The sequence below is a fragment of the Mchenga conophoros genome, linkage group LG6, assembly GCF_057382185.1.
Source record: "Mchenga conophoros isolate Kocher_MC1m ecotype Shallow Benthic linkage group LG6, M_conophoros_male_GT1.1, whole genome shotgun sequence".
Classification (NCBI taxonomy): Eukaryota; Metazoa; Chordata; class Actinopteri; order Cichliformes; family Cichlidae; genus Mchenga; species Mchenga conophoros.
This window is the reverse complement of record NC_140531.1, coordinates 38,439,253-38,583,431: the sequence shown is the minus strand read 5'-3', so window position 1 is coordinate 38,583,431 and position 144,179 is coordinate 38,439,253. Positions and strand designations below refer to the sequence as shown.

Genomic DNA, 144,179 nt, shown 5'->3' with positions numbered 1-144,179 from the left:
CTCGTCTCTGCTGGACACTCATCTTCAGCTCGGCCTCCTGTCTTTTTAACAGTGCCAACATATCTTGTAAAACCATCTCTTTCACTGTCGCTGCTATCCATCTGTCACAAAGAAATCTTATTAACAATCTGCATGTTTGATTTTGGGAGAGATTTTATACCAGAGGCCGTTCTTGATGCAACCTTGGGACTGGTGCTGTACACCGTGGCTGGGTTAAGGTCATGTTTGGCTCCATAGCTGCTATATTGAACAGCCAGTCTGAAATTCATAGCTGACCAGAAATATGATTTGATGCATGGATGTTATTTCCACAGTCCATCACCATTTTTTCCCTTTATTTATTTATGTTTTCTTTCTATAGTTTTGTTTTGTTTTAGAACTTGAGTATCCAGTGGTACCGACCCCCACTGTAGTATGGTTGATAATAAGCACTGCATTTTTATAGCCTGACAAAAGTATCAGCTTAAGAAAATATACCAGAGCCGTTACTGATTTTTCAGTGGCACCTTAAGTTGCATGCAGCAAGTTATGTATAGCGATAATTTCAGAGCATATGTTACTGTAGCCAATATTCTTAATCTGATGATTTTTTTCCCTGGAAAACCTGAACATACAGTCCCGATCAAACGTCTAAGAAAAAATGGCAAAAAAAATCATATTTTGTATTGTTGGATCTTAACAAGGTTACGGGTAGAGCTTAAACATGCAAAAAGAAGAAATGGGGGTAAGACAAAACATTTTTTGAGGATGCAATTTATTGAAAACAACACTTAACTCATTCACTGCCATTGACGTCTATAGCCGTCAATGGCAGTGAATGAGTCAATGGGCTGTAAAACAGCCTGTTTGAGATTAACTCATTCACTGCCAGCCATTGGCAGTGAATGAGTTAATCTCAAACAGGCTGTTTTACAGCTGATCAAAAGTTTAGGACTACGCCTCAAAAAAACCTGTAAACTTCCCCAAAACAGAAATCAGAGTTCCAAACATGAACTCAGTAATGAGTAGCTCCACTGTTATTGTTGATCACTTCAAAAATTTGTTGGCATTCTTGATACAAGTGTTTCCATGAGGTGAGTGGGAATATTTCTCCAAGTGGTGAAGACGGCCGCACGAAGGGGCCAGACAAGTTGTTGTCTGGAACTGTTGTCCATTTTTGTAAACTTCCTTTGCCATCAATCCCCAAAGGTTCTCAACTGAATTTAGATCAGGGGAACATGCAGGAGGGTCCAAAAGAGTGATGTTATTCTCCTGGAAGAAGACCCTTGTCCTCTGGGCATTGTGTACTGTAGCATTTTCCTGTTGAAAAACCCAGTCGTAACCACACAAACGAGGGCCCTCAGTCATGAGAGACGCTCTCTGTAACATCTACACATAGCCAGCGGCCGTTTGACGCCCCTGCATCTCTTGAAGCTCCATTGTTCCACTGAAGGAAAAAGCACCCCAGACCATTATGGCGCCCCCTCCACTGTGGCGCGTAGAAAATATCTCAGGTGGGATCTGCTTGTCATGCTGGTAACACTGGAAACCATCAGGACCATCCAGGGTAAATTTTTTCTCATCAGAGAATAAAACCTTCTGCCACCTTTCAATGTCCCATGTTTGGTGCTCTCTTGCAAAGTCCAAACGGTCAGTTCTGTTAAAGGAGACGAGGCCTTTGAAGACATTTTTTGTTTTTGAACGCCTTCAGTCTCAGATGCCATCTGATGCAGTCGGCACCAATCACGGCCTTAATTTGGATTGAGGATCGTCCAGTGTCTTGACGGACGGCCAATTGGATCCTCTGGCTCAGTGCTGGTGAAATGTTTTTGGGTCTTCCACTTGACGTTTTTGTTGTAAGAAATTCCAAATCACTGTCTTACTGGGTCTCAGCAACGATGACGCGCTACAAGAGACCCTGCTTATGCAGTTCACCCGACTACGTTCAAAAGGGGAAAGTTATTTTGACTTTTTTTATTTTGCCTTTTAAAAGCATGTGGTCCTAAACTTTTGATCCGCTGTAAAACAGCCTGTTTCAGTTTAAGCATTGTTTTCAATAAATTGCATGCTCAAAAAAATGTTTTGTCTCACTCCAGTTTCTTCTTGTTGCATGTTGAAGCTCTACTAACATTGTTTTTTTTGGGTTTTTTTTTTGCCTGTCCCGTTTGGTTCTTTTGCCATCGGAATTATTGTCTAAAGGCGAGGAAAGATGCCCAACGGATTTACTTTACCAAATTGACCATCCCAGCCTTGCCATAATGGTCTATTTGATTCATCTTTTATTGTTTATTTTATTTATTTATTTATTTATTTTATTTTCACTTGCTGGATACGGGACAGACCTGAATGAGGAAAAGAAAAGGGAGAAAGGAAGAGGGGGGAAAAACAGTGGAGAAGAGGGACGGGGATAAAGGGCAAAAAAACCCCACTAACATTGTCTACTAACATTGTTAAGATCCAACAATGCAAAATATGATTTTCTGCCATTTTTCAATTGGTCTTAAACTATTGCTCAGGACTTAAAACTCACAGGAAATCTATTATGAAAACTTTACACTGAGAGCAGCTTCCCACTGCGTCTGAACGCAGAACTGATGAAACCAATATGAACAAAAACAGCAGATCTGTGGGTCAAAACATGAGCTGTAGATTCGCGAGATAAGCGACAGATTGCAAAGAGCCCTTGAGTCATAGTTAATATAGAAATAATAATGAGAGCAGCTTTTGAGGGCACAAATCCACTTCCAACATTGCTAACAACAGCTAATCGCTTATCTAAAAGTCAAAGAAGAAAGGATGGAAAAGTCTTCTTAGCAGCCTGGTGTTTTGGAAACAAACCAACTGATCTGTCCATCTGTTGACATGTCTCATTACCCCCAACTCCCACACACACATACACACACTCACAAGATTTAGATAGCATCTTCCTTAGTGTATCAGAGTGCCATCTGCAGGGCTCAGCCTGAGCCTGTGACATCAGTTCCTCTCACAGATGCAGGCACTGGTGGGAAATTGTACCAGCATGACATAATGTAATGGTTCCAACATGTGGTGAGACGAGTCGTATCCAACTGACAGTGGATATTTTCAAGTATGCTAAACTTTATAAGAAAGTCATCTCCTCTGTCCACCTTAACCGCTGTGGCCTCAGCCAGATTTAAATATCATGTTATGAGCAGATCAGGTCTTTTTTACCTTTTCCAGCCTGCTTAAGGGACCACTTGTTGCAAACAGCTTAGACTCAATTTCCACCTTAACTTTTAAGGTGTGACTGCACATTAATCTCCATTTTTAGTGATGTCACTGTGACCTCTCCTCTCACTTTGCTATTATTATCAAATTTCTCAAAGTGTTATTCCAATAACTCAATATGACTCCTCTAACTCTTTCATCCTGCCCAAGGATCTTCACACATCTTGTATCCATCATCTGTCCCTCCCACACATAATACACTCCTCCACTGTTCTCACGTTAATCTACCCGTTCCTCCCTCACTCATTTCCACTCTCCTCCAGCCGTTTGCTCATGTGAGAGCTCTCGCTCTACTTTCTCCGACATGGTACATCAGGAACCATTGAGAAGAGTCAGTTGTGTGCACTAGCTACGTTTGTTTTGGCACCGGCTCAGGGTTCTAATATTGCCACTTCAGATTAAGTGTACTAGATTACTTCTCGTGAGGCTGCAGTAAAAGATCAGAGGATGTGGGAGGAGATGCCCACTAATCCAACTACTTATGATTCTTGCACTTTGGTTCCACTAACTTAAACCAACAGTGATGGAAAAGAACTTGTGAAAGCATTTTACTGTAGCCTGCAGGACAATTGTTTTCCTTTTTTTTGTTGAATTTGTGGGTAAAATATTCTCATGCAGTCAACTCGCTCTATCAATCTGGAAATAAGACAAAAAATAATGATAACGCAGAAACTGTTCCAAAAGTTTATAGTTGAACTCTCCCCTCTTGTAGTTCAAACACACACACACACACGCACGCACTGTCAGCGAGGGTAATAGTTCTGCCACTCGTAATGAACTTCAGAGAAAGCAACCCCAAATATGTAAGCCGATGTTTGTGTATGTGTGGGTGTGTGTAAGCTGCTGTGCAAATGGGGTGGCCTTTGATGTAGCGCTGCTCGGATCCTCTAGTAGTTAGCCGTTCCCAGGCTATCTGAGCCTGTCCTTTTCTCTTTCAAGGGCAGGACACAGAGAGATAGAAAACCTGCCTTTCGTTCTCATTCCCCTGCCTCTTGGTTTTTAACGTCTTTAGCTGATTCTGTGAAAACAAACTAAAAAGCCATTTTTCCCCTGAAATACTTTTATAATTGTTTTAATGTGTGAGCAAGCATGTTTGTGTTGTGAAAAAAATAAATGTGTGATAAAATGTGATGGTGCATTTTTAGGCACATGTGTAAATTATTTACATATAAAAAGATGGGCGTCACCCACTAATCTGAGAAGTCCGGTTTTTGAGCCTTGATTTTAAACATTTTGGCCGCGTTGTTCTAATGCAGCCACAAGTGGCCATATTTGGATGAAGGAGAGGAATGCTAAGTGATCCTGGAGTGATCAGCTAAAGCTAGCAAGCTTGTTCAGCAAGCATAGAGAATACAGGTACAGTGCACAAACACAGATACCAGCTATTTATTAGTACTATGTGTTTATTCATTTTCAATCACTAATAAGAAGAAAAAGCAGATTTTTGGGGCGGGTTGCACCTTACTGGATTAAAAAACACCAGTTCAGAAAATCTACTGAACTACCTGAAATGAAACTTAACATAGCGTTAACAATTACAGTTAACGCTAACATCGGATGAGTCATACTCCAACCTTAAATCATTTTGAATCCGAATGGTTGACCTTTAAAGAGTTTCACCCCATGTACAGTTGAAGTGGAAAATCATAGAGGCTGTTATCATGTTTATTTCTGCTTTAAATTTTGGGATTGTAATAAGAGCATCTATGAAATTTGGAGCCAGAGGTCGCAGCTTGTTAAATCCCACTTAATGGGAATGCAAGCAGTCAAATATTTGTGAAAGCAGCATGCACTCGCAGTTAAGATTACAAGATGTTTCCAGTGTTCCAGCAGCATTTTCATTTAGTACCTTTCATTTTAAATGCTGTGGAAGTTTCAGAAACTATTATTCAATATAAAATCTAATATAGTTGTAGTCATGTTAATGTTTATAATATTGAATTGAGTGACAAAACAAAACAATGGCAGAAATAGTAAAATGAAGAAAGCTAGGCAGATCAGACCACTCCACCATCCTGACACCATCCTAAACATGTTCCTCACTGTAAACCTCTACAGTGAAATGAAGTGCCTTCTTGGAGGTAGCATCTAGTGATCAATAGAGGAACTGCAGCTTCAGAAATTTTCTTTAATCACAAAATAATGACTTTTGTTCCCTCTGAGGAAATGCTGATTCTTCTGATTCAAACATGTTTTATTCTGGTACATTGTTGATTTTAATAGGATGAAACTCAAGACCATCCTTTAGGTTTCTGTTAGAAATGTTTAAATATGGATTTAATCAGCTCTTTATCACCATTACCACAACATTTAATTTTTAAAAACAGTAATCATCTTTGACCACAGACTGCATGTGAAAATAGACATACCCATCATGACATCACTGTTTTGTAATGGGTACCGCACTTTACAAAATGACCATTACTTGAAACTAGTGACTGAGACTCGGTGTTAACAGAGTTATGGTCATTTCTCCTATATAACCAGAGGAACTAACTCCTATGTTTTTTGTGTGGTTTACATGTATAGTTGGGATATTTTCCAGAGTTTTCTTTTTTCACGTGTAGCCCACTTCAGGAAATAGTCCACTTCAGATGCGTTTGTACTTCTGGGAACACTCAGAAGTTTTGGCAAAGGTGCTGTCAGGGTAGAGTGCACAGGAAGCAGCACACATAACATCTAGTGGTAAATGAACCAGACTGTTAACTTTGCTAGTCACACATCTGTGTAATCTGACATCACCCCGTCTTTGTAGCTGGCAGGTTAAAGACGGGTTAACGTCTGACTGCATCAGACATTTTTGTTCTCACATGTCCCTGTGTGGCAGAAAGAAAAATGACAGGGTGCAGTGCATGCAAAGGCTTATGATTGATGAGCTGAGAGCAGTGGAATCACAGTGATCCCCATTCACTGCAATAAAATATGTTTGCTGGATGAATTCACTGAAGAATGTTTACTCTTCCAGGTTTTTACAATGTCAAAGATGTAAATAAAAATAATGAAATGGTAATTTTTTGAAAGCAAGTTTTTAATACCAACAGTCAGTAATTTACGCATGAAAAAATATTTTTGGGTCTGTGGAAGCCTCTCAGTCTGCTTTTTCTTTATTTTATTATTTTCTTTTTTTTTAAAACTGCGGCCACAACTCCAAAATCACAGCCTAGCACTGATCCTGGGGGCTTGCTTTATAGTCCTGTATAAATCACTTCCTTTGAGGTCAAAGGCCACATATTTTTTCCTCCTCACACCTTTCCTGTAGTCTCTCTAAAATAGTGCCTTTGGAAACATCCAAACTGCTCCTCCTGTGTCTGGGATGTGCTTTTAACACACCAGATAGAGTCTGTGAGTGTGTGTGTGTGTGTGTGTCTGTGTGTTTGTGGATGTGTGTGATTGAAGCAACCTGCAGGTGGAGGAACATCCAGTAACCTACAGTGTCTCCAGCCTTCAAAAAGCTCCTTTATGTTCAACCGCCAGATGTGGAGAGAAGCAGCAAGAAACTGTGGCACGGCGCCAGAAGGAATTGTGTCAGAAAGCTGTTTTAGCAGGTCACCATTCTTTCTTTTTGTCTGTTTCACATTATTGTTTTAGTGTTGCTGAAATGTTCAGAATCATCAGTACACTCTTTTTTTTTTTATGCAAGGAGACTGACTGATCGCACAATAGCCACTTCAACCAAACCACTTAGTTGCCAAACATCTCTCCTCTTTGTTCAGGAGCAAATAAGCACATGTCAGCATTTGTTGCTTCCCCCCCCCCACAGTTAACACTTAACACAGCTCATTCCCAACCGGCAATCTCACATTCTGTGACCCAGTACACATCCTCAAACAGACAGGCTCTCTCACTGAATTCGCCCTCTAGGGGTGGAGAGGTGAAATGCAGCCACAGAATAAGAATGCAGGCATCTCCACAACATTGGAGATCACAGAGGTTTTCTTTTTTTTCATTTTTGGTTTGGGATTTGGTCAAAGTCATCTCAGATCTCATCTTATCTCCGAGGCAACACATATCTCAGATAAAAAGGAACATTTATACAGCGGATGGGCAGAGATGCGTGCTCACACTCCGGCATCTAGTCAACGACATGACAGATAAATGCAGACTTGCGAGGGCAGCACATTATGGCCAAACGAAAGTGTTAGTTCAGCGTGAAAGTTGCTATCTGTGAGTCGTTCACTTTTCAAAGATGTAAATTTAGATGTATATGAAAGGTTTTCTCTAAAGCTTTTCAGCCTGAAAGATGAAGCTATCAAGAAGAAGGTTCCCCTCAGGGAGACTCTGTATCTGTTATCTCACATATACCACAGAGCACATGGTCAAACATTACTTATGTTGATGCACACACCTACAGCTCACTTCTCACATCTTTGTATAGAACATCTGCTAAACCGCAATCTTTACCCCTCCACCTGAAAATGAGATATTTTCCGTCTATTGATTCCCTATTAGGGCTGCACAACTTTCCCCGGGAACAGATGTTAGGCAAGCATCAGAGAAATTGATGTTTTTAATAAAAATGCAATAATGAGAAAAAAAAGTGGAGGTGGAAGAACACTCTTCTCGTGGAGGAGAAACCTGGAGGTAGGTGTCTTAGTGCGTGTGTGTGTGTGTGTGTGTGTGTCTTACTTGGCAGCTCTTTGCACAAGTTTCGCCTCTACTGATGTGGTTGGCGAGAAACTTTTTTTAAAAGCGCATTTGAAGAATCTCAGATGTTACAAGACGAAACGCCCACATGTGTTTGTGTGTGCGTGCGTGCCAGTGAGCGAGCTCAGATTGACTTGACTCTTTCACTTCAATCGCATCTTTGTAGGTCTGCTTGTGGATCCTATAAGCAAAGCGCAGGGGGAGAGGTTGCATAGCACAGCTTCAATGGTTTCTTTGGCTGAGCCATAAGGGATCTATAGCACCAGCAACCTGACTGGCAGGCAGATGGGTGAGGATGAAATGAGAAAATATCAGATAAGAAGCTGTCAAAATTCAAAAATGCACCAGTCAATAATCAATGTTTTTACCCAAATACCTGAAGAAGAACCCCAATGTTTGAGAGAGAGAGACACAACTCACGCAGACACAAAACAAAAAGAGACATCAGCAGAAAGTGAGGAGATGCACTGACTCAGTAGAACAGCAGACAGACATGTACTTAAAGGGACATAAAAATGGAAACTCTTCTCTTTCTAAAAGCTTATAAATCCAATATCGCGAGAGGGGCACACGATGGTGAAAACCCCAGTTCTACAAAATGATCACAAACATTGTCTTCACAAACCCAACTCTCATCTCCTCCTCCTTTGCCGATGTATTTACTCGGCTGACAAATACATGTGTCGGCCATCGATGAAGTGGGAAAGATGAGCACATGAATAATAAATCTATAGCAGCTGTACATTTTTAATTGATTCTTCCCAAGTACAAACAGCATGGAGATAGGGATGCTTCACGCGCTCCCTCTGGGAACTGGTTTGATTGTCTTTCATCCACTAATGTATTTGTTACTATTGAAGACCGAATGAAACGGGAATAAAAAGGGATGTGATGAATATTTGACGAGAGTTTGTGACGTGACGTTTTTTCACTGAGGTTTTCTGACAGTCAGTTTTATCCTGCTGTTTCACTGATCCTTTGAGGAGTCTTTGTGTGACCTCTGCCTTGTTAAAAAATTGGATTTGCATTTATGTTTTATGATGGCTGGTCACTTGAGAGGGTCCATCAAGCAGACAGATAATCTTTGATAGCTACAGAATCACAATATCACAATCACCATCAGTCATTGTTCTTCTGTCTTTTAGATCAACCTAAAATCACTCACACAGCACTACCCTCTCATACAAAGCAACCCCACAGGTTGTATATAGCTGTAGCAAGAAGTCTGCAGCAAGCAACAGAAATCTTGACCCAGTTATTCAATGAAAAAAAAATCTCATCATTCTGGTTTCCAGATGCTAGAGCCACTTTTTTCCTTCCTTCAAGGAAGTCGGTGTACACTGTGAGGCCAGGATGAAGCAGAAGACAAAGTTAGCACCTAGCTGCTAATCACAGTAGAGCATGAGTTAGTCAGGACTGGAAATTAACTGAAAATTTGGACTTATTTAGATATAAAAATGGCCCCATCTGAAGGATAGTGGTGGAGTTGACGGGAAGAATGCCATAAACTTAAAAACATCACCCTGAGTTTGAGGAGCATCGCTGTAAATAACGCAATGAAGAGCAGTAAGGCTGCGATGTCCTGCTCTTTTTTCCCAAAATGAAATTCGAGTTGAGTGGATACAGTAGTGGAAATCCAGGGAGATCTCCAAAACTAATCAAAACAAGCTCTTCCCATTAATGAAGCAGGAGTGTTTGAAGCAGTGTAGTGCTGCACAAAGGCTGATTTCATTTTGAAGTCACATTCAAGTCACTTAAAGTTTTGATGGCTTAAGATTTGAGTAAAAGTAAAATAATCTCCCCATAACCAAAGTAAATAATCTGATAAAATACAAAGAAAGATAAACATGGTGCAATAAACATATTACGTTACAGCCTCAGTGCAAGTTTGCAGTAAGTTGGTTATGATTGTGAGCCCAAGCAGTTCAACCAGGACATTTGATAGATTGATATATTGTGTTTATACCTCTGTCACTGAGACTTGAGACATATGCATCAAAAGTTTTTGTTGGATGAGAGAAGTTCAAACAGGCTGTGGCATGCTGGTGCATTTCCTGAGGCAGTTTGCGCTGTAAATGACCTGCAGGCTGGTTGCTACACCCTGACAATCGTCTGCACTGAGTCAACTCGGTGTAGAACTCCAGAGATAATACAAACATTATCACGTGTCTCAGTGATAACCTTTTTTCAGCATTCTTAGGAAAAAACAACCACTGCTGTGGTGTTAACTGAAGGTTGGTACATGCTCCACCTGATTCCTGCTGATGAAGGCTGGAGTATAATCCTTGTTCAGTGTAGCTTCTGATGCCGATGATGAGTTTTACCCAGAATTGAGGGACAGGTTGTCCACTGAGCTCACAGGATTTTACACCTCCACTCTGTAGGCAGATTAATCATTGCTGGAAATCAGCCCAATTACTGTTGTGTCATCTGCACATTATATAATGTTATTACACACAGTTGTGAGTAACAGTATCACAGTATCTCCTGTATTATCCCAGAAGGCCTATGGCATATATATGTGATGGGTTTCTGCAGCGATTCAAAGTCATTACGAGCAATGAAAGATTTCTCCAGTAGAAGTTGGAGTATTTAACACTTCTAAAAGCTCATGAATGATTGAAAACAACATAACTATTTCTTCAGGGGGAATGATTTTTCATTCAAAAGCAGTCTGCACAACACACAGAGGCCTGACCATGATGCAACAAAAACAGCAGGGAGAATTTTCATATTTGCATATTCATACAAATAAGAGGGGTCATGAGGTTAGATCATTTTCAAACATATATTAATGCGCTTCAGTTTTTCCAGTCAGACTAGTAATCACTCTATCTAATATTAATGCCTATAGATTTTCCCACTGTGTGTTTATCAGTTTCAATTATGTGCAGTTAATTATCTCCATATTGTGGAACAGATGGTGCCCTCACTTTAGTAATTTTCTTTTGGGAGTCCATGGTATTTTCAGCCATCTCGATCTGTTTGTCTTCACACGGTGACGCGTCGGACCGATAACACTGACGAGGTCAGACTTCACCTGCCTCCAGTGAGTTCAAGCGTCTCCCCCCTGACCTCAGCACTCTGCAGATGTGGCTGTTTGCTTTCTTCTACAGCAGGATGACAAAAGCTGTAACAGTTCTGTGCTTTTTAAAATCACTTTCATTTGTGGCACTAATGATGTGTTTTGTCGGCTGCTTGTGGCATTAAACAGATGTAGCTGGCGCAAAGCAGAAAAGTGGATTTTGTGCTCTCAGAGAAAGGTTACTCTCAATAAATAAATACATAAATTAAAAACACCCGAACGGAGGAAAAGGGTGGCAAAAGGGGTATTTTTGAGATACTGCATCCTCATATCCTAAACGTGAACTCCATGAAAAATCTCCACACTTGAATAATTCAGTTTGCAAAAGGGAATATTTGATTAGGAGTTGAAAAATCTACTGTGAAAATTGTAACATATGTTTGCCGTTTGGCCATTTAATTAAATAACTGAAGTGGAAACAACGTATACAGTATCTTATTAGTTTACTGCATTAAAGAGTAAAATAAAACATAGAGGCAACATACTTCCTGTAATAATGCAAGCTACAATTTCTCCCATAAATGAAAAATTCATGCTAAATTATTCTCCGGTATAATGTATTAGGCAGTGGTCAGCTCACATTATTTAAGAGCTATAAGCATTTATAGAGTGCCTTTTTTCCCTTGCTGCTTAAAATATAAGAGTTATACATTTTAAGCAACTTATACAGTGCATCTGTTCTGTTTCTGTTCAGTCTTACAACTGAAATTTAGTTCTAGTTCTAGTTTAGTTCTCCAACTCTTCTCATGTAATTCTACACAAATTCCATGCGATATGTCAGTGCAGCTTTTGTCTTATCAATGTCTTCATAAGACAAAAGTCTGTAACTGGAACTAATCAAACCATGTCTCTCAGTAAATCAGGAGCCTTCAGTCCCGCATGGAGATCTAAGAACACGACGATAAGAGTTTGGACTAAGAATAGTGTTTCCTAGACAACATGTGTATTTGCTCCTTTATAGCAGGGGTGTCGGAACTCCAGGCCCAAAGGGCCGGTGTCCTGCAGGTTTTAGATGTGTCCTTGATCCATCACAGCTGATTCAAATTGCTAAATGACTTCCTCATGTCCGCTGATATCTAAAACCTGCAGGACACTGACATCCCTCCTTTATAGTATAGTGAGTTTGTGCACAAGTGTGTTCATACTTTGATGATAAAATTCAGACTTGGCTCTAACCCAGTAATCACCATCATATTTCTTCTTTATGTTTCTGGTATGTTTCCCCCTTCTTTGCTTTACTTAACAATTTTTGTTGTCATGTCTGATTTATTAGTGTGTTTTTGTGTGTGTTTTGCTAAATTTTACTTCCTCTCTTTGGCTTGTTCCTATCTCTGTGATTCCCTGATTGTTTCCACTTGTTCCTAATTACCTTGATGTATTAAGCATTGTGTTTTTGTTAGTTAGCTAGCTTGTTCATTGGTGTGCTAATTCCACGTGTCTCCACATAGCAAGTCTTGGTTTTTCCTTCAGATTGATCTGGCTGTAGTTTCTTATCTTTTGGTGGATTAAACTCGCTGTGCCTGTTGTTATTTATTCTCTCGTTACACTTCATAAATTGGTCCTCAATGCTCTTCCTTATTTTCTGTCATATGTACTATTAGACTGCAGCAGTGATGGATGCTCAAATTAAACATGCCCAAAGTTTCAAATAATAAGGTCACCATATGTGCAGTAAGTAAGCCAAAGCATCAGGATTCAGACTGCTCTAAATGCTTGTTTTGAATATGGCTTCTACTCCTGTGTCTAGTTAATGTTAATGAGAGGGGATTGGTCACGCAGAGAACTAAAATTGCTTGTTTCAGATGATGACTGAAGTGAAAGGCTGTAAGCTGCAGAGAATAGAAGAGAATTAAGGGTTATCTATAACTGCAACATGCAAACTCCTCTCATAGAGTTCAGGAATAAAAAAATTTAAAGTCTAAAATAGCAATAATCTGTACCTTTTTTTTTTTTAATGGTTCGCTTAATCACCTGTCTTAGTGTTGATCTACACAGAAAGTTTGGGCAGAAATAGTTTATATTTTTGCAATTTTAACTTCCACAATGTCAACACTGAAGTATTTTCTTTAGAACAATAAAAAAGTAATGATTACTGCGAGCAGTGGGGACAATATCAGCAGGAAGGATGGGCCCTGGACTTCACTGATAAGAACAGGTGATCAATATTATAGAATTTAACAATCCTGTTTTACTTTGTCTGGTAATGTTATCGTCATTCACAGACTATACAGGAAAATGACATCGAAGAATGACATTTGGTTCTGGACACCTTTCCTCCCTCCGAGTTTAGATAGATAGACAAAGTCACTGTGAAAGACGTTTTTAACATTTCCACATCGATGATGAACCGACAGTCACGGCATTAATGGGTTTTCTGCCGCTGCTGGGTAAAAGCCTGAAGTGTGTAACTGCAATACAAACCGCTAAAAGCTAATTTTCTGCTGTTGGGACCATGTATATTGACCTTGCTCTAACAAAACTATACAATCTGTCTCGCCTCACCCATTTTTATACGGATAGCTTTCTCTAGTTTATTTCCAAGCAGAGAAATATAAAGCTTTCCTTCTGGTCAGCCTGTTTCTGGTAGTTTGTTTATGATATAGGCTTCTTATCATGATTTCATTTCTATAGTAAACATCCAAGACCTTGCTCTAAAGCCTCCTCTGCCCCTTGAGCTGATAGCAAATAAAATCCTGCACCCCGCCTCCATTTTTCCCTGGGATCCTAAACTCCAGACATGTACGTGTGCTCCAGCAGGAGCAGCAGTTCTTCAGGTCCTCAACAGTCTATGTATTGTCAGTAAGCCAGTTACGAAACACCTCGGTCTCACAGTCAGATTGTTCCACAGATGTGGAGCTGAGTGGCTTCCAGCTCCTTTGATGTGACGCTGGAGTTTCTAGATTCTACTTCTGTCTATCTTTGTTGCCTGACGACAGCGGCTGCTGAGGGTTAGATCTTATTTGTGGAGCTCAGCGTAAACAAGCCATCACGGCGAGCCAAGTCAACCTGACATCCAAATAACAGACGTGCAAGCAGCGTTGGGAGATGGAGCCCAGGCTTTCTGTTAGTCATTTTAATCAGTGACACTCAGATGGAATCGATGCAGGTGTGAGATGGAGGTCTTACACCAAAGGTTAGGGGAAAGTCGTATCTAATCTCACCACTCTGTTCTTATTTGTAGCATTGGATAAACAGTGGATGTCTCGGGAGGTGGGGTCTTGCCTCAGTATCAGGCGGCACAAGTTCAAAGGCAACACAAGGGCCATGGGATGGAAAAGGCAGGAGGCAGGAGGGGATTTGGTTGGGACAGGGCTCCTGTTGTCCCCAGCTGTCCTGTCCATGTGCCCCCTGACCAAGGGGCAGCCCCAGGTCAGAAGGCCACCAAGAAGAAAGGAAAGAGGGGGTTCAAATGAAGGCTACCGACCCCAGCAGTCGGGAGGAGGAGTGAAATCTGTGTATGCGAGTGTGTATGGGCTTGTTTGGCGACAGCACACAATGTCATCCACTCCCATCCCCTGTTCTCACACACAGGGACAGCAGGACCAGACGTCCCTTTGGCCTCTGATATATTTATATGCTCGGAGCACTCTCTGCTCAGAGAGGGAGACTCGTGAGACGCACCTGAGCAAATATTAACATCCTCCATACGGAGCTTTTGATGTGCGGAGGCCAGATCCCGGGGTCGGCACAACTCAGCAGGCTCAGCTCAGAACGCAAGCGCCGCAGAGTCGGTAGAGGAGTGGGAAGCTATTGAAGAGCAGACAGGTCAGACTGACAGTCGGGCATGAAGCTTTGCGACACATTCTGGGGTCAGGAAATCTGCATTCACATTATGAGGATTATTTATTTAGAGGTCTGAACCAGAAAGAACAAACACATGCGGTGACCTATCAAATAAACCCAAAAGCCAAAGTAGTTTGCATGAAATGCAGTGTTTTTGATTCAGCTGCAGAACTTGTTCTGATGACAGTTGTACAGGAATGCTCAAGAAGTTTTTCTTTTTAATGTTAGGCCACAGTTAACACATCAAATTCTGTCATTCAGCCCTCCCCAAACTATTGTCGAAAGTTCATAAAACTCAACAGCGCACAAAAAAAATCCACAACTTACTTGAAAGAGGAAAAAAGATTAAATTCCACAGACTTAAGTGTCTTTGCTGCTAAATCCCTTTTCAAACGTTGGGAAGAGACTTGAGGGAAATAAATATATAAAGTCATCCAAGAACGAAGCTAAGTGGTTTATCTCCTTTCATCTTGCCACCGCTATATGAGGATTAATCCTGCCTTGTGTCTTCAGTGCGAATGTTGGGCCCTTCTGAACTACATTAAATAGAATAGATTAGCTCCTCCAAAAAGTCACAAGGTGGCATTTTCGAATCTGCCTTGTTTTTAGGTGCCGCAGACAGAGGACGGCACGAGTCGGTATCTGTGCTCGGCTTTGTCTTTGAGCGTGTAGCCGACATCTGAACTCTCACCAGAGTGAAGGGACTGCTGATGATAAGGCGACATTGATTGGCTTTTGGTAACCAGGTTTATCTGAAGTTTTAAAGCATCTGTGCATCGACCACTTTCTGTGTGCTTATTTTGACGGGTGAGAGAGTAAAGGAAAGAACCTGACACTTTGAGTGTGGGGATCCAGTGCCTCTGTTATGGTGTGAGGTGCATTTTACTGGCATGGTGCTCTTAAAGGGTAAGGCTCATTGATGTATACAAAAGTAGACCTAGATGAGTTTTTCCAGAGTGATACTGCCCGTAATCACAGGGCATGAGGGGTCACTGAATGATGAGTTTGACAATGCTGTAAATAAACAGTAAAGCTGGTCTTAGTTTAAATAGCATTAGCTAACTTTTGGCTAACGCTAACTGACTGTTCAGGCAATATTACTGATCAGCTGCAATGTTGATCCTGGACTAACATTATTGTCATGATGCTGTGACATCAGATTGTGCCTGGTAAAATGGTAACCACATGCACATTTCTGCTTTTATGCACAAATACAGTTTCAGCCATGAATCTATAGTTTAATGCATCTGGCTCCAGAATGGTGTTGGACAGCGCTCCACCACCACCACCATCATCAGCAGCATACCAAATGAAAGAACTGTATTTATCCATCCAGTCAAGTTCATCGGCTTGACATCGGAGAATCACTGCCAAGCTGATGAAAGACGCTTTTCTGCCAAGATGTTTTGGCTTGTTTCGCTTTTTCCTGGAATTTGTCATCAGTCTGTATGTATTCAGGTGGATGTTTGTGGCTGTGTGTGAACAGAGAGCTGAGAGCTAAGAGAAAGCCATATGAACTATTCAACAAACTGTCATCTGCAGGAGCATTGTTATGCAGCTATTCATCAAAATGTCCAATCCTACAGACAAACAGGACAGCTTACCAAAGGAAGTGCAGTGTGGGTGTGTAATGCAATTAAATGACTCCTTCGTCTTGTTTGATCTGCTTCATTTCATTTGGTCTTACTAATTTGGAAGAAAGATCAGATAAGGTGATGCCATCATGTGTTTTCACATCAAAAGTGATGGATGACAATGTTTCCACTATGTTTCCTCTTCATCTCCTCTCTCAGACTTCAGAGGGCAGTGGTGATTAGATCATCTCCAGCTCTCCACACAATGAGCTATTGTGGGGAAAAGCAGTCATAAATTGGACTTGTCAAGGCTATCTAGTTAAGGCTGGATCAAAGGCTTTAGTGAATACTACTACCTCTCATCCCAAGAAGACTTATTTATATTCACTAATTTCTATTTTTTTCTTAGTGGAGGAGTAGAAGTGCAAGTTTATAGACAGGAGATGTTCTAAAAAATCTGACAGTTTATCTAAGGACAAATGTGGAAATCAGTGAGCTTGTTCAAACTATGTTGTGTACCTGCTTCTTATTCTATATTTTATGTGCGCCATATTGAGGGGGCTGTCTGATGCAGCTAACTAGGTGTGTAGGACAATCTCCAGATACACTGAGTTAGGAGAAATATTAATAAATCTGCAGCTATGCCAGATATGCCCAAAACAATCAAAGCTAAAAAGATGCAGGCCTCACACTAGTAACCAAAGGGAGAAAGGAAAGGTGGAGGCAAGGTTTCCTGTGATCTGGCGTCAGACTGAGGCCATCAGCTCAGATTTTAGCATTTAAAGAATGCTTTGACCAGGTTTGCAAAATCTTGAGGTTTCAATTTGTCAAGTGATGGGCTGGGTTATTGTTTCCCATGTCTGGATTTGGAAGGAGCATACTACATATGTCATACTATAAACTGTAGGCAGTTTGACATAATTTATGCAACCTCATAAAGTGTGCTCTTGCTTCATCTCTGCATGCCTATGGCGCAGTGCAGCACAAGCTTCCAGTTAACAATATAAACCTTAGGATACAGTCCCACACACCAAAACAAATGAGGACACAATGCTTTTAGGGTGCATGTTTGACCACAAAACTGACAACACAAAGCGAAGTACTAATCGGCCTAAAGAGGCTTCAAAGTAAACACCATGCACAGTGAATCTACTTTAGAGAAATGTAATGTGATTACAGTAAAGTGTAACTTTGCAGCATGTTACATCCAACACACTGAGTACAAGCCTATTGTATCACACTTATGGTCATGGCACGACATTTAAATCACAAAAAGATTAAGTCAATAACCTCCTTTATTAATCATCTTTTAGAAAGTTATGTTCCTGCCCCAAAATGGTTGAGGTCTGACAGCCAAAAGATCCATGGGCTTACAAGGAGGATGGGCAGTTTCCACATCAAACAGAGGCTCAATCAGGGCTTGACTTACAAACCAGGAAACATGGAAAACAACATTTTTGTCATGAAAAAAAAGCAAATGCATGTGTTTTTTGTTTGATACTGAACAGACGGCCAGGTGTTGCAGACAGCAGCTCAACTTTTTTAGTTTTTCAGCCATTTGAAAAGCTTCATTTGACAGCTTCGAAGTTCATTCAACAAAATATTTAAAAATGTTTGGTGGGCTCGCCATAAAGCAATCCTTTGATTACGCTTTGACACGACCAGTGTTGGTCAAGTTACCTGAAAAAAGTAATCAGTAACTAATTACTGATTACTTCACAAAAAAGTAATCCCCTTACTTTACTGATTACTTATTTTCAAAAGTAATTAGTTACTTAGTTACTTTTAAAACATGATTTATCCCCTAAATAGGTTATAAAGCAATAGATCTTTCAGCCCAATTCTACTTTTTCTGCATAATAGACCCTGTGCACGAGAAAATGCTAACTTCCTGGTTTGAGAGAAAATCTAATGATCAATTTTGACCTTTAAAGAGTTTAGATCGATCAGTTGTTTACATCACTCAACACAAGCAGAACTGCATTACAAAAATCAGAAGACACATCGTCCACATTCAGAAGCACATCTCTGTATAGTGACAGTTATTATGAATTAAACAGTCAAATGTTCAGCATTCAAACTACAGGTGAAGTCAAACCAGATGTTTCCCCTGTTATGTCGATATCAGCTAGTCAAGTACCCACCTACACAGCATGTTAACAAACCGTGAAAAAAAGCCACACAAAAAATGAACGATTGCTGGTAACGGTTTCTATACATTAGTATTTACGAAGGGTATGTTGTGACTTACCTTCAAAATTACAGTGGTCCCTCGCTATAACGCGGTTCACCTTTCACCTGTTTCGCGGATTTTTTTAGTGCAAGTTTGCATGCTTTTTTTACATCACATTGTGTCCTGCGTCCTGATCGCTGCAGATGATCTCCTCCGTGACGTCTCTCCTGTACAGTACAGAATCGCTGCATCGATCGCTGGCAGTGTGACTCTGAAGTGCAGTACTGTATGTCCACGATGTCCACGAAATGTTTTGCACCGTCAAAAAATAAAATTGGCTACTTGATTTCACCTATTGCTGGTTATTTTTAGAACATAACGCCCGCGATAAACGAGGGACAGCTGAGAAATATAACATTTGAATCCCTTTCTCTTTTGCTCTTAGGGGCGGGGAAAAAATATCGACAAGTCGATGAACAAGACATCTATAGAAATGTAAATCGCCGCTTGATTCATTCATTTGCCTAACTTGTTTTGGACCAGAAAACAGGACACCGGAAACAAAGCTCCCCACAGGAGTTTCCGCACCGGAAGTAGCATATGCTAACGTGCACATAGTCTATCCATCATATAAAATGTAATCAAATGAAAAAGTCTCTTTTTAAAACTTGTTTTATTAGTTTTAATCTTTTAACTTTATGCATCAAGCAAACATTAAATTATATGCAACATTCTCTGACTGGAAGAAAAATGTTTAACATTTAAACCTATTTTCTGCACATTCCAGCACATAAAATAAAATATTTTTTGTGTTTACACTCACTCTTTCAAATAGATGCAAGAAAAACACAGCAGAAAATAAATAAAATCAAAGACTCAGCAGTCCTGTTGCTCTACTTTAACCTGTATAGCAGGAGTGGGGCAGGCGGAGGTTTGCCTGGTGCAGGTGTGCCGCAGCGGTCAGTGGAAGGATACAGCAGTTTCTCTGTGAATTTCACATTCCAGCGGCAGCGTACTCTGTGCTTGCTCGGACGTTTAGGGGTTTTTTCGCTGTAAAAAGAAGTTTTCTTCCCACGCAGAGAGCAGTGGACGCTAATGTTTTTGTCACTTTTTACAGAATCAAACTCAAAGTAGGGTCAGTACTTCCACGCTTTAAACGCTGCACGCTCATACTCTCTCCCGCACTCGATATATTATCCATTTTTGATCTGCACACAGCTGTTGCCACGAAGAAAAAAAAAATCGCAAAAAAAGCAACGCAGCATGCTTATGGGAAAGTAACAGTAATCTAATTACCTTTTTTGCAATAGTAATCCCTTCCTTTACTCGTTACTCGAAAAAAGTAATCGGATTACAGTAACGCTACTGCCCATCTCTGGACACGACACAACCCATGTGCAAACTTGTAGTCTGAAAAAGAGTCAGTAAGCGTAAAAAGTACGATAGATCGCTGCAGAGTGCAGTCGACATATGAAATAACATTGATTAATATTCAATTAACTACACAAAAAGTGCTCAGTTACTTACCACCACAGAACATCAAGGATGCTAGAATAAAGAGCTATAACTGGCTACAGTAACCACTATGGAAAAGTATATGCTACATGTGGCAATACAGCAAAAGACCACACACTTCTTGTAGTCTTAAATAATCCTTTAATACCTCTCAGATTTCCCCATATGTGCAAAAGCAAACAAATAAATCCACATAGAGAACATATTGTTCCTTAAGTATATCTTTGCATAAGGTTGAAATCGGACTCTGAAAACTTCTCCCAAGCAGCTGTAATACCATCAAAGCTAACGTCATGCTTTATAGCACAGCAATGGGAGTTGCCTGCTGTTCTAGTATTTTAGTATGTGTAAACAGGGACCAGTAGTGGACCTCTATCTGTCAGCAGAAACACATTTGCAAGGACATCAAATGAGGGCCAGAGCTGAAGAGCAGGCCACCTTATTTAATAATTAATCAAGGTGCAGTTCAAGGCACACACTCTGATGAAAGCACCGTCTGTCAGGCAAAATTAAGCTCTTCTATCATTCCATTATTGTTGTTAGTTTAGGCTGATCTCTCTTTCATTCCTTTCTCTCATTCCCTCCCTTCCACCATCTTTCTGCTCCCCACTCCTTTCTTCTCATCATAGGTCTGAAGTTGTCAATGTGTCAATTCAAGCGAGCCGCAGCACGCTGTTTCATCGCATAGGACGTTTGATGTCTTGATAAAAAAAAGTGCTTTGAAATCTGTTTATTTTGCCTTTGCATTACTCTTTCTTTAGCACTCTTCCTCTCGCTGGCTGGTATGCTGTGGGTTCCTCTCATCTTTTGTGACTATGAATTAAGGCCGGCAAAAAAAAAAAAAAAGCAACAAAAGGTATGCAAGCGTGCTGACGACATCAAATGCAGATGATGATGATGATGCCTTGAGTAAGAAAGCTCCTCAAGGGCACGTAGACAAAGAGGCCAACGTATTCTTTGAGCACGCGGACCGCGTGGGTGGTCAGATATGACAGGAAAGAAAAACTGTCAGTGTTTGGTTTTATATCATTTTGAAAGGAAAATCTTGATAATCTGCTCTTGAAAAAACTTTATCCATTATTCAAAAAAGAATAACTAAGAGTTTGTTCAAGATGGCATCAGTTATTTAACTATTCAAAGGCCATTTTTAGTTACCTAAATAAATAACTTGCTGTTTGACAATTTATTTTCAGCAGTGTAACCCTTTGAATCATTTTTCCTTCCAATTAGCCTAATTGCTGAACTAGCACAAATGATAAACATGCAACTGGAAAATGACTAAAAAGGCTACATACTGTATTTATATGTCTAATTTCATTATTAAATGACAAAATCAATTTTCTGTCATCATGCAGTGAGGCATTACACTATATCAAGTCTTTTTGATCAATTTTGTTTCCTTATGGCCGCTGAGAATGACAGAGGTTTTTGTATTGTTGCTGTTATTGATCACAAGTCCAACTTTTAACCTGGTTTCAGGAAAATAGTTTTTTAAACTGCTTTGTCCTATCATGAGGTTTTCTCAGCTGCTACTGCCATGGCTGATGGTTGCACTGAATATACTAAATGAACATAAAATACGATTGATAAACTAATTATAGATATATCGATGGCAGGTTGGTGCAGTGTTTAGCACTGTTGCCTCATAGCAAGAAGGTCCTGATTTTGAATCCACCAAGTGGATGGGTCCTACCTGCGTGCTGTTTGCATGTGTGGATTCTCTCTGGGTACTCAGGTTTCCTCCCACAGTCCAAACACATGCAGTCAGTGGGGTTAGGCTAACTGGGGATTCTGAATGGTTCATAGGTGTGAATTGTTAGCTGGCTGTCTGTGTTAGCCCTGCGATAGACCGGCGACCTGTCCAGGGTGTACCCTGCCTCTCGCACTATGACAGCTGGAATAGGCGCCCACTCCTCTGCAACCCTGATAAGGATTAGTGGAAGAGGATGGATGGATGGAAAACCAGCTGGGGATGTTCTGTGTGGAGTTTGCCTGCATGAGTTCTCCAGCTTCCTCCCCTAGTCCAGTACATAGGTTAGGTTAATAATTCTATTCCATTCTTTTTGACTTTTTACACGAAACCAGGTTGCAGCTGCTGGACATGGTGAAGAATTTTGCATCCAAAGAGACAAACAGTTCTTTCAGGTTTTTGTGTAAACTTAAAGTGTACACAAGGTTAATACTAAAGCTCGTCCGTGTCTGCTAAATACACTCTTTGGACACAAGCTTTTTTTTTGCTTGTTTTGCTGAACACATGAGCAATCTCCAGTTACTGCATTTATTTGCATATATGCGTCACTTAATGCCATTGTGTGATTTCGTGTTGTAAAGTGACACTCGGAAAAGGTTAAACTACGTGTATATGATGTGTGCCTGCAGGAATGTCCCATTTACACCCAACCCAAAATCAGTTGGCAGAAACAAGTATTTCTGCTGACAGGAACTTCCTTGTACATCAGACACTTACATCACCTTTCTGATTCTGTTTTCACTTTAAGGCCTCGTTCTTTCTTTCTTTACTTTGTCAAACAATTTCTATTAACTTTCAAATGTTTTCGTGTTTAAAGTATATGTGATTATGCCTTATGATGTCACAAACGAGAAGAATATGCTTAAAAAAGAAGAGTAATGTACCGTTAGGTTCATATATATTTGGACACTGACACAAGTTTTGTTTTTTACCTGTCTGCTAAAAAATGTTCCAATTATAAGTTTATAATGGACATGGGCATAAGGTGTAGATTCTCAGCTTTCATTTGAGGGTACCCATTAAATTGGATTTGGATTTCAAATTAAAGGGTTTGTGAGTTTCAGCTCCTTAGCATGTGCCACCATCTTTTTAAAGGGACCAAAAATAATTTAACAATTGACTCAAAGGCTATTTCATGGATAAAAGTGAGCAATTCCTTCATTATGCAATTGTCAATTAAGCAGATACAGGGCCTGGAATTGATTTGATTTGCATTTTGGAAGTTTTTGCTATGAACAGACAACATGCAGTCAAAGGCGTGCACCATGCAAGCGAAACAAGCCATCCTTAAGCTGCGGAAAAAGAAAAAAATCATCTGAGAAACTGATACAACATTAGGAGTGTCAAAATCTATAGTTTGGTACATCCTGAGAAAGAAAGAAAGATACAAAACACTGCTGAACTCAGCAATGCAAAAAAAACCCTGGATGTCCACGGAAGACAACAGTGGAGGATGATCGCAGAATCATTTCCATGACGAAGAGAAACCACTTCACAACAGCCAACCAAGTGAACAACGCTCTCTGTGAAGGTATGTCTGTGAAAGTTCTCAGTCATCCAGGTCATTGTAATCTAAGGAGCTTAGAAAGAAAAGCGACTGGACTTTCTTGAAAATGCCTCCAGAAGGCGAATCAATATCCAAGTCTACCATAAAGAGAAGACTGCATGAAAAGAAATACAGTGTTCATTGCAAATTGCAAGCCACTCATAAGCCTCAAGAACAGAAAAGCTAGATTTGATTTTGTTTGTTTGTTTATTAGCAAACAACCAAAAACATCTAAATAAGCCACGATGGTTCTGGAAAAAAACAAAACCCCAAAAAGTATGTAGAAGGTGTGGAACAGCATACCACATCATCTGTAAAACATGGTAAAGGCAGAGTGATGGCTTGGACGTACACGGCTGCCAGTGGCACTGGGACACTGGTGTTTATTGATGATGTGACACAGGATAGAAGCTGAATGAATTCTGAGATGTTCAGAGAAATACTGTCTGCTCAAATCCAGCTAAATGCTGTCTAATTTATTGGGCGGCGTTTCATTATTCGGATGGACAATGACTCAAAACTTAAAGCCAAAGCACCCCAGGACTTTATTAAAGCAAAGAAGTGGAATATTCTTGATTGGCCAAGTCAGTCACCTGATCTTAACCCAACTGAGCATTTCACTTATTGAAGAATTAACTTCAGACAGAAAGGCCCACAAACAAACAGGAATTGAAGGCAGCTGCAGTAAAGGCCTGGCAGAGCATTAAAAAGCATCTGGTGATGTCCACGAGTTCAAGAATTCAGGCTGTCATTGCCAGCAAAGGGTTTTCAACCAAGTATTAGAAATGAACATTTTATTTTCCGTTATTTAATTAGTCTAATTACTTTTGAGCCCCTGAAATGAAGGGATTGTGTTTACAAATGCTTTAGTTTTCATTCAACCCACTGAATTAAAGATGAAAGTCTGCACTTCAACTGTATCTGAGTCGTTTCTGTCCAAATATTTATGGACTGAACTCTACGTATTCAAGTCTCGCCCCTCGTGACATTTTGTTAGCATGTAAAAAAGCCTGAAACACTAATTGTATAAATGTAGGCCAAATCCACTATTGAAAAAAGTTAAAAGTAACAATGAATTTTACTTTAAAGAGACGTGTTCAGCTTCCATCAACACCATCCATTAACATCAAGTCCTGGCTCTGAACCTTAAAGCCTTAATCAAATAAGTCTTTCATCATCAGGTGTATAAACCTGCGCGCTCTGCATTCCAAAATGCTTCTCTGATGTCTGCACTTGTGTGAGGCCAAGCGCGCGCTCATTGTTCACATTATGCGCAAATGGTATATCTACCATATCCATATGTGCATACAGTACATTCCTCAGCAGCCACACAAAGAGCTCTCAGACGCATTGGGCAACACAATAGACAAGCACGACTGACTGCACCGATACTTACAACAAGCTTCATCTGTGAAATACCACGGGTGGATAATTACCTGCTGAAAAACTAAAGAAATCTTATCTCTTCTTACAAAACATTTCCATTTTTAATACATGTTCTGAAATGAAATACAATCGTTAATCTAAATACACACTTCAGAACTCTAAATATGTTTTCAACACAATTAGATTGAACTTTGTTTGACCTCCAGATTGATCTGGACTGTAGAATATAAACAATGAGCTTTAGTTCTCTAAAATAACCTAAAATATATTACCTTATTTGGACGATGGAAAATATTAACTAAAACTAGAACATTGGGTAAAAAGCTGACTGTATGCATCACATGGATACAAAAAAACCCCTTCTAATTACTGCCAAGTAACATACAACTATAAAAAAAATTACACTTATCCAAAGATTTGGGGTTTTATTGTTATTCTAGTATTTCAAATTTTCATAGTGTTTCCTTATGGGGGGTTGATTTGTTGTACATTGGTCATTTTTTCTCTTGTACCAGCATGACAAGATACTCAGCTCTGCACTCATTATTTTGTCTATTTTCTCCTGTTTGTTTCCTGGTCCTTTGGCTACGCCACTTTGTTGCCTACCTGTGTTTTTTGTTTGGTTCTTTTTTCTGTGGTAAAAGGGTTAATGAATTCAATAAAAACAAAATAAAATTACAGCAAAACCAAACAGTGAGTTGAAAAATGCTTAAAGTCTCCACGAGCTGAAGGAAACTGTGTAGGTCGCTGATTCTGATGTAAATGTGAAGAATCATTGGCTTCACTTTTAATGTGAAAAATGATGCTTAAAATATCACTTTCAGGCATAAAATGTTTTATGTAAGCAGTAGAACACAACAGTCTAGTATCAGCTTTTCTACTGAAGCCTTTTGCTATCTCAGTCAGCATGATTTTCTTTTTTTTTGACATATGTATTTTTTTTAAACAATTAGGTGTTGACAATTAACATCAAGTTAAATGAAAACGACGTTACATTTTTTGCAGCTGTTTCCTGGAACGTTTTTTTGTCTTTCATGCCAGCTCAACCGTTTTTCCAAGCGCCTTCAGGTTATGAGAGGAACACGGAAACGTGGCAGATTTTTGTTAAACAGACAATGAGGGTTTGACAGCGTGATTGTGCCGCTTCGTTTTAACTGCCCTCATGTTCTGTGGGAATGTGCTGAAGCAGTTGCACTCAAAGGCCATGTTTAAAAAAGATAATCAGATAAGATGCAGATTTCGAAGCATGCCTGTGATCTGTCCCATGATTCACACATGTAGGTTTCAGCGAAGAGGTCGTGACTGCTTGCTCACCACAAAAACAGGAATCGGTTAGATAAGCAGATGAGTACGTTGTTGAAAAAACAAAGAGACATGTTTTACTAGGAATCTGTTTACTATAAGTAGGTACAAGATGTGTGGCAGTTAAGCTGAATAACACTATCTGTGTGTCTGTAACAGCTTATGGACAAATACAGATATATCGCTCTGGGGGAAATGCTTAGATGTCCAATAAAGAGATTCAACAATGGCTTCACTGTGGATAACCCAGAGGGGATTTCCATCTCAAAGGAGCAGTAGCATTATGGTGGTCCTGAATATTAAGTGGTTAAAAATTATAACTGCCACACATCTGAGCAATTTTTTCCCCCATAAGTGCTAAAATGTTAACTGTAACTAAAAGGCAAATAAAACTATAAAATGCAGACATAATTATAAAATCCAAGCAGGAAAAAAAACCCTTAAACTGTCATACCTCAAGGTTGAGACATACTATAGTGTCAAATGTGACGCTGCTGAATATGAACATGAGCCAAAACACACACAATCAACATCAGGGGTGTATTTTGCAGTTTTAAGCACCTCCGTCAGGTTATAAATGAGACGGGCTGGTTAGGCCTCAGGCCCTGGGCCTTTTGTTAAGTAGAGAGGACGGTAATTAGGACAGACTTCGTCTGGGGCTGATGGTCTAATTCAGTGGTGCTGTTAACAGCCTCACTAAAGATCAAATGCAGTGCAAACAGATCAAAGCAAACAGCGGACAGGTTTGAAAGGGGAAGCTCCAGCCTAAATTAATTAGGGCTTTTATTCACCACAGTCAGGTGGCTGAGAGGGGACAGGTATGTGAACAGCATGAAGGCAACACCTGGTCAATGTCCAGAGGTGCAGTGTCAATTAAGCTGTAACGGAGACGTGTGTATGTGTGTCTGTTCTTGCTTGCACACCTGCCTTTCTTCTTGTACGATGACACCTGCACTATAACCTTTCCCCTCCTCTACATCTCAGCGTGATTGATTTGAAGGACTCGTCTGGTTTATTAAAACTCGGGTCTAAAAGTAATTTTTGAGATCTGGGAAAATTCGGCAGAAGAAAAATGAGAAGTAGGGTTGTTAAAAAAAATTATCTGAAGACGTGTTTTAAGGAATTTATTTCTCAAACATACTTTTTCCTCCCCCCAAAAAAACTAAAATTATACCTCAAAAGTCTAAAATTTTCATTATATTTTATGTTCCCACATCAGACTTGTATTAGTTGCGTAAGCAGCCATGATTAGTCTGGTGGTTTCTGTAGCTGACAACACCTTTGGGTGGGTGGGGATGGTGTAAAAACACCTCACCTCTTTAAATTGTATTAAGGCTTTAAGTTATGCAGGAGCCTGTTGGAGCCTGTTAAAAGCAATCTGACAAATAGTACGTCCTGCTGTGCGGTTAACTGTAGTAATAAACTATGCTCTATTTTTGATGAGTTTGATCCTAGTTTTTTTATTTACTTAGCACTGATACGCAGGTGTCTACCTATTCAGTGCAGCCTGAACCAAGCTTGCTAGTGTTAGCTGATAACTTTACACTCCATACAGATACAGCAGGTAAAGACCAAGTAACGGCATCCATCTTTCATTTACAGTTCTGTTACTCACCCTCCCTTATCTTTTCACTTGCCTTGAGTTATAGAGTTACATTCTTATTTTACCTTCTTTAAAATGAACTGAAATAAAAGCCCAAGATTAGGCACACCAAACAGACAGCTCCTGATGTGAAAAGTAAAAGCTATTGTAACACAGAAAATGCTATGTAGGTATTTTACACTGGCAAAAAGGGGCACTGTGTGATAAAAAAAAATGCATGCTTAGTTGTGAGAATGAGGCCAGTGTAACTTTTTGCATAAAGGAAATTATGAAGGGGAGAGTTAAAAGCTAATACTAAACAAAGCCTCCGCCCGAAACTAGGCACTGCTCTTTAACGTTTCCTGCTGATGTCACTCTTGATCGGCTCCCACGTATGATGTCAGTGTTTACTCTGTGTTTATTCGGCTCCTGCCTGAGAGATATCACACTAGGATATCACGAGGACTCAAGCCTGATGAGAGGATTCAGTAGTCACAGAGCCAGAGCCTCATTTAAAGCTAATGTGTTTGGCCACAGAAAACAATGGCGACGTCATTGGTAATTTGCCCCCTTGTGCGAAGAATGGCAAACAGAGTTGGCTTTCATCTCTAAATTCCATTTGCAGACCCAGTTTAGAGTGACTTTCTGACTCCACTTCTGCAAATTCCCAGAGATTCCCCTTTGGGATTGCGAGTATTCCAGTTATGTGTCCCCTCTCCTTTTTCAAAATGATCTTTAGTTTTCTTGACTGCAACAAGATGACTAACAACCTATGTGGAATGACTAATGGTTGCAATGCATTATGGGCGCCTATAAAGACTAAGCCCAGTGCTAAGTGGGCTGCTGTTGGGAGGTAATTACATGCCAGCCTTACAAACACCACGTTTCCTTGGGATGCAGCCAAATCTGCTTTAGTTTTTCTCTTTAAATGGACTTAACCTCTGGCTGTAACCCGAGGGGGGGATATACAGTATGTGATCCGTGTTAATGTTAGGCCGCTGAACTCTTTCTTTTAAATATTTAAGATTATCCTGTGGATTTTGAATTTGAATGAGTTTTTTTAAGTCTTTATTTTCATCACTTGCCAGCACCAACAAAAAGCAGGACTTCTTGACCAGACAGAGATAACAAGATTCATCTGAGTTCTTCTACAAATATCACCCAGAAACTCCTGATCTTATTTCCTCCTTTCATATGCATCACATCCCTCCCTTCTCTCTTCATGGGTGGGAGCTCCTCAAATGCTGATCTGACATCAGCCTCCTTCTGTCACTAACCTCAACTGCTGCACGATAAATTATAAAGCTGATGCAGGCGCAGTTGAACCGTTTTGTGTCGCTAACAACCCTTGGAGTCAGCTGGGCATAGTAATGGATGCATGGGAGGAGACTGCATACAGAATATGCCACCTCCAATCTGTCTGAATGAATGGTAATTAGACAGAAGGATTTGGTGTTAATAGCAAGTGGAAGAGGATAGATCTGCGCTACCTGCACACATTTTGACTGCGCAATCATTTCAAGCATACCCACACGTGTATTCGTCATGCAGGGGTGCACTCTGAAGACAAACAGATTGGTCTGAATAAATACACCATTCATTAACAGCTGCCCAGTCTGGGAACCTAATAAATGCAGAGATAGCCTGAGTGGCATACGGAGGAGCCAAGCTTTAATTAACAACTAATTAGGCATTCATGAGCTGAATCAGAATGGGGCTCGGACTCGGTTGTAGTAAGGGCTGGGGCTGTTGCTTCGTAGCTCTTGCAGTCGGCAGTACATAGTTCAGAGCGGGAATGGAAGGTTTGTCAGGGATGGGATAATCATAGCCTCATAGCCCCGTGAACAACTTCAAAGTGGAGTGAGCAGCATGTGGGATGCATATCAAGTGAACTGTGCAGAATGGAAGCTATGCTCTCAGATAGCAGAAAGAGTTGGGGCGTTGCTGTGTTTTTGCACTTAAATAAGCAATTGTTGTTGAAGTAGTGTTTGCCATATATACATAAATAGTTACTCTTGTTAAACTAGCTTGTTCAGAAAGAAAGTTGATGCTCTGCAGTGTGGGATGTTTTCCCTCTTTTTTGCCTCTTTTCACTCTTCCCTCCCTTTCTTTTCCTTCTGTTTCTGTTTAAGGTTTCTATTTCTCCATGCAAATGAGAGAAGCCACATTGATTTGGCCTCCAGTTTCATGTTACTATGGCAACAACATAAAAACTACAAAGTGCTTAAAGCACAGCACTTTTATCCCTGTGTCCCTCTGATCATCACAGGAAATTAGCATACCAGGAAACAGGGGAGCTCACAGAGGAAAGCAATTGTGCATTTGGAAGGCCACACTGGCTGCCTGAACAAAAATGGGGATTTTTGAGGGGGCCTTGGCAAAAGAGTGGGTAAAACAACTCACTGAAAGTTAAAGAGAGGAAAAGGATTTATTTATTTAATCGTATTTGATATTCTCACTGTTTGCGTGAGTGCCATCCGATCTAATCCCAGGGCGTCAAATACTGCTCCTCTGTCAGCATTTGATGGCATCACAAAGAGACGTGACAAAATCTGCTTTTGGAGGTTGAAGGAGTAGTGATGTTCCAAGTCACAATTTTGTTATCCAGTCAAATGTAGATGTAAAGGGAATTCATGTCCTGTTGGGATATTATTTTTATTGTTTTCTCTTGCTTTTTCCATCTTGCTTGTTTGGCTAGGCTTAGGCTTGGTTTGGATTGTCACAGATTTCTATATTAACCTCCTAAGACCCAAACTGTTTCATGGCATGCATTTTTACTTTCTCTTTGCTATTTGGGCTGATTGGGAACTGATGAAGGAAAAACAAAGAATTACCTGATTTTTTGTTTGTTTGTTTGTTTGTTTTTTCTTTACCAGATTTTTGTTTCGGTGAAAAACGAGATCCACATATGAGGACATTTGTTTTAAATTTCGATGGAACAGTGGACATCAGGCTCTGGTAGAGCGAAATTTTGTATTTTGGTCTATTCAACCCAAAATGTGATGTCCACATATGTGGATGCCAGGTCCTAGGAGGTTGAACTAAATACTAGTCCTTATTTTCACATGCTGTCAAAGCTAATTGGGTCTCAAAATTACTGAGAAGTATCCTTTGGGGTCACAGTAAGACATGTCTCATACTTCTGACTTGTCAAACACAGACACTGGTAAAGAGCGCTTGGGGTCACATTATAAAGCCAGTGGGCCAGGCTCATTTTTCAACAAGCATGGTTATTTTTGTCAAGGGACATTTTTGAATCTTGTTAATCGTCTTACTGCTTAAATCTAGCCAAGTAGTTTTTAGTGCCTAAACCACGAAGCAAAGACAACATTATAAAGCATGTGAAAGCAAAGGACAAAGCACAGAGCTCCCAGACAGAACACAAACCGCAGTCATCTGGATGATTAACTTGTGACTTGCTCCATGTTCCAGCCTTCAAGTGTAGACTCTGTGTCAGGCATCAATACCGAGCGATACCTTGTGCATAACTCTTCCGCGCCAGTGACATCTGACAAAACAGAGATGCACATTCTTCCTCATTTCATCATCAGTAGCTCGCTGCAGGAGAGTGAGGCCGCGCGTCTCCTGCTGGCGATGTAAATGACTGAGCATCTGCCTGCGCCTGTGATGTTGACTGTGTCTGTAAAGAGTGGATTTGAGAGCAAGAAAGTCTGAGGATAGAGGGGTGGACACCAGGGCCAGAACACCAAAGGAGATTTGAAGGCCAACTTCAAACGCCGCATCAGCTCATTAATGCATGTAGGGGTGACCCGGACCCAGCATGGAACAACACAAACACATCAAAAACAACTTCCAAAGCCCCCATCTTGACCGTCATCACACTGAGCAATAGGAAGGCTGTGAAATCCGCCCACCAGCCCCAAAGATCTGAATTGTTGCCTTGCTAATCATGTCTCAGTGAGTCACGGAAACATACAAGGGTTACAGATTGAGTTTGGAAGGCATGGCACGGAGCTGACAAAATTAGATTCACGCTGACACCGGTGTTTGTAATGGGTGTGCTTTTGCCATGCAGGAGAGAAAGCCAGACTACTTTTCTCAAAAGAAAGGAGACGGAAAAAAACAAGTGTTTCCTCACACTGGTATCTCAGCCATTACACTGGTCAGATATCAATATTGTTTTCCAATTTTGCCTGCTGCACGAGGTGGTTAGCCACAGATGAAAAACGTTCCGCTTCAAACTGTCTCACTCACTGAGTTGGTCTGCCTGAAGGCTACCCGGCATGCAATTCTGAAACAAAGAGGCCCCTTTTTGATTTCTACACAGCGTGACCTTTTTTGATTGGGTGAGATTGGTTGGCATGGAAATCAATACTGTGTTGTGCATTTGATGCAGCCTTATCTCTTCTCCACACTGTCTGCAGGTACAGGCAAGGGAGGTTTGCGCTTGTGTTGTTGTGAGTGTGTCTGCGGGTATATGTGAGCTTAACACTAACAGTATCTCCCAGCGTGTAGAACATAACAATAGTACCACTTGGCAAAGTAAATTACTTTTGTGTAGCAGACAAAAAGAACAAAAAAGAAAAAGAAAAAAAGCAGTTTGAAATGAGAGCGAGCAAACTGAAAGCGAGAGAAGTCCGTTCAGTTTTTCTCTGATTCTGGACACATGCTTACACATTTGGTTGAGTGGTTCCAGCCCTCCCATTCACAGCTGTTTCCACTGGCTGAAGTCGTGACTTTATGTCCAACTTTGCATCTGCTCCTCTGGGTCCTGGAAATCAGTATAATCTTTCATTCAAAATCTCATTAATTTGTCTTTATGAAGAAAAACGAGACACATTCTGTGACTTTGGGGTTCAAATTCCAAGACAAACTACATTGACTAGATTCACTATTGATTAAAATAGTTCAAATCACAATTATTTGGATTAATTAGTGAATTTTGTTTTGTCAGCACATTAAAAAAGGATCATAAAAAGGACTTCAAGCGTTCTTCAAGTGTGCAAAAAAGAAAACCAAAAACATATATCATTCCTCGTGGTTTCAGGGCATCTGTAAACCCCGTGTCCACCTTACATGCTGTGACTTAATCATATTCCTGTTTCTATCTGGCTCCAACTTAAATTTACTTACTTAAATTTACTCAAAAAAGAGAATGACAAATTTATAAATTGAGTGCAAATTGTTTCAGTTTTTCAGATTAAAATCTAATTCTAAGTAGATTTTATACGTTTTTCATTACAGTATACAGTTACCATTAAAAACATTGCAGCAGGTACAGGTAAATAAATGAAATAAAAATGTATTTTTTCATCATAACAGCATGTTATGAGACATTATTTTCAGTTACTGGCTACCATGAAATAATGCCTGGCTCAGAAACAAATATCTGTAAGAAAAGGCAAATTCAGTTACAGTGTATCTTCTTTCTGAATTCATTGTGTTGTTAAGCCTGCTGTTTAATAAAAAATAGATAAAAAAAAATAATGTATTTCGTAAATCTCATTTAATTCCCTTCATTTTTTTAGACCAGCCCACAAAACCACATCACAAAAAGCCTGGACAACAACCCTCTTTGAAAGTAAGCGATCATACATATCGTCTTTCATATGAGGACAAATATAGCTTCTTTGTGTTCTATCTCTTCTTTGTCTTCCGATGATATGTGAACATTAAAAAACATCTCAGTAGGTGATGCTAAGCTCGCCGTTTCCTGTATGTTCAATCAGCTGGCTGCTAAAAGAAAAAAAGTAGATTAAAAACTTCACGGGCTTATGTTCTTGTTAAATGTGCTCCCCATAAGAGTCTAAGCATCATGAAAAATGCTTTTATGTTCCAACTGTGCCTTCAAGTGCACTGATGATATAGAAATCGCACTAATGTATGGTATATTTCTGAGTTGCCATTATGTGAGTTTTGATTTTTTTTCATCCTTTGGGATATCTACTAAAACCCCACGTAATCAAAAGCAATCTGCAATCTTTCAGAAGATTTTTCAAAGACTTTTCTTAAAAAGAACTGAGCTGCAGACGGATGCTTATTGTTGCAGTTCAAAGCTCAACTGTAATTTTCACATTGCAATTTGACAGTATAATATATTAGTTCAGGGGGTTGGGTAAAAGACAAGGTGTTATGTGAAGGAACTCGTGCAAATCATGATAATCTACTAAAAACATCTTTCTGCATACCAAAACATGATACTACATAAGGATAAAAGTGATGTTTTGGCAAATCCTGCCTGAATCCTGCCTACGGGGCGACTTTAACAGCCTCAACACTCTTTTTGTGCATATCAATAGCCACAGCAACCAGCTGTTTCTTACTGCGCACCTCCAAAAGGCGCATCTGAAACCATTTAAATCAAAAGCAGTCACAGTTTCCACACTGCATTATGGGCATTCCAGCATGGCCTTTCACTCCATGCTGCGTAGCCTCGCTCGGCGGGGGAGCGCGGCATAAAGTGGGCACACAGCAACACAAATATGCGGCCCACTGCGTGATTCCCTCAGGAACACTGAAGGAGGGAGAGACACACATAGACAGACAGAGAGCGAGGGAGAGAGAAAGACACAAAGGGGAGAAAGCAGAACAACCTCTAAGTTTCTTTGCTCCAGCTTCTCAGGTTAAAACCTTTTCCCTGCCTCAGATAAGAACCTCTCTCTTCCTTTGAACGCTTTGTCTTCTGGCCAGATCGAGGAGAAAAAAGAGAAGAAAGAGTAGCGCTGTCTTACTGGCACACCCCTGTGGTGGGTGCTCGTACAAAAAGGCAATGGTTCATGCTAGCCTGTGGAGGCGAGCTTCATTTATAACATGGCGTAATGGGCAATTAAATGCACGTGAGATTTATTATTATTAAGACCACTATTCTATGCACAGGAAAAACCACCGTGTATCAGTTTACTTATATCATGGACACTTACAAACATTATGTATGATCATCATGTAAGAATCATTGATGATCTAGTCTTCTCTACATCCAGTGTTACACGTTCTGCGCTTCTTTAGAAAAATGTAAAATTACACAGAAACATCTTCCTGTGCTTATGAAACGATGAGAATCTCGTCACGGATTTGTTATAACATATGAATATAATACTTTATTTCTATGAAAGTCACAACACGATGATCACATTATTGCTGATCCTGTGGCCACCAAAGTGGCTGACCTCCACCACTTAGCTGCAGCTAACAATAAGCATTTTGAATAGAATTGGTGACAAAGGCTGATCCTTTTGGAGTCCAGCTCTCACTGGGAACAGCAACCCCATACTCTGAAACACCCCCACAGGATGTTCGAAAGGATGTGACTGAATGCCTTCCTGAAAAAAATCCATATAGACTGGTTGGGCAAATGTCCACTACCCTCACACAACGTCAAGATGACAAAGAGCTGGTCCAGCGTTCCACTTCTTCTGGATTCGAGGATGAACTAAGAGATAAACTCTCCTCTTCAGCACCCTGACCTTCCTGGGGAGGCTGAGGGGTGTGTGCCTACTAAGATTCGAGGGCACCCTCCAGTTGTCCTTCTTGAAAAGAGGGACAGAAGGACAGTCTGCCAATCAAAAGGTATTGTCCCCAAGTTTTATGCAGTGCTGCAGAGGCAGGTAAACCAAGACTAATCAGGTTGATGTGGAAACCCAGTTTGATCTTGATGGATTTCTCAGGTCAAATTTATAAGTGCAGGTTGTTTATCTTGCACGTCATGTATCATTTCAAAACCTGCCCTTCAGGCAGTTTTTCCAGGTCATATTTAGTCTTGACTTGAATATAATTTTACTGTAAATACAAATTTGGTGTCTTTTAGGTTATACATTGGTGATACGCTGAACACGGCGCATGAAAAAAAATCTAATGAAGAACGTGAACGTGGGCTCTTGGCATCGACTTTTCCGCATCGACGTATTGATGTAAAAGGACGCCTTGTGCGTATGTCGAAGATGCCAGTGGTTGTGACTGAAACTCCTGCATTTGATGCTCTCCAGTAATAGTAGCGTCTATGCGTCAAACGTGCTGGGGGATAAATTTACCCAGTGTGGCGCCTGAATACAACACGTTAAATCATCATTTATATCATTAAAGGGAACATCTTCAGCCTACGCTGTCTTTACGTGAAGCCTTTGTGAATTCACGAATGCATAAAAAAAAGCACGTTACCTGTCATCTGAGCACCTCTCACTTTAAAGAAAAGGAGTGTGGCTTTGTTCGTTAAACTGATAATAATTTCTCTAATGAGAAGTTAATTTGTCAGTGGAAAATGTTGAGAATAAAACCCCTCAGCTTTAGTATAAAGACAAGGCAGTTAAACGAGCTGTCACTGACATAAGTGATCACAGTAGGTTTACTATTTTTAGTTTTTGATCACAGGACACTGAAGATCTGCTTGACCCATATCAGCTCTGTTGCTTCAACATTGTGCAATCGTCTGAGCTTTGAACGTTAAAGAGCCATGTTATCTGAGAAATGGGGAGAGGTCTGACCACAAAACGAGAGTGGCCACAGACCGAGAGGTCATCCTTGGCTTTTCAACCTAAAAAAAATCGTATTACCTCTCCAGGCCAAGTTTAGGCCAGCAAATGACTCCAGTTGTTGCCTCCCCCTGGGGCGAAGGCATCCCATCTTCACCCCTGGTGGTCTGCAGTCATCTCATCTTTCATAGAGCACAAGTGGCAGGATGTATCCACGGGGATCAACAGATGCAGGGGGAAAACCCACAAAATGGCTTCCTCCCGAGCTGCCCATGTGGCCTGAGTGATTGTAAACCTTTGATTCTGCAAACAACATACAACACACTATGCTGTACCATGTGTACTTTCTTGAGAAATGTCTCACAGATAAGCAGATACAGGTGGGGTGAACGAACCGCCAGGGCGAAATTCCAAACATTTAAGCATGTGAATCAGCGTCGGTGTTTACGGGTGTGTGTAGAAAAGTTAGATTGCTTATTCACTTGGAGGAAACTCTGTTTCTTTCTGTAGAGCAGACGGAGAAATGATTTTAGAAAATGGACAGTGGAGAGAGCGAGAGAAACCTGCTGAATGCCAGAGTAAATAAAAAAAGTAAATAAATCGCTGGATAATGTGAAGCAATTGTAGGGGTGTGCATAATCAGGGATTTGGAGGCTGCTCACTCTGCTGCTCATCTTCTGACTACAAAACCAGGCCCGACCACCCCTCCGATCCCCCCCTCTCCCTTTCTCTCTTTCTCACTCTCTCCAGCCAGCGATAATCTGTTCCAGTACACTTGCCATGAAATGAGCGATGCAGGACTTGTAATGCACTGGACAGGCAAAGCCTAACAGATAACATAAGCTCCTTCGCTGCCCCCCCTTCTCAAATCACCCGCCTCACCCCCCTCTCGCCATTACCAGCCCTCATCTCCCTTCCACTGGTAAATCGAGGCCCCTCAGCTGTAAACAAGAAGAAGAAGATTTGGTTCATTACAAGGGGAGTTGTTTGTTTTCTCCCCCTGACTATTCATCTGATATGTAATATCTGTGGCGAGCTGTCTCGTCGCCTTATGCTTGCGTCATATTTCATCTTGACTCCCGTGACCTTTGCTGTCAGGCAGAAGATGCGAGCCGGTTGTTATGTTTTTGTTCTGCTCTGCTGTTTATCGTTGTGATTGTCATTTGGCTAATGTATGCATGCATATATACACGTGGGCCTTGAAAGCAAAAGCCTTGCAGAGCTGACAGTGGTAGTGTGTAGTCTCACGGGGTGGAAGAAAGAAGCCTGTTTTGATGGCGATGAATATATAACTTTTTTCTCTTTACTCTGCTTGAGTTGTCTGCCTTTTCTCCTTTTTCTTCTTCTTTCCTTTATTTTCTTTTGATCTGGCTTCGGTTTGAATGTCGTTCCATCTGGATGAGTTCACTCTGGATAAGTCTTGCGCCACAAATTCTTCAATAATTTTCCACATATTCCATATGTTCATGTGCTTTACTTTAAACCACATACTTTTCACTCCCACTTGCTCACCATGATAAGCAACACAGTTGTACCTGGAGGAAAAACTGCTTCCAACAAAGAACAACTGAGATGCTTTATTTTCGACACTGTATGGCTAAAATAAAAGCAGAGCTTTAATATGATGCAGGCGCTATAATATGAGGCAAGAAAGATGGAAAAGATCTCTTCAATGCCCTTTTAAATTTGTTGTATAATACCCAAAGGTATTCACCCTCCAAAGAAAATAATCCAAGCCCCACAGTACTTCATTTGGAATTAGTGTAAACATAGATCAAAAACTTTATGAGGGCAGGGAGTATATTCATCTCAACAGTTACATCCGAATGTTATTGGGGACCTCCCTGGCAGCATGTTTGACAGGAACCAGCAAACAGCCTCAGCCGTGATCGATAGACTTCTTCCCAGCTGCATCGTGGTTTTGGAGGTTTGGAAAATCCGCCACGAAGCAGGGCCCGCCCATCTCGTCTGTCCCAAACATTGTCCGGGTGGCTCCTGCTTCCATGCTCCTCGCTCGCTGGAATGCCGACGCTCTGAGGATGACAGGGTTTCCTAAGATCCAACCAGGACCTCTCTAATTTGGGCATCCACTCTTCCCACTTCCTCTGACCAGAAACCATTTTAAATTGGTGGCCACGTAGGAACTGGCATTCCCCTTTTTCCTCCTTTCTTAATGGTTTGTTCAATTCTGTGGCTCTTTTATTTCTATCTGTCTCCTTCCACCTCTGTCTTGGCTATGACTAGAAAGTATGATTATTTCTGCTCTGTATTATTGTCCATCACAATGAAATCGTGGGCTTCCTTTACAATCACAAAACCCCACCACCATCGTCAGCGGCACTCCACACATACACACAGGCACTATCAGTGACAGGCACGGCACAACAGCAGCAATGTGTTAGCGATCCCCCAGCCGTGTGCGCGTACAAGCTGGTTGTTTCTGCCAGTGAGCGCTGCGAGAGTGACAGACCACCCACCTGCTCTGGCTCTTCCTATTGATGTCAGTTTGGCGTCAGTAGGAGGGCAGCTAATGGGATTTCACTATCAGCACCTCAGTGTAGCCACCATGTCAGCTCGCCCTCCTCCGTAGAGCTATGCACAGTCAAGCAAGGTAAAACTGCTCAGCTTGGAATTCTAAAAACTCACTGTGAAAGGCATAAGACGTTGGGCCCAACATAATGCAATTTTTTAAGCAGGCACTGAAAAGAAAACCGAGTAACAAGCAATGCAGGTACCAAAAAGTAAACCAATCTGTAAACGAATTATCAGCTTACCACAATTTGTGGGAGACTTGTAGATATCCAACTGGTTTCCATTTTGGTTCTGAAAATACTGCTGTGCTGTTAGATGCAAAGGTACGTGCAAGATATTAACATATGGTGTCAGACATGACACAACCGGCCACAGCAGAATTAGACGTAGAAAGGTCACTGTCCCCTCCTAATGAGCAATTAAGTTGTCACTGGGAAATTGGTAACGTGGCAGTGAACTCAGAAGGTTGTCAGCCAAGAGCAACGGCCGTTTTGGATACTTTTATGTTTGTTTCACTCGTTTGCTTTTGCAGTGTTTGCTTTAGCTACCAAAGCTACTTAATATTTAGAAAAAAGACCAAAGAAATATGCAATGAAACTCAATGTCACTCAATGCGTGCAAGTTTGAAGCTTAGTCATCCTCAATATGCTTTAATTATTGTTGCCTTAAGCTCGATGCATCACGCACTAGTGCCAAAGGACACCTTGTGCTTCAATTTGACAGTTCCTTTTACAAAATGTCATGACAGAGAACGAGGACAGGACTGAAGTTTTTTGCACGATGCGCGTGCCTAATTTCCACCGAGAGAACCGTGCGTGTATCATTGAGACGCCAGTGGCTTCGACAAAGCCCAAACCATAATCTAACCAAGTAGTTTCTGGTTCCTAAACATAACCAAGCAATGAGTAAAAGCAAAAATAAAAAGCAAGCAAAAACAAAGTACAAACCACAAAGACCCCAAAGGGGTTATGAAACAGTCTCCTCCGCTCAAGTACAATCTTTGTCCATCTTTAATAGACCACCTTTTTTCCTGCAATTTCTGACATTGTTTAAGCTGGTAAATGACCCCTTGTGCGTAAGCATGGTACCAGCAGACACAAGCAGCTTTGACAAAACAGCAATATATGACGTCCTTTAAATGAGAACAGGCTGCGATTCCTAACGTAGCAATAGTGTTTATATACTGTATATCAGTGGCATGCCATGAGGCAAGAAGTGACAAACAAAACAAACAGAAACATCTTTCACTACTTACCAATTTAACAAGCTGCCTGTCTCACTCTGCATGGACATTATCCTCTTCTCCACTCCTTTCTGGCTGAAGAATTGTAAAATATTAATACATTAACAGAGTGAAATAAATATAATATAAATATTTATATTTATTGAATAGAAATAAATATAAATTTTTCAAATAATACTTTTGGCAAAAGATGCACAAAAAACTATGAAAATACCTCATTATACATAAAACTGTATTACTGCAAATTTGGGCATAAATACGGTGGCCCTGAGAGGCCCAAACGGACTGCAACTTAAGAAAACACCAGCAATAAGAAAAAGGCTGAAAAAACACACAAAACAACACAGAAATAGGAAAAACAACAACGGAAACAGGAAAAAACAAAACAGAAATATGAAAAAAACACAAGGGAAGTGTTTCTGGGGAGACAATAACCCGACGGACAAGTTGCAGGAACCAAAATATGCTAAGAATTACGCTGGGAGACACTTAAAAGAAGATGAGGATCTATCGGTTTTTGTGAGGAAAGAAAAGATGAGAGATACGTGTGTTAGCCTAACTATTAGCCTAAACATACGTCATCAGTATAATATGAATCATGATAAAACACGCCTACCATGTTTTGGGTTCCTGCAACTAGTCCGTCGGGTTATTGTCTCCCCAGAAACTCTTCCCTTGTGTTTTTTCCTATTTCCGTTCTGTTTTTTGTGCTTTTGCAGCGTTTTTCCTATTGCTGGTGTTTTCTTAAGTTGCAGTCTGTTTGGCCTTTCAGGGCCACCGAAAAGTATGAAAAGCGAAACAAATTATTATGCAGAAAAACCGTTCCACAAAGTATTAAATTGATTTTACTGCTCTACGTGCTTTTTACGGTTGAGCACATTTAAACTAAATTATATTTTGTTTGATGCTCACCATAATATTTTATAAATCATATGTTTGCAAAGGCTGTGCTGTGAGGTACACCAATATCTCTGAAAGAAAAACCTGTTGTTCATGAGTTCAGAAATAAAGGCCTATATCTGGATTTTTTTAAAAGATATTAAACTATATTCATAAGAATCTCCTGCTTTTAAATGACTGGGCAGTGTGTGACGTGTTTAACTGTCAATATCTACAGGGAAGATTAAAATATGAATGAAAAATTCAGTTGGTGTGCTGACAAAGAAGCTGGTTGAACATATTACAGTCTCATAGATGCTAATTTGAAAGTGCTAATGAGCCTGAACCGTGCCTGTTTTATTGGACCAGACGTGGGTAGAGCTGCTCCCTCTATAATCATTGAAATTTTCCTTTTTAATGTACCAAAGAAGTTATTAATTTTCTGACACTCCACCTTCTCTGCATCACACCAGTTTGTCAAAGTGGTTAGCAAGAGGAAGCACATCAACTTGCTAACGCTAGCTGTGTTTCCATACAAAGCACAGTTTGTAACTGATCTCAGAACAGTGAAAGCTGAGCCAGCAGAAGCTTGTCTCACAAGCTGGTCTTCCATCATTTTACCGTCAAAAACCAGCAGCTTATCTACAATGCACATGCACAAACAGCTGCTAGCCTCTCAGCTTGCACAGCTCAAGTTATCGTTGTTAACAAGAGATGGACATGCCCGTAGAACAGGAGCAGCTACAATTTTTAATGAGTAGAAAACAAACACCAGTTTTAGCAAAAATAGCTAACTGCAACCACAAGATGGCTCTAACATAAAGAATTGATGCAAATGGGGGAGGCGCTTTATGAAAGCACTGTGTGAGATGAAAGGAGAGAGACTGATTTACTTTGGCACGTTTTAATGAATATTTATTTTTAGATTTGACATGGCAAGCACTGCTTGCCTTGCTTGCCCTGATGGAATGCCACTGCTGTAATGCTAATATTGCTATTATTACAAAGGCAGAAACAAAGTGGTCTGAGAAATTAAGTGAGAAGATATGTAGGTGAAATGAAAATAAATGTACTTTTGTCCCACTGTGAAATTAGTAAAATTATGGAATTAATGAAACTTGCAATCTAACACAACAGCTGCCAGTGAATGGCTGAAATCACCCAGTTATATAAAGAGTAGAATAGTCGAAAATCCACAAGCTGAAGTTTTGTGAATGGTGACTAATCAGCTCAAGGTGTTAAAAAGTGTGTCAGAACTGAGCGAGTGTGGTAGTATAGTAATGAGTACCTCATTACTGAATCTAGTCACTTTTTCTTTACCTGGCACTGTCATAACAGCACTGCACTTTTAAAGCCTTGCCTCACCCTCTCTCTTTCTAACAGTATTTTACTTTGTTCCTCTCTCTCTCTCTCTTGCTCTTGCTCTCTCTCTGTCTCTCTCTCTCTGTGTCGTTCGAAGTTTACAGCTGTTGTCTGAAAGTTCACACTTCTAGTTTGGTGGCAGCCTTGCACATTATTTTCTTCCTCTTTTCTTCTTCTTCTTCTTCCTTGTGCGCTGCTCCACATCAGAGATCTAGAGAGGGGCCTTTTGTGTCTGACTTTGCCCCAAAGGCAGTCGTCTTGCAAGGCAGATTAATAATTACAGAGTACGCAGCATCGGGGAAAACAATTTCAACATCTTTGATGTTAAACATGAGAGAAACCAAAATTACAAAGAAAAAAAGGATGACGAGGAAAGGTCTTGAAAGATGGTCTTTCTTTCTGTCTCCCTCTCTTTTGGCAGTACTTCCTGTTATTGTTGCTTTCCACTGTTTCGCTGTGCATCAAAAACATTAAGCAGGACTTAAAAGAGAGAGGCATCTGCCCCTGGAGGGCCACATTTGAGAAGGAGAATGGCAACTATTCTGTATGACAATGTCATGAAGCTATATATAATGTTTCATAGGATTTGGTCCATCTGTTTTATGTCTTGGCACTTCAGCAAGATATTGTTTGTTTAGTGTGGCATTAGGATAAATAGAAACCATGACCAAATATAGGCGGACAGAGCTGTCACGGCCCTGAGTTATGATTATGGGCTGTAATTGAAAGGTTTACTGTATACTTTCCTTTGGTTCACTATAAAACTCCTTTTAAGTGAAAAAGCCACGGATCATTGGAATGACAATTTACAGTGTCTCCTGTCTTGTACTTTAGAAAACCATTTTTTTTTGCCTTGCGTATTGCAGAATATGCACCCTGACAAACATGGATGATTACTATGCGCTTTTAATAACAATATTAAATGAATAATAAGAAATCAAAAACACAACCGTAATTTAAAGACAATTCCGGAGAGATGGAGAGAGTCTCTTCAGACAAAAGATTCTTTATTCTGGGCTGATTGAAGTCTTGTATTGGATTCAGAAACTATTCAGACTAAGCTGCAATCCCCAGGGCTGAAAATAAAGCCAATGCGCAAGTGTTAAAACCTGCATTTCCTTAAACGGCCACTTGAGGCTGCTCTAATAGCAAGTCAGTCCAATATACTTCCATATTAAAATGTCCAACTTTACAGCACAAATAAACAGAGTCTGGTATAAAAAAGGTTTGTGTCTCTATAGCTATTTGCTGTGTAACAACTGCACAAGGGCTCACTTTGTTTGTAAATCATCCACTTAAGTTGTATTAAGGGGTAACTTGATACATCATTGCAGTAGCAATAGTAGGCATCACCTCAGCTAATTTGAAATAGTCAGCTGGACCTCTTTTACCTGTTTATAGTATTTGTGTCTTTTGGTTCCCTTTAATGCATTAATCTAACAAATATGACTTGTGCAGTACAACCAGAATTCCAAATCTGTGCTTCAATAATGAAATGCAGTTGTCTGATGCTGACTGATAGCATCCCTCTTTCTCATCCAAATATGCACACTTCTCGCTAGAACAATTCATGATGAAAGTTCATAAACATTATAACATACTGAAAGTATGGTCTCAAATGTGTCATTTAATTTAATTTCAGTTCAGATCAATTTAGTTTTATTTATATAATGCCAAATCACGATAACCTAACAATCGTGTGACCCGTGATGAGCAAGCACTTGGCGACAGTGGAAAGGAAAAACTCCCTTTGAACAGTAAGTGTATAAACATGTAAATGAGTGAAGAAGAGCTACTTAGTACACCATAGGAGCACCCAACAGTGTGAGCTTATTGCAATAGAACTAAGAGATGGTTCAGAGTCACCTGATCCAGCCCCAAGTATAAGCTTCATCAAAAAAGAAAGTTTTGAGCCTAATCTTAAAAGTAGAGAGGGTGTCTGTCTCCTGAATCAAAGCTAGGAGCTGGTTCCACTGAAGCATTGTCAGAAAGCTGAAGCCTCTGCCTCCCTTTCTGCTTTTAAATACCCCAAAGATGATAGGCAAACCTACAGTCTAAGAGTGGCATGCTCTATTTGGACAATATGGTAAATTGAAGTTTTTAAGATCTTCATTTCAATTCAGTTCAATGCAATTTTATTTATACAGCACCAAATTACAGCAATAGGAACTAACAAGGCACTTTATATTGTAAGATAGACCCTACAGTAATACCTACAGAGAAAAACCCAACAATCATATGACCCCCTATGAGCAAGCACTTTGGTGACAGTGGGAAGGAAAAACTCCCTTTTAACAGGAAGAAACCTCCAGCAGAACCAGGCTCAGGGAGGGGCGGGGCCATCTGCTGCAACCGGTTGGGGTGAGAGAAGGAAGACAGGATAAAGACATGCTGTGGAAGAGAGACAGAGATTAATAACAAGTATGATTCAATGCAGAGAGGTCTGTTAACACTTGGTGAGTGAGAAGGATGACTGAAGAAGAAATACTCAATGCATCATGGGAATCCCCCAGGAGCCTATACCTATTGCAGCATAACTACGGGAGGATTCAGGGTCACCTGATCCATCCAGATATCATAGGTCCTAATTATTCAAACCCATCTGATAACAATGAATCACAGTAGTCCAATCTAGAAACATCAATAGCACACCATTAATGTCTGTTAATTTACTGTAATTTTGCAGAAATTACAGTTAATGTTTTCTGCATTTGGATCATTTATTCTTTTAAGACTGATCATCTGAGGCTCTGTCAAACAATTGTGAACTCACACCTTGAAGTCTCTGCATAAGTGGGTTTTAAATCTGAGCTTTGGCTGGGTCATTCGAATACAGTCAGAGACTTGATTGCCCTCCAGTGTTGTCTTGGCAGTGTGCTTCATATATTGTTGAGTCCTGGTGGCTCCAAATGTCTTTCATTTCACAATTGTTGAGGTCACTGTGGTCCCACTCAGAGCTTTAGAAATGGATTTGTACCCTTGCCCCGATCCACGCCTAACCACAATTGCACTGCAGAGATCTACAGAGAGTTCCTTGAAATTTATGGCTTGCTTTTGTTCTGACATGCAGAGTGAAAATAATTCTAAATCATGTCTATTGGAGTCACTTTGTTAAGGTGGTCTTAATCAAGAGACACAGCCCAAAGATAATATAGGTGTACACTATTGTTTTCAGAGTTATAAACCAAATCTTATTCACAGTAGTCGACACATTCAATGGAGTCTTTCATGTGGGAGAAGCAGCAGTGCTGACATTATCAGTGTTAAACCTGCCTCTCCACTTCAGATATTCTACAGACAGCGCAGTCAGTGTGACAGGTGTCAGTATGGAAAGACTTCTCTTTTCTTTCCATACTTTTCTTTCTCCCCCCCCCCCCCCCCCCCAAAAAAAAAAAAAAAAAAACACTGCTAGTTTTACACTGTGTGCTTTAACTGTGACAAGTGGAGCTGAGGCGTCAAAGCTAAGACAACACAGAGGAGAAGCCACATCGTGCCTGAATCGTGACAGCGAGCGCCCACTTCGACGGATGCCGGCACGCAACGGCAGATGTACAGTCATCTGGAGTGTCGGTGACAGTTACAATGCATCTTCTTTTTATTTACTGTACTTGTTTATATCTGTAAATACAACAAAATAAATATTCTGGAACATCCTGCCACATGGAGTCCATCTGATGACCACAGTTGAGGTGAAAGGGTTCATCACAGACTCAGTGAACCTCTGATAGTCATAAACACAGACTGTAAGTTTGTAGATGCTTCAGTCACTCAGGTTGGTTTCCAATGCTTTTTATATCACTGCATGCAGCTTTAGTACTGAACATTATGAGTGCTTAAAAGTTGCACTTAGAAAATGAGATATCATGCAGAGGAGGCAGTGCAGAATAATAGGAATAAAAATGCAAGTAAACCGCTTGCTAGTACCCTTAGAGCACTGATGTTAAAGAGCAGTGCTGATGGGAAGGAGCTGAGTTTATGGGCAGTGTGGGCAGCTGTTCGCTCAGCAGGTACGAGCAGCAGTGAAACCACATGCAGCAGGTGTCTGAGTGCCGGGCAGTAAGGGAGCTGATGAGCAGCAGCAGGTGGGGAAGAAAAAGTTCCAGGTTTTAACTTTTAACACAATAAGCTCTTGCATTTTGAGCACTTCTGTCTTCCCATCGACGGATGATAAGTCAAGGTTCAAAGCTCAGCTAAATTAATCTGTAATACCCTGCTGGTATGCACAACGGAGCCACATCATATGAAGATGTGCGCATTCAAAATTCAGTAATTTCAAGTCGTAATTTCAAGTCACAACAAATACACAGCTTTTTTTCCACATTCTAAATTTTTATTAGGGCACCCGCTGTGATGCAACTCGGTCATTAATATTTAATTTTTAATATTTTCTTTAGACTAATTTGAGATGGAGTTAACCAAATAGATTGTTTTCCCAGTCCGTATAAAACCAGAAAGGCTTGCTGGGATGTTTTTGGAAGCATTTTTATTTATTTAAATAGTTGATTGAAAAATATGACATGCTGTGCATTAGGTTGCACCAACAGACCATCAATTCAACCTTTACTCCAGTTTTTGGTGAAGTGCTGATATTTTACTTTATTCATTACCTGATAATATGGTATTCCATCCACACTCATGTCCTCTATCACACCTGGAACCAAAAATCTGAGATTGAAACAGGCCAAAAATGCCAAAGTCTACAAACGAATGCATAGCATCATAGTAGCTCTGTCTTATAACTACAGTTTTTGGTGAAGAGATGGATAAACAGATTGTGAATGTTTATGATAGAAGTTAACTTTAATGTAGTTCAAAATATCCAATGCAATCTGACAGAAGTGCATTAGAGAGTCCTTGTTACCCACTGATATAGAAAACAATGATCTTTTCCACATCCATTGTTCATAGTTTTCTTTTCTTTAGACTGGTATCTGCTGATTCATGTGCACATGGCAGGTTAAAAAAAGTCCACATCTGGGGGATGAAGGGGATGGTAGTTGAGTGAATCATGAGCTTGTAAGGCTGACCCTAGAAAGCAATATTTGAGTCATACATGTGATGCATTTTTATGCTTCACTTGTATTATTTTCATATGTTTGAAATGGATGGATATATGTTAGATATGTTCATTTAAATTCATGCTGAATTATGATTAAATACTGTTTGGCTGAACAGAATGCGCTTTCCGCGATTTCCTTACCTGGATGACTGAGCCTGCATCAAGACACCGCTTGGTTTGGTTTAGAAGAAGGCTGCGATTTGAGTCAACATACCACAACTTACACTTCTTTCAAAGCCCTGTTGTCTTGGTTGCTATGGTGTCTGGTTGTCTTGACAAAATATATGTCAATATACTGGCCCAGATTGACCGCAAAAATTTCATCCTATAGTTGAAAGATTTAAGGCGAACACAGGGAAACTCCTTTTTTTAGCAGTCACGTAGGGACAAACCATTCAATTACATCATTCTGCTCAATCATGATAGGACAAACGAGTGAAAAATACAGTGCGTAGATACAGAAACACTTCCACTTGTGAAAGTTGACATAAACAAGTCAACTTCCAGGTTTTTTTGGGAGGGGTTCAGATATAATGGGGGCAATGACAAATGTGTCAGCAGCATTAGTCACACTCTGACTGCTCTGAAGATCAAACTGAGGCAGCACTGATTGCAAGCTTGACATCCATTTCCAAAGACATGGGTTTGCGATTGTGAAATTCCTGGTTTTCCCTGTAATGGCTGAAAAAGACATTCTCCAAAAATCCCATAGCAATTCTAATGTGTGTGTGTGTGTGTGTGTGTGTGTGTGTGTGTGTGTGTGTGTGTGTGTGTGTGTGTCGGGGGTTGGGGGGGTGGGGTTAATGTCATCTTGTCAGGTGTGTGAAAACATCAGCGGATATATGTGCAGGAAAGCTTTATTTCAACCTAGTGAGAGGGGATGACAGTGAGAGCAACAATGTTTTCTTCCTCAAATCCTGAAAAAAATGTGGATAAAAAAGAAAAAGGGAGGAAAAAAAGCTATAATTGGGAAACAAACAACAGGGATGCAGCTGCATTTAATTTCCTGAAGCATGCTGTTTCTATCACAAGGTCTTTTCAGATGCACCAAGTGAGCTGAGGTTGGGAATGGCCATGAATCTAAACCAGCCTTTCCCACTACACTTGGCTTAATGAGGGCTACATGCAGGAATGTTGGTTCTCACCCCACACCTTTTTCCCTGTAGGCTTTTGCAGAGCGATAGGGTAGAACCAATCCTCTTTGAAATCATTTTTCCATCCGTTGTGGCCAAAACTGAAAGTTTATCCACAAATTAATCTCAATCATTAGCCAAATCATAAACAGTTTTAATTTCTTCCACTGGAGCCGATGATCTAGCGTGGCAAACTGGAGCCAAATTTTTAGTCTGCAAAATGAGAAAAGTATCCTACTGACATGTCAAAACTTCCCCAAATTAGTTCCCAATCCAAAAAAAAAAAAAAAAGTGGGACAGTGCATTTTCCATTCTTAAGCCTTCTGAAATGATCTGTTCCATCTGGCTGCAAAGAAGGGATTGTTTTTGTATGACCAGATGAAATTGCAAACTTCCCGGCATAATTATTTCAAAAAGCATCCTGTTTTGAATAACATTGTGCTATGAAGGAAACTGAAAGCTGGTAAACAACAACATGCTCCTCACATGGTCCAGCTTTTCCCGTTAGGGGCCTTTATATCAAGTCCAGACTGCTCTCTTTATGAGATCACGGAGAACGCCTTGTTCAGCTCTTGATGGTGAAAAAGGGATATCATCAGTTATGGAGACTGTTGAGAACGGTTGTGTGTATCGAATGTCCCTGTCCCTCATTAGCTGGTGTCCTTATTAAGAGTCTCCTTGCTATACCCCAGAGAAGCCCAAAGACAGTCTTCCATGTCACCTACCCCTCCCCATCCCTCGCATATTCCCTCTGTTTCTCTGACATGCCCTTTGAACTCCCCCCAGTCTCCAGCTCCACAGCAACGCTTTGATACAGGCTTCCTCTTTTCTCTTCTCAAGGTGAAGTGCTGGCTACATGTGTGAGTGTGTGCTTTTAAGCCTGAGATGGCCAAAACATGCATTTGGGCCCAATTATGAATCGTTACCTCTCTCATTATTGTGATGATGAGAAGTTGATCCTGTTTTCTTTTGTTTCCCGTGCACATTTTACGTTGTCAAATGAAAACAAGCTCTGTTTGAGGGGGGCTGGAGAGCCTGGAGCCTATTTGGCAGAATAATAGAAGCAGCTTTTTCCACCATAATACATCATGACTTTTCCCAATTTTAACAAAACTCTATTAAATTGATCATTTACAAAGATTTTTACAACATTTTCTTTTCAAAGAAGAGAGTAAAGGTAGGGTGGAGTGGGTGGAGACAATAGCAGTTTGAGTCAAAGGGAATGGTAAAAATGGCCTGTATTTATATAGCGCTTTACTAGTCCCTAAGGACCCCAAAGCGCTTTACATATCCAGTCATCCACACATTCACACACTGGTGATGGCAAGCTACATTGTAGCCACAGCCACCCTGGGGCGCACTGACAGAGGCGAGGCTGCCGGACACTGGCGCCACCGGGCCCTCTGACCACCACCAGTAGGCAACGGGTGAAGTGTCTTGCCCAAGGACACAACGACCAAGACTGTCCAAGCCGGGGCTCGAACCGGCAACCTTCCGATTACAAGGCGAACTCCCAACTCTTGAGCCACTCGATGGGAGTGAGACTTGCTATGATTGATAGTTTGGAGATCATGGACTAAAACAAAAGGACAGGAGGCAGAGCTGGAGATGTTTAGGTTTTCATTGGAATGACCAGGATGGACAAGGTTAGACATTCAGAGGAACGGAACAGCTCAGGTTGTGGGGTCTGAAGACAAATGGCCTGGTAAATGGCCTGTATTTATATAGCGCTTTACTAGTCCCTAAGGACCCCAAAGCGCTTTACATATCCAGTCATCCACCCATTCACACACACATTCACACACTGGACAAAGACAAAGTTAGAGATGCAAGGCTGACAAAGAAGAGGCAAATGGATACATTGGAAAATGAATAATAATGAATATGTGGCTTAAAGGAGGAAAAGAGGAAGATCACATAGAAGGTTCCTGGATTTATTGAAGGACACACAGAGAGTTGGTGTGACAGCAGTCTAAGCAGCAGCCCTCTTGGGCCTTCCCTAGGGTGTCCTTCCAGCTGCACATTCCTTAAACACCTCCACTAAGAAAAATCCTACTTAGATGCCCAAACCACATAAACTCGACAACTCAACACTCAAGTCCGAGAAGTTCCTGAATGACCAAACTCTTCACCGTATCTCTTAAGGAGAATCGAGACATCTTTCAGAAGAAGCTCATTCTTTCATTCAAAGACCACCACTCGTGGCTGTGGGTGACAGTAGGAACTTACACTGACCCGTAAATCGACAGCTCTCCTCGTCTCCACAAATCAATACAACATCTGCAATGCTGCAGATGCTACACCAGCCTATCTGCCTGCCTCTTTTCTTCCCTGACTTGTGAGCAAGAGCCTGAAATATTTGAACTCATCCATTTGGGGAAGCAACTGATTCCCAGTCAAGAGTGTACAGCCTTCTATTATGTTCATGGAATAAAAAGGTCCTAATTAAACTATTTAGACCTGCAGATAAAACCAAAGCTATATAGACTGTATAAAAAAGAGTCAGGCTATACCCACATGTACACGGGTATTTTTGAAAACACAGCGTTTTCCACGCGTCTGAGCCTTTCGTCTACACATAAACAGCATTTTGGATGACTAAAAACAGAGATTGTTTTAAAAACGAGATTTTTGAAAACTGGTGTTTATGTGTGTGCGATTTAGTCACACAACGTCAAAGGTGTGCGCCTTTTTTGACGTCATGCTGTGCATGAGCTAAATTTCTACAATGGCGAATATACACAAAATACTGTTCCTGTTAATCTTGCTATCTGCAGTTTTTACACACTTACATATACACACGCAGGTACTGTCCCTCCATATACAGTAGAAAGACTGCTTCTATGCACCATCTTTGTTTACTCTTTCCCTCCCAGGCTTCAAGGCTTCTGATTGGCCAATATTTCTTCACAGTTAGGATTATATCGCCACCTGTTGCTTTGGCATGTTCTTGACAGCGTTTTTTGTGTTTACATGTGGATGGGATGTTTTTTTTAAATGAAAACGGAAAATCTCTGTTTACAAAAATACCCATGTACGTGTGGATGAAGCCTTAGAGTTTGAGCTCTTAAACAATAATGACTTGAACCTGAGATTGTTTAGCTTTGTTCCCAACTGCTGACAGGCTGGTGATTATGTTTTGTTAGCTTTATTGTATTTTAACTGTTTGTGCGGGTTTTGTTGAAGTGTTCCAAGTGTTCAGTACCACCGCAGAAAACAAAATATTCATACCGCTTACAGCTGCAAACACACATTTCATGTGCGTGACAGGAAGAAGCCAGCCTATCGGGGCATGTATATTTCCAGGAAATGTTACAGTTTGAATGACGTTGATAAAAATGTATGCTCTTCCGCACATATTTTATGCTTTCACATGAGCTAAAACATTAGCTCTTTCAACAACCACCTTGTGCCCATGTCTCCATTTGTACTTGTGAGGCAGAAATGCCAGCCTCATGTCAGTGCAGCAGAAATAGGTCAAGCATCCACACACGCACAGTCACACACTCACGTACACACAGATAGAGGAATTACTCATTCCCTTTCATGGCCTTTGTAGATGGAGGAAGTGGATGCCAATGCAAAAAGATCAAAAATCCCTCCGTGCGAGAAACAAGTGTCCTCCTCCCAGCAGCTGAGCAGGAGGGAGGAAGAGTCGCTCAACAGGTTTGTGTCACTCCTCTAACACTGCAGCTTTTCACCGCGTGTCCTTGGTTGCTCCATCCTGCCAGGTATCTGTTTTTGGATCCTTTCTTCATGGAAATGTCTGTGCTATCCACGCATCAGTTTGAAGCTGCCTTTCCTCTTCCTGCGTCTGTGGAAAAAACAATCAAAGAGAAAAATCAATGTATCCTCAAGCAATAAAAAAGCCAATAGCTTTCATAGAATCTAAATTTAGTGTGGAGTGATGTAGTGAGTCTCTGTTCCGCCCGCCTGAAATTTGCGATCCATTTTTCTACACACATTTATTTATCAATCATTATTTTATGTTGTTGAACTGTATGAATCATACTTTTATGAACTTTATTTCATTTTGGCAAATAGAAGAGGAATGCATAGGTCTGGGTTTATGTCCGGGAGCTAGAATTGGAGGTGATGCCGTTGATGGTAATGTGACAATATCAATTTACAGAGGAGACTTAATGCCTGCACCAATTATGGGCTTATGAATTTACCCAGGTTCATTATACAAGCTATATTACATCCTGGACTTATCTAATATTAATATCGCCCAATCTTGATTAATAATCTTAGCTCATTTTCTCTATGATTGAAATATATCATGCAGATGACTCTGTAATGATTCGGTGTAATGTAGAAAGTAGCTCTATTGTTTGGGAAAATTGCTTCTTTTGATGGAAAAACCCCTTATTAAAATCCAGTTCTAACTATTACCTCAGTGCCCCCCCTCCCCCCCACCCCTGCCCCCCACCCCGGGATAAAATTCATCAACCGATGAACAGTCATATTTTTGATACCCATTGGCCAAATAATGCCATTTCCTACCATTTGCAGCCTGCAGATGCTTTTCTAACCATCAAATGTCTGATAAAATAACATTTATCGGTTCTATCACACCACAGACTTGGGGAGAAAAGGAGGAAAAACATTCAGAAACTTTAAAATGGAAAAGTCTTTTTGATGGGAAGAGCTCCAGCGAGGGCAGTATCTTTCCAAATGATACTTCAGATCTGAAGCCAGTTTATAATTTCTTAGCAATAAGTGTGTCAAATTCTTGAATTTCAGCCAAGTTAAGTTCAGGGCTGTGTAAATCTGCGCAGCTTTTTGGGTCATGTCCATACTCACAGGCACATGTCGTCATATATCCTTGCTTTTATCCTTTTAATAATTTTAAATGGATTACCAGAATGGAATGTAGTAAATACATTCAGATTTTAAGTGAATAATGTATCTTATCCCATCCCTCACGCTCACTGCAGCGCTCATCATGCTTCAGTTCAGTATGCGGCAAACATGAACTTCACATAGTGAAGAAATACAATTATGTTTAACCCCTTTCTCACCCTAGGGTTTCAAATATTGTCATTCTGTCACATGTTGCTAGCCTTCTACTTTAAAATTGTTGAAATGTTTACCTATGTTTATTTTTTTGACTGCGCGACAGAGAGATGTAGGGTAATATAATGACTGTAGTTTCTGAACCAAATCCATTCTATTCTGTCAAGGGTGTGATTTGCCATCACTCCTTCGATGCACAAACTGCACCAATATTGGAAAATATAACAATTTAAAGCTGGAAGCGTGGCACGCGCCAAAGGTTTGTTTGCCTCGTAGTTTGTGTCCCGTCCCAATTTGTGTGTCATACCAGGAGCTTTGACAAAACAAGTTTTAAAAGCAGACATGAAATACCTGCACTGCTGTATTATTGTATGTAAGCCATTTTTTTCTTTTTCTTTTTTTTTTTGGTGAACTGACCCTTTAACCCATGTTTTTAGTACAAACACAGCTCCTCTGATCTTCCTTAACTCCGTGGTCAAAATGTCAAGAATAGCAATTTTACAGCCTAAATGTGCAGGCTGTCCTAAACTTTGCTGCTTTGTCTTAATAAAGTTCCAAGTTGCAGTCATTTGTGGTCCCTCGCTGCTAATAGCATCCCCTTAAATGAGCTCCCATTTCCTCATCTCATCTGAGCCCAGCATGACCCACAGATAGGCTCTTGTAAATTCTACCCCCATCTGGCTCCTTTTAAGTCTATGTCAGACTATCCATAATCGCTGTCAAAATGGCATTCTGTCACCGCTGCTTGTTATGAGGTAGCACAGAGCAGGAGGCTGAGACATACCAGAGTCAGAACAGTCTAGCGAGTCTGCCAGCCCCCTTCATGTAACATGAGGAAATGAGTTTGTGTCAGGACTATTTTGGAGTTGCTTTGAAGTCTTATTTTACCCCCTTTGCCTCCAGGGGGACAGCACAGAAAGCAAAGGGGGGCTGGGTGGTACAATGTGGGGAAATTTACTGAAATGCCCTGATAACCCAAAAGGCAGTGCAGTCTTGATCTCGTGCCTGGGTGGTCAAATCACATATGCATCACCCCATCAAACCTGTCATCTTTGTTGCTGTGTCGCATGTTTGTGCTGCAAGATTTCATCTTTTTATGCCTGCTGTTGTACTCGTGTTCCTTTCTGCATGCATTAACATATCCTTAGGAGAAACTTTCATTATCCCGAGGCCTTCTTTTCCCTGTCTTTTATTTATGCTTTTTTTTTTCTTTTTACATTTTTTGCTAATCAAGTCTATTGTAATTCATGTATGCCTTCAAGCCTAGAACTGAGCAAACATATATGTTGTAGCGCAACAAAAACTCACATTGTTTGTAGAGTTTTTTGGCCCAGTTTGCTGTTCAGATGCATTCTATGTTGTATCCAACTCCTTTGGTACAATACTTGATAAAGACAAATGCAACAGACAAGGAAAAAAATTAAGACACATCACAATACCGCCACGAAAAAAGACGTATTGTTATTATCATATTGTACAAATTCATAGATCAATAAGCAGCAGTGTGTCTGTCGATATGAGCCGGGAGGGACGGACTCCTCGGTGAAGAGAGGGGGAGGGAAATGATCCTTAGGCGGCCTGAACAATGATTTTTATTCACTCTCTGGCAAACACAAATATGTACACACGCTGGGGAATATCTTAAAATTGGTTTGTGTGCTGAGGCATATATATATAAAAGAAAAAAGCCCAGAAGTGGGCAGTCGGCAGCACCTTGACCTTGAACAGCAGTTTTTAGCTCAGTGATGGGAGCCCATCTCAGAAGTCCTGTTTGCTACTAAACGGCAGCAGTAACAAGAGTGAAAACCTGCAGAACAATAATATCAACACAACGTTCATTCACACATGCGCACATGCACGCACACATCCACATGTACACATGCTTCCCACCCCCTGTTGCGTCCAGAGCGATGGTCCTGGAGTGGGACAGCGAGGAGGGCATCCCGCAGTGCTGTTTGAGCGTCCCTGCCAGTGCCAGACAACTTCACTATCGCTGCCCTAGCAGGGGGCGATAATCACATCAAGCTCCCCTGACAAGAGGCATTGAATTCAGCTTCGGTCCCCTTAAGAGTCTGGCATCCAGCAGTCTCTCGTGAACATGCTGCTGACGTTACAATGAGAAGGTTTGTGTTTTCATTTTTTCACTTTGTGCCATTGCTCTATTTTTTACTCTTTTTTTTGTGTTGCTGCCGCCGAAATGCATTTAGCAGTATTTGGGATTCCATGTGACTGGGGCAACAACATTTAGCATTTAGCAGTATCGAGTGTTACCGCATTGGAGAAGTGTTATTGTATTGGTGCCTTCTGTTCGTCACGGTGAATGCCATACAATGCATAGCTTATGTACCGAGGAATATTTATGAAAAGTTTCCATGGGAAAATTATTGCGTTATTATGCATGTCATTCAAATTTTCTATAGATTGTATCCTGGAATGGTTCCCGAAATGCTCAGATTGCTCTGTTAGCGACTTGATAAAAAGACTGAGAGCCATTAAAATGCTGATATAGATTTGCATTCAGGCTCAAACCCATGCTGGGTGGTGGTAGGGAAAAAAAAGGATACTATCTCTTTAAGAGGTTTCCGTAATCTCCCAAACCACACTTGATCAACGTATGCTAGCTCCTCTGGTTAGCAGAGGAGCTATTGTTTTTTCCAGTTGTTGGCTTTTAGGGTTTGTTTGTTTGTTTGTTTGTTTGTTTGTTTGTTTTTTGTTTTTTCATTAATGAGTTTGTGGCAGCAAATGTGTTGCATGCACGGACTGGTATCTCCACCCTTACAAGGGTTGTGAATAGTTGTGTTTACATTTCATCAGCACCCTGATACTTTATCATATGGCTAAGTTGGCAAAATGTTATCCACTCAACGAGACTTAAACACCAAGGACTGATCCGGGGCATCCTTTTATCTTCAGAAATCTACAAAAACAGATGAGAGCCACACACATTTGTGGGCCTACAGAGTTTCCCTGCTACCCAGGGAGCCTGGCTTCCAGCAGCTCTGCCCCATTCATCACCTGCTTTCAATGGCCACCACCAAGCAGCCTCTGGCTAGAAGGCCAGGTAGGGTGCCGGGTGGTGTACAATGTTTGGGGGATTAGCAATCAAAAGCGAACGGAGGCTAGGGCTCTCTGTCCTGGCTCGCCATTCATTCCTAGCAGGGGAGGAGAACTCCAGCAGCGGCCAAGGTCATCGTCTCCAGCTCGGCAGGAGGTAACTGGGAGAGAACCCTGGGAACCATTCGTCTGCTTGGTGCTAATCGCAGGCTAGCAGGCTAGCAGCACAGCGGGTGTCTCACCCGCCAAACATTCATCTGTTTGTGCTCTTGGTAGCATGGCTGACAACAAGATAATGCCTTGCTTTTACTTTCCTCTCACTTTCCCCCTCTTTTCTCTCTTCTTTCTGTCTTTTGTTGATGTCTTTTGCTCTGTTCCAGCCTGATTCTCTGAGATTTGTTTCACTTTCTTTGAACTTAACTGTATGCTGAGTTAGCAGAACGATGAAGTGGTACAATAGTCTTTTTAGTCTGGCATAAGTTGGCCTCAAATTTTCATGGGAATGATGTCGGTGACAAGTATTGGGATACAAGGATAAAGGCCATTTGAGAATAGAAAGTAAAATGTCTTTCTCAAAAGTTTGTGTCAAGTTTCCATGGTTTCCAAAAAACTGTCTAAACTTCAGTTCCCTTTGTAATTTTGCCTTTGTGTGTGGATGGGAAATCATAATATGGGGAGCAGGCTTAAGACTGAAAAGAAAAGCAAACTTTTTCATTGGTTAGAGTTAGAAGCTTCACTTTGGGTTTGCCATCCATTTTCTCAATGTCATGTGACAGAATAGTGATTATACTCATCGTTTTAAGCTGATTTGGCATCCTGTGGTGCGAGACATTGGTCTGAGAAACCCTGATGGGACAGCTGGTTGTAGACTCACAGACTGTGGCAAGCACAGTGGCCCATGCATTCTCCAACATCGCATGCTACACAGATTAGCTTAACCCGCTAGGTCTGGGAAGGGGGAAGCGAGCAGCGGTGAGGTAACGATGATGTAAAATGAATCGCTGTCGCGTACCAGGCGTTCGGAGGCAAGAGAGCAGCCGTGCCCCGCCACCCCACCCTTCCACAAACACACCCCTGTTGGGATATTGGCAAGTTGTCATGACGACAGGGATGTTCAGCTGATGAAGTCTCGCTGAGCGCTGTCCAATCAGATCGTGGAGCTACAACCGCAGCGTGAACAGGGGAGGACGCACCGATTCCAGTTGCACAATGCTGAGAAAGGACAGGCGAAACCTTGGACCACCAGCGGGAAATTGGCAATCCGGGGGAGGCAGTCAATGGGCCGCCATGGTTCGAAAATACACAAACAGTGGGGGTCGTGGATACAGGGGCTGCCAGGTAGGGGGTCTCCATCATGTCTGATGCTTTTAGAGTCGTGATTCTTTTCTGCCATTAATACAAAGTATTAATGCATTATTTATTTTTACTGCCGGTATGCCATGTTCAACATTGCCATTAGCACGGTTAACATGATGTTTCAGGTTGTTGGATGGAGCTATCGGATTGCTTTAGGTGCACTTTAGCAAATTGGTAAATCACTCCTGCAGGTGGTTTTTACAAAATTTCCACAGCCACAAGAACCATTTCAAAAAGCAAGGCAAATTTTGTGAAGGGGGGAAATGTCATGTAGCATTAACTTTAATGCAATTTTGTATTCATTTCACTGCGGGATGTGGACCAAGAGTAGAAGAGGCTAATATGCAGAAACTGCAGGTTGCAAAGTGGACGAAAAACTCTCCTGGTGTTAGTTTGATCCAGGCCTTTTATTTCAAACTGCGGGGAGGATTTTTCTTTCATTTTTTTCATTTCTTTTTCTTTTTTTGCTGGCAGACCAAAGGAGAAGCTGAAGCTGTTTGTAGCTCTGTGAAAGATGGAGGGCTTGGTGGGGGCGCACTCTGGTTTTTTCCAAGCACTGCAGGTAGCCATTACGGACATCATCTCTTTAGCTTGTTATTCAAAAACCTGCAGAAACTAGAGCCGTTCACAAATAATATTGCTTTTCTTTGGAATATTGTCCTGTCCGTAAGATGGCAATAATTAGGATTTATTTTTTAGCAGTTCATTTGAGAACCAAACCTTATCTGCCCTCTCATTACCCCTCCCTCGCCCAGCTCCAGTCCCTCTATCGCAGAGTCTCTGTGGGACGCCATTTGACAGACTGACCCCCAGTAGTGCCTGTGTTTGACTCTTCAAACTTGAGAATTAAATGAAAGTTGTCAGCATGGCAAAAAGCACATTTATCAGCATAGTTGACTCTTTAAAATGTTCACTTTAGTTTAGCAGTTTTACAAATGACGGCTCAACAGCGTGATGCAGCGGGACAGTTTTGGGTTTTTTGTGTGGAAATGTCTGGGAAAGTGCTGGCATCTCATTTCTAAAGAACACTTGATGATGTAAAACTGGGAGAACTACAAAGTATTTCCTATTCATTGTTTTAAACTGCACAAGTTGCTTGTTTGAAAATTATGAAGTGGGTCCAATTAACTGTGGGTACAACTGTTGGTTAATTTTCCATGTGTGGCTTTTTCAGTCAGCAATGGTGGGACAAAGCAGTGGATACAACGGTTTCTTTTTTTTTCTTTGTTTTTGATAAATAGTAGGTTTTATTACATACTAATTTTGACTCAGCTCTTTTCTTGAGGAGAAAGTATAAAATCTTGTGTAACCAGAACCACATTTAGGGGAATTCAAAGTCAGAGGCTAAGAATGTTGGCTCTACTCAGATTAATGCCAGGCTTTAAGTAAAACAGAGGTTACATCACTTTTTCCTCCAGGCCACTATTTCTAATCCAGCCCAACCGAGTGGCCAAACCTTCACCTTCTACTATTCTTTATGGGGCCTGGTCTGTCCATTTAGAATGAGCTTTTGAAGCATTTTGGCCGAAGCAGACCCAGCCTCATAATGGGAAACTGGATCCAGGCAAAGATCTAAACTACAAACTGATTGCTGTACTATTATGCCATTTAAGATGATAATCAGCACTGCTAAAGGCATGGGGAAAACACTATTTACTTGTTTAACCTTCATGCAACCCCAAGCCAACTGCAATCCAAACAACTTGTTACTAAAATGGAGATAATGGGATCAACTGCAGATTGTGAACTCGAGCATTAACACAGCGACGGCTTCAAAAAAACTTCACAATGTCATCGATATTTTTATCAAAAGTTGCCCAGTATCATTGTTAATGCTTTCATTTAGAATAGAATAATCCTGTAGATAAATATGCAATATCATTTAGGCTTTATAATATCCAAGCTTAACATTTCCTATTAGCCTCCCTCTGTGCTCTAAAGCATCTTAGTGTGTGTCTCTGCTGAAAAAATAGTCAGTTACACATGAAACCAGCTGACCCAGTGAAATGTTGCTTATTCACGCTCACTTCCGAGTTGGAGGGAAGGGATTTTCCCATTGCTCTGGAATTACACACCACAAAAGTTCTGGAGAGTCTGCAGACAATGATGTCAGATTGTTGCGGGCCGAGAGGGCTTTTGGTCGGAAAGCCACTGAAGTGAGATGATTGCTGTTCTTGTGATGCAGATTAGCAACGTTTTAGTGACTGGGGTTAGATGTGGTGAACTCTGTGAGTCCTGTTTTCTTTCTGACCTTGAGGCCTGGGGAGATGTTAACAACTCTGTATTGTCTGAAAAGATTTATCGATTTATTTCAAATGTTATTAGTGTTTATTCGATTTTTGTTTTGGCTATTACAACTCTGTTTTTCAGAAGATCTCAAGTACCATAAAAGTTGGCTTGATTAAGTTGTCAAAGAAGCCACAAAGGCCCTTGGGAAACCCAAAGCAACCTGCTTGCAATTCATTTATGGCATCATGTAATTAACTGCTAATGTCTTCCACTAAATCACATTTTGAAACATCTCAAAAAAGACGAATAAAAAGCGAATGTTTCACAGGGTTGAAGTCAATTGCTAGAGACATATGTGTCAGTAAATGTCCTCTTGATGCTGATTGGACCACCCAGAGGTTGCCCATCTAAAGCCATGTGGTTTCCATTGAAGAAGTTCCACGACTGCGCCCCAAAGGCCGTTCCCCTGCACACCAACCCCACAGATCCAGATCCTGTGATCTGTGGCTGGGGTCCCCTTCCGCAAATTACTGTGTTTGAAAAGAACCCGAGCATGGACAAAAGAGAAACAAGGCCTTCAGACTGCTCGAGAGGAAACGTCATTCCCTACCAGTCAGCCTGCATTCTTCCCAAGAGTGAACCAGAAGTAGAACCAACCATCTGACGACAGCCATCCGGCAGACACTTCACGGCTCACTCAGACCCCAGGCTGGAAATTTCTCTGATGACCAAGTGAAGATGGGGGGAAGTGGTTGTGGAAATTAATTGCCTATCACTTGTCAGTGCAGTGCAGAAAAACAAGCTCTGTGCAACCGTCCTTCTGAAAATCTGTCAGCCAAGGACAATGAATGCATCCCTTTTCTTCCCCACCTTCCTACATCTGATTTAATAGAGAGAGACGTGAAGCACAGACAGAGCTGTGAGGGAGTGTACTGTAGCAATGTGGTCAGGTTGTAAACACACAGACATGAAGAGGAAGAGCAGGATTACAAACAGGTTTGATCTCCTCGGGGCTGTCCAGAACGGCTGACAGAGGAGGAGGGGAAAGTGGGGGGGGAGCGCTGGAGCGGCGATTCGGGCTCCTTTTATTCACTTCTCGTCCATCAACTACTTCTTTCTTGCCGGCAGCGTTGTCATTTGGGCTGTCCAGATATAACTGAAAGTCCGGCATTGAAAGAAACACTACAATGAAGCGAGAGACAAGCAAACAGGCAGACAAATGTACCTGCAGGCTGAAGTCTTGGAAAACAGCTGAGGCCCACCAATTTGTTAACAGCACAATTTTCAATAGAGTCATAACATTGCTCCCCCCACCCATCCCAATCTCCCTCTGTTTCTCTTTCTCCATTGTTCATTATTTTAAAGCACAGAGAGAGAGGCTGCGTTAACTTCTTCATTCAGAATGGTCAGTGGCGAGACCAAACTGCCAAACAAATCAAATTAAATTCCTCTTTAACGCTTCCTTTCCAAATGAATCAAACACTTGTTTTAATTCCAGTGAAATTGACTTCCATTTATCTTTATCCATTTGTAGTATTATCCTCTTTGTTCATATCCTCATTGGTGTAGGAATGAGCAGAAATAGGCAGATCACGAGATAATGATGGTGGGCCTTTCTTCCGCTGATGAGGTCCAATGTGAGGATGACACGGTCTAAAGATGAACAATCATCCTCCGGAGCCAATTTAGACAGGAGAATTAAAGGTCTTACGTAGCTAAAGAGTGAATCACGTCCTCCGAGGTAATGTGTGACATCTAATATCATTTGTGGCTAAAAGGCAGAAATCGTCTAAAAAGAATAATTTTACATCTGCGGGAGAAATGTGACCCATCAGTTAAATCTTGTCTCCTTTAAAGAAGTTGTAAAGGGAAAAAAAGGATAATTCGGTGGTTTTATATAGTTTAACTCTATTTTCTTTATTGGCTGTGAATCACGTTTGCATTTTCAGCTCTCTGCAATACAAGTCTAAATGCTGTTCAGATATATTGACTAAAACATTTAATGATTTCAACTCACAGGTTCCTCAAAAAACATGCAAACTTTGATTTAATGTTCAATAATATTATATTAATTAGATCCCTAGACACAGCTCTTTAGATGTAACACGAGTCCAAATGGCTTCTGGTAATGTAACAGAAGGTATTTTATTTTACTAGTTCTGAGTCATGTGACTGTATGTGTTGCACATGCAGAGGGGAAATCTGGTTCTTATAAAAAAAAAAAAAAAAAGGAAAAAGAAAAATTGAGCTCGTGATAGGTTTATGTATGTAAGCGCAGCCGTGATGGATCTGCAAAGACAGAGGAGAAGGAAATGACAAACGATAATGTCCCGCCAGTCAGTGCAGACACACAAACTCGTGGAAATGTACACACAAACACATGGGCATACACACGCACACATCAAATGGAGCTGGAACATCTGCCATACACCGGACCAGTGGTTTAGTTAAAAGATGAGGAGGGGTCTGGTGAATGCTCTGCTATTCATTTATCTCGCATTGCTGCCCATTAGTTTTAATTATGGTTGGCTCTTTCAAGTTAGAAATAGGCATGCTTCAAAAACAGAGATGTCCTTTTTGGTTTTTTGCCATTGTTTCTGTTGGGACTTTGTGCACTGGGGCATGGGAGCAGGGGGGTATATATGTGTGTGTGTGTGTCTGCATGCGTGAAATCTTTCTTTCTGTGTGCCTCCCTGTTCCTCCATCTGTCTATTTGCATGTGTACACACACTTTTGTAATTGATGAGCATTTCTTTGTGTGCGTGTTAGCATGTGCTCTGCCATGTATGTGTAGAATCGCTCTGTCTTATTTTCCCAGCACAGCTGCAACAGGACTGGATTGATGTGTAACCCAAGCCGGCACTTTAAAGGGCGAGAGGCCTGGACAGACGTGGTCTTGCTAGTATACCAGATGGGGCTTTATGATGAAAAGAGCATAATCCCCATCCAGGCGTCACTTCCATCACTTGTGCTCCACAAAGCCATTCAATTTATTGCAAGAAATAATCTTTTTTTTCCAACAGTCCCAAACAGAGCAGAGTTTTTTTTTTAAATGTTTCTCTTGCATTCACACTATTTCTGTCTTTATCTTCCCTTTCTCACATCCCTCTGTTTCTCTATCTTTTCATATCTGTCCCATCTCCCTCTTATTCCCCCTCTACCCACTCACCCTTTGCTCTTGAAGACTTGCAAATGTGGCATTAGCTAATATTCAGAGAGCCAGGCAAGCAATCCCTTTTTATCCGCCAGGGCTCTACTGATTGAGCTACAGTGTGCGCATTGGAAATGAGTGCAGCGCCGATGCTGGCAAGCCCCATGCCTCTGATTGGTATTCAATATACATGTGACTGCAGGACATACTAGTTTGGTTTTATGGGTTTACTTTAGCTTTTACTCTCCCTTGCTCATCTTGCTCTAACTCCAGCTATTAAAAATGTCTTTCTTTACCACTGCCACATACATAGGCGACAGCAAATCGGACAAAGGGGCAATTAATAGTCCAAGCCAGTCTTGTACCATAAATGTGGCCAGTATTTTGTAGCAGGACTGTCAGACAGTCCACTAAATTTGGATTTATCTTCTCCCCTCACTGCTGAGTAAAAGGCTACATTTTTGCTCTTCATCTAGTGAAACTTTATTACAAAGCATAACACAGAATGTGGGTCTCTATTCCCCAGTGTATTTAATTCATGTTGCCCTCTCATTATTTCAGAAATAAATGTAATCATCACCCATAGTAATTGTTATTCACATGGCGCACTTTTGTAGACTTTCTGTTAATAGCATAGCTTAATATAGTAAACACAGTAACATAGTATTTAAAGAGCATATATTACATAATAATCAACTCCTTTTTTTTATTAGACTCTGCTAGAGGAGCTTTGCATGAGTCACTGCATAAAAATAATCCTTTTTTCACAAATAATGGGACTTGCTGTCATCCTTGGTCTGAAATAGGACAATGTAGGTCTTCTTCCTTCTTTTAATCCAACTGTCTTCTGATTGGCTGCCCCTCCTACACAAAAGATTTTAACAGCAGGTGGGTGGGGCTCCAGTGCTCCTGTAGAAAACCTGAGCAGTTTGAAGCCTGAGCTTTAAGCTGATGTTATTTGAAGCTTAAAGTTCACTTCACATTAAACCCATGTTTAATATGAATATCCACCTTTGTAACAGTGCATATATATTATATATGAACTTGGTGTTGACTCTCTCTGCAGTATAGTATCGCTTCCTGTTCCTTTTACAAACGGTACAGTGTAGCCCACTTAAATAAAAACTTAGATAATGGCTTATTTCATAGTTTTCATATGTTTTTTCTCCAAAGCACACTCTTTGGTGAATAACCTGCTAATTATATTCACAGTATTCATTTACTGTTTCTAGGGATTCGCTAACTTAGCTTAATTAGTAGTTGACTCGTTAGCAGCATGGCCTCGTTACCCGTCCCTCATGCACTTTCCTGCTTAGTGTGTCAAGTGTTTAGTTACTCCTTGGTCTCACATAGTTAATTATTATTAATCTCTGTCTCTCTTACATAGTATGTCTTTTGTGCTGCTCCCACCCCCAACGCCCAACCAGTCACAATTTGATCTTCCTGTTAAAAGGGAGTTTTTCCTTCCTATTGTTGCCAAGTGCTTGCTCAAAGGGGGTTGTTTCATTGTTGGGGGAATACGATGGAAAATTAGGAAAACCATAATGGGTCCACGAAGTGTGTGTCAGCAGTACCTCACTTTGTTAAATCACAAATTTCTTGTGGTTTTTTTTTTCTTACGTCATAATACATACTCAACAGATTTTCACTTATCCTTTCAATTGAATGTTTTCCTAATCCTAATTTTCCCCCACAAACACAGGGGAACTGAAGATTTCTTTCTGTCTCAGTCTTACATCACACTTACAAAATGTATCAGGGATTGGGCTTCCATTTACACGAGCTGTAGTGCGCACAAAAAATGACATGGCAGAAGTAGCACGACTCAAAGACAAGTTATCTATGATATCCTCTCTTATGCAGTGATGTACAGCAGAGCACCGGTGCATCAGTCGTGTGATTTCAAGGGACTTTTAATCACTTCAAAAAGGGAGGCATATGAGGGGTGGTGCATAAATACATAAATATAATCTATCTGCACGGAGCGTTGAGAAGCACGCTATCAGTAAAACTCAAGGAAACACTGGAGTCTGTCCCATGTGATGTTGCTGTATGATCGGAAAAGTTATCAGAAATCTTAATAAGATATTTATGTGATGAGAGCACAGCATGTCTTAGTTTTGTGGGCCAGCAGACTGTTGAACACATGGATCTGTTTCCAGATCAAACTTCCTCTTGTACTCTAGGAGAGAGAAAAAGAGAACAGGGCGGTGTTGGTGGTGAGTCAATATTCCACTCCAGCCCAAGACACAATCTTTCCTCTCCTGCTCAAGTCTAAGGGCCTATCTGTTGGTTCTTTCTTGTGGGCCTTGTTCCAGATTTGCCTTGGCCCCGGTCCAGGTGTGGGAAGTGAAGTGTAAACAGTTTACAGATTGGCTGTGGCTGGGGAGGGCCGAGGGCTTTAGCTGGGAGGAATGTAACCTGAACACCACTTCACAGGGAAGCAACGCTGCAAGATGGAGCATTCGTGCATATTGTGTCGGGACCTAACAGGAAACTGACCGAGCAGTTCAAGGGAGAGTCGGCCGGTGAGAGTGGCTGCTGACGTCAGTGAACATGTGGGGGGGTTTCTGGCAGCAGTAAGGGGGCTGCCTGGCTTTTACCCCAAAAGCTATCTTGCTACAGCCAACATTTAGATTGATTGTAGCAAGTTGGGGTTTTTTTTGCCATGCTTGATATTTTAGTGGAGAGTAGGAAGTAGAACAGGGTTACATAATTTCAAGATTTCAAAGCCTCATGCAGAAAAATCCCTTGATGTTGAATTTTTGTGATGAAACTTCCACCATAATAACTCTGGCCTCTTAGAAATGCAGGTTTGGGATCAATGTTGAGTTTAGTTAAACTTAATGCAAAACCTTGTGAAACATTTAGGCTGATTGTGGATCAAAGGAGTCCTCCTACATAGTACTGCGATTAGTGCTGGACTTCTGTAAAGTTGAGGGATTCAAAAGAGACAAAAAGCAACCTGTACAAACCTGAAACCGCTGTCACTACTGTGGGACAAGCAAATTTAATCCTACAGGTATCTCAGTCATGTCTTTTATTAACCTGTTCGTACACTGGAAACTACTCAAGAGTTATGGGTTACACTGAACAAAATTTCATATGTTGGTGAATGCACCTTGTGTGTTTCAGCACATCCGGCTTTAGGTGTGGATGCAGCAGTTCTGTCTGATTATCAGGCTAATAATAATGGATTTCATTTATATAGCGCTTTTCAGGACCCCTCAAAGCGCTTTACAATACCACTATTCATTCACTCTCACATTCACACACTGGTGAAGGCAAGCTACAGTTGTAGCTACAGCTGCCCTGGGGCAGACTGACAGAGGCGAGGCTGCCATATCACGCCATCGGCCCCTCTGGCCATCACCAGTAGGGGGTAGGTGAAGTGTCTTGTGTCAAGGACACAACGACCAAGACTGTCTGAGCCGGGGCTCAAACCGGCGACCTTCCAATTACAAGACGAACACCCAACTCTTGAGCCACGATCGCCCCACCACTAACCCTATTTTGTTTCACTTCATTCATTCAGTCTGACATGTGTTCATGTTGGGAGGGGAGTTCCTTTGATTTAACTCACCAGTGAGTCAAAATTTTAGACTTGTTTTTCTACAGGTTATCCTTGCAACAATTAGCGCAGACGTAACAGAGATCACGTCTCCATGTTCGCTGCCATTCTTCTATTGAGAGTTTTTGAGAATGTGCCTTGGCAGTGAAATAAAGATGACATCAATATCCAACAGATCTCTATCTCTGACAGTTAAAGTGCACCACACACTTGTAGCATCCACTTTAGGATGCTTTGTCTGTGCCATCCCTCTCTCTTTTTTTCCCCTTTTTGCTTCTTGGTGAAACTCTTTCTTTATAGACTGTCAGCTGTCAAACACTATAGACTCTATTAACACACATATGGATATGGATATGAATCTGCAGGATAGCAGAAACATGTTTTTTGATTGCATGCAGGGAAACAGTCAAGTTAATTTTAGTAGAATATTATTATTATGATTATTATTATTAGTAGTAGTAAACTGAAAAAGGAAGTCTTGATATCAGTTTACTCCACAGCGAGCTTCAAAAGACTGGCTGTAGACTGGAGATGATAAACTGAGTGTCAAATGAGAAAAAATGTCCACGTACATCACTATTAAGAGATTCCACTGAATTATATGTATAGAAAGCTAAAGGGATGACTTTGGCTATCAAATATTATCAAAAATAATTCGATCTTGTTTTGATATGGTTTAATTAATGACAAGGTGGTTGTAAATTTCAAAACTCATAGAAATAGTTTCTGTACAAACTGTCCTCAGATGATCGTACTTCATCGACTACATTTATTCTGTATGTTTATGCAAACACGCACACACACCAGTGTGTCAAGCATCATGCATGCTTAAAATCACCTGGTGTGTCATGATGTGGATGTGCCGTTTCTGTTGTCTGAGAATGAATGCGGCAGAGCCTGCTGTTGCTGTTGCACTAAACCTCAGCACAGGAAAATGAGGTGCTGGCAACAAAGAGCTTTGAGGAAGTAGACGCATATCTCCAAGGACACATACCACCCAGCAGATCAAAGGCCCTAGAGGACGCGTTTGATGGGGAAACCACACTGGTTTTCAAAGCATTGTAGTCCTGAATCTCACTAGCTCGCCAAGGCCCATGATAGAAATTCTAATACGTCCGCCTGTCAGTTAATTGAAGCCCCATTCTGTCCCTCGGGGGAAAGCAGTCTGGTCTTTGGAGAGTATCTTTGTCCTGCTGCATGGCCATCATTAATTATTATTCCTCGATCACCTCCTCAATGACACAGTTTATTGTTTGAGTGTGTTTTTTTTCTGTCTTGTCACCATTCTCTTGTCTTGGGAGAAAACACTGATGTTTGACAGAGAAAAAGATCACAGCTATCCACATATTCACTCATATCATATCAGCCTACCTTTGGGGAAGTTGTGTGTTTGCTGAGGAGATGCTTGGTTGTCAGTGTTGTAACATTTGATCATGGGAAAGCGGGGGGGATTCGGAGTCTGTATCATTGTTAGTCTGCATGAAAGCAGAATATATGGTAGAGGACATGAGAAGGACATGAGAAGAAAATCAGCTAGAAGTTTGAAAGTCACTGTATTTAGCAAAGCGATTTTTCTTTTTTGTGTGTGCATATTTTACTCTCGATAGAAGAATAGATACTTGCTTCCAAAGAGCAGCCCTGTCAGTCTAAAGACATGTCCCTTCTTCTGCACAGACAAGCAATGTTCCAGACAGTCAGGAAGTCAGCCCTGCCTGTGTGCACAGTTCTTAGCGAGGAGGAAGTGATGAGCGATGGCAGCCAATCTGAGCTCATCCCCGTCTCGACATCTGGCAGATGTGCTGTGTGGTGTAAAGTATACATTTGATCTTATCAGAATATACTCGTCTAAGGATATCATGCTATCAAGATTAGGGTTATCTTGTCCAGAACTGTGTTTGACAACCACAAACCATGTATGTTTTTCAGCTTGACGTGGATGCGTTCCTAGTGAGCGGGGATGACGATGCGTTCTGCTGACAGTACTGACAAATTATCTCTCATAACATTGACGAATGGTATTAAGTTGCAATGATATCATAGCATTTCTGCAGCTGTGTCAGCCTGGAGCTCTCGCAGGATGCTCTGTATATATATATATATATGTATGACACTCCAGCTATAGACGCTGGCTCTCGCTTTGGGGGTCTAAAGAGCACTTGGAACTCTTGATCAGATCACTGTGGTTTATTGCTATGGCACACAGTGTTTCTATAGTTTCCCTCTTTGTCTTTGTGACCTCCTATCTCCAGACCAAATGACCAGTTAGGGCCTTGAAAGGGAAATTGCATGCATTCCTCCATAATCGTAAGAGGTATTTACATATGCTCTCTAAATAATTATGTGGTCCAGCTGGGAGCATCCAATGAATTTTTCACAAAAGCACTTTCTGTTATTTACATTCCTAAAATGTAATGTGGTTTACTTATGCAGCTGGACGGGCCAAATCAAAGCATTCGTTCCCTGGGACCAAGTGCAGGCAGAAGGAGAGGGAGAAAGAAAAAGAGAGACAGAGACAGGAGGGGGGCTGAGGAGAAAAAGTTCAAAGCGTGCAAGGTCAAGCTTGAGGGTCATTCTCTCAGTGCCTTTTCACAGCCTGCGTGAATACATAACCAGCAATTGACTTTCTAATCGGGAGGGACCTCATAAAATATGCGGTTTAACAATAACGATTATCATGGGCCCTTTTTTGTTTCCACCTTGTGTGTTAGTCTAGAAGCATCTAAAGTGAGCTGGATATGAAATAATGATGGAGCAACTGCTGGTGCTGGATTCCTTTTGGCTGCATGTTACGCTCCCGAAATACAAAATGACAGCCGACCATTTCCCTCTTGCCCGCATTCATAAAAGCCTCTCCCTTCTGGATTTTTCCTCTGATTGGATCAAAGCTTTGACCTGTGTTTCCAGGTGGCCTTTCCTGATCCCACTGGTGCCTCCAGAGTGGAGACCTTTGCGGGGGCACCTGGGAATTACCTGATCGGCGGCGTAGTCGGCGGCTGTCACCAAGCTCTTGTCTGTTTGATGTCACCTCTGACACCAGCCTCTGTAGCGATCACCGGGGAGATCTGACGCCCTTGCTGGGCTGTGAATAATAGAATACATCTACCTGTCTCAGACCACCATTGTCACCTGTGCTCTCCTATGATGAAATGTTCCCATGCTTACCTCCGTGGGTGATGTGTTCTTCCTGTCCGTTTCAGGGTACAAAGCGAGGTGATGGTGGCGAGCCATGGGAAGGATGTCAACAAGGTGGCTTAGCTAGCAGTGCCCAGTGTTCCCATAACGGCCAAGGAGTGCCTGAAGAGGAGAGTGGAGAGTCAAACATGGCAAAGGATGACAACGGAGAACCGGGGGAATGGAGGACTTCGCTCTCTGAGCAGACTCAGTGGACTTCAGTCAACAGTGAGAGACACCAAGTGATGTTCAGTGTGCTCTCCTTTCCCATTTGTTCAATCTCCAAACTCCCCCACCAACATGAAACTCATCACAAATTTGTGTTTGCATTTTTTAGTGTAAGCATTTGGCTCTTTTTTTGTCTTAAATGTTTTTTTCCCTCTTTTCTGAACAAGTGTCTGTGTTTTTATTTCATAGTATTCCACAACAGTCTCCTTTCCATGAACCGTTTGCTTCCAATCACCTGTAATCAATGACAGCTCCCCCGTTTCATCCTCTGGCCTGTCAGGCTTACCCCAACAAGACTGTGTAAGAGGTCAACACTTTAACATGTGAATCTGTGAGGTTGTTGAGGGTCGACAAGTGCCGATGCAAGTATGGATAAACGAACAGATAGACGGATGGATGAGGATGTGGTGTTTATAGTGGGTGATCGAGCAGCCGTGAGAAAGCTAGAGCTGCGGTTTGGCCTGACCTGTTGCTGTTTCGGAAGAGTCTGTCACTCTTCACATTAACTGACCAAAGGCAGCGCTCCTGCCAGTTGGCTGACGAGGGGATGTTTGATTTTTCTGAGATTGCGTCAAAATAAGGCGAATTTAGGAAGGGTTTTCCCCCAGCTCGTGATATCGGTCAGTACAAATATGCCACAGATGCACGTACAGTAAATCAGCACACAGGAAGTAATATTCATGGTAGTGTGGCTGCGGTGGTTTTCATCAAAGCCACTGTCCTCATGGAGCACACGTGTGTGTCAGGCATCATCTGCTGTGGATTAGCGAGGTCTGGGAATGTCTGTGGGTTGATCTGGCCCCCATCATTTTGTCACCATATGTCACTTGTTATACCCTTTCTAATAAATTTGACATATTTTGTACCTTATGTATAACCCGCCACATATGGATTTCAGCTTGTTTGCAAATTCTTTCTGCATAACATTCTGAACTTTATATGCACATCGCTGTCAACATTAAGCTCAATGTCAGCATTTAAAAATGGGATTCAGCAGTCTACTGTCAGGGCAGAGGAGCATTCACAGTGAAGGTGCCGTACAATGCATCAGGGCTTCCTCACTTCTGTGCTTTTTCTTTCTTTACAAAATTGTCTTTCTCTCCACCACCCGTTTTTTCCATTTAATTTTCTGTCCTAACCTTCCTTCTGCTCATTCTAGCTATCTCTCCTTCTCCCTCCTTCTACCCCCTCTTCCTAGCCTCTCTCTAAGCTGTTTGGAGATACATTCCTCATTCCTTGAATGCACACAGAAATGCTGGGTGCCCTGGCGTCAGCACTTCTTAAAATGGGCTGCTGCCACTGCTGCTCCAGCTCAAGAGAGAGAGAGAGTGAGATGAGAGCAAAAGGAAAATCCAGTAAATCGGCCAAACTCAGGAAAGTACTTTCATTAAAACAAGTTTCTTTGAGAAGGTGGAGGTTGATATGGAACAGCCTTATCAGAAGTGATCAGGCTGCAAAGGGCTACAAGCTTTAGAAAATAAGGATGCATTTCACGTGTACACATATGCAAGGTGGAGACTTTATTTGGCTGCAGGAATCTGCATCACTGAGCTGAGTAGTAAGCGCCTGTCTCAACTCTGTATTTCTCTGCTTGTTACCAGTTTCACTGTGAACTGTGTGTGTGTGTGTGTGTGTGTGTGTGTGTGTGTGTGTGTGTGTGTGTGTGTGTGTGTGTGTCTACCACCTGCTAAGCCATTATCCCTATAGATCTCCTATTATCCAGTCCACACACGATGAGATTTATTTCTCACCCTGGTCAGTCTCCATGAGAGGTAATTACTAAGCAAGGAAACACGGGACTTCCTGGAAGAAGCTTATCAGAATCCAGACACCATCCACTTTCTTAAATGTGACTGCCAAGCTAGGACTGATAACACAGAGCTACACTATCCCTCTCTTTTTACATATTAACCACAGTGTCCTTCTTTTTCTTTTCTGGCTTTTTTTTATGCCATGATTAATAATTTTGGATTAACTGGGTAATGTGAAAGATGAAGCTGGGGTAATTCTGTTCTTTTCATTTCTCTTGAATACTAGTAATTATCTTAGCATCACATCATCTAACAGTGCTGTAGAGTTTTAGCAGTTTTAAACAACAGAACCAGGCTCAGGGAGGGGCCAGGTTTCTTCCTGAGACTTTCCTTCTCAGTGTTGCCAGGTGGTCCTAGGAGGTCGTCTGACTGTTTGATTGTTGGGATTTTCTCTGTATTATTGGTATAAGATTGAACTAAATTGAATTGAACCTGATGAATGGTATCCAGTCAACAAGACACACCAGTCAGTCAGATTTAAAGAATATTTGTGGTTTATTGCAGCATACGTCTTTTCACAGTGTTGACCATCCTGATCGCTGGGGGGAAATGTGTATTCCGCAATCAGTTGGCAAGAGGTGGCAAGATTTTGCTGGCAATCACTAGCATGGAACTGGGCAAAAAGAGGTACACACACCTCCCTGTGATTGAAATAGGTAGTCATCTTATTACAATTTAAACCTGTAAAAATTTAGCTCTGTATAGTCTAAGGAGCTTGGAAAGAAAAGCAGCTGGACTTCGGTAAGTTGAAGACATTTCACCTTTCATCCGAGAAGCTTCTTCAGTTTTAAGGTCAAAGGTGGAGCTCCTTAGACTGCGATGACCTGGATGACTGAGAACCTTGACAGACTTAGCTCTGTATAGTTATAAAAATGAAGAAACTGGTCATACAAACTAAAACGTGCTTATAGTCATTTTCTGGCTTTTGTGTCAGATTGTAAATATGTGTATTCATGCCAGTGAGGCAGACATTTTAACATGAGAGTCTCTGGGGGTTGACTCGCTTATGGAGCCAACCACAGGTGGCTAATCAATGAGCTGCTTTTTTCGCTTCGGTCTTGGCTCCAGGGTCTTTACCTTACAGTATAAAGCACATTGTTGTGATTTGTAGCTATACGAATAAAACTGAATTGAACTGAGTTGAATCTTTCACTCTTGCCACGTAGTTATAATTCACACAGTACATCACTAAAACGACAAAAACACAGCCTTTAATAAACTAAAAGTATTTGTTAATACGCAAGCCAGAAGTCTCTCTACTTATTTCACCATAGGGCAGAAGCATCAGGCCTTCTGTTTTGCCTCTCTTCTTGAATCTGTTTCAGCACTTTGTTATCTGATAACTCCCTTGGGATGTACATTATCACCTAACAGACTGAAACTAGGAAGAAATTTATCAATCAATATCATGCTGTGGTTTTGGTAATCCCTGGCTATGTGTAATAGGTTGCTGAAATCCACTTTTTAACACGCTGACTCAGTCAGTCGAACAGACCCACCAGGCTCTTTCTGCTGCTCCTCCCTCTGCTCTGCCCTTGATCAACCCAGGGTGGAGAATGCACATGGGGACCACCCTTAGATTAAAGGAACCTATTGCTCCCTTGATCAGTGGGAATGAACTCTAAACATACTCAAACACACAGAGAGAACAACATATGTGCGTGATTACATGTACACAAAACACGATGGAATGTCATATGGCAGTATAATATCAACTGAATTTGATGACACACTCTTCACCGAGTATGTATATACATGTGCATAAAGTCACAGTTAGATGCTCATATTTCAAGGAGAGACGCCATGAAAACGTAAAATAGGAGACAGAGACGAGCACAGAGTGGGTTCCCTCATTAAAGTCAGTTGCAAACTATGGTGTGGTGTGCGCTGGTTTCACAGGCCGCTGGTTTTAGCTGGGTGTAAGCTGGGTGTAAGCTGAAACCTTGATGTTGTGATGCTGCTGTCGTCAGAGGGCTGCAATGTGTCGGCCAGATGAGGTTTGCCATTAAGTCCCTATCACCATGTACAGTACAACTCCCAAAAGACCTTCTGAGCAGTCTCCTGTCAATCTGTCTCTGCTTTCTCCTCCTCGCTCCCTCTCTTGGTTGTTGCCATGGGGTGCGGTAGTGCAATGGCGGGCATCTGAAGGCTGGTGCAGAGAGACGTGGGGTTAAAGATGGAACGGCAAGAGAAAGGGGAACGGGCCAGGCGAGAAAGATAAGGATGAAGGGCAGGGAGAAGGGACAGAAAATAAGATGGAGACTGAGAGAGATGAGAAGAAGGAAAAGGGGGTAAGGAAAACCAAAGAGAGGGGATGGTGGGTGTTTCTCCTTTTATTTTTGCTTCCTTAGAAAATAGCTTTGGACTCTGTGCTTGGCTGATAGCACTGCTACTGGCACACGAACACACATAACACATGCATACACAAACACAAACTCCTTTTGCTTGTTCTGCATGGCAATCACCATGGTAACCCAATGTACAGAACACAATCGGGCTGGGATATTTTTAAGTTTCAAAGGAATGGAAACAACAATAGGGATGACAAAGGGAGGAAAAGATGAGAACTACAGAGAATGAGAGAGCGAGGGAGAGAGAGAATGAGGGTTAAGCCAATCTAAGTGCAAGCAGATGGATACACGAGTGTGTGTTAGGGTGTGTGCGTGTCCAAGGTCACAGCCCAGAACCATCTGTATAGCAAAAGGCGAGAATAAGAGATGGTGAATAACAGGCAGTGCGTAAACACGTTACAATGTCAATGCAGGCAAATTACAATCTAATTTACCAAACAAAGAAAAGTAAACAAAGAATTTCTGCATAGCATAAAAAAAACCCCTTTATTAATGGTACCTGCAGCAGAGTGAACTGCAGGTAGTGCTAGCTTTGTTATATTGTACTGTTGTATGTATTGTCTGGCGTCTCAGTTGTTCAACACTGTGCTGTACTGTGAGACCAGACTGACCCTGTAGCACCAACTGTGTCATACTTGTCAATAGGATTTCCTTAACATTAATCTTAACCCTCTTGTATGTCTTTGTGTGTTTAAGATAAACAAATTGTGTTTTTTTTAATTGTCAGAAGTTTCATAAACACTCCAGTAGAATTTTCTGACTGTTATTTCATAGTTTAGGCTTTACAGGGTTAATACATGAGGTAGCATCAGGGATCACGTTAGCTGATTGAGGGATTTCTAAAGTAACCAACCTGCATTTTGCCATACACAGTATAAAATCTGTACATAGCCACCATGACTTTAGCCAATGCGCATTATCCTTCTTTTGACACTGAAAAGGCTGAACAATTTATTTACTATGAACCAAAATGAGTGACTGAGACTATAAATGCATCAGGAAATTGTTTACAAAGGTCAGAAGTCTTAAAGCACTTTTACACAAGCCTTACTCTTCAGATACAAACTACTCCCGCCTTTTACTGTGTGTGGCTTTTACTGGCAACAATGGATATTCTATCTGTCTGTCTCTTTTTGCCTAGTGGGAGGCGACCCGTCTTCGTCGTGGTCTGACTCGGAGCGATGGCGGTCATTCTCAGACAGGCTGGAGAAGGTCGACAAATTGTTGCTATCTAATAAAGTTAACGCAGACAGATTGTTAACACGCTACAATCAATCTGAATCAGTCCGCACTGATGAGCGCAACTAAACTGCAACGATTTAAAAGACTTTTTTTCTCTTTTCTTTGTATACAGGGAAGAATAAGGGTGGTAAGACACATGCTCGTACTCTTGTGCGTGTGTGTGTTTTATGGGTGTATTTATGTATGTGTGTTCTCCCCAACAAGAATTCATCCCTCCTGTCCAGCTGTAGATTTAGCAAGGACAGCTGAGTTCGTTTCAGAAGTTGAAGCAGGTCACAGGTCAGACACTGGAGTAGGTGGCCTCTTGTAGTCAGACCACCATCCAACAGTTGCCAAATAAATCAGTCTTGCTGAGTAGTTTGGCGAGCTTGACATACCTCCCTCCCTCGCACTCTCTCTTTCTGTCTGTCTTCTTCATGCCCTCTTTCTTTTACACACACACATGCACGCACACTTATATCCAAACTAACAGCAGTAAATAAAGCCACATCTGTCCTAGCCGTCCCCACTGGACATAAACGACACAGCCACCTTGAAAATCCTTTCCCTTCACCGATGCTCACATTGACTTCTCAGCATCGGTCCGGCGTCGTTTTCTTCTTGTTTTTGCCTTTTAAATTTCTTATGGCAAGATGAATCAAGATAGTGTATTTATTTGTACGTCAATGTACATATCAGAATGTAATCGAGCTGCTCTGACTTGTACGGGGGGGCTTTGTGCACCACTCGTATTGGCTGATATACTTGTACAAGTATGTAAGTATGCATGCATGCAAATATGTGCACACGTGCTTTACACAGTTCAACTGCCGCCACCAGCACTTAGATCAGACTGCACTGCGTTCAAACTTGCACTGACGTAATGCTTTCCTCATCTATGTGCAGCTGTTCATCACACGTATCGAGGTGCAATGTTGATTTAGAGAATAGAGGAACAATGGGTAGGACCACAGAGGCATGGCTAATGGGAGTTTGACGATCTAGATAGTCTGCAATAGCCTTAAACAGCATCTTCTGTCTAATCCACAGCTAGAGTTTGCATCAAGTCAGACTTTTTAGTTATTCTATGTTTATCCCTAAAGATGTTTTTGACACATATTCTGAAATAAGATTTCTTCAGTGGGAGTATAATTTACAGTGTGACTAGCACAGTTTGTGATGAGCCAGTCTCAGACCATCTGTCAGGTAGGTTTAGGTGTGCTTCTCTGGTCTGGATTCAGATTCAGTAAGGATTTTTTTAGGTGAAGCCCTTCCAGATTTAATGGGCTGTCAAACCAAATATGGAGCAGTAAATGTATTTACTCATCCTCATGAAATAGATGAAGCTGGAACCTTGGTGGCCCAGAAAAACCCTTTTCTCTTGAGACCTCTTGATCTTCTTCTTAATTTGGAACAGTTTTGGTTATTAAGTGATTTCTGTATTTGTGACTTCTCTCGTGTTGAACTTGGCTTAGCTCATTTGCAAAGGATGATGTGATATCATTCAGTGCATCAGTCAGGACAGAGTGAAATTTGAGTAAACATCTGATGACAGTTGTGGCCTGTTTGCTAATGTTGCCAGCACTATCAATCACATGTAACCAAATCACACAGCCCTCACGAGTCAAATCAGAGAAGTTTGGGAATGTAAAAGTCTCAAACAGGAACAGACAACCAGTTACTCTTATTTCAACATCTACAGTCAAATTAAAATCACTAATAAAGCACAGGGAGAACATTCAGACCGCACACAGAAATGTCCCCGGTAACTAAGAGGTTCAAAAAGAGAACCTTTGGCTGTGAGACGACACTAACCAATCCAGCAGACCACTTCTTAGGTTTAAAGTTGGCCACTTGCAACCAGAGATTGGGGAAACTATCAGTAATTTAGGATAATAATAAAAATAATAACATGACTCCTCCAACCTAAATCTTCGACTCAACAATAAGTAGAGCATGAAACAATGAGACGATAAAAAAAAAGAGGAAAACTAAAATTACTTGATGGACGGAAAACATGCAAAAAACTGTCTGCAATTCCAGCAAAGAAGAAAGTCTATAGAGAAACATCCTTGTTATCATATGTCATATGAAGTATATATTGGAGTATCTGCTGAGGTGCATCGCAGCCTAGCGTTGTCATCTTACAGGCTCGCATTAAAGTTGATGTCTCAAACATGTTTATTAGATCCATCTTGCAACTTTTGTTTGCAGATTTTGGATTGCTGAAATCTCAGAATGTGTAGGTGCGTTATATACTAATCTAGGTTTTAAAAGTTGTGAATTTTTGGCAGTCAGTATGCTTTGAACAACGTGTTTGTTGAATGGTATCTTCCTGTCCAGCAACAAATATTCCCAGATTGGGTGAGAACTTGTGTGAGTATAACATGTGATGAGTTTTGTAACTTTGCAAAACAGTCAAACAAGTCAAACACTCTTACTTTACTCAGTGATAGAACTGAGCATATAAACTAATCTAACATTAGAAATGTCCTCAAAAACTACATTTTACACAAGATAATAAAAAGTGCCAGAGTGAAAATAGCAATGCATACATGCAAACTGCAGTTCACGAGAACCTGTAAGCAGCTTAGTGTCCACTCATGTGCCCTCATGATGCACTTAAGTTGATGACTCCTTCTGGAGATCGGGGTCGTAATGACAGAAACAAGACACAGAAGTCCTCATAGGTCTTCAGGTCTTCACAGGATCAAGCCAATGACTTCTATCAGGGTCGTGTTTTGTGGTAATGATACAAACTGGAGACGACAGACCGGCGTTGTGTGCCGCTGCAGATAGGGCAGGTTGAGCTCCGTGTGTGTATGAGTTTCACCATGACAATATGCCTCAAAAGATAATTTGATGATCTGTGTGTTTTGCTGCCAGGTTATCCCACCACCTCCACCATCTCCTCCCAACCCCTCCTACTCTGATTCCTTTACAGCCGCAGTAACTTATTAATTTCTGTCAGCTGGTTTTCCCTGCCATTTAGAGATACTACCAAATCACATTATGTCTGTCATGGATTATGTGTACAGGCAATACATCTCCTTGAAGAAGAAAGGAGGGAAAAAAAAGATCAAAGATGTTCTTACAATCACCTCTAAGTGGATACAGGAGGTGGAAGTGTTTTCATGCATGTGCGTGTTGCAGCCCACGTGTTTTATGGGGAATGCAGATAGTCGACAGAAAGGCTTTACATTTTGCTGACTACATACATCAATTTTCTTCATTTATTATAAACTTTGAGGAATATTAATCATCGGCCAGGGATTGTGTTGAGTGCAGTTTGGAATACTTAAGGGTCACTCATGCAAGAGCTGCTGAAGGAATGAAATAAGAGATGCTCATTTCGTGTTATACCCAAGTGAGTCAAATAATAACAACAGAATCTGAGAGGCCACAGAGCCATATTCCCATATTTACCCATATTTGGGTGTGTGTGTGTGTGTGTGTGTGGTAGAGGATTTGAAGCTGTCACTTTGTAATTACCTCAGCAAATACAGGCTTGGAGAGAGTTGACTGAAGTCTTCCAGTTGGACAGCCCTGGGAGAAAATGAGAAGTGACAGGCCACATAACACAGCGTGGGACGTAAATAACTTTTACCCCCCTTTCTCTCTCTTCCTCGCTCTCTCTTCGTCATAGAAACATGGATGATACTTCAAGGATTTTGAAAGAGAGAGAGAGGGAGAGAGAGGGAGAGATGAGCCGAAATGAGAGAATATCCCTCTCTTTCATCTTTTGAAAAAATCTCTGACATCCTCTCTCACTTGCTTTGATGAAAGTCTTTGGGTTTTTCTTTTTGGTGTTTTATCCTCTTACATGAGGTGTATGTATTATAGCCTGCGCGCTCCAGTGTGTGACGCATTCACACACACACATGCACGCAAACACACACGCATTCACACTGGCACGCACCGATATCATTCTCTCACCAGAATGTGTGTAGGTGTCATGAGAAATTGTGTTTTCAGAATCAGAATCAGAAACTTTATTGTCATTGTCATGAGAACAACGAAATTAAGAATGGTCCCCGATCATTGCATCATCCCTAGCAATATCAAAATATAAATAAAACAATAAAATTCAATAAATAAAATAGATAGAATACTTAAAATACTAATAAGATATAACAGTAAAACATTCACATACATTCCCACACACATTGTGTACGCATGTGTGCGCGTGTGTTTGAAGGACTTTTCTCAGAGCCTGTCGGCATTGGAGGGCCTGAATTTTTCATTCGGCGTCCTCGTCAAGTACAAAAAGTCCAGGGTTTTGTGTTCTACCCAGCAGCCGCTTGCCTTTATTTCTGTTGTCCAGGACTTCCTTTACTGTCCTGTGTTCTTTAAGCTCCAGGCAGGTTGTTACTGAGACAGAAACACTGTTGTTACAGCGCATGCATGTGTATCAATCAGTGCCGTGTATGTGTCAGTGTGTGTCCTGCATTGATCACTGAAGAAGCACTTCCACATTGGCAAAGACTGATGATATGTCTGCGAGCAACTTCAACCCCCGTATATGTACATTGACAGTATACACACACACACACACACACACACACACACACATATTCACACAAATGCATAGTATACATCCTTTTATGCTTTACCATCCTGCTTCTGGCTCTTTATCATCAGTGTCTTTCTGCTGTTTCTTTCTTCTCTCCCGCCCTCTTTGCACCTCCACCACTCTGCCTGGCTCTAGTCCAGCTATAGATTGTTAATTGCGGTTTGTACGTGATGCAGGGTCTCGCCTCCAAATACTACAGCGGTGTTCTTTGGCAGACATCAAAGTGTCGGTGTTTCATTCCATGGGGATTAGTGATGGTAGTGTGTGATAATGCCCCTGCCTGCTCGCTGAATTAAATGCCCATGGCTGGGTGCAGGTACCAGGAATCTAATGAACACGCAGTCTTACAGGCAGTCATACACACTACGTACGCTAAAACAATGGGAGAAACACGCAGTTTAGGCAGACACACATGGTAAAACCACTGTGAGAATCAGAGCCTCATTACGGAAAAATACATACATTAAACTGTGAACTAAACATCACGTCTTCCATCTGACGGGGAAAAAAGCTTTTTATTAGCCAATCTGTCCACAAAGATCCACAGTACATGTCCTTCACTCATCTCTCATCTTTCACCCTGTGGCAAACTGGATTTTTAAACGTCTCATTTTTGATCATTCCCCCATACTCATGTTCGACTGGTTTTCTCTCTCACTGTCTGTTTTTCTCATCCTCTTTCTCTCTTTCTCACCAGCAAAGTTAATAAAAAAAAAAAAGAATTAGTAATAACACAACAAGATAGATAAAAAGCGCAGTCTCTATAGCAACTCTCGCCATGATTTGTACAAAGGACAAATGACAAGTGTTTAAAGGGCTGCGGGGCGTTTTAATGTTCAGTTTATGTTTTCTCTCGTCGACTAAGAAGGTCTCGGGAGACCGCAGGAAAAACAGCCATGAAAGAGAAATTACAGAGACAGACCGAGGGAGAGGCCGAGGGAGGGAGAGTGATAGAAATACGTCCTTGGTGATCAATGCATGTGCTATTGTCTGTTCTGTTTCTTTGCCTGCAAGGACGAAAGCAGAGGAGAGGAGGCAAGTGATGCATACGAACAGGGTTTTAAGGGGCTTATAATAAATTCCTGACCAGACCACAAAAAGAAGTAACTGCACTGCTGCTAGTGTTTAGGTGTGTCTCTGTGTCAGGACATGTTTCATACTGTATGTATGAAAATGTTGCTAGACTTTGTCGCTGCTATTCAGGTCTTTTAATTGAATTGACAACCACACTCACAGGAGATTTAACAGGCGACTCACAGGTAAACCATGCAAGTACCAGGCTGGAACCCCTTTTGTATTTGGAATCTCCTGCTCCACAACATCCCAAAATATCTGGGGAGGTCCTTTGAGCACTATGAACTCATAGTCATGTTCAATTAACCAGTTTGAGATGAAGGGTACACAGTGATCGTGAAGGGATGGACATGGTCGGCAACAGTATTCAGGTAGGTTGTGGAGTTTCAGCAATACTCAGTTGCTACTAAGGGGCCCAAAATGAGCGAAGAAAATATCCCTGACGCCATTGCAACACCACTAAATACACTCGTGAGAGTGGACCAGGAGTTTTGATATTCTGTTTTCTAATTTTGGTGAGCGTGTGAGGATAGTAGCCTCAGTCTCATGTTCTTAGCTGAAAGGTTTTATGTGTTGTGCATTCAGAGATGCTCTTACTACCTTGGTTGTAAAGAGTGGTTATTTGAGTTACCATTGGTTTCCTATCAGCTCAAAGCAGTGTGGCCATTCTCCTTGAACCTTTGACATCGAGAAGGCTCTTGTGTCCAGAGAACTGCTGCTCACTTGATATTTTTGCTTAATGGGACGATTCTCCAAAAGAGGGAAACCTTAGAAATAGTCATGTGGGAAAAATCCCAGTAGCTCAACTAGGCCAAAATTTCTTAATTCACATTTCTCCCATAATCTGATGCTCAGTTTGAACTTGAGCAGGTCATCTTGACCAGTGGTCCCCAACCTTTTTTGCGCCACGGACTGGTTTATGTCCGACAATATTTTCAGGCCAGGCTTTAAGGTATCGCGGATAAACACAACAAAATAAAACCAGTACCAGTACCAAACAAACCAAACCAAAAATAAATAAATTCATTCATAACAAACGGGAAAAGATGCAGGGAAACAGAGTTAATGATAAAAACGATAAAAATAACGATAAAAGCGATAAAAACCCTGAAAACCATAAATTTCACACCTCTGGCAGCCCGGTACCAAGCGACTCACGGACCATGGCCCGGGGGGTGGGGGCCGCTGATCTTTACTATGTCTACATTCCTAAATGCCATAAGATTAGCTGATTAGCCAATAATGGGCAGCAGAACAGGTATATAATAAATAAATACTTTCAGGATCTGTAAAAAAAATCATAACATAATGGTAAAAAAAATTGCAATTCTATAATGTCTAATTTGCCATAGTTGTAGTACAAAAACTTAATTAGCTGATTTTGGCAGGGTCATGTATGAGACACACACCAATATTCATGAAGTGAGCCAAATAATAACTGACAATGAGCTGATGAAGAAGAAAGAAATATGAGCACTTCCTGATTAGTTTAAATTCAACCTCCATGCTGCTGAAATTTGCCTGGAAGACAAATTAACAATAATTTGTCATAAATACTTCTTAGTTTGGTGTTCAATTTCAGCTTTAACCTGCTGTACCTGCTGTAGTTGTGTTATTATCAGTATTAGATACTCATGTTTGGTGTTATAGTTTAGTTCATGTCAGACATTAGTACCTATATATCACCCTATGTCAGAATTTGCAGTAGGTGTATTGCAGTTTTATACAGAAATGTATAGTAGAGCCAAATTATTCCCTGAAAAATAGATAAATAAATAAAAATAAGCCCCGAGCCCTAAAGGCTAAGATGGAGTTGGTGTGAAAGTGTAAACTGCATCACTTATGTGATTATTTCTGTTCTTCGCGGGTTTTAAAATGCGTGTTTCTTACTGACAACACTTTAATCCTCTCCTCTGTTTATTATTGTGACATCCTCATCAGCAGTCTGACATGCTTCTTCAGTGTACAGGCTGTCATTCACACTTGCTTTCTGCTTTCCTCACACTGTAAATATCTGTAAATATACTATAGATATGTGTTGAGGTTCGAGACCAAAGAAAAAGAGGCAGACAGACAAATAGACAGAGACAGAAACACCTCAACAGGACAGAAAAATGACCTTTATTTGTCCTTATGAACTGGTTTAACAGCACGTGGTGGTAAAAGAAAGAAAGGCACAGATAAGGATGGCAACAACAAGGGGGGAGTCTGCGCCAGATAGTGAAAGAGGCAAAGATAAAAAAAAAAGGGCATGCCGGAAAAAGAAAACACACCAAAAAATGAGAGAGAGAGAGCCTTAGCAGCCAGACAAACAGCTCTCTCCACCTTTAATCACCTCCTGCAGGTCAGCTTCTGCCTCGCCTTGACTTGCCACAATCTTCCAACTAACACTGAGCCAAGCCATCAAACAGCTATCTCTTCTTTTGCCTCCCCTTCTCTCTTTTCTCTTCTTTCTCTTTACACAGACAGAAAAGCAGAAAAGACCTTGATGTTTTTCCAATAATTGGCAGCAGAGGTTGACTTTTTTCCCTCTACTCCCCTCCCTCTTTTTCTGTTTATCTTTTTCTTCTGTTTTTTTTGCTCTTCCTCTTCCTTTAGAGATGAATAGTTGGCCCGGGATCAAAGGCAGACCCCAACCAGCCATTCTGACCACCACAAAGGGGCGTTGGGCGCTGGCTTGGGGCCAGGTGCTACACATGACCACATAGCCAGGGACAAGCCGTGCAGATGGGGCCCGCAGAGCCCTTGTCGCCTCCACCCCCTCTGCTGCATACGAGAGGTCAGCGGCTAAAGTATCAGAGCGTGCGCTTCCTGTAAGACGATCTAGCCTCGTGCAACTCATTCCATTTTGTTCCCATCTGTCTTTGTCTTATATTCATGTTTCAGTTTGTCAGTTTGTTTACTTCCTGCAACTGCTATGCCTTTGTTTCCTTCCTCACCTATCGTGCACTCTTCTTCTCTGACTCTGTTTTTCTTTGCTGTTCCAGAGTATGGATCTGAAAGAAACTGTCTGGCTGTACAACGGGAACAGAACCAGCAGAGGTAAACATTTTTGCCCTTGTGGACAGAAACATGTTTAAATGTTAAAGAAGACCCGACTTGAGTTTAGTCGAACACTTCCCCTTACTCTCAACAGTCCTTGTTTAAATATATAAGTCCTGCAGCCAAGTCCGATGCAGCCGCAGCCAGTACAAATAAATTCTTGTGGAGGACACAAAATGTGGGACAGATAAAACAAATGAACAAGCCCTTGTAGTCCAAATATATATGCAACACCCAGCTTGCTTTTCAACTCCTTCAACTGACACGTTTGCAGAACTTGTCTGAGAGTGGCCAAGATGATGTTACTGAGTCAGAGCAGGGCTATAGGCCACGTGTTTTACATGCAAATTCTTATTTTCTGTATTTCAACAAGTCACGCGTGCCACTGTGCACATCTCTTTCACCAGCAGAATCATGACTATTAAAAATCCATTACACATTTATATCTGTGTTACATCTGCGCCAGTTGCGATATGCTGAGATAGATCACAGTGTGTGACCATCATATTGTTTCGACAATCCAGTTCTTCCCTTAATTATATTTTGTAAGCTGCACATGGGAATCAAGCAGCTAGCCTACTTAACTTGTGTATTTCTGTTTAGATATCTCAGTGTATCATTACTTAAAATAGTAAAATACTATTATCTGGAATTTCTAGAGCAGAAAAGTTCAACAGAAAACTATGTGACCAGAAGTGAGTGAATTTATGATTTTAGTAAACATTACATGGTGCAATCTTTAACTTTAACTGGTTTGGGGAATGTACAAGTGTCTGAAACAGCGAAAACATCCAGGACATAAAAGAGCTGACATGGATTTATAGGGGTGAAAAAAAGACAACTGCAGTGTTTTTCCATACTCTGCATGCTGTCATCTGTGGATCCCCGGCTTCAGCCATATGTTTAAGATTAGATGTACTCTTTTGTTGGAGGAGAACACAGTCAACAAAGTTCTGCTGCCTCTCCCTCTGGTCATGAATCAACTGGGCTCTGTCCACACTCTCTCCTTATGGTCTTAATTCTATTAAACACAATGATAACACATTTACAGTACAATGATGATGATCGCATGAATAATGTTCCTCTTAATATTTGTGGGCACGTGTTTTTGTTCTGGGGATGTTTGTGTTTAAACTTTGAGAGAAGAATTGGAAAAATTAGAATGACTGGACTGTTTTGTTGATACTTATTGTGCGTATGTATGTGCTTTCACCCCCACACTCTGTGCTACCTGTTCTGTTTGATGTGAATAATTAAGAGTAATTACATATTACAAAAGTTGTAGTAAATGATCCAGTGATTAAAAATGTATTTATTTGAATTCTTGGCCACTTGGGGGCAGCAGATTAAATTGATAATCCAGCACTGACATATTATCTGTTATTATATCATTTGTTTAACTGAAAATGGGAATTCAATCATCAGTAACGTGTTACCTTTCCTTTGTTCTTGAAGAGAGAAGAACACACAGAATAATTTGTAAACAACAGAGATTTGCAAACAGCAAAGTCAGCATTAGTTCTTACCGTGCTTCAGAGCTCTGTTTTGTCTCATAAAATATATAATCCCTAGTAGTTTAAAAGAAATACACTGGATCTTTAGCTTCCAAATGCTTCACTGTGTTTACTAGCTAGATAACACACTTTATCTGTTTGCCATTAGAGGCAGGCCAGGTAGTGTTTGCCTGGTTTGTAATGCAAACAGCTGTCTGATGGTGCTGAATGTGGGTCACAAAAACAAGAACAGTTCGGACTAAATGATCCAGCCTTTAAAACTAACAGGATGGTACAAATAATTGAAGTTAGTTATATGTTTGTGGATCCCTATGATCGGCCCATTTACTTGAAACCAGCTCAAATGAAACATCCAAGATATCAAACCAGAAGCCTACCTCACTAAAGCCACTTTCTTTATGTGTCGTCATATCTGTATTTCTATTGTACTTTAATGATATGTTCCTAGATATGCCACTTAGACTGCTAACACCTCAATAAGACCTTATAGGCTTTCCTTTTATTGTCTTAGTAGGTGTGCAACTCTTGATTTGTATGCTTTTAGCAAAGTTACCAATGTCACTAGCTGGCAGAGCACTGTTGGTTAAATAGACCTACTCTACTGTTGCTCAACCTCAATCAACCCTTGTCCACCAAGAACAGCCTTTTCACTGTTATTCTTTAGTGGTATTAAATATAATCACTTCTATTTAAACGATATTATGAACTCAGCCAAAATTGGATTAACAAAAAAAAATCTGCCTGTGATATGAGCCACATCCCTCATATCACAGGCAGAATCTATTAAACTCAGGTACTGACCCAGATCACTGTCTAAAAACAAAACCCATGGTGTCTTTCCATGAGACTACTCAAAGACTAACAATCTAAATTTTACAAAATTGCATTTGGAAGGTGAAATAATGGCAAATTCAGAATTTGTGTGGTTTCATTTGGCTTACTTTCTCTACAGTTGGGGCAGCCATGATAGAGGTTAGCACGGCTGCCTCACAACAAGAAGATTCCTGGTTTGAACCTCCTCAGCAGCTGTAGCCTTTCTGTGGGGTTTGTATGTGCTCTCTATGTCTCTGATGATGCCATCGACTGCCTTTAGTCTCCAACAAGTAAGGCGTGCTTGTTAGGTTAACTGATGATTCTAAATTTGGTATTTGGTGCAACTTATCCAAGGCGTGTCATCTCTTTCATACAATATCCGCTAGAATAGTCTCCAGAAGAAAGGGGGAAAAAAGATTATTGCAGTTTGAATCAAAACTGCAAATGTAGTCTCCTAAATACATGAAATATAGCTACTGTTACGAACACCAAGGAATAACTAAATCTAATATGGTCAAAATAATGTGTTACAGAGTATTTTGGAAAGATCCCATGTTTAGTAATCTTTTCTGGCTCAAACTAGAAAGTACGTTTGACTCCTCCTTTATTCACACCAGAGCAGGGCTCTGTATGTTTGATTTGGCAGATTTTTACACCAGATTCCTTTCCTGACACAAGCCTGAGGGATTTTTAGACCTCCTCCCAGGACTAAATGAGGGATATTTTTCTTTTTAGGCAAATATGTAAAACAGCAAACTATGAATCCACTTTTCACAATAAGAATAACACATTTTAAAGGACTTTTTAAAGTACTGCTACATGAGTAGGTTCACAGTATAGCTTAGAAAATGTTAACCCCTGCAGCGTAGAGGTCAATAAAGTTAATTAAATGAAACAACATGGCAGACTTAATATAGAAAAAGCAGTTAGTTCCAACTCAGATAATGGCCCACTTAGCACAGAGAGCTTACTAATTAAAAGAGCAGAAAAATTATAATGCAGTTACCTAAATAGGGTCAACTGGTTGGTTGTTTAGCTTCAGTGGTAACTTCTCAGCTGTTAGACAATTATGAGCAAAGAAGGCTGATGTTGTTTTTCTGTAATAATGGGCATTATTTTCACTTTTATGTGTTCCTCCTACAGAGAAAATAGGCCTGATCTCTCCCTTTGTGGTTGCTCCAACTGCTCACTTCTACCACCCACACAACACATTTTCCCAGGCAACAATGTTCCTACAAAGTTTACACACAATAAATAACGATATGCCCAAAGCAGTTAGCAGTGGCCCCGCTCTCCGTTTCCTGGCTGGAGTTGAAATGAAATGGTAATTTTGACTTGAGGAGGATTTCAAAGGGATGGCCTCTACTTTTCATCTTGGTGCATACCACGAGCTCGCCGACACATTCACGCTGGGATTTGAGGAAAGAAAGAAGAAGAGAAAAAAAGGCCGAATTTTAAGTTTTTCTATGAACTTCCTTCTTTCTTTTTACTGCCATCTCCCCACAGAAAAAGAGATGTAACATTGTTGAGATCTCTCCCCCAGATGGACAGCATTTATATAAACAACCACCCCCGGTTCACAGAACGTTTGATTGATGTGTCATTGTCCAAAGATTGTTTCCAGGCATTTGAATAGATAATTCAGAGTATTTGATGTAGACATTTTTCTTCAAAGAGCCAAAGGTCAGATGTGGGGGTAGAGCAAGGGTGTCCTCCATCTCCCATGCTATTTTTGCATCCAAGGCTCCAACTAGCTTGTCTGCTTCTCACAGGGGAGATTGACTGACACTTGAATCATTCTTCTGCTTAAGATTACAATGTGGCTTCCAAAACTCTGTCGAAAAAGAGATCTCCCTGCAAACTAATGCAAATACCTTTGTCTGAAACAGCAGACCGTAACACTGTTTGGATGTTTCTTGTGTCTCTTTGTTTTCTAGTTCAGCCTACAGTCAGATAGACTGGAGCGAGACCAAAGATACAGTGGATGGATTGAGGAAGAACTCCATTATCTCAGCAGCAAGGAATAAGAAATGGAATTAAAACAGCCGAAACAAGGTTTGTCACACCTCAGCAACGCTGGCTCCTATCTTCCAGAGGGTACTACACTATACAAAATGGGCTATGGCCATTTTCTCATATGAACTTAAGACGATATCAGGAGAATGACGTTTTTTAAAAGAAATCCATAGTTGTTCTTTCTTATTTGTAGCACACAGCAGGAGATAGTCTGCTTCAGCCACTATTGCATTATTGGAAATACACAGTGTGGATCTGGTAAAGAAACCACTTGAAAGGATCTTGCCCGAGTTAGCACCAGACTGTTCTCTGTACTGTTAGCATATCAACTCAGCCCTACACGACACAGACTTTGTGTTAGAGGGCTGGCATGTTAAAGTCTGGCCAATGTCCAATCCAGCAGTTGGAGTCTCTCATGCACCTCTGTTGGATAATGCCTAGAAAAACATCCAGAACTGCAATATTGCAATAGGTGTGTAGAAAAAATCAAAACCATCTCCAAATTGTTCCGTGTCTTATCGCTTTCTTCACAGTCTTAATTATGTTCACCCAGCATTGACAGCAATATCGAGGGGACGCTTTTATGGTGTTGGCAGTCACATTCCAAAGTCAGTGAGCCTTGAAAAAAGTTTCCAGATGACAAACGCTGTGTGTGGGAAAAAGGAAAATAAATACACAGTGGTGTCTTCATTATCTCCGAGCTCCACGGCCTATGAAAGAGGCCAGGGTTAATTGCTGTTGATTAGACGTCAGTATGCATGGCTGAGTGAGCATGCAGATCTCACTGAGGGGGCCACAGAGGGAGAAGAGGAAAGGATGAGGTCACTCACACATAGCGATATGAGATCAGTGTCAAGTGTTCTTCTGTTGTGGGTTTAGGTGGCTGGGAAGCAGATTAGGAATATAAATGAGGCGACGTATTTTATAAGTCTTTGGGTGTGGTTACTGTCGCTGTGTTTGCCGATGGCTTTGGTTCATAAATTTGTTTATTATTTTGCTGTATTATTCATCCATCCAGCTATGTGCCATTAAATTTGTGTGGCTCTCAATATTGTCCAGACAACAAACGTAGAACTGGTTGTTGTGAAAGCACATTTATATATGTATCTAATAATATCTGAAATTGGTCGGAAATGTATTAAATTAATTATTCATCACAACTCATTTGAGTTTTAAGGAAATATCTGTGGGTGTGCAAACTGCTGTCTTCAGCTATCTTTGTGTTCTAGTTAATCAGTGTGCTGCTTCCTTTTAATATAAAAACTGTTAATTAAAGGGAATCTATTCTCATATCTGCTCATCGATATGCTCATTTCCAACTCCACATCTTCATTCTTGAGCTCTTTAACGAGTCAGTTAAATATGATCATTTAATATCTTATAGTGGTCATTGATTCAGCCACTAAGTTTATCCCCTGTTGGAACAAGCAGTGTTATGTTATACTGTTGCAAACAGAAGATTTGAACAGCAGGTGAGCTGTCTCAACTCTGCACTTTGAGGAATTGCTGAGTTTTCACGGGACAGTCCAGCAGATGGCCTCACGTCTGACTCTAGAATTCTCTGATATACCGAGGAGTACAGGGCCAACTCAGTCACCGCACTGTGTCCCTGTCCTATTGCCCAAACCATTACTCTTCCACCACCATGCTCGACTCTAAGAAGAAGGATGATTGTGCTGATGTCCCAAACAGTTCTACTTTGGTCCTATCTATATAAAAGACATTATTACAGAAATCTAGTGGTTTGTTCAGCAACTTTGTAAACCTAAGCCGTATAGCCACGTTCATCTTTAGTGAAGCTGCTTTCTCCTTATAACCCCTCCAGACAGGACACACGTCTTCATCTTTATCTGGTTGTCTGACACCTGCAGACTTTAAGGAGTAGCTCTTGTGTTTTTTGTAGTTTTTCTGAGCATAGCATGTTCTGATGTTCTATTATTGTGACATTGTGTTAACACACACTTGGATGGTCCAGACAAGCAAACAGCTAATGCTTCAGCTTTCTTAGAGGTGGTGACATTTGCTGTTGATCAGTTATTAAAGTGAACCTGGCTGATATTTCTTCTTTTGATTCCAATTGAAGCATTAAGCGTGTACACATATTTTTATTGGACTGCATAAAGCCAGGCAAAAACTTTTTGATTGTATGCTGCTCTGATTTTTTTTTAATTTTGGATTTTTTTTTTGTTGTGCTTGTATTTGCATATGTAACTATACCTATACTCTATGTGCAAAACACAAAATAAGAAAATGCAGTAAAGGTCATTTTAAAGAAGGAAGACATTTTGCTTGGTGACCTTGTAGAGTATCAGTACTTATGGGTTTGATTTTGGCCTCGAATTAGTCAAAAAACCAAACTTCCCTCTAAAAGTCTTGTTTTAGTCAATCAACAATATTCCAAGAGGGACTCTTTAATACAGTTAGTTATAGTATTCCCACCATGGATTGATCATAAACCTTTGAGAAATAAAATTTCCATAACTCTAACCTATATTAAATGTTAACATCCTGACCCTAATATGCTAAGCATTGCGTTCAATATACTATTGTGCGTGTAAAAGATTAGCATGTTAGCATGATGTTAACATTTTGCCCAGAGTATGAGCGTGTTTAAACACAGCCACACGGAGCGGCTAGCATGGCTTTGGATTAAAGTCGAGCATTGAGTAAAGGTTCCTACTCTTGTGCAATGTAAACCGCCATCAACAAGACTTGCGGGCTCTTGCTAGTATGTCTTAATAACGATGTCTGTCTCCTTTTGTGTGTAAAAGATAAACAAGCCCTTAGGTCAACCCTGGGTTATAACAGACAGTGGAGGGCAGGACGTTGTAACCTTCACACTGTTCAAGAGAGCGAGAGCTTGCTTTGTTTAAATTTCCCACATCAAAGGCTGCAATGCAAATTCCTGCAGCTTCCACGCTGCCATTTGATGTTTCAGGGAGCCAAATTATTGTGGTGATTACAGTAGCTGTACACAACCGGTGGAGCAGGCCAAACAAGGGGCCTTGTTGTGACTCTCAATTAGTGGTGTGACATCTCAGCACCCAACGTCTGAGAAGCGCCTAACAATAAGAGAGGCTGTTTGGGCTGATAAAGTGATTTGGCTTGGTGCGGCCCTTTCATCTGCACCGACAGTGGGGTATTTGAGGCTTCTGGGTATTCTCCCTGCACATCCTCACACCTCCCTTTATTGTGACAATAGCGCCACTGTGTTCAGCGTTTCAAAGAGGCTATAGACCTACTTACTCTGTGAGCAACTTATGTCTGTTGTCACTTAGAAGAGTTTTAATGATTTCGAGGCATCTATAACAATAAATTATAGATGATAAACTGAAATAAAGGCCTGCAGGGAAGCATTAATTAAAGAATACAGGATCGCATGTATTCTTTTATAAACCTCTCTTTCAGAACATGCATTAGATACCACACCATTAGCAGAGGACCATTCAGCGTTCTCTGAATAACCGCAGACACACACAGCCTTCTATGAAGTTGTCGATGTTTTTTTGTTTGCATGTTATTGAAAGCCACAGTGAGTTGAAAGGATAACTTTGCCTGTGGGAAGGACAGAGCACCAGAGGATCAGGTTCAGCTATATTTCTGATAACACTTTGCATTCTGCAGACACCAATGACAGCTCTGATGCCTCGCGTTTGATTGTCTCTTTCATGTTCTCCTCCTGCCGTCGGTGTAAGCAGCAGCACTGGAGGTGGAGGTGAAGCGATGGCAAGCGATGGAGGGAAGATTGAGATGTGTTTCTGTCAGTGTGACGGACAGAGGCACTGGAAGGATGTTGGTTTTTGTTGTTTTCATAGATGTAACAGCGAAATAATCCAAATAACCCTCGTGGAAAAGCTATGTACAAAAGCATTAAGACGGGAATCTTTCAGTGCGAGGTAGTACTGTATGTGCAAGAATAGACTTGGCTCACTGTTTCTCGTGGTGCTTCCGACACATGCCCGCTGTCGAAAGCCTGGAATAATAGGATGAGACTAGTGATAGTTTAGTTCATCCTCATTCTCAAGGCTTCAAATAAGACAGTTTTATCAAGTTTTATTGTGGAGAAAAAATGCCTGATCCCTATAAACTAAATAGTACTTTAGGACTAAATTAAGTTGCTATGTCCCCAAAGAGCCAATCAACAGCTGAAAATGAACCAAACATGTTGTTGTCCTGACGTACACACACAGGAGAGGTTCACAGCCGTATAAGAAGCAGTGCTATGAAACATTTGGCAGAAACAAGCTTCTTAAATCATATTTTAGGACCAAGTTGCTAAACATGGAAAGACATTTTCTATGATTTTAATTTCATTTCTATTTGTGCATTTTTTTATGTTTCACTGATCCTTGAAACGAAACGTGTGGTCGTTTATTTAGATAGAGGCATCCAAATTACATTTACTTTTGATCCATGTTTAGTGGTGAGCCTTCCTTCTAGAAGATCTCCTGGCTGCTGTACCTGTCATTTACTCCACAGTACTTCTGCAGCCTCTTAATATGACCTCCACTGTTCTTTAAAAGGGGGCCATTTTCATGTGTCAGTTAAATATTTTCATGGTTATTGCATCAACTCACCTTGCGTGTAGTATTTGATGCTCTGGGATAAAAACACACGTTTGTTTCCTATGTTTTTCCTCTTTTAGTATAATCGTATCCTTTAAAAGCACATAAACACTGTGATTGTAAGAAAGGAATTATAATCAGAGGCCGTCGAAGCTCAGAGAATCACAATTTTGCAGGCTGTCTGAGACCTGCAGTGTTCCTTTCCTATCGTCCCATACGCAGAACATTATGCTGACCTGGGAATTCGTATTCACCACTGTGAGAAAGAAACCCCCGAAACGCTCCTTTCTAAAAGAAACATATAACAGTATTAGATCTAGTTTAATTACACAGGGGCTTGCGGATGGGCCCCTCATCTCTCTCGGCGGTGAAAATGCTTAACGTTTGTTGTTGGTTCAAGGATCTGTAAAGGATGTGCTGGCATGTGTAGGGTTCTGGCAGAGAGGAAACTTGTGGTGGGGGGGTGAACTGTTATTGTTTGAAAAGCGTGTAAGCGGCCTACACAATACCGCATCCACGGAAATGAAGCAAAGACAGAGCGCGAGGGAGAGAAAAAGGCAGAGAGAGAGCAAGACAGAAAAAAAAAGTCTTACGAAGCTTTGACTGACGACTTAACAGGCGAAACCGAATTTGTCTTTTGCCGGGAGATGTCAGATGCCTTGCCAGTGAGAGAGAGAGAGATGGAAAGAGAAAGACAGAGAGAGAGACCAAAAACACACCACAGAATCTCTCTTGCGTCTTTTTCACCCTCTTCTTTCTCCTCCGGTTTAAGACGGCTCCGTGAATGCAACAACATCAAAGGCCTAGCACTCAGAATGTACATTGTTGTTCCAGTAACCACATGAAACAGACAGAGAGAGAGATGGAGAAAGGCTCAGAGAGATGGAGCAAGTTCTTTTTCCTCTTTCTTCCCTTGTACTTAAATAGGAAGCTATGGAGGGGATCGGTTTAGAAACGGTGGAAGATTAACTCTTTTATCTCTTCATTTCAAACGTCCTCCGTTTCCACATCCTCCACATGCTAACCACCGTCAGGATCGTCATGCCTGACCAACACTACTACAAAGGAGAGGTGTCTTCTGTATTAGGACACGTATAACTCCTCCACAAACAGAGCTGATGAGAGCAGAAATAGAGCCGAGGAGGAGGTTTATACAGCTTCATTCCTGACTCATTGTCATTAAGAAAGCCCTCTGTAATCGGAGCTAAACTTAGAAAGGAGCAGGCTCTTTCTCTGCCGCAGACATTCCACATGTGTATGAAAGAGGAACATAACGAAACAGTCCCGAGCTTGAGCCTCAACGTAACGTAACAGGCTTTATTCCTGCCTGGCCTTATCTTTACACAGAGACCACCCAGGAGCAACAAGTCAGTTCTCACCTTTAGTGTGTGTGTGTGTGTGTGTGTGTGTGTGAGGTTTGTACTTTATAAGTGTACAGCTGTGTCTGTATACAAGTCCTATGCTTTTATGTGTGTGTTTGTGTGTCTGTGAATGAATGTGTTTTCTCTGTGTGTGTGTGTGTGTGTGTGTGTGTGTGTGTGTGTGTGTGTGTGTGTGTGTGTGTGTGTGTGTGTGTGTGTGTGTGTGTGTGTGTGTGTGTGCGCGCGCACGCACTTCTACCTCCCACCATCTGGGCCCTGTTTGGAGAGATTTTCTGTAAAAATCACAGTCACGCCGTGGCAGGATTACCACTGTGAAAAGCAGCACCTGGAAGAAACTCAGTGCTCCTGCTCCTTTCCCTCAGATGCTCAAAGAAGTTTCTGGCTTCCCAGCTTGAGGCGCAGGATTTGTTTTTGACCTACATGGGCGTCCTAGGCCTCGTGTTCCCTTCCAAAAAGCAAAAAAAAGAAAAGAGCAAAGAACACATCTGAAATTCACACTAGGCTACATTCAGCAAGGTTACAGTATCACCACATTACAGTAGATAAACAACTGCAAGTGTGTGTGTGTGTGACTGTGGATGTGCGTTTGCACCATATAAATATATATATTTCCATTTTTTATAATTGTGAGCCAGGACATGGATGATTATCCACAGTGAGATGTAAGCCTGTGAATGAAAGAGTTCAATAATCCCAGATGGAAATTGAGTCGGAGCATCTTCACTGAAGATTTCCCATTAGAAAGAATCTTAGTCCAGGATTAGCCACAATTAAAACTGTTTTGATGTTCCCACGCATACACACAAGCGGGCCTTTCATATTTGCGTTGCCATATAGAGACGAATCAATTGCCTGAATACAAGAAGAAGTATTCGAGTGAAGAGACACGTAGCAGCTAGGTTGGATGTTCGCTTTTATTTCTACGCCATGCCATCCAGAAAATGGTTCTATAAACTGTCGTGTAACGGGAGTGAGATGTCCAAATTTTTTGATGGCTTTACTTAGCAGGTCTTAGATGCTATAAAGGAAATAACTCGTTTTAAAAAGACTCAAGAACTCCTCAAGCTACAAATACTGCAGATAAACTGCTATTTTCATTTCTTTCAGATTCTTATTTTTGCTGATTGGTGCGGAGGAATTACAATTGTTCTTCATATCTCATTGCACACTTAAATCAATTTTGCTTTTTTTTTATCTACAAAATGTAAAGCCATCATATAGAAACGTTGATGATGAGTATTTGGCAAAGTCCCTTGAAAAGCAAGTCTCACAACTTGACAGTCATCATCTGTGGACTCTGGGAATTTAACTTGAAATCTGTATCTAAATAAATCTGGTGATAGACATCATTTTAATTTCAGTGGGCACAGCGACATTGAATCTCCTGTCAGATCTGATAACATTTCAAAGGTTTCTGTCAGTTTTACCTAAGAATCTGGTCTTTAAGTGATGGCATATGAACCCTGCTTCTGGGTCCAAACTACTCTGCATTTATTAAGGCTATTGTGTTTTTAACATATTTTAATGCTCTGTATCCTGTACAAGCCCCTAAAGGTCAATGATCACTGTCCGCCTCTATCAGATTTTATTACTACTGTTCATTTTAAAGCTCAGTTTTTAAAACCTTGCGATGTAACCACAGCCCAGCATGCAGCATTATATTAATGACTTGTGGATGGATTATTGTTCTCCTGACTGAAGTTTGGTCCGTTTACAGCATCCTGCCATGCAACTGCATTTGTCCCTAACCGTCGGGAATCCTCGCGATAACTTTTATCAGGTGGAAAAAAGTTAGCGTTCCTCCAGCTTCACTGTGTTTATATTATGCTAACATAGCTGTGTCGGTAGCCATCACGTAGCACATCATTATATACCAGCCAGCCTATGGTGACCAACCATCCTCTTTCCCCCAGACACTTCCCCACTTTTAATGTTCTGTCCGAGGCGTCCAGGCGGATTTTCGAGATTGATGAAAATGTCCGGGTTTTCCTACAGAGGACTCATATGTGTGATGTCATCCCCGAGCTGCTGCTTTGTGAGTTGTTGTTCTGCAGAGGTTTTTCAAGTTAGTTTTTTGCCCTTGTTGACTTGTAAAAGCTTATATGACATTTTTTGTTTCACCATTCATTAACCGCACAGAGAAGGCATCATTTAAATATGTTAAAATTTTCTTCTTCATGTTCTTCATGTGTCCTCTTTTTTGAAAATCAAAATATGGTCACCCTAAGCTTGCCAAACTTCAGTAACACTACAAACCTCACTGCTGTTTAGTTTTCTGTCTTCATTTATGTTGGAAGCAAAAGCAGAGCTATACGTTTTAATTTTTTCAGAGCGTGGCATATTATGCTTGGGTGGAAACTAGCGAGCTAACTTCCTGCTAACTTCTAACTCTGTTAAAATCTGTTTTTTAATGGATGCCTGGATGTTAAATGACTGTGAAACTCTTCCAGAGGTGCGCCTGTGTGCATGCTTCAGGGGAACAAAGAGTTAGTGTATTTTTGTTTCGACCATTTTCTTCTTGATGGTCTTAACGAAATGTTAGCGTTTCAGAACTTTGAGTGCGTGCCTTATCATGTCCTCCATATTAAATGATATATTAAATACATGGATACACAACATAATGAGCCAACATCTTCTTTTAACTGGTACAGTATTTGTCTGTCCCATCCAGTTCTATATCCAAAATCACGACTTTATGTAACTGCTGTTAAAGTTTCCTTACAGGTTGTGTATTAATATGACTTGTTTTGTCTAGAGATGGACCGATCCGATATTACGTATCGGTATCGGTCCGATACTGACCTAAATTACTGGATCGGATATCGGAGAAAAATAAAAAAATGTAATCCGATCCATTAAATATCACGAAAGCACCTCACAAAACTTGCAACACGCCATAACTCACCTCAGAACGTTAGCACGTTGGAGCAGTATGCATCACGTGATAGAGCGGCTGTGGCATGCGGGACCTGTCGGTGGTCTGGATAGCATTTGGAGCTTCGCTAGCAACCCGGCATTTCATCTCCGATAAAGTTATCCCGAGAGAAGTAAAGCAAGTGTGTAAGTCCATCTCTGAATGTTTGTAAAGCATTCCTGCGTTAAGCGTAACAAACGATATATGGAGCGACTGCCTCTTCTTGCTGCTACTTCAATCATGAAACTGCTTAACGATCAGCTGATCGGCTTTTCTGTCGCGAGTCCGTGACTCTAGTTTGCTTTTGGCCCACTTTGCACCAGAAAGAGGAAACCAGCGGCTGAACAACAGCAGCACGTTTAAGCTTGATCAGCTATTGTTAGAATTTATTTAATATTACTTTCTACTCGAGGATCTTTTTCTACGTAGCTGACGCTGGTAACTGTGCAGGGGCGGATCTAGCAAAGTTTAGCCAGGGGGGCCGATAGGGCATGAACAGGGAAAAGGGGGCACAAAGACATACTTTTCTTTCTTATTCTCATTTAAAATGTCTAGCTTTTAATAAATAATTATCTGACACCCAAAGTTTTAATTTGATGTAAAATGAATAGAAGTCAATTACTGTATATAGTAACTATTAAGTCTAATATATATACCCTAGTAAGCTATAGTACTTTTTCCTTTGGGAAGGTACCATCTGTGCAGTCTGCAATTTTGTTGAAGAAAGATGTTGAATCTATTTAATATTCCTTGAAAAATAATTGATTTCTGTGCATTTTTTTTTTCACACTGCATCAAATTAAGGTTGATTACGTTGATTAAGCATCATGAGGTGGAGCGTGAGGGGTGGTTCCCTATTTTTTATTTATTTATTTTTATTGTTGCTGGGAGTTGGAACTCTATTAGTTAGGTTGCTTAATATATATGCTAAGTACTCTTTAAAATACCAGAATAGGGAGGATGGTGTAGGTTTAAGTTTATTAGATTGATCAGTATTGCTGAACTATGAAATATTTTTTTTTGCATACAGGTATAACAGAATAGCTTTAGTGTAGTTGTTGTTTTAAACTTGAGTATGAACTTATACAAAATGCAGCAAGATATTTAAAAAACAGTTTTGGTGATTAAAAAACACTATATCGGATTCATATCGGTATCGGCAGATATCCAAATTTATGATATCGGTATCGGTATCGGACATAAAAAAGTGGTATCGTGCCATCTCTAGTTTTGTCTACTGCTCTGTGCAGACCTTCTTGCCGATCTTGTTGTCATCATTGTCAGCCCAGCGTGGCTATGTGGCCCTTAAGCCATCAAACAACAACAGATGTGCAGGGGGAAGGTTGTTGGCTTAAAGAAGACCCCAGTCCAAATGCGTGTGCAAATACTGTAGCATTACTGCGTATAGCAGACAAAGCTGTGTCTCTAATTACTAAGACAATTAAGTGTGAGCATGAAGCCGAGGAGGGGAACTGCGGTTTAGAGTGAGTGGGTGGTTCGATGTGTCTTCTTTTCCCAGACCCAGTTCAACTAATATGAGGAGTTAGCCATGAAAACAGGTGTCAGAGCAACAACAGATTGTTTCATCCCACAGCATGACTGTGGAGGCAACCAGTAGAGTGAAGTCTCAACATAAAGACAAGCTTGTCTAAATGTTTTTGCTCAGTTCCACAGTGTTTCCTCCTCCAACAACAGCAGCTCTAAAAATACACATTCGAATGCACCTCAAAACACACTCTGATGGCTTTCTTGGTAGTTTCCCCTTCTTCTTCCCTGCAGCAGTAGAGACCAGATGCATAATTACACATTTTAAATGATCAAAACTGTGCAGTCTGGTGAGTCTGCTAAATACAGCCAGTGTTTCATAATGCCAAGGAACTCGTATTAGGAAGACTTTTTTTTATTGTGAATATCACTTCACCAAATGCAGTAATATCCTGACTTTGAGTCCCCTCAGACTGGACTTGTGTTATTTTACAGAAATAACCTGCGACACAGACCCAAAAAAGAAAAGGAAACTGATCATTGTGGTGACTGTGTACAATGTTAGTAATTGGCATTAAGGATCATTTGTGCTAAATCCAAATTAAATACCCGATATTCTCCACAATTGTCTGTTTTTCATGGTTATTTGCTGGTGGAAAGAAAAAAAATGTGTGACAGTAATTTGTATAACAGCACTCAGAAATATCAAAACATTTTTGTCATCACACAAGTGCCCAAATAGCAATTAGCTTATGCAAACTGCTGATTGAAGCTTGGTCCACATACTGACTCCTGTTGCCTAGGTAACGCTCTAACGCTAAGGGTGCAACCCTTCACAACAGTCCCAGTTTCTCATATGACCCCTTGGGTAAATTAATTGCCCAGCCCTGATGGAGCCCTGCAATGTATTTACCACCTCCTCAAATGTAGCCTCTCCTGTAATTGGCAGTGCTTCAATTGCCCACCTTGAAGTTGAGAAAAGTTTCAAAACTTCACATCGCCAGCGGTTACTTCTCCTGTTGCTGCTTGAAGTCTCTGAATGTCATTGATTTTCTATGGTCTCTGGGCCCACGTCGCTTCTGGTTGCTTGATATGTGGACACCCACTTTAGCTTGCCTCGTGTGTGGTGTCACACGTCAAGCATGCCCGCCACAAAGAATTGAAACAACTCATAGATGTGCACCCTCTAAAAGCTCTGGATGTTCAATATCACACAGCAAACATTACTATTTCATGTTTTTTCCTTTTTTACTAGCACCATACTGCTCCGTAGAAGCTTTTTCAAAATCAGAACGCAAGATTTTAACAAAGGCTGACACAAAAATTTGTCTAAGCCTGAGTTTTGGATAAACCTTGATGACATCACTACAACACAGTTTGAGTAAAGAGAGTAAAGAGAAGTGCAGGGAAGAAATGGTATTGGAAATGAGGAGTGGATTCGCCATTTTAAATGTCAGAAATAAATCTTTGATTTTTGAATACGTTTACATATTTCTCTTTTTTAAATTGTACTCTTTTAAAAAACAGGTTTTGAAAATCTATTTGGGGTATTGAACTGAGGTTTTGAACATGCAGTTGGTGGGGATAGGCTAATTGGTAACTCTAAGTCTACGTCTATGCTAATCAGGATAAGTGAAACGCTCCACGTCCACACTATCGTTTTTGATCGTTTTCATCCACACTGAAAACACTATGTTCCTGTACTGCGCATGCGTAAAACGTAAGACCATTTACCTGCATCATTTCCGTCTGCGGTTTATTTACTTTCCGGCTCTTTGAAACGTCGCAGCAAAATGTTGAGGAAAAGTGCCAAGTTTTGAGAGCAAACAAAACAACTGCTGTACAATGCCGTCCACCATCTCAGTTGAATTGGTCACATGACTGCATCATTTGACTAATATGCATCATCGTTTTCGAGAGCCTCCGTTTTCGCAGTCCACACTGCAACGCGAAAACAGCATTTTCTCAGGTGTGAATCTGAGTGCGAATGTTTGTCTGTGGCTACGTCCACACTAATGCGTTTTCCTTTGAAAACGCATCGTTTTCTCTGCGCTTTGGCCTCCCGTCCACACTGAGACGGCGCTTTCCTCAAGGAAAAACGCGGCTGTCTCGTTGCAGCGTGGACACACAAAAACGCAGACTTTCTAAAACGATGATGTATTTTAGTCATGTGATGCAGTCATGTGACCAAATATACAAAGATAGTGCAGTGCATTATACAGCGGTTGTTTTGATTGCTCTCAATTTTGACTGCCCTAAAAAAGATGAATATCAGTTTGTACATGCTCCAGATAGCTTTTTTTCAAATTCTTTAAGTTTCACTCACTTTTGCGCATGCGCAGGACGTAAGCGTTTTCATCTGTTTCATTGTGGACACACGACTCTGTGAAAACGACTGAAAACGCTAGTGTGGATGCGGAGTGTTTTCAGATGAAAACGCCGTTTTCAAATCTATCCGGGCTAGTATGGACGTAGTCTGTGTCTATATGTCAGCCCTGCAATAGAGGGGCAGCCTGTGGAGGATGTATCCTGCCTCTTGCCCTAAGACAGCTGGGATAGGCTCCAGCTCCCCAGCGACCTTGGAAAGGATAAGTGGAAGAGAATGGATGGGATGGATGGGTTTTCATTTTAAATTAAATAATAAATTACTTTAGTAATGTTTAAATAAATAAAATGATTAAAAATGAATTTACTGTTTTAATACATTATTGAAGCACAAAATGCTTTTGGTCCTCCAAACTTTGGAGTCCAAATCTAAGGCGAGGCTCCTAACAGAGGGATTTCAAATGCTTTTTATGCTCCTCAGGAGTATCTGGCACTTTTATTTCACCCGTGCTCTGCCTTTGGTTTAAAGTCTATAAAGCTATAAAATGAAACTCTCAGAATCATGATGTAATAGGATTATGAGCTCATCCTGCCTCCTAGAACCAGCTGAATTTGCATTATTAAAGATTTGGCTATAGATTATATAGTGAAGAAATATTTGAGTATAGTGACTGTTGCTCTACTCCTCTGAAGTGAAGAGTGTGGGATATACTATTGAAAGCTGTGCTCTGAGATAATATGCACAAATATCAGAGCACACACGATTGCTTTATCAAATGGCATCACTGCACTGCTGCAGTTAAAGTTCTTCTGGTCTGGGACTGCACGCATGACTGTTTTCTTTATTCAGAGAGTGTATTTCTTTCAGCAGTACCAGGAACACTCACACAAAAAACACTCTCTCCATTCACATTCTGCACCCCCTCGACCCCACAGCCCCGTGTCACTGTTTACCATTTTGCTGTCCGCCCTCTCTCTTGACCCCGTCACCCTCTGCTTGGTGTCTGGCAGCATCAGCGTCTGATGTTCCTGACATCATCTGTCACAATGACTCCGCTGCCACCTCCAGCTCTACTGTCCATTGTCCGCCTGACAGTGAGCGGCCTTGTTCGGGCCGAGGACGGCGCTGGTGTGGCACGCTCCCTCTGTAAATGATAAAAGAGAGCGAGGGAGTTGAGCTGAAAGCGCAGGCCTTGTTTGGCCGATCGCGCTGGACGCACGATGGTGAGCTGATCGGAAGGCGCCTCTCTCCCCTGACAGTAACTTCTCTGATCAGTCAGATAAAAAAGAAGAAAGAATTTGTTTGATGTTGCGATTTGAATAAATACCATGATGTTAATCGTTTTACAGTGTTAATCACATTTGGTGATAACACATCTGTGGTTTGTGTGTGTGTGACTACATTTGTGCCAGCATGAGCACATCAAATCTGTAAATATGAGAGAGGTTATATGCATCAGCTTCAATCTGATGTTTACATTTTTTGACACTCTTTGTCTCTTTTGAGTAACAAAAGTACATTACTAAGTCACATGTGATTGAGATCCATGTATAGGCTTGGAATTGTCTAAAAAGTTTGCATTCAAGAGGCCAGTATGGTGCATCTCTGTCAATATTCACTGATGATTGAATCTTACCCAGCTGATTTTGAAGCATACAGTTTGAAACGTGCAGATGAACAGCTTAGTATTTGTTTCCTGGAATTCCACTGGGATCCACATCTGGAATTGATTTTTTTTCTTTTACTTTTACTGCACTATGAAAACTCGGGAGTCTGAGCTGAAAGTCGAAATGAGCAGCGGCAACTCAGACGTTGTGATTTTACCCAAACCCTCTGACTGTCAGGTAGCCTGGAGAGAAGCTTCAAGGTGGTAAACTTGCAAGCATCTGGCTAAGCCTCTAAACAGCTCTGAAAAAGTATAGGAAAAGAATGTTTCTGAGCCCCAACTGAGTGTTTTTAAACCAGATGTCTTGTCCTTCTTTCATGATCTGTTCTATTCGATATCGATGTTTGATATATTTGATCTGACGTGTCCATTTGATCATGCGTTACACCTTAACCGGCTGAGACAGTTTGGGGTCTTTTGTAATGTAAATTCGACATCCTATGGCCCATGTCCTTTGAAGGATGGAAGAGACTCAGACAGACCTAGACAGAGAATTTTCTCAGGAATTCACTGTAGGTGTCACACAGACAAAGCGTGCCCCCCTCCCTCCTCAAAAAAAAAAGAAGAATCCTGCTTTCTGCCACACCATATGGAGAATTGTCCCAATTTCTGTTCCTTTAAATCAAATGCAGCACTTCTCAAGTTAGACCTTTTGTAGCAGATACCACATGCGATTTGGGCTCTTGTGTGGCGACGCAAACTTTGTGACTTTTTGATATCTTGGTGAGTGCTGTCTGACAAGTTTCTGTCACTCACGCTCTCTCCTTTCTCTCTCCCAACCAGCAAGCATATTTTCTACACCATCGATTGATTAGCATACATCAAGCCCCTGTCGTCATAGAAAAACTTCATTTGAATCTTCAGTACTTTCTCTGTTTCTTTCAAGCAGCAGCTGTCAGCCACATCAACACTAGACATGCTCTGCGCCAGACAAAGTTAAATTGAAGCACACTCTAACACTATATATAGATAAAATGTCACTTCTTTCAAGAGACAAGGCACCTTCGAAGTCGTCAATACAGACTGCTTTATCATGGGCAAAATAACTTTGAAAGCGGAGAAGAGAGAAAAGATGAAACGATTATTCTCTCTTCCCACTTTGTGCTTGAAAGAGGGAAACGGCGCGATTATTCTAAAGTGGGTAGAAGCGTTTAAGGGGCTTGCTTTTTGATCTGCCTGTCCATCAACGAAAACGAAGAGCACCTCCTGATGCTTCTGATCGTTAGGTGTCCTCAAAGTGTCTCAAAGTCTCTTTGTTATGGCTGAGTGCGTCGATTAAAGGGAGGAATATCATTTATTCATTTTGCCATTGAGCAAAAGAAAGAAAGGATTCAAGAGCTTAGCGTTCATTTTCGTCAAACTCTTGAGGTGCGGTGATGAAGTCAGCTTTCTTTTCAGAGACGAGCGGAGTTGAGGTAAAAAGATGTGGAGCGAAAGTTTTTGCTCGGCAAATTTTGAAAGGCCCCACTGATCTTTGAGATAAAGTAAATGGTGTTCAAACTTTATTAAACTTTTCTTTTAGCGGCACGCTGCAGGATGACACATCTGAGGAGGATTGTGTCTAACAAGGTGTAACTGACGGTTGTGGCTAATGCATAAACATATGCCCATCACCCCGCCCACACAATCTCTCTCCTTCTATTATGTCTGTATCCGTCTCATGCTGCACACGCGTACACAAAGGCACATGCCGACCGAGGAAATATCGGAAGATTAAGTATATGTTTATTGGGATGTGTCAAATGGATTTTAAGCATGTGGGTACACAGAGCGTGCTAGGGTGTGTCTGGTTCGTCTTTTCACCAGAAGACAATGCTATATTCATCTTTGCTCCATTTTTCAGTTGTGGTATCTGATTTTTAACATGCCTCTCGGTCTGGAAGTCCCTTCCATTCCTACTGTTTCGTTCTTTTTCTTCATTTCTTCTTTTTTTTTTTTCAAATGCTCAATCCTGTTGCGAGGTATCTCTTAGAAGTTGAAAAGTTCTTTTCAAGCCCAAAGTTTTTGCCGTCTTCACTTTTCAACTGGCAAGATGAATATCGGTGGGACAAAGCGTAGAAAGGAAAGGCTTTTGACAAGACTTCTGAAGGCCCACGAGCTCGTCCTGTCTCTCCCTTTTGCAGTTTTCCCATAACTGGCTTTCTCGCACGGCTGCTGAAAAGACACAGAATCAAATGCAAACTGAGAAGTCGCAGTCTTTTAAGATACATCAGTGAGGCCCTTGTGGAGATGCTGCTCTGCTTAGGTTTTTCACAAGTTTTGAAAAATGAGAAATTGGTGCATTCTCTCTTGTGATATCAGAGTGGCTGACAGTAAGTTCATGTTCTGTACGTGCAGGAAGACAATGCAATGAATACATGACCTGGAGCAAAACCGAGTGCTGAGGTGCAACCTGGATTTATATGTCAGCTCTTTTAAGTGAAACAACAATTTTGCTGTCATGAAATCACAGAAGCAGTGCTTACTTTAAATGAAACAGACCTTTCCCTCATTCATAGGACTGTGTGTGATACGAGAGCAATGAATCAGCGCACGTAAAGCAACATAAGTACTCGATACTTTCTTTTCTTTTCTGACAGCCGTGCGTTGCTCTATGCAGCTTGTGCTGTCTGGTCAGTCTGTGTTAGATATTTGAAGTCTAAACACTCAATTTTTTATGTTCACAGAAGATGGGTGTGGGTGGGTTGGGGTGGATTGGGGGACTGTGGTTTAACACTTTCAAGAATCACTTTGTGGGGCGACATCGCCGGGCAGCCTCGAGAAAAACCTGAAATAGCTGAAACTAGACCTCTGTGCAAATAATCACCCTGGGCCTCTGTAAACCATCATGTTTATGCATTGTAAATTGTGAAAAGGAATGCTTTAACATTGTGTGGCGTATGTATTTCAAGGCTTTGAACATTGGATGGTATCCGAATTTCACCCACACAACCACAGGCTTTTGCTCTCGCCTTTGACTGAAATATCATTCAGATTCCAAAGAGACTAAAAAAGAGCAAGATTTTTTTTTTGTTGGTTTTTTTTTTGAGGCTGCCTAAAGAATGTGTCTGAAATTATTCCCAAGCTGCTTTCATGCATTTAGCTACCACTGCTGCAGGTTCAGAAACCCTCCACAGGCTTCTCGGTATTCTAAGTTTTTCTTTGGTGACCATGCATTTTTGAAATTACACAACATGCTTGGGAAGATTTGTGCCTCTGCTTCAAAAATGTTCTGAATCCAGAGAAGACATAATCGTTCAGTCCACCAGTTCCATTAAACTAGACTTACATAGTGAGAACGAGGTGCTCGTATATGCACACAAAATGAGATATATTTAGATACTAAGAAAGGTTGCAGTCATTGCACCGGTCATCTACGTCCTATCTGTAAATTACTTAATTTGCAACACACCTCCTCATCTAATGTATGTTTAGGAACCCTCATGGACACTTTTTGGAAACAGAAACCTAAATGTCTGTCAACCAGTGACTGAGAGATTTATAGGTTTTATCTTCATAACTTCTCTTAAAATTTAGATTCATTGGTATTTAAGCAAATTCAGAAGTCGATTGACTGAACCCAAAAACCTTATTCTTTTTAAAAATAATACATTTAACATTTTCTCTGACTAAATATGTCCATATTTTGAAACATTTTTGTTTTATTTACAACATTTTACACCCTTTACTTGCTATCTTGGCTAATGTCTGATAATACCATCAGATTTGCTGTGTTGGAGTTTACAGTGCCCCACCTGTCGCGTTTTGATTTCTGAGGCCAAAGGAAAGCTGCCTCTTCACTTGGTAAATACTCGGCTACATTCAAGTCAAGTCAAGTGGCTTTATTGTCATTTCAACCATGAGCAGTGGTACAGTACACAGTGAAACGTACGACAACGTTCCTCTAAGACCATGATGCTACATATAACAGACAATCAACACAGGACTACATAGTGCAAGTGTGAAAAAATTGCAAAAAACAAAAACAGTGCAACACCAGACAGAACAGAACGATACAGAAACAAGACAGTGCGATAGAAAAGTGCAACAATGACTAGCTAGTTGTCCGGTTTGATTGGGTGTCATTTGGTTTCAGTGGTCATAAAAACAGTTAAGGTGAACTGAGAGATGGTACAAAAAGGTCACTGGTGTTACCCTATGAAAATGACCTAAATTTGCATCTAATTAGTAATGCATTTATTTAATTTTTTTCATCAATATGCCACAGATGGTATGAGCCATAAACTCTTCCGAAGTAATAGCAGCCTAGTTGATCACATGGTGATATTGTATTTAAGGCCCAGAAATCCAAAGCTTTAGCTCTGACACAATAAAGTCCTTTACACAGTGAACATATAAAGGTTTTGCAAATATTTTGTGCATCAAATATGTTTGTGGCTCACCTACTCTTAATGCAGTCATTCACGCCAACTGCATAACTTTGCTGGACAAATGAATTTAGTTAGTTATTTTGCTCCAAGCTCAATTTTGTTTTTGTTTTTTAATGCGAATAAACAGATCGGTCCAATCAGATCACTACATCTGGCAACAAGTGGGCTCGTATCTCAGAATGTGCACTGGTATGCACTGAATATACAATGATGTGGACCGAGTAAAATAATGCTATTTTACCTCAGACTCAAAGCTAGACACTGCTCTGGGTCAGTCGGCCCTCTGAAATTATTTCTCTGCCTCAGATATGATCCCATCTCTGCTAACAAGCGTTCAAACTGCCCCAATGACATCTTGAAAAATGTATGAAAGAGTTCATGATACAACTCCTGGATCAAAGCATTAAATTCTCTCTGCTGCTGAACTTCTCATGAGATGAACCCAGAATCTCAGTTTATTACTTTTCTTGTTTAGAAGCATTAGGACCAGATCTTCATCACTTGATGTTGATATCATTTTGTTTGCATTTTTTTAGGATGAATTTTTCGCAAAACACAATCTTCTCTCTGTTTATATACATTTCAGGACAAGTATGTGTCTGAAAAAGTCAGAGTTTTGTTTCGTTTTTTCCCAATGTGCTTGGTGAGTAATGTAATGATGTCTAAATCTGCACGTATGTGGGTATTTTTTAATGGAAATTTCCATTTTTCTGTTTTCTGCAAAAAAAAAAAAAGTGAAGCGTTGTTAAGAGCATGCCAAATCAACAGCAAAACCCTTGGCGTGTAGCAATTTTAGCTCCTAGCTTTTTCTGATTAACTTAATACCAAAATGACACTCTTTAAAACCTGGTGGACAGAATTTCACCAGTGCTTATGCACATGAGATTTGTTAAAGTATTAATTAATATCAAAAGTGCCTATTGATTGGTGCATGTTGGCATGGTCTATTGAGTCCATGACTGTGTGCTGTCTGCACATTGTCCTCAATTTCCATTTGTCACAACAGGAGACTGTTCACGAGAAAAACACTGGAAATAATCATTTGTTCACAGTTACCTTTAACTGCTATGTTCTCACATTGACTTAATTACACATAATGCAGTCTGTACTCATATGCTGGGAGGTTAAAGTCCATTTAATGTCAGAGCCAACTGATTCATACATTTCACATTTATAGCTCCACGGGATAATGCATGTCAGACTTGGTATAGCACAAACCCTGGCAAAATATATTCTGTTAAGATCATGAATTTGTACATCTTGCAAAAAGTATGCTCAGTACTGTCCCAGTTTAATTTTAGTTGATTCAACTGCGTTCCGCTGTCGAGGAAAAAATGGCCGAACCCACAAGTGCTTTTGTAACTTTGTCTTTTATTAACTATAATGCTCTAAGTAAATACTCACCATTCAGACAGACACCAGAGAATGTACTGAACTTTTGTTCGCGTTAGATCTTAAAACTCAGTCATGCCTGCACTGCTTTGATCTCGTCACACTGATAGATGTACACATTCATGCATTCCCATGAATGCACATGTATACACTTACACACGCCCAGGTCAAATCCTCTTTTTTGTGAAAGAGCAAAGAGATTTTTATCAGGCAGAAAAGCACGTAGCGACTTTTTGGAACTTTGAAACTCGAAAGGGGGCACCGAAAGGAAATATGATAAGTTATGTCTGTGGAATGTCTCTGCAACAATGTGCAAACATTTTGAACTCTCACCTCATTTGCTGGCTGCTGAACTCTTTTTGTAATCGCTCAGGCATTCCTGTGCATTTGAAAACTTGAATCTAGATTTTCTTCAAACCCTCAAGTCTGTATAGTATCACAGATTATCTCACAGCTCAGTGTCTTACAGAAGCATCTACACAAGGCCTTCTATATGGGACTACCTTTGATAAAACATGCTGTAAGCAAAAGAGCATTTTTAATTTGTTGTTGACTGTGTTTGTTTTTTATAGGTGTCGGCTAAATTTGGGGGAAGACGTCATAAGAACTGAACTTAAATGCTTCAATAGGTAAGTCCATGTCTATGGTTTTTCTCTGGGATTTGAAGTTGTTGTCACATTAAGATGCCACTGGCATTCAGTCTTTGAGACAATTAATTTGCATCATGAGCCCTTTTAAAAAGCTTATTTCTGGAACATGAATTGTCATCCACGTTATATGCATCCGTTGTCACGCTGACAAATGAATCCCCTTCATTCTCGCCAAACTGCACATAACTGTTTAACCCCTTTGATTTCAAGTTTGGAACTACAGTCATTCTTCGTTGTGCTGCTGGTTTGCAATGAAGGGACGACGTGAACTGAAGGGGAGAGAAAGATGGTGGATGACTCAAAACCTTGAGTTTTATAATCAGCATTTTAAACCCCAAGGCTGCCAAGGATGCAGTACAGTCATTTGACTGAAATGCACATTATTAATATGCTTTTCACAAATTCTAACACAGATGAATTTGACATATACTTTTTTGAAGACTACCACATTCCCCTGTTGTTATATCACAGTGCTTCAAGTCAAGCTACAAACTTTAAGTATCGTACAAACTGAACATTTCAAGGTTTTTATCTTGATGTATGAGTCCATTTTATCTTATGTTGGATATTGTTGGGTATTATCATATTTTTAATTGTATCTTGCTTAATTGGGAAAAGTTGGTAAAACCATTATAAGAAATCCACTTGTTCATACAATAGACCTATTGTTTCTGGCCTCCACTTTCAACTCATAGAGAGTTCAGTGTAGCTCTTCCCAACAATTAATTGGAGCACCTGGGCTTCCATTAAAAAAAAAAAATTAGTTACACGTTATCTTAAAGCTACTTTTGGGAACTTTAGGAACCACAAGTAGGCCTGAGGCCTCTGAGGGCAAAGTACTCCATTAGGATAACATACATATGAGGTCTGAGATGATGACATGTACTACCAACTTGTCAATCACAAGGTAGGCCCACTCTAACCACAGCCCTTTTGACTTAAATGCAGACCATTGTTTATAAAATGAAGATTTTGATAAAGGAAAGAAAGGCTTGCTTCCCCATAAGCTTCTATACAACTAGACTTATTTTTGCAACCACAGGAATTGTCAACTGAAACCATTTTAAGTAATCTTACCCAAAAGCTACATCCATGTTTCAATAGATTAGTTCGCAACAGTAACCAACTAAGACTGGAAATATATAGAGTGCAGTGTGATTTGATGATGTCGGTTGAGCTTCAGGTTCTCAAATATTGGCATTTGATTCATTTCTTTGTCATATTTTGAAATGATGCTCAGTCCTAAAGAAACTTTTTCAAGCTTTTATTTGATGAATAACTGGCAGATTTGAGGTAGTAGTGTCATGTATTACTAATATTAAATTATGATATAACTGTTTTGTTGACTACAAAGTAATAACCATGAGACATGATGGCCAAAAATATGGCTCAAAGGTTACAGCTGTGCTAAACAAGAAATGCTTTCTAATAAATGATAAGTCTGGAATTTTGTGATGGAAAATGTGCAGGGACCCTGATTAAGAGGATTCTTACAGGCGTGAGTGCACACACACACACACACACACACACACACACACACACACACACACACACACACACCATTAGTCCCCAGAGCTCCAGCTGCCCAGGGCTCTAAAGTCACGTTGTCCCAGTGTGATTGAAGGTCCAGCTGGTAGACCAGCCCTTTTGATCCCTTTCCCTTTTATGAGAAAGACAAACAGCTCCTCGTAGTCACCCACACTGGAGTGATTGATACACAAGCACACACACACACACCCATGCACACACGCACACACACAGAAGCACACACACACACAGGCACATACACACACAGGCACACACCATGGTTACATAGAGGCAGACACATATGCAGACAGGCACATGTGCACACAGGGAAAGGGACATGCAAATGCACACACACACACGGGTGGCTGTAGCTCAGGTGGTAGAGCAGGTCATCTACTGATCGGAAGGTTGGTGGTTCGATTCCTGGCTTCCCCTAGTCTGCATGCCAAATATCCTTGGGCAAGATACTAACCCGAAATTGCTCTCCGATGCATTCATCAGAGTATGAATGTGTGTGAATGTCAGATGGGTGAATGCACAAGTTGTGTAAAGCGCTTTGAGTGCTCAGAAGAGTGGAAAAGCGCTATATAAGAACCAGTCCATTTACACAGATATGTATATATATATACACACACATGCACATTTTCTTAATGGATGGCCTCTCTTCCACTGTAATCACTCTGCTAATGACCTGCTTGAACTCTGAATGAAACCCAGAGGGTGAGAACAAAAGGTGGGGAGAGCTACAGTTGAAGTCATGCAGCATGTGAACACAGCTGGCTGGAAAGATTTATTGTGGTTTGTTGTTAGATTTTAATAATCTGAGAGTTTTGGTGGTACTGGCTTTGTAATTGGTTTAGATATTTTACTCCATCGTGTATAATCAAGTCCCTGCCAGTTGACAATTTGGCTAAAGTTTGAATGAATTTCCAACACTGGAAACCAGAGACAGAGGTTTTATCTTTTAAAATACTACAAGATGAACACTGAACTGTTGAATCACCAGCTGAACTGTAGCATGCTTCAACCTGGACTCAGCTTAAAAACAATACAAACTGGTCAACTTTTAAACAAAATCAGATGATTGCTGTTTACATGGGCGTGATTAAGTGCGTGTAGAATGTCCAGCCTATTCGGTTAGGGGGTGATATCATCACAACAAGATTCCTTGTCTAATCCCAATCAAACAGAATATGGTAGTAATAACTAAAGGGATGAATCATCTGAATAATAAGAGATGAATTTGAAAAAGTCATGCTGATTCATTCATGTCACCACCACAACCCCCACTTCTGAACAAGAGGTTTTGTTCGTATGTAAATCTGTGCAGGCTACCCATTAAGCATCGTATAAGGAAATGTAGAAGCCTAACCAGTATTACTTAGAAAGTTACAGCCATATTCCAAAAAGTGTATCATGTGATTGCAAAATCATTCATTAAAATGTTCTTATTTCTTGTCTGAAAGCCCAGGAATCTTTTTCTCTTTTACTTTAACTAGAAAGATCTGTTGCATGTATTTTAGAAGTCATCAGTTGCTTGTGTTCATTGAGCTGTCCAGATTTTGTTGTGTGGGGCCAGAAAATACCTGATCTTGATATAACCGTTTTTTTACTTCTAGCATTATTTATCTGGTCTGCTGCTGGTGGGTTTTGTCTTGAATGAGTAACTTTAGCCTGTTGGTAGGTGGGTTCTATGCAATGTGATGGCATCATTAAACATCATGCATAATTTAACTTTTGTGGATACAAATGAGATGTTGTTGTGAAATTAAGACAATGCATAAATGCTAGTCGACACGATGATAATATACTGTCTGATATAAATGAGAACCTTTAGGGACCCGTGTACCAAGTTTGGTTGCCCAACTACTGATGAGAGACACATTTGATGTTTCATATTGAGTAACAGAGTAAAGGCGCCATAGCCAGCACCTTTTTCCTGTATTTATTTTAGTTGTTCCAACCCCCAAAAATGGACTGAACTTTTCTAATGTAGTTAAACTGATTTGGGCTAGCATAAATTAATAATAGGATATAAAAGGTTTTATACTGAGCAGCAACTTTAGAACCACAGCACCAGAAAGATGCTTCTAATCATAGTTAAACTATTTTAAATTTACATTTACTTATAATGTGAAGCCACTGAAAGAGGAGGGCAAAACGTGCTCCATGGAAACAATGTTGTGTAATAAATTTAAGAAAAAAAACACATTTATTTTGATAGAAAGTCAACATATGAACCACTTAACACATTGGCAACCTTTTACCTGGTTTCAAGATAAAACAATCTTGTGAGCCAAATGACTTGTTAGGATCATTTCAGGCTACTTTAACAGATGAAGCGTTTAGCATATGGGTCTGGAGCTTTTGGCTATGATATAAACACAGTTAAGCATTAATATAACTGTTTATTTTATGTGGACAGCATGGATCCCTGTATTCCTAACCATGAGTCATTCTGTGATTTGCAAGGTAATATCCAACCTGAATGTTTAAAGTGGGGTTTTCCAGTAACTGCCTTCTTTTTTAAGTTGTGCCCCTTGCGCCTATTTTCCCCTTTGGCAAACTGAGAGAACAATAGAGGGGACAAAAGCTAGACGATAATAAAGAAGAAGAGAATGTGCAGCCGAATCTTCATTTCCTTGGTGTCTACTGCCCCAGAGGCCGTTACAGGGCCTCCTTATATGGGACCGATCCACGCATGGGATTCAGAACTGAAATGAAACTGAACTTAGATGGGATTTCCCTGCAGCTAAAGTAGTGGGCACTGCGCGGTGGATGACAAAGAGCTTCCGCACGGTGTCATCCTTCTCATTTTTGCACCACAGGGCGTCAGGATGTCTGGGTTTGTTTTTAGACGGGCAGTTTGTAATGATAATCTGAGTGAGCAAAGAAGAGACTAATGCGCTGATGGTTATTTCAGAGTGTATATATAGAAGAGTATGAGAACTCAAGGGACGGTGGCGAGTAGATGGACAGGATGAAGGACAAATGCAGACAGAAGCAGAATATAAATAAAGATGGAAAAAATGAGTTGGAAATCCACAGGCAGACAGAACGGCAAAGGAAAATCAACAAAGAGATATGGGAAAGCAGAGAAGGACAAATGAAATAAAAAGGACAGAGATAGAAATAAAAAATCTAGATACTGGGAGTCCTTAGAGGTCAGACTCTTTTTCTCTCTCTCGCTCCGTTTCTCTTACGGTAATCCCTCTAGTAGCAGTTAGTTGTCAGGCTCCTCCATAAATCAACGTTTGTATGAAATACCAGCAGGAGCCAAAGGTCAAAGGAGAAAATTAGCAGCTGTCTTTTCCTCTCCTTTCATGTTAGCTGGGGGGCTAATCGCCAAGTGCCGCATCAGCCTCATTTCCACTTTAAAACAAACTCCCCCGACAAGTCAGGGAGGAGCTGTTTGCCTGCTCTTACATTTTATGGCACCGGGTTTTATTCTGAGATTGAGGAGGGGGGGGATTGGTGGTAGAGGAGTTAAGGGTGAAAGGGTGGGCTCCTATCCCCCAACCCCACCACACTTTCTCACATCTTTTCTCTTACTCCACTTTCACCTATCACATCGTCTTCAGGTGTGGGAGGGCAAACAGCGGAGCATGCTCCTTTCGCACTGCTTTGTTGACACATTTGAGGTGCCGCCGGAGGAGCAGTAATAACTGACAGCCTGCTTTCCCCTCAGCTCAACTCCAAGGTGGTTTTGCTTGTTGATATGGGTCCCGGTGAACCTTGATGACCTTTTCACTCCCACAATCTATTATTCCCCCAGCTTACCGTTAGGGCTTCCCAGTAGTCAAAACGTTTGCATCTTTGGAATAGACGTGGCATTACTGGCTAGCATTAGTAGACTGAAAGTTTCAGAAGTGTTTCCAAAAATGCTGAAGGGTGAAGTATATTAATTTATTTTTGTTCTTCAGGAACTGGAACGCATTGAAAATAATTTTCTTACTGCTGTTTTTCTCTTGCTGTGCCCTTTCCTCTACTGTGTTTATTTTTTGTTGTATGTTTTTCTCTGTACATGAGGTGGACAAAATAATAATGGAAATAGCGGCAAAGTTATATTCAGCCTTTTTTTTAAATAAAGCACACAGTCTCTTGGCTCACATGAGTACAATTATGTTACATTTCTGTGGGATGGTCTATTATCCGATGATAAAGTCATATTAAACACAGCCAAAGTTTCAAGTAATGATGTCTGCTTTTTTACAAGTACTGATTATGAATCATAACTTAATTTTTACTTGTGTGGACTCTAAGGAGAGCCAATAACAGTTTTGCAAGTGACCATTGTCAGTTTCTAGTACCGTATTTATACTTGTCCCAATGTGCCTCTGTTGTTCTAAACTAGTTGGCAGTGGAGTTTGTCATACTTGACCTGAAAACCAAAACCAAAACAAAAAGCATCCAGACGTGCACAGGAGGGAATAATGGTACAAAACGGGCCAATCACAGTGATTGATAGCTGCATCGGTGCAATGTGTGCGTAAGTAATAGCACAGCGTTTCAGAAGGGTTTGTGGTTATGACATACCTACATAGGTGTAGATTTAATCCAGCAGCATACATCTCCTGTTAGGTTTCAGACTGCTCTAAAAAGTCTGTCTGGATGAGAACAGATATCTCTTATATGGTCATCTGAGGCACACGGCTCTACTGGTCACCCAGAGCCTCCACCCTTCTGCTATTAAAACCGTCTTTTTGTGAGGAGCAGCCAATCAGGAGTAGGCTGGAAAGAAAGCTAAAACAGCTTGTTTAATAAACAGGATGACCTGATGGAGAAAAAAGGAGCAATTTAAACTGTCAGTCATGGAAAGCTCCTTTATTCAGGTTTCAGAATAAATAGAGTAGCATATATATATATATATATATATATATATATATATATATATATATGGGGTGACCAAAAATGCTTAACAAATGTACTAAACATCAGTGTTGTTATTGATCAATCATTTATTCAAAATTCAGGTCCTAGTATCTCAGTCAGTTATTCATCTGCATAGCCTGGCTGGCACACACACGCAAACAAAACAGAAAAATGATACCTAAACATGTGAAATGGAGGATCATTTGATTGTTGGATGACTCATTCTACCTCCAGCTGCTCCTAAGTATTTCACACTGCCTGAGCAAAACTGAGATAGATAGATCTATTGATCGATCGATAGATAGATAGATAGAGTCTCATTGAAAGCAAAAAATCACAGGCTTCAATAACATTTGCTTTTATAGCGTTTTACATCAATATCAGTGTTTATATATTTCTCCTTCCTCCTCCCTGCTGTTCTCCTCAAACATCAAGTTTCACTTGTCTTCTGGAATGACATGTACATTGTGATGCCAGATTCGCTGTAGTTAAAGCATATAAACAATACATAATACATGAATAAGAGAAGCAGACACGTTTCTTCTCATTTTTCTCTCATTCTTCCATGCCTTCCTCTTATTTCTTTGGCCCTCTCCCCCCTCTTCCTTTCCTCTGCCTTCACTTTACAGCTTTTTTTTCTTGCTATGCACCCTTTCTCCATCTTTTTTTTTTCTCTCTGTGGGAATGTTTTCCCTATCGGTTGTCAGAGCAGTCAGTGAGGTGCATAGCAGCAGCGCTTTGTTGATGTTCCTCTTTGCCTATCTGCTGTGCAGTGTGTTTTGAAACTCACCCTCCCTTTGCACACCTGCTGAGAAGCTGCATGACACTGGGAAACATCTCACAAAAGGGTCAAAACACTTTTATCTTAGTTTTGGTTATCGGTTTAGAAACTCTCTCAGGAATAAATGAACAATATGCAGCTGGCCAGAGTTGAAGTCCCAGACGATCGCACTCTTTTGCTGCATCTGGGACTTCCTTTTTTCACAGTAGGTGGGCTTAACTCTTCATTTAGTAAAAATATTATAACCCCAAAGGAAACATTCAAAGCCCCGAATATTATAGTGAACCCAAACACAGACTTATAGAGAAAACTTCATATGCACATATGTGTGAATATGCACTTGTGTAAACATCACACGGCCTACTTATTGTTAGTGATCTGTAGCATAGACTGTATATAAAAGAAGGACATTGCCACCGGGGTTATTTGGTGGTTTTTGTCGTGTTTTGAAGCCATTGTGGACTCTATGGGAGACCCACATTTAGATCCAACCTCGAGTGGCCATTGGAGGGACTGCAGTTTCACATCTGGTAATCGCTATTTCAACATGTGGATGTTTTTCCTGATTTCTTTCATCACTTTGTGAACAAAGCATTTTTCCTCTCAAACATCCTCCAGAAAACTTGCTTATTATATAATCAGCTTTTCATTATGACTAATAACATGATCGTCATCCTCACAGCCTTCTACTAAGAGCTCTAGCCTTAGTGGATTTGATTTCCACTGTAATCACGAATTTCAAACCAAAAAAAAAGGAAAAGTTGTTTTTCTCATAACATTTTGTTTATGCACATATGACTCACAGTGGCTTCTTACTAAAAATGACTGAATGCTACAAATTAGGCTTTTGGGTGGCTTTGCTTTGTAAGTGCACTTTGTGATTTAACTTTTGGGGACTTTCAGAGTGTGAGGCACAATCTTAAAAGAATGTGAGTCACACTGAAACCATGAAAGCATGCATAAGCACGATAAAAGCTATAGTTGAAGGAATTTTGTTGTTGTCGTTGTTGTGTTCTCTAACTTTAAATTTGATGTTACGGCTGGTGAGTTTATGCAAAGTTTAGCACACAGGCTTATATGTTACAGTGGAAAAAAAATCAGCATGTGTTACAGATGTGCTACTTTCATGCATATTAACACAAACCCTCAGCAACTGCAATGAAAATATGTTTTAATAAAAACAACCTGAAAAGGTTTTAATGAAATCTAATCGCTTTTCTAGCAGATCATGGTGAAAATATATTCTAGGACAACTAAAAGACAAAAACCATCATCACATGATTGGCAGGTAAGTCATTTCATAAGCCAAAATCTCTATTTGACAGCTATAATAAATCATGGATTCTCTCTGGCAAGCGTTTTTGTTTCTTCATGTTTTATTGGTGTAATTTGCATTTGAATGAGAGATAATCAGAGACTTACGTTTCTGAGTTTCTGATCTCTTGTACTGAAATATTTTTTCTGATTTTCTCCTTTTTTTTAATCTCAAACGACTTTTGTTGAACACTCAAATGCAACAAGGCTGTGTTTTGAACAGCAAAAAACAATTTGGAAATGAATTTGCCCAGTAAAACTAGAGACTACAGGCAGAAAGTAGTACTCCCTTTATGTACTTCAGAGCACAAAGTGTGTTTGAACTCTCCAAGCTGCTGAATGGGTTTACAGCTTTCTTGCAGTAGTTTGCAATCTGACATAAAAATGAAAGTGTTGTAGTTGCCTAACATTATGCAAATGACTGAAGCCATAATTTTCCTTTACTTTTCACTTAAGCCACTTTTGTAGCTTTTAACCTCTGAGGGCCAATGCCTTGTTTATTACAATTTCTATAACTGATATATCAATGAAATCAAAACAAATCAAAACATGACAACCACACAAAAATCCAGAAGTGCACAACAAGTCGAAACACCAAAGCAAGGCTTGTCATCTTCAGTGAAGCTGCAATTTGCAATGGCAACAACTGCTGGCATAAATTGATCTTAAGTCACTGATGACAATTGATGTTTCTTATATATTTGATACACTAGCAATTGTTTTTCTAGTCTAATGTCAAAGTATAACAAACATCCCCTCAAAGAAGTCCCCAAAATATATGTGGTTACAGTTACAAACAACATTAGTATAATAAGTGCCATTAAAAAAAAGTAATTACGTTGGATTTTTTGTGGAAGATTCTAATTTTTCACGAGACCAGATTATGCAGTGTCGGTTAACTTTCACATTAGCTTATCAGCTAACCAGCTCGTCAGGTATCTGTGTTACAACTTGTGGTTCATGTGTTTCGGAGTTTAGGTCCTTTTTCATGTGGTGTTTGCATTAATGTGATCTTCAGTAATTATGCTCCCTTAAATCCTGTGAGTGCCACTTTCGTTGCTGTGACAGGCTTCGTGACAAACAGTAGGAAGGAGCTCCAACCTCGCAGAGCTAAAAGTAGAAATTAAAAAAAGGGTTTTAATATAACACCAGTCCTTCACACAGGTGATGAAATATTTGTCTGGTTAATGCTAAGCCACACTGAATTGTTTCGTTTTGCTGCAGAGTCTGACACTGTGTTAGGACATAGCCATACTTGTCTGTTGGAGCGTGTCGGTACTGGCAAGATGTGTATGTGCTGAAATCACAATGGCTATAAATGTTGTACATTAAACAATGAACTGCTGTCACATTTCTCTGCTGGTTTTCTTGTGTACTGTTGTCTCTTCTTGCTGTTCTGCCCAGAATTCAACAGCCGAGTGCCGGATCTATGCGGCAAATTCATTTTCCTTATCAGTGCATTGAATTTGCTGTCCAGCAGAGCCTCGGTTAGTTAGCAGTTGTCAGTTTGAACTAGCATTTTATTTGGCCTCTAATGGGTCTTAGTGCTCGTTGCTATCAAGCACTTTTCAGTATCATTTGTCTGATGCTCATTAAGGACGGCTAAATGAGCTCAAAGTGAACACTCAAACATTTGCCTTGCTTTCGCAGTCACAATCGAGAATCACTTGATTTTTCATGCATGATAAATTAACAAACATAATTAATACTCATGAAATTGTTTTATGGAATTACAACTGCAGGAACAACTGACACAGCAAATTTAGCGCAGTATGCACAGAGTGTAGCATCAAGTCAATTAAACTTCTGGGATATTTATCTGGTCAGTTAAGTAGCAGAGGAGGTTGTTAATCAGTTTCAGCTGCTTTGATGTTAATGAAATTAACAACAGGTGTACTAGAGGGGCAACAATGAGACAACTGCCAAAACACAAATGGTTTTCCAGGTGGACGCAACTGACATTTCTTTTCTTTCTCAGCTTTTCTGACTTTTTCTTTATTAGTTCTGCATTTTGCAAAGCTCAGCGTCACTACTGAGCAATACCTGCGCTTTAATGTGGCCGAATAGGTAGTCCAACTCCTCAAGGATGACACATCAATACGTGCCTTTGCCAGAAGTTTTGGAGTGTCTCCCAGCACAGTCACAAGAGCATGGAGGAAATTCCAGGAGACTATCCTCTATTATAGCTGGACTTTAACCCATCAGCAGGACTTGTATCTGCTCATTTTTGCAAGGAGGAACAAGATGAGAACTGCCCAAGCTCTACAACATGACGCCCAGCAGGGTACTGCTGTGAATGTCTCTAACCAAACATTTTCAAATATACTTAATGTGGATGGCCTCAGCATCCTCTCCTGGGCCCTGTGCTCACTACCAAGCACCATGAGCCCGGTTGACATTTGCCATAGAATCCCAAAACTGGCAGGTCCCCAACTGGTGCTCGGTACTTTTCACAGATGAGAGCAGGAGAACACTGTGGAGAACATTAAACTGCCTGTAACACTGTACAGCGTGTCCAGTTCGTCAGTGGTCAGTGATGGCCTGGGGAGACATATCCATGGAGGGACTTAAAGAGCTCCATGAGCTACGCAACGGCACCGACTGTCATTAGGTATCAGTAGAGATGGGAATTAATAAGAACTCATCGATTAGATTCCTTATCAATTCTGTTATCAGTTCTTACTAGGTTCTAATTAGCTCCAATTTGAGAGTTGCCGCTATCTCTAAGCAGCACATCAAAGACATTACATTTATGCAAATTAACTGCATGTTATGTTGTCACATGTTTGTCCATGTTTGAGTCTTTGCTTTCTTTGTTGTGATCAGTGTTAAGGTCATTACTCCAAAAAGTAATGTATTACACATATTACACAGAATATTTTTCTCAAAAGTAATGCAGTACATTATTTAATTACTCCCAGGAGAAAGTAATTTGTTATGCTACTTGTTACATTACTTTTGCATTTCTCTGTGCTGCAATGAAGTAGCATGCCACATCATTCTTTCACATTGTTTTTTGGGGTACCTTTGAATTCACCCCTCTATAGATTGATAAATTAATTTCCATTAAACTATGTGGCATCTTTCAGTTCCCAGTTCATATCAGTATAGATATGACTTCTTTCCACAAACTGAGATCTGATGTGATTTCAAACTGTCCCTTCATTATTATTTATTATTGTTTTGGGGGGGGGGTTTAGCAGGGTAATTTTTTTATAGTTCTGTAGACATTTATAACAAAGCAATCCAGCAAGCAGATTGTTTTTCTAGCTGTGCAAACTGTCTTCCACCTTAGGAAGAATGAAAGAAACACAAACAGTCGCACACTCTGTCCGTCTGTACAGACTGGCTTGGCAAACATTTGCTCACATCAGATAGAGTTTGGGTTACCACAAAGGTTTGCCAAGCCAAAACGGATTAGGCCAAGCATCACAAGCATTGTTTCTATACATTATTAAACTTTTAAGCCACCGAAAAACAGGATTGTAAGAAAAAAAACGGGGAGAGTGGGAAGAGAAAGTAATTATTCATCCTCAGCACTCACATGCACCCCACAGCTTCTATAGCAAATCCCTCACTCAGCTTTCAAAAGATGACCATTCAAGTTTTATTTCTTATTTTTTACCTTGTTGGAAGCCTAACCTGATTGTTGTCACCCTTGATTTATTTAGACTCTTCCCGAAGTTGAAATTAAAGTTTATTTTCTCAAATTGGTTCTTTTTAAAGGAATGGTCTTAACAAGCCATAACAAGCAGATGAATGGCTGCCTTCTCAAACTTTAAGGGTGTTATGCACCATGTCCGACTTCAAAGCCCGTCTTAACTCCACACTTTAATTGTATCTTCTTCAAGCCTGTCTGCCTGACCGCCATCTGATTCTGCTGACAACTACATTCTTCTCTCTTCTTCATGCTCATCCTTCTATCGCTGCACTCTTCTCTCCGTCTTTCTCCATCTGTCATGGCAGATACAACTTTGCAACCCCCCACTTCCAGCTCTTCCAAAGTCTCCTTGCTACAAGTGTCAACTCAAGCACGAGCCCCAAATTACTTTTTTTGGATGAGTGTTGACATCTACCACTCAGTCATCAGCTCATTCACACTGAATGATGCTATTTGCCTCCCGCTCATCCGCTCTATTTATTTCTCTACTGCCACTTTCTTTCTTTATTCTTTTTTTTTTTGGTATTTCTCTCTGAGCCTACAAACAGACATTCACGCTTCTCTCCATATGGGCTTTAATTTGCCATTGTCCCCCAAGATATTCCTCGCTCAGGCTTGAGATAAAGGGATAATCACTTCAAAGGGAAGCTGAGGGGGAGACTGCCCCCTCCCTCCCAGCTGAAAGGAGAAGTGGACAATACGCTAATTGAGAGGGGGAACTGATCACAGGGTCTGTTCAAAGGGACGCCTGGCCACGCCCCCTCTTTCCTCCGACGCACTTAATTTTATTAGTGTTTATGGTGATGCTTCAGCCAAAATTATCACTCAAACCCACCACAGCCTTTGAACTCCCAAATATTGGGTTATTTGCAATTATCCTCCCTCTGTACTGTTTTTTTTTTTTTTTTTTTTTTTGCTTCTGTGCTATTTTAGCTCAAGTGTAGGATTTTGAGTAGAGGAAGGAGGACTAAAAATGAGCTGTATAGAATTTATTGTTCGCTGTGATGTGATGCAAATCCAAAGTTTCTTATGAAAAAGCGACAAAAAGTGGGTATAGAGGCCTACTGTCTGAGTGATGCAATTAATGCAATGAAAAGCTAAAATAATGTTGTTTTAGAAAAATCATTCCTTAATTTTCACTGTCATAAATTTATGTCCTTTTTCCTGTGAAAATACATACCTTGTCTCTGCCTTTAATATGAGCTACAATTTAAGATGATCTTCATCTATGTTCTATGCTGATGCACCAGATGCCTTTAATTTCTTCGGAACCACGAGCTCCCAATTAGCCTCCAGGTCACCCTGTTTTATTGGGGCTTTATAGCAAGTCAGTGGCAGCACTCTCGTCCTGTATTGTGCTTTTAAAGCATTTGGATCTTCCTGTGAAATGGTTAGGGCCTCAACAAAAGGGTCAGGGCAGGGTCAACTTCAAAAAGGGGCTTCTTGCGGCCACTTTACAGCACCCTCTCTCTCTTGACACTGCTAAGCAGAAGAGCGCACATTCATAAGGTCAGCAGGTGTGGTCTCATGGGCTTAGAATCTCATGACACTTGTCAAATGAATTAAAGTAGGCAGCAGCTTGCAGTTTTTCTTCCATCTTTGTTGATCACAGCAGTCTGACTCATAGAAAACGGATTAAAAACAAACAAATCTTCAATAGCCTAACATTGCACGTCATTAAAAGTAGACTTAGCAAAGCACGAGCAGGCTCTCGGCCTGTCAGCAAAAATTCATTTTTTCATTTTTTCTCCATTTCCCAGTGAGATGTGCGGCCTAATTTAATTTGAGTGAAGATAGCATCTTATCCAAAATGTGAAATATCCTACTTTTAAGATTGTCCTGCACTTCAAAAATTACATTTTATAACCCCTCTATATCACAATTCTCCTTTCAAAGCTGACTTTAAAGATGTCAGTGTGCAGATAACACTACGGCTACATATTTCATGGCTTTAATTTGGACCTCACGATCAGCCAAATGTCACTTGAACGTCATAGTGCCAATGCTGCTGACCTATTTCGCGTTCCATCTCGCAGACTGAGGCACTTATGGAGCATTTTGGGTGCTGGATTGTTTGGATTTGTGCAATGTTCCATTTACAGAATCATCCAGTAGTAAACTAAAAGCAATGATGAATGACCTCTTAATATTCAAACTGTCTCTCTCTCACACACAGACACACTCACACACACACACACACACACACACACCCACAAACAAACACACACACACACACACAAAAGAGAGAGACTCTGCTGTCTGCTGTCATGCAGCTTTCTGATAACACCAGTGAAAATTTCCTAAAAACATGCAACATTCAGGAAGTGGTTGGCAGGATGTCAATGTAATCAGCTGGACTCCATTGCTGTAAAGAAAAAAAAAGAAAGTACTAGTTTTCTGTAGAAAGCTGAACTATTTCAAAAATACACAACACAATATGTCAGAAACAAAATATCGTTGCAGGGAGCAAGTATCTATAACAGAAACAGTACGATCTTATACTACTGCAGATGGATGAATGGAATTATGATACAGTGATTTTGCAATACTCAACACACGACAAAAAAATCATTTATGATATAACCTATGATATTAAAAATGTGTCATTTAAAATAATTACTTCTCCCGTTTGCCATTTTTCACCCATTTTCTTCTTCACTCCATATTACAGCCATGCTGCTGTAATAAATGCACTATATGGTTTAGTTTGGTATTGTCTTGCAAAAATATGCAAAGTCACCCCTGAAAAAAATGAGAAAATCTTGCATTAAAACTAATTTATACCTTCCAGCAATTATGGGATTTCCCCAGATGTGCAACTGCCAATTCCATAGACACTAATGCGCGCCCATTCAGCTTGCAGAGATGCAAGCTTTTGAACTGAGTGCTGATAACGAACCGGAGGGTCCCTCTGTTATTTTGTCCAGAGAACACAATATTCATGTTTTCCAAAAGGATTTTAAAATGTTGTCTTTCCAATTTTCCACTTTTCCCCAGTCCATTTTAAACAAGATTACAGTGTTTCCCCATACCTCTTCTTTGCATGATAGAGCTTTAACCTTTGTGACACAGTGAACTGTGTTCACAGACGGTGATTTCTGTAAGTGTTCCTGAATTCATCCAGTGATTTAAATGACTGTTTTTTTTTTATGTAGAACTGCCTAAAGGCCTGGAGATCAGGAGCATCAGGTATTGATTTTTGGTCTTGTCCCTTGCGCACAGAGATTTCTCCAAATATTTGTGATATTATTTACTGTAGTTGACGAGATATTCAAAGGCTTTGCAGTCTTACACTCAGCAATATTATTCAGAATTTCCCAGTTTGAAGGTTTTTGCAGATTGGTGAACTGCTGCCCATCTGTACTTCTGAGAAACTCTGTCCCTAAGATGCTCTTTTTATACCCAATCATGTTAATGACCTGTTGGTAACTGTGCTAATTAATTTCAAAAGGTTCTGTGTTCAGGAAATGTCTGTTTCTTTTTTACTTTATTCTGCATTTTGTTGCACCTATCCCAACTTTTCTGAGACATTAAATACCATCAGATTCAAAATGAGCTACAATTTTCACAAGTATTATAATGTATCAGTTTAAGCATTTGATATGTTTTCTATGTTCTATTGTGGAAAAAAATCTGGGTTTGTGAGATTTGCAAATCATTGCATTCTATTTTACACAAAGTCCCAACTTTTTGGGAATTGGGTTTGTACATCCAGAAACCAGCAGGTGATGTCTTGATTGTCACACATATACATATCTATACATATGTTGTCTTGGGTTTATGGTTGCTGATCTTACTCAGCAATTAGTAATGCCAACTGGGAACATAAATGAATGTAAATACAAAAGACATGCAGACACAACGGTGAATCCACATGGGATCTGGTACAAAGCATGCTTATTTCCCGATGTATGACATGAATTAATCACCACTTGGGGACCTCAGAGAAGTTGGATTTCATTACTTCTCTTGTCCTGTACCATCATGAGAGTTTTGTGAATTTGAATCCTCTGACTTATATAATTATATTCTCCTTTAAAGTTGATTTCCAACATCAAAGGGACAATATAGCCTTTGAAGTACCATGGGATTGGATCACTGTCTAACCCACTCTTTAAGATTCTGTCACAATGACATTAGGGAAGTCATGTGAATTAAAAGACTAGAGAACAGCTCTTGCCTTTGCTCTGTGTCCAATTTCAATCAAAATGTCATGCTGTGCCATTTTAGCTGAATGTGGAACTGGCAAGTGAGTTAGGTTGACATCTTTGTGGCTAAAATCCTGTGACTAATATGTAAATTATTTGACAGTTACACTCCGTGGGATTATCAAAGCAGTGCTATAACCCAAAAGAATAAGTTTTAAATCATCGTGGACATTGTTTGAAGTCATATTTAAGCATAACTTATTTACTGTCATTCCCTGTACTCTGGGGAATCTGTCATTTAGACGGAATATGGGAAAAACTGGGAGTATAATAGTGCCACAAACTGGTGGAATAATTAAGAAATATCCTGCTGTACAACAGGTGATACATAAAGGCTGCAGCAGTATGCACAGAAAAGTATTCATTATAATGGCTTCTGCTACTGCTGTCACTCCAAGGAGCCACATACAACAAAAGTATCGCTTTTGTTTGCTTTGTGTTTCTGTTGAAACTTTGTGTAGTAACAGACAGACTGTGAGAGTAACGCCATTGGCGCGGCAGATCACTTACTTCAAGCTCCAAAGCCTCGGGGAGTTGGCTCGAGATTGCTTGTCTTTGATAAGGTCCTGGCACACAACTAAATCCCGTCCCCGTCTAGAAAAGTTTAATAAACCTTAATAAACGTCGAAACGCTAAAGTCTGCTGATTAAGAGCAGCAGAACAAAATACACGATAAAATTATCAGACAATCCCACTTAACTATCCGTCTTCCTACTCGCTTTTATTTTTTTTATTTTGTTGAATATTGCGAAGCCGGAGCGCTGGGTTTTTATGTATCTTCCGGGACCAGGCCAGCGGTTCATTACTTTGAAGTCCACAGTTAAACCTTTAGCCCAGTTGGTGTAGAAACAGCCCGGAGGATTTCTACCGCCTGCCATGATTTCTTGAAACACTACCTGGGGAGAAAAGTAGAGAGAAAAAAGCTCTTCTCCTTTATTCGCATTTAAGGGTAAAAAAAAACTGTCCGATGTGACGGTACAAGGAGCAGAGCCGGGGCTGGTTGTATATATGCGCAGCCTGTTGTTGGGACTACTTTACTTTCACGTTTTCTAATCGAAGAGGCTACTCGGGTACATGGATGGTAAGTTGTAGGAAAGCTGTTCCACAGGCCCCCTCTCTTGGCCGCTTTGATGTGCTGCTGCTGAGCTTTGAAGTTGAGAAATGCGGGCTATGTTTCTTGTTTGTGGGCGAGAAATACGGTGAGATAGATAAGAAGCTTATGTGTGCGCGCGCGCGTATGAATGTGTAGCCCAGATAAAAACCGAATATTTGTCGGATGGTGCGTCTTCTGACTGGGGAGAAAAAGTGGGATGCATTCGTCAGTCGGAGCCCCCCTCCCCTCAACCTCCAGATTTTGACACCCCCAGTGATCTACATAGGGACTGAGCCTGCCTACTCTGAGGTCAGTTGTTGAATGGGACAGGGTACATTAAACTACGGCGCTTGTTTTGCGGACACATGTGGCATGACTTGAAATAGCACGACGTTTTATCTCTATTGTGCTGGATTACTGTTCGGGGAGTTTTTGGAGTGTATTCGTCTCAACTAAAAAATGGAGTAACAGTTTAACTTTTTAACGGGTTTCACTGTGTTTGGATCTGTCTGCGATGGTATGTTATTTTACGCTCGTTAATTCATCCATTGGATTTTAGTGTCGGTTTCACCGTGGTGTATACACTGGCTGTTAAGACTGTAAATGATTGTGTAGCACTTGCAACAGCCTTTTAGAAGTTTGTCATTTATGGTGGCAGTGCTTTAGTAGTCTGCATTTTTACGCTCAGGCTCCGATTAAAATCTCTGGCACGGGATCAGTTTTTTTATTTTGTTTTTCCCCCTCCTAATATTAAGTGTTTCTTTTCGTGTTGGTAGTTTAAACACGTTACCGGTTCTGTGGCTTTATTAATGTGCTGTAATAACCTTCTAGATATTTAGGCGACTGATCGCTTCCACTTACGCATGGGCGACCGGATTCTCCCGCGGGGCTTTTTACCTCTCGCACATTACAGCGTTTTAAGGTCATTGTGGTGCAGATCAGGTGCAGTTTGGCTGTTCATTTCTGGGATAGTGAGGACAAGTGTGGAAGTGAGTGCGAGTGTGCGTGATGCAGGCAAGGGGTACAGTACGGTCGTCCGAAACAGATTGGGAATAAATTGGAGTTGAAGCCTGTGACATGGACTCGTTAGGAAAACACGTGTAAGCCACAGTTGTGAGAATACGGTTTGGTGAAGAGTGTGGCTGTGTGAGATGATTATTCTTGTAAAATGTGTTTTGATGTGGCAGATCAATGCACGTTGAGAATGTAGGCTGCAGTTGATCTCTCATTTAGATTATAAATAGATAAATGAAACGAAGAAAGCCTTTCATATTTCCTTTCTCTGTGAACCCGGCGAGGTTTTTTTGAAAGGGACTGTTTACTTGATGTCTTTCTTTGAAGTTCAGCAGGATCTGGCTTTGATTAGATCAATACTTTGTGTTTCAGAGTGAAGAGGAGCTGAGAAGCTCCCCTGCTGCTTTTAGAGAGTGAGGAGGATTAGGCTGGAGCTCAGTGGAGGCACGACGGCACTCTCACACGGCAACCAGAGCTGGAGCCATGAGCAGGGCGCTTACGGAGCACATCAGCAGTAGCTTCCGAGAAGATGCTCCTCGTCCTCCGGTACCGGGGGAGGAGGGAGAGGCGTCATGCTACAACCCCAGCAGATCTGCCAAAATGAGAGCCCAGAGCAAGGTTAAAGATATCCCCGCCGCCTCCGCTCCTCCCGGCTCCACACCGCGGAGGAACGAGGATGGACTCGGGGAGCCAGAGGGCAGCGCGTCCCCGGACTCGCCTCTAGTCCGGTGGACAAAGTCGCTGCATTTTCTCCTGGGCGACCAAGACGGCGCTCACCTCTTTAAGACCTTTTTGGAGCGGGAGAATTGCGTGGACACTTTGGACTTTTGGTTCGCCTGCAACGGCTTCAGGCAAATGGACTTAAAGGATACCAAAACGCTGCGAGTTGCCAAAGTTATTTTCAAGCGGTACATCGAGAACAACAGCATTGTCGCCAAGCAACTGAAACCGGCCACCAAGGCCTTCATAAGGGATAGTATTAAGAAACAACAAATAGACTCGTCCATGTTTGACCAAGCACAGACGGAAATTCAGTCCAACATGGAAGAGAATGCATACCAGATGTTTTTGACCTCTGACATATACCTCGAATACGTGCGCACCGGCTGCGAGAACGCGGCATACATGAACCACGGCGGTCTTGGCAGTCTCAAGCTGATGTGCGGATACCTTCCTCCTCTCATGGAAGAAGAGGAATGGAGTTGTAACGACCTGAAGGCAAAAACGTTAGGGTCTGTGGTCGGACTGTCTGCCAAAAACCTGAGGGCTACCGCTACCATCCGGACAGCAGCTGAAGTGCTGGAAAACAGTTGCAGGTAAGAGCAGCGCCCACCTAGAAGTGCATGCCTGTGTAATTACTTCTCAGTGCTTGTTGCTTTATTGAGCATTGCTTACTGTGGTCATGATCCCTCATTAGTTAAACTACACTGAATATGTGGCAGGTATTTCACAAATGCCTGCGAGAGAGGTAAAGGAACTTGATCAAAGGGTCTCAGAGGAACATGCCTGTATATTTGTGCCCTCCTGCCTTGCAGTTAGTCAAGGGGTTGGAGGGGTGGAGGGGCGGGGTGGGTACAAAACATCAATGCATCTGAGCCTTCCTTTTAAGTAAATGGTGTCTTGCAGGCAGCCCTCTGCTGGCTTGCTCAAGTTTCCTGTGCTTTGAAACCCTTCCTCCGGTTCAGGAATGAATTTAGACACCAAACCTCATGACTGTTACAGCTACATTAAACAGTATGATGTGCTATTGTAAAGTTTTTCAGCTTTTTTTTCCTTCTTTGTTCTGCTCCATAACCCATAGAGCTGGTGTATACTGCCACAAAATCTCATTTATACATAGAAATGGTAATAGAGAGTTAAAAGAACTGTGCAGTCAGTCTTATGCCAAGCGGAGATATTGTTCTCTTGGTCAGAGATGAAAGAACTGTTTGTGCAAAGTATTTGTGCTTTTATCTTAAGAGCTCGTCCCACACATTGTCCAACAGCTGAAATCTTTTCAAGCCAGGAACATTTTCAAAAAGTGGATTTTATGCATGAACCTCCATCAAAGGGTACTTATTTTTTCCACTCAACTACTTTGTCCTCACATCTGGAGGCAATTATTACTTAGAGGTTTGACAATGTCTTGTGGTTTGGTAGGAAAAGTGCAATTTATAGATAATCCATACTTTTCCTGTCAAGTTATCTAAACATTTAATGAGCTGAGATAAAAATTGTCTCAAGCCCAACTTTTTTAATAACAGTGTACAAAAATAATTGATTGAGTGCAATAAGTCTACCTAAGGACTCCCTCGAGGGTTTTAGCCTTCATGTGAGCAGATGTCAGATAACATCTTAGCACAGTTGCTCATTTGCTTGGAAGTGACCTTGTTGGGTTAGGAACCAATAAGCACGGGTTTTGTTGACATGTGGGCATATCCTGCTCTCCTGGTGTGATCCCCTGCATTCTTGTTTTTCACTAAAAGAAAAGCAGGGGGGAGAGAGAGCCCCTTTCTCCCTTCCGTCACCCACACTCTCCCCCTTTCCCCCTGCCTGCCCCTCACCATCCCTTTAGGTCAACCAATTTCCATCTCAAACATGTGGAACTAATTTTGCCACTGCACAGATTCTTTTTTCCCCTTCTTTTTGAGAAACCTCCAACACTAAACTCCAAAGTGATACAGAAACACAACAACAAAAACATCCTCAGCTCAGTTCCGCAGCTTCAACCACCAATCCCACTCTGCCATAGATTGTGTGTGTCAGTGTTTTCCTTCCTCTTTCTTTTCTGCCCAGCACTTTTATCTCACCTCTTTTAACAGAAAAATCTGTCTGACAGAGACTAAGCATGCTTTGGAGGGAGACATGGAGAGACAAGAGGAGGGAAAGGGGGGAATACAGGAAGGGGGGGATCATGAAAGAAAGAAAAGAGATGGAGAAAGAGGGGGGGGGGGGGGGTGAGGAGCCAGCTGTGCTAAATACCTGACTCTTTGCGTGGACCTTCCAAAGGTCAGGGTTGTGCTTGGGGCCTACGGCTTTAGTCATGCTGGGGTTCTCCTCAGCACTGCCGGCAGAAGGCATTCTCATAAAGAAAGGGGCCCTCCTTCCCCCTTTCCCTCTCTCCTTCTCACTCCCCCTCTAAAGCTCGTTCCCCCTCCCTCTTCTTCCCTCTTTCTTCCTTGTCCACCCCCTTCACTAGTGGAACAGGAATGCAACACAGCAGGAGAGAGTAAAAAGACAGAGAAAGAGAGAGACTTTAGAAAGGAAAGCAGGGGAGAGTTGGTAGAGGAGGGGCCCCAGACTGGATGATAGCGAGAGAGAGAAAGAGAGAGATAAAAGAGGGAGGGTATGGAGGAGAAAACACTCCAAGGAACAAGAGTGGAGTTTCAAAGTGGAAAAGAGCAGGAGTATGGCGAAAGAGTAGAGGGATAGCAGAGGAGAGAGAAAGAAGGGAAACGCTGGTGTTCATTCACACACAGCACGGCTGCTCATTTCACCCACTCCAACCATAACCACCCCCCAAAACTGAATGCTTGTATTTTAGGGAGGCAAAACATGAAAGAGAGAGTGATACTAGACGAGGCAAGAAAAAGAGGACTTACAGCTCCATCTATTGCACTGTTGTCACATTCCTCAGGCCCCAAACTCTCAGTAAAGTGACTCAGAGATATCTGCAGAGAAAGACGGCAAGACAAAGTCCAAGCAGACGCAAATCATTTTTATAACTATGATATAACAAACAACAGCAGGAAACAGCAAATAAACACAACCCCCATACCCCAGGGGTGTCACCTCTTTTAACTGTATTGATTTGATATCTAGAGACATCACAATAACTCTAGGCAAATGTTTTCCCGGATCATTCACAGGTCCCACCGTCGAGGAGACCCCGCCAGCCCGTACTTTGTGAACTCTGGCTACATTTTTGCCCCTGCCACCAGTGCCAATGACAGCGAGATCTCCAGCGATGCCACAACAGATGATTCCATGTCGATGACAGACAGCAGTGTGTAAGTGTTTGCATTAAAAAAAAAAAAAAATTGGAATCAAAACCCGTTCAGTTTCATTTGAAACCCAACTGGCTCTGGAGATGTAGCAGCTTCAAAAAGCTCATTTCCTTTCAACTCACAGTGGCCAAAGGTCTGGGAATTTTCTTATTTCCACCAGTATCTGAACGTGCCTGGTCCAGATTTCAGTCATCAACTTTCCAGGAAAAAGTGTAGGGGTGTGAAGAAAAATATTTGGCCTTGTACTTCAACAGAATCAGCTTTTCTTGGGGCCAGGGGACTGCACTGTTGCAAAATAATGGTCTGTAATTTATTTCAATTATCCTCTATGATTGACTCCAGGTAATTCTATTAATGTGCAGTTGTTGCTGTGGCCTCCAGGGAGATAACTCTGGGAAAGTCATTATGTCTGAAGACCTTTTGAAGTTTATTCTGATGTGTTACAGGCTGTAGAGAGGAGAGGAAAAAAATGAGAACGTCTTGATGTGGGTGGGGGTGTTGCCTCATTTTCCTCAAAGTTGATATGTATCCATCCCACCCACCCTTCTGCCACAACAGACTTGTTTTTTTATATTATCTAATCGCTTTTTCCCTTTGAAGAGCTGAAGGAGAGGGGGGAGGGAAATGGCCATTCGGGCCTCAAGACAAACTCATTGAAAAATGTTGGCACCAAATGAAAGAAGGCTTACTCACATGGTGGGTCGGTTTCCTGCCACTGGCCTCTGTGGCGTGCTGAGATCATGTGTCTGCGAGGCTTTCACAGGGGTTACTCATTTCTAGACCTTGGGACAAGACATAAGGAACCCCCCCGCCCCTCACGGCCAGGCAGGGACACCCCTGAAAAAAAATCACCTCCCAGCGCTTCACAGCTTCTCTCCTCCACTCTCCAGAGCCAATAGCAGGAGTGGTGAGGCTCGAAGTGCAAGGGAGTGAGAAAATAAAGTGCACGGAGTATAAAGGGCTTAACTGAATCGCTTTCAGCCTATTGTTAGGTGAGGGGAGCTTAGCGGGATAAGAGGGTGGCTGGCTGCTTTGAAAATGACTTGCACAACTGAATAGGAGATCCCCATAAAGTAAGGGCCCATGAAACCATGAAAGAGTATGTTTTCTCTTCTCCAACCTGGACAAAGCACTCAGCCATCACATGGTTCGCTGGGGTGGGGACAGTTTGGATTGTTAAAAACATAGTTAGCGAGGGGGAAGTTGGCGAGCTTTGTTTGGGATGTTTTGCCTCTAATTTGGGGGTTCTTGTTAGCTCACGAGTTCCTCTGGGCTGTTGAGTTTTACTTTTGAAGAGTTTCCTGTGTTTCTTCCTGCGCCTTGAGGGATGATGGCTTGTAGTCTCAAGGGTGCAGTTTGTGAAGCATTGATTTTGGAAGCAGGCCCCTCTTACAAGAAGTTCGCTGGAACACAGGTGATATCGGCAGCCTGGCTTCACTGTCTGACTCTTCTTGACAATGTCACACTGAAAATCTTGCACAGAAATGCAAAAAATGTCTAATTGTTGAACAAGGATATGTGTCAAAGTCATCTCCTTTTAACAGTTCTTTACAAAGTCTTTGACATAGAGATCTTTCTGGTTCTTGTCCTGAGCTCTTGTCTCTCTCCGGCTCTCATTCGAGGGAACAATTTGATTGTGTGTCCTTTTATAGTGGTTAAAAGACACTGCAAATTTGAATCTCATTTCCCAGATAAAGAACAAGAAGAGAAGGATTTGGAAGGGGGTGGAAGATGGGGTGGGAGGGGGATTTTTTTCTTCTCTTTTTGCTTATATCTTATTTATGGATTTACTTGGACGCTGGGGAATGCTGCAGCACCAACTTCAAACATTACCTTATCTTACAAACCAGCCTTTTGATGTTGCTGAGATCAGAGGCTCACAGCAGAGCGCTTGCCAAACGAAGATGGCAGCGGGTGCATATGTGCATGAGTGTGAGATTTCAAAGAGGCAGCAGAAAAAGTAGCGTTTGGGCTAGGTCAGGCACTTCTGAGCAGCCAAAACGGCCAAGATAATTGGCCCAGCTTAAGTGGCAACTGACTGGAAAAGCAGACAGAATGAAAAACGGAGAATGAGATTCCCAGAATAAATGCCTAATTGTCCCGAGACTTCTAGCATTCCTGGCTCTATCTTTATTTTCATGTTAATATATCACAGTTTTTGCTAGGCTGCTTTAGTCTGTTGTACTTTCTGACTCTTAACAAGTTGCTCAGTTTGGTGATAATTGTTTTGCTTTTTGAATAACCACAGTCAGGGCTGACACGAGCCAATGTAATCTTATCAGTGGGGCTCTTCTTTTGAAGCCTACAGTGAGATGTTTTGCATATCCCTGCCATTGTCCTGGTGTGTTTTGTTATGTGTTTTTTTATTTGTCTTGGCTTCAAGGGGTCCCTGGCCTTTTGATTTAGCAGTACTTTGCCCAGTGAGTGATTTCTGGGTGGTGTCAGTAACTTCCATGATGAGCTGCTGCCAAATGGCCCTCCTCCGTAAAGACGGGCTAATAGTGCTAATGCACCAGTGGTTAATGTAGAGGTAGCGTGACATGTGTGATGAGTATCGGCAAACTATCCAAAACCGGGTGGATGATTGTAGTCAGCGACTTCTAAATAAGGATATTTTGTGTGTTCTTCATTGTCTTTTATTAGTTAATGTAAATGTATGCCGTCTTTTTGTGTTACAGAGATGGAATCCCTCCTTACAAGCTGGGTACCAAGAAGCAGCTTCAGCGAGAGATGCACCGCAGCGTCAAGATCAATGGCCAGGTTACGCTACCCCACTTTCCAGTAAGTCCTACTTCCTTAAGTTTCGCTTCCTGTCTTAGTGTTTCTTTTTTTGTAATCTGGTGAACTCAAACTTTTACACAACTGACAGACAACTGGGTCCTAATCCCCTCAAGGAGTTGCACTTTATTTATGTATTTATTTTCAGAGCTCGCGTTGTGACAGAATACTATATTTCGTTCCCTCGCTAGTTTCACATTAAAGGCGGCAGGGTTTGCCTATTACTTTGCTTCTTCTTCTGCTGTTTCAAATCCCCCTTCTTCCCACATCTAGAGTCACTTCTCTGGGGCTGTTAATGTAAATGCTGTCACGTCTCTGTCACTGTAGGTCACAAAGCTGATAGTGTTGTATGTTTTCTGGAATAGTAATAACTGTACGGCTATTGAAACTACGATTTAAATTCCAGCACATGAATAGGAGACACATCACTATTCAGTTCCAGTTTTGCTGTATTCCCATCTTGTCCCATCAGTATTTGGGTCAGGTTGTGTGCGCTGATGAATTCAAGATATATTTTTTTTGACCTTCTGAAGTTGTGAAAAGGTTTAAGGAACTGGGTCAAAACAGATTGACACAGGTTAGCAGAGGCAAGAAAATAAATATTCAATTCTTTTGTCTTCATATCCAAACACAGGTGTGTGTTTGTGTGTGTGTGTGTGCGTGTGTGTGTGTGTGTGTGTGCGTGTGTGTGTGCATGCATTTGACAGTAATGCCCCCCCCGCCCCCCCACACACACACACGCACACACACGCACTTTTCTCTCTTCCTCTCTGTCTTTTTTCTCTCTCAGTCTCTCTCTTTTCCTTTCCCACTTGCACTCCTTTAATGTCTCCCTCCTGATTTGGAGATGGCTCTGTCTCCCATGATGCACCAGCCCCAGGCAGCGGGGGCCCCGTGCAGGGCTGGCGCTCCTTTGCCAGCAGCTCCGCTTGCCTTTCTTCTTCTTCCCTTCATCGTGTTTACAAAGAGATGAGAGGAACAACAAAAAAAGAGTCAAAATCAAGAAAGCCAGTGTGCCAAATAACAAAAAAGTAAGAAAGGGAGAGAGAGAAGCCGGCGCATATAGTTAAAGAAAAAGGAGGATAATGTGACTAGAGTACCTCTGAGCTGCCCTGCATGCAGCCGGGAAATAAATTACTACTTCCCCTCAGATCTTCCCAGTATTTGACTCCTCTATCCTCTCCCTCCCTCTTTTCCCTCCTTCTCTGTCTCGCGCTCTCCCTCTCTCTCTCTGCCACCATTGCCACTTCACGAATGTACGTCTCAATCCTCTTCTTTTTTCTCACTGTTAATTTTGTCCCCTCTCCCTTTTCTTCCCCTCTCTCCTCGCTCTCGCTTCTCTGTCGATATCTGGCTTTTATTCGGAGATTTAAAGCTGCATGTCCCTCCCACCCCTAGTGTGCGTTTGATGTTTGACAAGGGCCCTTTGAAGTGTGCTGACTTCAGAGGCTGCCTAGCTGATGGCTTGGTCGGGCTACAGAGGGTGCAGGCAGGGGGCCTCCCCTCCGAGCGAGACCAACTGCTAACCCGCCATTGCTACCCCCTTCTCTCCCCCTCACCCAGCAGCCTGGCACTGCCAAGGGCACTGGGCATGAGAAGATCTAGGGAGGGATGGGCAGCGGAGAAGGTTCAGGTTAGCTCGAGGGCAAGGGCATGTGGATTAGGCCTTTGGAATAGTAGCAGGATTTTTGGAACAAGATAGGATTAGGGCAAGGGCAGTGGATTAATGCACCATATTGCATCCATCAGAAACACTAAGTCGTTACACTAGCACACACTCTAAAGTGTCCTCTTCTCTGTCTTGTGTACCCTGCAGAGGACACACCGGCTGCCTAAAGAGATGACCCCCGTTGAGCCCTCGGCCTTCGCTGCCCAACTCATCGCCCGGCTGGAGAAGCTAAAGCGAGAGCAGGAGACTATGAGCTCACTGGAGGAGAGGCTGCAGCAGATCCAGGAGGTATGGATGCTCTCAAAAATGTTCTAAGTCGTGACACTTCCACTTACTTCCACTTACTGCTATTTGGAAATTGTATCTTGTATCCAAGTTAGCTCAGGCAGTGGTTCTGTGCTGCACTACAAAAGCCTTTACTCCAGTTTGAGCATGTTGAAGAACGGGGTACAGACCAAGGGATTTAAAGTCTGTCTTGGTTTAGTTGCTACTTCGCTTTTCCTCCATGTCCTCCCCCATTTCATCTGGAGGAACTTTCAAACTTATGTTTCTAGACACACTTGAAGTTCCTTCAAATAGTTAGTACTTAGTTACTCTCCAGTGGCACGTTTGCTGAATATGTGTAGTGCCAGTCTCTTTGTGCAGCACAGGCACACTCTGCATTATAGATGAAGCGCACCCAAAGCCTGTTAGCGAAGATAACAGTACGGCAAAAAGGAAACTCAAATCAAGTTATCCAGGCGTTTGCTCTCCCTGACTTCAGAGAACGATAGATATAAGTTGGTGTAAGCTGAGACATGAATTTCTCTGCTGGCTGCATTTCCCACATGTGACTGTATGAATGTTTTGTCAATTGCTTTAAATTGTAAAAAATTCTCTTTTCATTGTCCAGGAAGAGGAAAGGGAGGAGGGCAATGACCTTATAAGCAGCACCTCCCTCCAACACCCCCTGCTCCCGTCTGCGAGCCAGTGTGAGGAAGATCCTCAAGCTATCCTAGACGAGCACCTTTCACGTGTCCTCAAGACACCTGGCTGCCAGTCACCAGGAGTGGTTCGCCACTCGCCACGCTCACGCTCGCCAGACCGGACTGGTGCTGTGGTGTCATCTGGCCACGGGCCCTTCTTTGGTGCTTATCCTGGGGCTTCTAAGGTGCTGATGACAGGCAGGCAGTCTACAAAGCACATCCACCACCACTACATTCACCATCACCACGCTGGGCCAAAGACCAAGGAGCAAATCGAGGCCGAGGCGGCTCAGCGTGTGCAGTGCCTCTGCCCTCAAGGGGGCGCCAATTACTCCGACTTCACACCTGCGTGAGTTTTACTTATAAGCTGTCCCTTAAATGTTTCCTGTGATGAGCTGCTCTTCCTCTGATGCTAATTTGCCTTCTTCCTCCAGTCGCTGCAGCACTTTGTCCAAACGGCCAGTGAAGGCCTCCGATGAGGGCGTGTCTTCACCACGTCTTCCTCTAGTTGCCACCGACCGCTCTCAGAATGTTTGGCAGTGGATCCTAGAGAGTGAGAGGCAGGGAAAGCACAAGCCACACAGGTAAGTGTCTGTTTGCACGAAATGATCTTTAGAAAAGTGCACTGAGTTCTCAGCTCAAGAGGCTGACCCTTTATTTGTTTTAACAGCACTCAAGGCCTGAAGAAGTCCAACCCGCTCGACTCCAAGACCCTGCCTGGTCGAACCTCCTCATCTTGGGGTGGTGGTGGCATTGGCAACGGGGCTCACCTCCGTGGCCATCACCCAGGCCACCCTTTCATTCAGGACCCAGCAATGCCACCCCTACCCCCTCCCAACACCCTGGCACAGCTAGAAGAAGCCTGTCGCAGACTAGAAGAGGTTTCCAAGCCACCAAAACAAAGGTAGGAAACCTTGTAGACAAAACAGTTGTGCACTTGATTTGCTACAACACAACACTCTATAAATGAAGTCCAGTTTCTTTTCTTTGTATTTATACGAAGAATATTGATTTGTCATTAATCTTGTGATTTTCACAGACATTCAACTGGAGCCAGCAACCTTCAGAGAGACAGGAACCACCCGGCAGCTGTCTTCCCCACGGGAAGCAACTCTTTAGCCAGCCCTGGAGTCCAAGCAGACGAGTAAGAGCTCTTTTATTTGTACTTTTGCTAAATCCTTTGTTTCTAAAGCTCAGTCTTTATTACTTTCACAATTACTTTCTAGTTTTCCAAACACCATTACTCACTTATTTTGTAATTCTGTCATTTATGAGTTTTCACCCTCAGATTTTCATTCTCCTCTCTTCTTAGAGAGTCAGCTTTGCTTTGTCTTTGAACTCCTTTCTTAAAGAAAAATAGGATTAGATGTGACATTCTACCTCTCTCCCACATTGCCCAATAGCCCCTGGTTCTTCAAAATAATCAGCCCCCTTCATATATATGTCAGTGAATGTGGTGGATTTTTAAAGCCAACTGAAAACAACCAAGTTTTAAATCTTACAATTTTGATTTTGCATGTTCAGGTCTAAGGAGCTGGTGGTCACCTACTTTTTCTGTGGAGAGGAAATTCCTTATCGCAGCATGATGAAGACCCACTGCCTCACCCTGGGCCACTTCAAGGAACAGCTTAGCAAGAAAGGCAACTACCGGTAAGCATGCGCCACTGGAAAGTGCGCACAGATCACACTTGCAGATACATGCTCGGATGTGTTTAGCGTCACGACAGGGCTAGTCATCTGTGTTTGGATGGGCATTTGTTATTGTGCTTTTATGTGCTTGTCTGCTAAGTGGGAGTGTGAAATACTGGAGCCTGATAGTTGAAAAGAAACTGGGCTGATCCGCTGTATTCGAAGCTTACAAAAATCGGGGAGGGGAGCAGAGGGGATATTCTGCAGCAATTTTTTTTCTCACATCTGGTACTGATTTCCATGCTTAGGCAGCCTTAATAAATATGGCTTTGAAGCCTGGGCCATTTTATTTTGTGCACAAAGACCATTGCAAGGCCCTCAAATTCCTCCTCCACACTATTGCATCAGGCATTAGAATCAAATGCTGGAGGCACCTTCTTCTTCTAATGACAGTTAATGCAGGAGAAATACCTCCTGTTTGAAATGATGAGGGGAAATTCCTTCACATAGTGAAGACTTAAGGTAGTTTCAAAAGTAATAGACAGTTTTAAAGAAAATTCTGAATCAGGGGTTCCACAGTCCAGGAAGTTCAACCTTAATTTATCAAAAAAGTTGTTCCAGTGCCTCTGAAAACAAATGTAGCCTTGCATGCCCGTGACATCAACATCAGGTTTTAGTCACATCTGCTTGTTAGGCAAGACAGAAGAAGAAAAAGGCCTGCAAAACACAAGTCGTTGCACCCCTGCTATCCCATAACTCTTCAGCGAGCGAGTGAAAAGGGGGGGAGGTGGGGATGAAGCGTCTGGCTTCAATGGCAGCAGAATGTGTGGAGTTGGTTAATTTGGACATGGCAGCAGTACAGCTGAGAACAGTACGCCGCAGCTCTGCCAGACGATATTGGTGCCAGATGTTGTGAAGAGAGAAAAATCCTGCCACATAAAACATGTTCCAATGGAAAGACTCCTGTGTCTCTCTGTCTCACTCTCTGCAACAAAGTGATGACTTTGAACTATTTGTGAGTGAAAATGTAGCGTTTTCTTCTATTAATAATTTTAAAAAAGGGTAACACGCTTCGAGAGCTAGGAATGAAACAATGAATTAAACCAGAAAGTTAAATCAACAGAGGAAACGTGTGCATAAATGTCAGATGATTAAAGAAAACTATCGCTGCTGTCGCACCTCTGCACGCTGTAGTACAGTTTTAAGTTTTGCAGCTGTGATAAAGCGGGCCCCTCTCTCTTTTATTTGTGTGTAACAATCAACATGGAAAGTAGGGCTGCATGTGTACATTTTTGTACGCCCCTCTGTACATGTGTTGTTTGAATGACTCTAAGCTGAGCTCATAAAACAGTGAGCCGTTTCCCCCTTTTTTCTCCTTTTTTATATTCTGAACACAGGCACACATGGGCAAAATGAGGCATTTTTCCATTACAAAGCTTATCATTATATCCCCTCCTGCTGATCTTTTGCTGGGTTTAAAGTAGAGAGGAGAAATCATTAGGAGCTCCAGGAGACTTCACAGTCACTGGAACCAAGCTATACTCTGTGAGTTATCTCTGCTTGAGAGAAGAAGAAGAGTGGGTTAGCTAGGTGACCCCTTGACCTCCAGGAGCCCGTCTGAGCAGTCGCCACCGTCCCTCCCCCTTCTAGGGTAAAGCCCCTCAGTCTCGGCACGCATCCAACCCATCACACCCACTCACCGAGCCAGGGAAGGCCTCTGCTCTGCTTCCCCCTGCTTTCTTCCCTTCCTGTTGCCTCTTTTTTCCTCTGTTCTCGGCTGGTGATCGGAAAGCTGCCCGAAGTGTGTGTGCATGTGCGTAACAGGGAAACATAGTACGTGTGTGTTTACGTGCAGACAGCAGAGCGCAGTCTTGCAGTCACAAGCAGACTCTCGGGCACCTGAAATGTCAACCTGTGTGACAGAAATGCCCTTCATTTGACAGCCAGCCCAATTATAAGCCATGGAGACACAGAGAGGGAGGAAAGGCACTGAAGAAGAGAGAAAAAGAGAGAGAGAGAGGCTAGGGGGGGGGGGGCTTAAGACAGCGTCTAATTAACCCTTCAACTTTAATAAGGCCTTACAGGACAGAAAGGCATTTGCAGAATGGCTAGCAGTCAGGATGAACAAGTGGATGAGCACACATAGATGAACACGCACACAAACAGGCTTTTTCTAGCAGCTTGAATTATCACAGGGAGTGTGTAAACGGAGGGTTCAACTCTGTTTGCGCAGCGGTGTGATGTGGAGTCAGGCTCTACCTTTGAAGTGAGCAGGGATGGCATTGAAGGCTATGACTAAGTTGTTTTGAGCAGGATCCATTTCTGGCTCTCAGAGTGTGTGTGTCTGTGTTTGATTTGGACTAAAGGGAGTTGTGCGCGAGCGTGTATATGTAAGTAGTCGTGTAGGTGCCTCAAAGCGCTTTAAAACGCGATGAAATACATCAGATGCATCCTGCTGCCACTCTGTCAGGTTTTGTTTGAGTTCTCACCTACGCTCCACGTTTTCTAATCACAAACCTCTCTTTTTTGTTTTTCCCTTCTCAGGTACTACTTCAAGAAGGCGAGTGATGAGTTTGAGTGCGGTGCAGTGTTCGAGGAGGTGTGGGAGGATGCCACTGTGTTGCCCATGTATGAGGGCAAGGTCCTGGGCAAGGTGGAGAGGATGGACTAAAGGCCACTTTGTGCCAACCAACTAATGCCCTTCCCCCTACCCAACCAAAAGCTAAATCACTTGAGCAAGAGACTGTAATTTACAAGAACACTCTGGACTCCTTTTTTTTGGTTTCTTTGTTTGTTTCTTTTTCTTAATATTAAGCTAAACAGAGTTAATATATCCAGCACAAGAGGAGCGATTGAAGGAAGACGAGCCAATGAAGTATGCCGAACACAGAGGAGGCGCTGCCCCTCCCCGACTTTCTCAGCCAATCAGCCTTAGAAACACAAGGGAATGACAGACCAATCCAAGGATGACGACGATGACCGGAGGCCAGTGGCGGGCGCGAGACCCCGCCTCTTCTTGAATATAACCACTGAAGATGTAGATGACTGTTGTCTTGTGATGTGTGACAGACTGATGGACTTGCAGGAGGTGAATGCGCAGCGCCACCGACCTGCTCTTAACATTACACTCCAACATCGTTACAAAAACGTCCATACGTGTGCATATACATACATGCATATATGTATATATACATGTATTATATATATAGATGCTTTTTGTCATGAGTTGAAAGTTTTTATTAAGTATTTATTGAAAATGACCTTCCCCCTGTTGTCCCCTCCCCCGAGTCTTCTTAAACCTGTGTTCCTCGCCCTCCCTTTTTTACAGCCAATGGGTAAGCTGCTTTGAATATTGGGAGAATACTGTGGTGATATAGTTTAGTGTTCTAAGTTACACAGAGGACGTGACGCTAGCCTAGCACTTCTTATAGCCTTGTAGCCACGTCTCTTAGCGGTGGTCTTGTCCGAGGCGCACTCCCTCCACTCTTTTAATGGTCAATCCCAGTCTTATATGCTGCTGATAGTTTATAATAAGCAAGTTTTTCACACTAGCATTTCCTCTCCCTCGTCCTCTCGGCCTCCCTCCCTCCCCCTCCTTTTCGCTTTGTCTCGATCGACAAAGTTCAATCTTTTTTGTTGTGCCTTTGTTTGTAAACCGGGCATTGCACAGGGATGGGGGGTAGAAACCGTTGTAGATTACACACAGAGACGAGACCCGGAGCACAAGTTGCACCACCTAATAATGGCAGTGTTTACAGCCCCCACACCAAAATGACTTGTGCTAACGAGAACCAGTTTGGGTCACCGAGAACGACTTCTTTGAGGAGTTCAGCTAGCGTGTCAAAAAAGACAAAAAAAAGACAAAAAAAAGTGAACGTTGAAGAATTATGGCTCCAATATCTTTTGAATGTTGTTACAATAACACCGTATATAGCAGAGCTCCTGTATACATTGTAATTATGCATTCTGAAGTATGGATACCGACACATGTGATGCACACATACACAAACAAAACACGTACAAACACACGATCGCTGGTGTTTTATGAGTACAGCACCTGTGCCTACATGGATGCCATACCATGTGCTACCCTGTTTCAGGGTTTTAATATATATCCCTTGGTTTTCAGAAGGGTTTTATGTTGAAAAGATATTTTTATGCTTTTAATATCCTGTAATCATGTTTTGGTGTTTTGTTTTTACACCACAGCCTTTTTTTTTGTTTTGGTTCATTCTATCTAAACTGTAAATTATACATTATATAAAGAGTTTCATTTAAAGATTTACATGGACCTATAATTATTGTAATTATTGAGAGATGTAGCCTTTATTAAAGTTTTATATTTTTCAAATGAAAACTGATGTGCTTGGAACTGCTTCTTTCCTGACTCAGAATAACTTATTTTTATTGCTGCGCTGTGAAAATGACTTATTTTCACAGCGTAGCCATATTTTTCAGACAGTTATTTAGACATGATACAAGTTGACTGGAGTGTTTTGTCCACTTAAAGAAAATTACAGTGCTACAGTCGGTCTGGGACATGTGGTAATGCATAAACAGGGGCTGTTTTTACACATGAACCTCGGACAGTGTGAAGGGAATTAGGTCGGGACATTGTCCAAGTTGCTCTTTCTCACGTGTAGCGCACAGCAGGAGAGCATCTGCTTCTGATGCGGACTATACTATTTCTAGTCAAGTATACTACTAGAAATACTCTGTGGTTTTTTTGTTTTGCTGGTGTTTTTTTCTCAGTGTGTGCTGCCTAAGTAAAACGTGCAGGAGGCAGCACGTTGCGGGCCTTGTCGTTCGATAAGAAGTCAGTTACCTGCTCTATTCTCACATGGCCTTTGTACCTGAAAGCTGGCAGGTCAAAGAACATGTAATAGGCGTTCCCATTGACATTTAGCAATCTCTCAAAGAGATGAAAATGGCCATATTTACATAGCTTAGACACCGGGCTTCTTGAAGCTGTGCTCATTGAAAAACTCAAAACTGAGTAACTCGGCACCTTCACACTTTTAAATTATCGTATAGTTTACCATTTCTACCCCAGAGACCCCTTCACAGAAACCAGGCAGTAACTGTTAAGAAAGTGAAACCACTCCAAGAGTTCTACTGTAAATAAAACGGGTGTAGAATTTGTTGTGCTTCATTTCGGTTGAATTACATTTTAGCATTGTTGCAGTCGAGAGTTGTGAGAACTGGTTAACATCAGCGTTCGGTTCAAAGTTCCCCCACGCCCAAAGGTCTTTATTTTGGCCTCACAGACATGAAACCGTCATCAACTGAGTTTCTAGATGTTTTTGAGGTGACAAGGTCAAAAGGTAGCCTTAGGCTCAAGGTTTTAAAATCGCCCTTCAGGGTGTTTGAGTCACCTTGTAGTTTAACACGTAACAGATTCTAGTCAGAGACCTTTGTTGCGTGTCATAGCTCTGCATGTGAGGTCAGGTCAAATGTCACACTCAGGTCTTTGTAGTTTTCCTTCCTGCTTTTGCTCTTTGACTAGAAATAGAGAAAATGTTACTTAAATAAC

General features: G+C 41.3%; 1 protein-coding gene across 7 annotated transcripts; it reads left to right on the top strand.

Annotated features, from left to right (window-relative positions):
* Positions 1-55,134: 55,134 nt before the first annotated feature.
* LOC146573255 (axin-2-like) lies at positions 55,135-143,003 on the top strand. 7 transcript variants are annotated; one of them, XM_085277921.1, is made up of 16 exons: positions 55,135-55,347; positions 69,783-69,984; positions 83,613-83,827; positions 84,002-84,056; positions 88,321-88,438; positions 109,072-109,128; positions 127,992-128,935; positions 131,468-131,608; positions 134,284-134,386; positions 136,200-136,340; positions 136,945-137,366; positions 137,452-137,601; positions 137,688-137,921; positions 138,057-138,161; positions 138,542-138,667; positions 141,191-143,003. In XM_085277921.1, the coding sequence occupies exons 7-16, from the start codon at positions 128,103-128,105 to the stop codon at positions 141,315-141,317; spliced, it is 2,382 nt and encodes a 793-aa protein (XP_085134047.1). In that variant the 5' UTR covers positions 55,135-55,347; positions 69,783-69,984; positions 83,613-83,827; positions 84,002-84,056; positions 88,321-88,438; positions 109,072-109,128; positions 127,992-128,102; the 3' UTR covers positions 141,318-143,003. The 7 variants fall into 7 exon arrangements, with proteins under 7 accessions (XP_085134047.1, XP_085134049.1, XP_085134051.1 ...); XM_085277923.1 differs by lacking the exon at positions 55,135-55,347 and adding an exon at positions 57,494-57,616; XM_085277925.1 differs by lacking the exons at positions 55,135-55,347; positions 69,783-69,984; positions 83,613-83,827 and having other exon boundaries at positions 83,994-84,056.
* Positions 143,004-144,179: the final 1,176 nt, after the last annotated feature.

Excerpts from the sequence above, each read along its gene's own strand:
- LOC146573255 (XM_085277921.1), top strand. The coding sequence starts at position 128,103 with ATGAGCAGGGCGCTTACGGAGCACATCAGCAGTAGCTTCCGAGAAGAT. Across the intron at positions 128,936-131,467 it reads GTGCTGGAAAACAGTTGCAG|GTCCCACCGTCGAGGAGACC; the intron begins GTAAGAGCAGCG and ends GATCATTCACAG. Across the intron at positions 137,602-137,687 it reads GGAAAGCACAAGCCACACAG|CACTCAAGGCCTGAAGAAGT; the intron begins GTAAGTGTCTGT and ends TTGTTTTAACAG.